General features: G+C 48.1%; 14 protein-coding genes across 18 annotated transcripts; 7 read left to right on the plus strand and 7 right to left on the minus strand.

The window, feature by feature from the left end:
• The first annotated feature begins 3,607 nt into the window (after positions 1 to 3,607).
• LOC105704461 lies at positions 3,608 to 13,565 on the plus strand. Its single transcript, XM_012433681.2, has 2 exons — positions 3,608 to 4,525; positions 12,033 to 13,565. The coding sequence occupies exons 1-2, from the start codon at positions 4,010 to 4,012 to the stop codon at positions 12,045 to 12,047; spliced, it is 531 nt and encodes a 176-aa protein (XP_012289104.1). The 5' UTR covers positions 3,608 to 4,009; the 3' UTR covers positions 12,048 to 13,565.
• Positions 13,566 to 26,070: 12,505 nt separating this feature from the next.
• Positions 26,071 to 28,037, plus strand: LOC105694275 (venom serine carboxypeptidase). Its single transcript, XM_012414787.2, has 2 exons — positions 26,071 to 26,531; positions 26,610 to 28,037. The coding sequence occupies exons 1-2, from the start codon at positions 26,235 to 26,237 to the stop codon at positions 27,723 to 27,725; spliced, it is 1,413 nt and encodes a 470-aa protein (XP_012270210.1). The 5' UTR covers positions 26,071 to 26,234; the 3' UTR covers positions 27,726 to 28,037.
• LOC105694276 (lysosomal thioesterase PPT2 homolog) lies at positions 28,003 to 29,389 on the minus strand. The gene is made up of 4 exons (XM_012414788.1): positions 29,210 to 29,389; positions 28,810 to 29,059; positions 28,618 to 28,736; positions 28,003 to 28,548 (listed from the first exon to the last, which is right to left on the minus strand). The coding sequence occupies exons 1-4, from the start codon at positions 29,360 to 29,362 to the stop codon at positions 28,195 to 28,197; spliced, it is 876 nt and encodes a 291-aa protein (XP_012270211.1). The 5' UTR covers positions 29,363 to 29,389; the 3' UTR covers positions 28,003 to 28,194.
• A 19,994-nt stretch (positions 29,390 to 49,383) lies between these two features.
• Positions 49,384 to 68,738, plus strand: LOC105704451 (zinc finger protein Gfi-1b). Its single transcript, XM_012433667.2, has 5 exons — positions 49,384 to 49,793; positions 53,316 to 53,414; positions 56,809 to 57,488; positions 57,984 to 58,260; positions 66,676 to 68,738. The coding sequence occupies exons 1-5, from the start codon at positions 49,595 to 49,597 to the stop codon at positions 66,930 to 66,932; spliced, it is 1,512 nt and encodes a 503-aa protein (XP_012289090.1). The 5' UTR covers positions 49,384 to 49,594; the 3' UTR covers positions 66,933 to 68,738.
• Positions 68,739 to 73,768: 5,030 nt separating this feature from the next.
• Positions 73,769 to 75,899, minus strand: LOC105704465 (peptidyl-prolyl cis-trans isomerase, rhodopsin-specific isozyme). 2 transcript variants are annotated; one of them, XM_012433689.1, is made up of 6 exons: positions 75,831 to 75,899; positions 75,581 to 75,741; positions 74,750 to 74,954; positions 74,375 to 74,577; positions 74,034 to 74,176; positions 73,769 to 73,916 (listed from the first exon to the last, which is right to left on the minus strand). In XM_012433689.1, exons 2-6 carry the CDS (start codon positions 75,632 to 75,634, stop codon positions 73,820 to 73,822), a joined length of 702 nt encoding a protein of 233 aa, XP_012289112.1. In that variant the 5' UTR covers positions 75,635 to 75,741; positions 75,831 to 75,899; the 3' UTR covers positions 73,769 to 73,819. The 2 variants fall into 2 exon arrangements, with proteins under 2 accessions (XP_012289112.1, XP_012289113.1); XM_012433690.1 differs by lacking the exons at positions 75,581 to 75,741; positions 75,831 to 75,899 and adding an exon at positions 75,335 to 75,361.
• Positions 75,900 to 76,405: 506 nt separating this feature from the next.
• LOC105704435 (carboxypeptidase B) lies at positions 76,406 to 79,177 on the plus strand. The gene is made up of 6 exons (XM_012433650.1): positions 76,406 to 76,691; positions 76,806 to 77,000; positions 77,969 to 78,102; positions 78,197 to 78,372; positions 78,483 to 78,714; positions 78,803 to 79,177. Exons 1-6 carry the CDS (start codon positions 76,406 to 76,408, stop codon positions 79,175 to 79,177), a joined length of 1,398 nt encoding a protein of 465 aa, XP_012289073.1.
• Positions 79,178 to 79,719: 542 nt separating this feature from the next.
• LOC105704437 (serine protease 33-like) lies at positions 79,720 to 80,943 on the minus strand. Its single transcript, XM_023434249.1, has 3 exons — positions 80,513 to 80,943; positions 80,064 to 80,379; positions 79,720 to 79,887 (listed from the first exon to the last, which is right to left on the minus strand). Exons 1-3 carry the CDS (start codon positions 80,941 to 80,943, stop codon positions 79,720 to 79,722), a joined length of 915 nt encoding a protein of 304 aa, XP_023290017.1.
• A 382-nt stretch (positions 80,944 to 81,325) lies between these two features.
• Positions 81,326 to 82,649, minus strand: LOC105694185 (trypsin). Its single transcript, XM_012414613.1, has 4 exons — positions 82,555 to 82,649; positions 82,139 to 82,451; positions 81,599 to 81,905; positions 81,326 to 81,516 (listed from the first exon to the last, which is right to left on the minus strand). Exons 1-4 carry the CDS (start codon positions 82,604 to 82,606, stop codon positions 81,364 to 81,366), a joined length of 825 nt encoding a protein of 274 aa, XP_012270036.1. The 5' UTR covers positions 82,607 to 82,649; the 3' UTR covers positions 81,326 to 81,363.
• Positions 82,650 to 83,195: 546 nt separating this feature from the next.
• On the minus strand, positions 83,196 to 85,555 carry LOC105694184 (trypsin-1). Its single transcript, XM_012414612.2, has 4 exons — positions 85,407 to 85,555; positions 84,734 to 85,073; positions 84,229 to 84,538; positions 83,196 to 83,749 (listed from the first exon to the last, which is right to left on the minus strand). Exons 1-4 carry the CDS (start codon positions 85,450 to 85,452, stop codon positions 83,588 to 83,590), a joined length of 858 nt encoding a protein of 285 aa, XP_012270035.1. The 5' UTR covers positions 85,453 to 85,555; the 3' UTR covers positions 83,196 to 83,587.
• Positions 85,556 to 86,309: 754 nt separating this feature from the next.
• LOC105694186 lies at positions 86,310 to 93,893 on the plus strand. Of its 3 annotated transcripts, none has more exons than XM_012414617.1 (4): positions 86,310 to 86,683; positions 87,057 to 87,213; positions 91,322 to 91,543; positions 91,706 to 93,893. In XM_012414617.1, the coding sequence occupies exons 2-4, from the start codon at positions 87,192 to 87,194 to the stop codon at positions 91,882 to 91,884; spliced, it is 423 nt and encodes a 140-aa protein (XP_012270040.1). In that variant the 5' UTR covers positions 86,310 to 86,683; positions 87,057 to 87,191; the 3' UTR covers positions 91,885 to 93,893. The 3 variants fall into 3 exon arrangements, with proteins under 3 accessions (XP_012270040.1, XP_012270037.1, XP_012270039.1); XM_012414616.2 differs by lacking the exon at positions 86,310 to 86,683 and adding an exon at positions 86,715 to 86,944; XM_012414614.1 differs by lacking the exon at positions 87,057 to 87,213.
• A 419-nt stretch (positions 93,894 to 94,312) lies between these two features.
• On the plus strand, positions 94,313 to 95,954 carry LOC105694211 (transcription termination factor 3, mitochondrial). The gene is made up of 2 exons (XM_012414668.1): positions 94,313 to 95,473; positions 95,590 to 95,954. The coding sequence occupies exons 1-2, from the start codon at positions 94,459 to 94,461 to the stop codon at positions 95,865 to 95,867; spliced, it is 1,293 nt and encodes a 430-aa protein (XP_012270091.1). The 5' UTR covers positions 94,313 to 94,458; the 3' UTR covers positions 95,868 to 95,954.
• On the minus strand, positions 95,943 to 99,845 carry LOC105694212 (endoplasmic reticulum-Golgi intermediate compartment protein 3). The gene is made up of 8 exons (XM_012414669.2): positions 99,601 to 99,845; positions 99,004 to 99,162; positions 98,811 to 98,927; positions 98,698 to 98,735; positions 98,556 to 98,626; positions 98,251 to 98,474; positions 97,963 to 98,091; positions 95,943 to 96,805 (listed from the first exon to the last, which is right to left on the minus strand). Exons 1-8 carry the CDS (start codon positions 99,686 to 99,688, stop codon positions 96,468 to 96,470), a joined length of 1,164 nt encoding a protein of 387 aa, XP_012270092.1. The 5' UTR covers positions 99,689 to 99,845; the 3' UTR covers positions 95,943 to 96,467.
• On the plus strand, positions 96,841 to 98,167 carry LOC105694213 (reactive oxygen species modulator 1). Of its 2 annotated transcripts, none has more exons than XM_012414670.2 (3): positions 96,841 to 97,208; positions 97,545 to 97,684; positions 97,749 to 98,167. In XM_012414670.2, the coding sequence occupies exons 2-3, from the start codon at positions 97,551 to 97,553 to the stop codon at positions 97,855 to 97,857; spliced, it is 243 nt and encodes an 80-aa protein (XP_012270093.1). In that variant the 5' UTR covers positions 96,841 to 97,208; positions 97,545 to 97,550; the 3' UTR covers positions 97,858 to 98,167. The 2 variants fall into 2 exon arrangements, with proteins under 2 accessions (XP_012270093.1, XP_012270094.1); XM_012414671.2 differs by lacking the exon at positions 96,841 to 97,208 and adding an exon at positions 97,225 to 97,429.
• Positions 99,846 to 100,260: 415 nt separating the features above from the next.
• Positions 100,261 to 110,761, minus strand: LOC105694210 (MAGUK p55 subfamily member 2). The gene is made up of 8 exons (XM_012414667.2): positions 109,490 to 110,761; positions 107,941 to 108,056; positions 103,337 to 103,633; positions 103,013 to 103,249; positions 102,460 to 102,934; positions 101,911 to 102,245; positions 101,326 to 101,400; positions 100,261 to 101,178 (listed from the first exon to the last, which is right to left on the minus strand). The coding sequence occupies exons 1-8, from the start codon at positions 109,584 to 109,586 to the stop codon at positions 101,002 to 101,004; spliced, it is 1,809 nt and encodes a 602-aa protein (XP_012270090.1). The 5' UTR covers positions 109,587 to 110,761; the 3' UTR covers positions 100,261 to 101,001.
• Positions 110,762 to 110,976: the final 215 nt, after the last annotated feature.

A 110,976-nucleotide genomic window follows, 5' to 3' on the forward strand; every position in this document is an offset into this window, starting at 1 on the left:
TCGACATTTTTACAGGCGGCGGGGAACCTGGATTCCTTCCCCTCTGTGGATCCACTTCAGGAAGTCCACCCTGGAGATATGGAGGATGCGACTTTACATTCGAGTTCGAGGTGGAGATTCGATTTGGGGAGGGGACCTTATTTTCATGCGTGAGAGAGAAGCCATTATTTTTGTGGCGCGAATGCCCGAGAGAAATAATTCTTCGAAACTGCGGATAGTTGAGTACGTGAATTTGAGGAGTTTTAATATATTTTTTTTTTACTAATCGTAGCGTGTTTTATGCAGTATTTAATTTCGGGAGATTTTTATATATCCTACCCGCCGATGTGCATTTTATGGAGCGCTTAAATTTGGGGGATGTAATATTTTTTTTTTTATTTGTTACTTATCGGGGTGCATTTGATGGAGTACTTAAATTTGGGGGATTTTTTTATATTGTTTCCCCGTCGGTGTGTATGTCACGGGGCGCTGAAATTTTGGGAATTTCAATATCCTTCACCTGCCGTTGGGTGTTTGACATAAAGTGGGTGGATTATTATTATTCTTTTTTTTTTTCGCGTCCCAGGTGGAGGGGCGAGCCCGGAAAAATGTCGAGCAGTCCCCGTCGGCCCGGGAAATTAACGAGAATCTGCAATGTCGATAAGCCGGGGTATAAGGTCACCCCGGATCTGACTGCGAGAGAGGGAGAGGGTGGACTCGTTAAATCGAGATTCCCTGCGGAGGGAGAGAGGGGGAGGGAGAGAGGGTGGTAAAAAGTCAGGCGGAGCGAAGGGAAGCCCGGCAATCCTGGATGAACGTCGGAACGAGCCGAAAGGAAAATCCTGGGGGTTGAAGGGGGGCTAAAAGAGAGATAGAGAAAGGGGATGAACGAGGGGAGGAGATAAAGGGAGAGGGAAAAGGCGCGAAAGCGAGGCGACGAAACTCACGGGTGGACGCGCCGACGAGCAATCCGCTTAAGAGAGACTTTCAATTTTCGATCCGAAATCTCTCTCCCCTCCCCAAGGGAGAGAGAGAAAGCCCAGGGTGAAAGCCTCGACATATATCGGAGGGGGTGCCGGATGTCGGTGACGTTTCCGGGGGGAGGTTTGGCGGGGTAAAAAGTGTCCCCGACTTCCTAATAAAATCCACGCCCACCCTTCGCGGCCGACGAATTAACCGAAAATTGACCGGCGGCCTGCGTATCGACTTTCCCCACAAAGTGAAGGGGGGATTTCACCCCCTAGCCCCCCAGTTTTCTTGTTTTTTTTTTTTTTCGGGAAATCGAGTCCTTTCTTCCGGCCAACTCGAGAGCCGCCCTTATATGGGTGAATGCCGCCCTCGTTAAGAAAGTTTTACGCAACGCGGGCTTTCTTCGGCAGGTTATTTACGCGGGGCCTCCTCGTTAGCGGGAAAAATGCGGTTTTCGGAGGGGGGGAGGTAGGGATAATCGAACTTTTATTCCCGCTTTCCGGCGATTTGATGGGAACCCCCCCTTCGCGGTTCTCGCTCAGACCGCGCTCGCGGCTTTTCCGGTAACTATGGTTCTTTAACGGTGTATGGGGGTTGAATATTCCAATGGTGTGTTTTAGGGAGAAGCTAAATACACCTAGGAAGAATATCCTGAAAATTGTAGGAATCCTGAAAACTCTGGGATTTCGTAAATTCTCACGTTTTTATTGGAACCCTGACCTAGGTCAACTTGGCTTGCTCCGGGAAAGGTCTCGGCTCGGAGCGAGCCGAATCGCATCGGGGGATTTAAAATCCGAGGAAAGAGGCGACTTGGGGGTTCCGGGGGGAGGGTGACATAAAGCGCCCGTCGGGGGTTGACGGCCTCGACCGATCTCGACGTCGATCGGATCCGTCGGAGGCCTCGTCATCGAGAGCCACCGATCGATCCCGGAGACGACCGGGAGGGCCGCGAAGGTGGAGCTCCACTAGACGTCACGTCTACTCGAGTGTCGGCTCCCTGTCTCGCATCCGACGCCACGTGTCGCCGCGCGACGCCATGCGTCGTCACGCAACGGAGCGGTTCGAGAGCGGCCTCGACGCCTGACGACTGACCTAGGCGAACCTCGTCGATATACGTCACGACCATTCCCTACCTCTTCTCTCATGTTCGTTTCCTCCACTTGACTCGTCATGGATTTCCTATTATTTCAACGTCTTTGCGCTCTTTATTATTTATACTTTATATATTTTATATATATTTATTTATTTATTTTCATTATTTTCTGTACTACCCTCTCGTCGCTCGTTCATTTTCTTCCGCTTCACTCGTCGATTCTCTAGTATTTCTCTACATCGTTGTGTTCTTTATTTTGTAAATTTTTATTCAACCCCCGTATTTTCTGCATCACATCTGTCATTACGTCAAGATAGGGTTGAAAATAATTCTTTAATTTATAAGGGAGTTATTTAGAGCCCGAGGCCGGCCCATCCCCGTTTCCGAATTCCATAATTTTCCCCGACTTAAAAGCGACTTCCTCCCCCCATGACGGCACGCGAAGACCCGAAATAATTCACCCCTTTTCCAGAAGCGATCCCCTCAATTCCGGGAGGAAATTATCCCCCGCCAGGGTGGTCCATGCACTCTCTGCAATTCCCTCCCCCGGTGCCCCCGCCCCTAATGACTCGACAATTGGAAAAGTTCGCGCAAAAAGATGGAAAAGGGAGAGCCCGCGGATTTTTAAACTTCCTCCCCATCCCCTAATCAATTTTTATTCTCTGTTTCAGAGCGCCCGGATTAGGGGCGGCTCTTATAAGTGGGGGTGGCGAGAAGATTGCAGGAAAATGAAGAGATCGGACGTCGAGGGATGAACCCTTCCCCAGGGTCGAGGATTTTCCTGAGAGCTGAACAGACGACTATCGTGGAAAATGAAGACGGAAACGGGGATGGAAAAGTCAAAGCAACCCCTGTAAATGTCTGCCGACAGGGTGGCATTTAATGGCGCAAAACAACCCCTTGAGGAAGAGGTGGGATTGCGATTGCCCGCCTAGAAGAAGAGGTCGAAGACGGTCCTACTGTATGGAAGTCGAAATTGCGTAATCGACGATTTTCCTGAGAAAGAAGAAATAATAATAAAAACCACCCCCTGCCGTTCACTGGCTTGTTGGTGCGTCTAACAGGGGTGTATGGAAGTCGAAATTGCGTAATCGACGATTTTCCTGAGAAAGAAGAAATAATAATAAAAACCACCCCCTGCCGTTCACTGGCTTGTTGGTGCGTCTAACAGGGGTGTGTGTCAAAATTGCGTGAGGGGAACTGCCCCATGTATCATTTTTTTTTCCGGTCCCTTTGAAAGTCGATCGACTAGGGTCGGCTTCAGGGGTGGTCACCCCATTGCGGCGAAATTTCCGCGTTGCGGAAACAATTGAATTATCCTCGTAGGACGTGGGTGCACCTGCTTGCAGGTGAGGCGCGTTTAGGGGAGGGTCGAATCCAAACAAAGGGGCTGGTTGACCCCCCTTGGAGCATCTCCGACCTGTGACCTCCTTCGGGGGGTGCTGGCGGGGGAGGGACATAAAAGTATAACGACCTCGATTCGACGAGGGATATCGGGGTGCGGCCGGATTCCCATAAAAGTTGGAAAAGGCTTCATCTCCCGAGGACCGAGAAGGGTAGGAAAGCGGAAATAGATAGAGCCTCCCAGGAGGGGGCGGGGGCGGCCTCGCATCTCGCAAAAAGTACCCCGCGAAGTCGGGGAGCATCTCCGGGGACCCGTCCCTCCACCCCCGGAAATGAGGGTGGAATTAAAATCGAAATATCGAGGTGAACCCGAGGCCTGCATGACTACGGGAGACGGGTCGGAGAGAGTCACGGAGCGAAATGTTTTTGAGGAACTGATAAGGCGTTCCTGAAGAATACCTGAATTTGTAGAAGAAGACCTGAAGACCAGCCGAGGAACTTTGAAAAATACCGGAAGAACCTTTAAGACCCCTGAAGAATCCTGGACACCTGACGAACCTTGATGAAATCCTGCAGGAACACCTAAACCACACAAAAAATGGCCCTCCTGACCTCGACAGTCGCATGGAACTGAAATCCAGGAATCGGGGCACCCTCAAATCCACCCTCTTCGAGAAGCCACCCAGAAGAAGGCTGCGCAGCGAGTCCCGTAGTTCTTCTTCCTCCTCTTCAGGGCTCGGGAGGGGCCCTGAAGAGTCCCTGAACGCCTCCCAGGGATGGCTCTCCCGCTCGCCAGAGACTCGAGGAGGTCCTGAGGGAAGTCCTCGAGATTTGTCCAGGACTCTGGGTCGGTCTCCGATGGACCATGTACACGTGAAGGCGAGGTCCACCTCGAGGAGCAACCCCTCGAAGATGGCCTGCGAGAAGGCCTCGCGCCGCCTCCGAACCGTCCTCTTCAAGGCCTCCCGACTTGGCGTCAATGGCGCCGAGGTCGCAAATTTGACATCTGCCAAGAGACTTCTGCCAAGAAGAGACCACGGCTGGAAGCTCGCCGTGTTCCTCGTCCTGATGCTCGCGGGGGGTGTCATCGTCGCCCTTGTTTGCACAGCCAGGGAGGGCTGCTCCAGGATAGAGGACATCGTGAGTAGATTTTATAACCCTCTTAAAAAATTATTCCTAAAAAGTTATACGAACGCTTTCACCCCGATTATTATTCTCCGGGATTTAATTCTCATTGCGAAGAAAATTTCCATGAACGGTTCTAAATTTGAAAACCACCCCCGTGGAGGTGCCCCGAGGGGTGCAGCTGACTCGACCCCTGGATCGGAATGTAGCTCGAGTTTGAACAATTTGAAAACATCGGGAGCTCTCCTTTCTACACGAGTACGTGCTCTGCGGTTTTGTTAGAAAAAGGAAAAAGAAGAAGAGGGAGGAAAATCGCTCCCTCCCCCGGCGAGTACACGTGCCACCCTGAAAGGTCGAGAGAAGAATTGTTCACGAATTATTAATTTTTTTTTCTCATTACAAGCAGGAATTAATGTTTGAAAATCTCTGGTAAACAGGAAATTACGCGATCGAGGTGGGGGGAGTAATTTCTTAGCGGCGAAGATTTCTTTTTATTACAATTATGAATTATTATTTGGAAATCCCCGGTAAATAGGAAATTGCGGGGCGAAAGGAAACGCGGGGATTTCGAGTCGGGATGAAGGGACCGAGATAAAAATCTTGCCGTGAAATTGATTTATTGGTTTCCGATAATGCGAGAGCGTGTCGCCCGTCGAGGGCACCGACGTGGTAAAGGGTGAAATGACCGCAGGTGAGGATACGTCGTTTCCGTTCGACCCTTGAAAATGACGGACGAAGGGTGGAGGTGCAATTACGCTTTCGGCCAGACTCGAGTTTAGGGATTTCTCGGTGCACCTAGGGGTGGTTTCGAAGGGTCGTGTTGCGGGATGCGGCCCGTTAAGGGGATCAAGCCAACCGAGGGTGGTTCCGTCGATTCCGGGAGATTCTCGTCGAGACCACCCCAGAACTGCGAGTCCTCGCTTCCCAATTTCTACCAACAACCCTTGTCGACTTTGAAAAATTAAAAATACCGGAAACACCCTTCCCACAATTTTACAGTTATTCGAAAAATTATTACTAAACATTTTTTTTTTCGAGGTTATTGGGGGGGAATTTAATGATCAGCGGGATGAGGGTTGTTTCTGGGACTTTTTGAGATTAATCCGAGGTGAGATGTGAATAATCCTGTGGAATCTCTTTCAGGAGAAAGAGATTGCACAGGTGCAGGTGCAATTTCAGTGACTGCGCAGGCGCAAAAGAGGGTGGGTGCAGGGGGTGGCGTAATTCCGGGATAGCAGGGCATCTGCAAAGGACTTGCCGTCAACTGTCGGAATGTTGGAATATGCCCCATCGCACCTACTCCCTCGTTTATTCATTTGCGAATTAATTGCTCTGCGATCCGGAATTTTCCCTGTTGCGTCCCTAATCACGCGTAATTACCGCGAAATCGGCGAGGCGAAGAAAATTCGGAAATTCCATTAGAAAAAAATAATTCATGAAAAGGGGAGGAAAAGCATCAAATTATCTACGGATAATGCTACCCTAATTATTTAAGGAGTTTTGGAAAATGTGAATGAGCTCGTTTAAGTCCTTTTGGTCTTCTTTTTTTTTTTTCGTTTTTTTCCTCCCTTTTAAGGGAATATCCCCGCTCTTTTTAAGACCCTTGGAAGGCCACCCCGAGCAATAACTGGCACGCGAACGGGGGCGAAGAATAAGCCCTCGAGTAAAGTCGCGGTAAGCCGCGCGTAATTAGTCACCCTCTTGGATAAGCTCGCACCCCCTCCGGGCCGGAAGTTCGCGGAAAAATTGGCTCTCGCGATGCCATTTCCTTGGGGTCTTGGGAGCCTTCGGCAGCGAGTCGAGAGCCACCCTCGAAAACGAGGACTCCCTTTTCTGGAACCACCCTCGCTCGAGGGGTGCAGGTGGACGACAGGGGGTGGGACGAATATACGAAAAATGTCGGCGGGATATGTCGCGGTGTCGCGAAATTCACAGCTCGGGATCACCGATGCACTCCTTGATTTTTCCTGGGAGGAGGGACCAAAGAGAGAGCAGAAATTCGGAGGAAATTCTAAGGACCCGGGATTTGAAATTTGGGAAATTTAAAACGAGCGTCTCTGGGGTCGCCGCTAATTCCTTTTTTGGTGGTAATTCCCTTACTGGTTTGGATAATTCCGGGATTTTCTGGCTCGGCCATTTCTGCACCAATTTTCGCCGCATTGATCAAGGAACTTCGAATTCGTTTCGACTCTGTGCCTCGGCCATTCGTTCGAAAGTGCGCTTATTCCGCGGTCATCCCCCGGACTGGGCCACCCACTTTCCACCCGCTTTTCGCCCACTTTTCCGCCCACTTTGCCGCCCGTTTCACCGTCCGCCTCGCCGCCTACTTTGCCACCCACCTTGCCACCTACTTTTCCACCCACTGTGCTACGCATTTTTCCATCCACTGTGCTACTCATTTTTCCACCCTCTTCACCACCTATTTTTCCATCCGTTTTACCACCCACTTTGCCACCCATCTTTCCACCCACCTTCCTATCCATTTTTCCACCCACCTTGCTACCCATTTTTCCACCCACCTTGCCACCCATTTTTCCATCCACTCCACCACCCACTTTACCGCCCGTTTCACCAGCTCCACGTTTTACCGCCGCAGCAAAGGACCGCTGCGTTGGCGATTCGCGACCAGGGCCATTTTTGACCACGTTTCGGCCCCCGTATATCACTCCATACCGTCGACGGCCATTTCCCGGAGCACACGTGCCCGGCTTCCGCGGTTTTCCTCCGGGACGGAGTTGCATTGATTCCCGACGTCGCGCGCGCAACTTCCGCGAATTCATTAATTTCTGAAAGCGACCTCCGTGAAAGCGCATTTGTCCCGGCGCCGTTTCCCGTGGCGCGTTTCCCCGATTATGGGGGAAATACTCGGCGCCGCGAAAACCCACCCCTGCTCTCGAGAACCGCGTTTCGAGTTTCGGGAAGTTGCGCCCTTATGAGGGGATTTAGGTAATCGAAAGAAAAATTACCCTCCGTACGGATTTTTTGCAATTTTTCTTTTACTTTTCCTGGGGTATGAATCTATACCAAATTTCTGGAAATACAGGGGATGGCGTTTCCCTTCCACAATAGGGGGTGGAAATCGGGGGGGGCGACAGTCGAGATTTGTAGATTAATTTCCGACTGCCGGGATATTATTTTTTTCAGTTATCATGATTTAAGAATCTATAAAGAATTTGGGGAAATTGTGGGGGATGATATGTTTCGTTGGTATCGGGGGTGGAAATTCTGGGGGCGAAAGTCGAGTTTCGCGGGCGAATTTCCGAGTGCCGGTATCTGAAACGAGTACACGATGCCCGAATCCGGAGTACGTACATGCAGCCCCGTCATGTGCTATCAACCCTGGCCGTATCTACCCCCGGCATGCACGAACGCGTCAAATGCAGAGCCACCCCCGGATGGAACGCCGACCATCGCTGATATTTCACGCCCTTATCTCCCCCCTCGACCCCCTTTTTGGTCTAATGTCACAGCCCCCGAAATTCTAGCTAAGGGGGAGTATTTCCGAAAAGTGGCACCCCTACATGTGCACCCCTAGATAAGGTCCAGGGTGGATTCCGATAAGGGTTGGCAAGACCTCGTCGATCGTCGATCTCCGACGTCTCTCCTTCCTGAGATTAAAATCCAGAAACAAGCGGGGTGATTTATCTCCCCCGTCCGAAGGGTGGTCCAAGGTAATTCAGACCCACCCCCAAGAAGAACAGCAAGAACCACCCTTGGCCGGACGTGCGGACCTGCTACATCCATCAATGCGCTGTCTCGGCTCGCTCTCATGATTTGCAATATTTTTCCACCCCCTGCCACCCCCCGGCGAATAAACGACAGCGTGGAAAAACCGACCAACCACTTTTTACTAAAAATTCGGATTTACCGCGATTGTTATTCGTGCCTTTACCTCTAAAAATATCCGGAATAAGATGACTCGCATTGATGGAGCGGAAATCAAGGGAAACGTGAAATAAAGTGGGAAAATAAAATGAATATGGGGGATGAAACGAAAAAAAAAAAATTTGCCGCGCATCATTTTTATGGGGTCGTCGTCGATGTTTGCCTCGGCCTCACAGTCGACCCCGACAATGTAAACGCGCGTAAAGGCTGAAAGCGCGGAAACAACCCCCAAAATGTTCGATCGCCCGCGAATTTCCCACAAATTCGGGGCCCATCCCCTTTCCAACCCCTTCTCGTCTACCCCGCGGCTATTCGAATTAATATTTGAACGCCGCCGCCGACTCGATTTTCACGGAATCGTTACTCGGACATTCCGGGATTCGCCCTCGCGGAATTTCGTTCCGCCATTTCGAAGACGCACCCCCTTTTCGGGGTGGCAAGCCCTGCCGGATGTTGCGGCATTTCCGCGCTGCGGAAACACGCTACGCGGAACTTTCCCGGACTCGTTCCCCGCTCATACGTGGTAGCTCAATTATCGCGGGGGATTAAACTTTCGCCCACCTCGAAACTGCTTCGATCGAGAAATCGCTCCGAATGTGCGCGATTAACATCGCAAATATTTCATCGTGATCACTCAGCCTTTAGGCTGTTATAACGACGAGTCGTGGCGATTTGTAAACTGGACAGTTTAATCGAGTATCGAAATGTCCACGCATCAGTTTGCACAGATTTACTGCTACGATTAATCAGCCCTTTTCTTTTTTGGCATAACGATAAATTGTCGAAATCTGTAATCTGTGCAGTTGTAGCCAATTCTAAAATATCCGCGCGTCAGTTAAAACTGTGCAAATCAATTTGCACAGATTTATTGTGACGATTAATCAGCTATTTTTGGTTCAAGTTATAACGATAAATCGTAAAAATGTATAATCTGCGTATTTAAATCGCGTTCTAAAATATCCATGCGTCAGTTAAAACTGTGCAAATCAATTTGCACAGATTTACTGCGACGATTAATCAGCCCTTTTTTTCAAAGTATAACAATAGATCATAAAAATGTACTATCTGCGTATTTAAATCGCGTTCTAAAATATCCATGCGTCAGTTAAAACTGTGCAAATCAATTTGCACAAATTAACCGCAACGATTTTAATCGCTGTCAGCCCTTTCCCAGTATGGCGATGATGATAACTCTTAAAAATGTGTAATACGCGTATTTGAATCGTGCTCTAAAATGTCCACGCGTTAATTAAAACCGTGGAAATCAATTTGCACGATTAATCACGTGGCGTGTAGTCATTTTTAGGAAAACCGTGCCAGGAAAAGTGGAGGACCTCCGTTCCGGCGGATAGCCCCCTTTAATTCGGCCAATAAACTCCGGCGGAATTAATTTGACGGCTCGATATTGCGCAACGGGCCGAAAATAATTTCACTGTATTAGTTGGATGTCGAAACTCGTCAGCGAGCCGTGTAGTGTCCGGCTGTCGCGCAGGGGGTGAGATATTAAACCACCCCCTAGTATCAGACGAATCATCGAGAGGCCGAGTACGCACATGGAACTTCACCCTACTTTCCGTGAATATTAAATCAACGAGATAGCACAAAATATTCGTACTTTCCCAGATCTAAACGCGTCATTTCACTGAAACATTGCAATTAAAAATTGTCGCTATCGGGCCTGCTTCTTTTTATCACCCCAGAATCATCACCCTCCACATAACCCACAGGAAATAATTGCACGTTACGTAGCTTAATTACGGGATTAAAATCAATTTCGGTTATTAAAATCGACATGAAATTTTCTTCACCGCGAAAATACCCTAGTTAATAAGTTTTTCTCCGCGAGTGGCGCTCCAGTCGTCGAATAAAAATTCCAGATTTACTGGTTCCAATTTTATGGGAAACCGACCGTATGTGGTATGTTCTAGGGACTTTATGATGGAATTTCTATGAGCGATACAGATGAAAGAATTTTCCGATCGCTAACGAGGAGACCAGTGGCAGATTACTGCTCTGCTCTGATTAGCCAATTAATGGGAGCTCTCGATAAGCGGGGCGCGAGGCCTCCCTCTCGTTAGAGCAACCCTTTAATAAGCACTCGATTAGGCTCGCCAGGGGATGAAAGGGCTGACGCAATTAGTTTTCTCGTATTGCGGCCGCGAGTTGGGCTAGGTCGGGGTGGCGTGACGTGCTTTTAAGCCGAGCTTAAACCCCCCCCGACAGAAGGAAACTTTCACCGGGGGCGACGAGAAAACCACTCGCCCCCTGAGAGAGCAACCCCCGAAGCAGCGTTTCCCGGACTCGTACCTGCGAATTAAAACCCACGACAGCCCCTTCGCGGTTCCACCTGGGGGGACCCACTCCGACCTAAGGGTGCCCATTCCCACTCCACTTGGGGGGACCCACCCCCACAAGGGTAGGATCCTAAGTGACTACTCGCCCTACTAGTTTGCTTCCGAAATTAACTTGGCCTTCCGGCCGCGAAATTCGATCTGCAGTGATAACGATAAGTGGTGATGATGAATATAATAATTTTCAACGACCACTGACAATGTCGGATTTTTATTTTTATTTTTTTTTCAAATAATAAATGCGTATTTCTTAAGATTTGGGAGAGTATCGAAGGAAGCGTTTCATCCCCCTGATAAAATACGCGATCTTACTACGTTATCGCTCCCGAAGTATACTCGATCTGGAATGATAGCGTTCGATATCGAACTTTTTCGTGACATTCAGGGATAACAGTTTTTTTTATCATTCAGTCTTTTTTATCATTCTTTTTAAGTAGATATATATTTTTGAGGACGCGTAGGGATATCGAGTGAGGCGGCTCACTACCTCTGATAACATATGGGGTCGCACTGCCTTATCACCCTCGATAGCGGGATCGAACTTTCGATTAGTGAAATTGCGCGCACACCCCCGTGGGGGAATGTGCCTAATATTTGGAGAACCGAGTAATCGAAATCTCGCCCCCTCCTTCGCTCCCCGACGCACCCTAAAAATGGGGCCGGGAAACGTTTCCGAAATGAATTTCGCCCGGCTGGCAATAAATTAAAACTAATTAACCGAGCTGCGAATCCGCGCGGGAGCACGCCTCGTTAGCGGATATTGTCCGCGGTAATTGACTCGTGTCATACTCCGGTTTTCCCCCATTTTATTTTTCCCCGACCCTTTTCGACCTGGGAAAACGCGATTAGGCGATAACGGCCCATGAAAAAAAAAAAAAAATCGGCAATTCTGAAGGAAATTTAACCCCTTAACGGAAATTTTCTATCGAGAAAGTTTCCTGTCTTAATTAATTAATGATGGTTAATTTCAACGGCGGAAATTTTCCCGTCTTCGAGTCTATTAGAAAGACGTTTCTCTGGATGAATTGTTATCGACTCCTGATTATCAATTTCTTATCGATATTTAATTTCAAAGACGGAAATCTTCCCTTAAGATCTATTAGTAAGATTTCGGATGAGGAATATTCCTCTCTCGAAATTTCATATCGATAGGTCCAATTACAAAATTGTCTCTCCTTGAAATTTGCCTTTTATGTTTAAGTCCGCATTTTATCAATTTTGTAGTTGCACTTGAATGTTGCGCCGATTTCAGCGTTTCAAAGCGAGTTTTGTTTCTTCTTTTCCAGAACCTGGCGACATAGCCACCTGCCGGTTTTTCCCGCATTCATCGAAAACTTTCGGCACGAAACTTGCGGAACCGCGTGCGGCCCGAAGGACGCGGAAAAGCGAAGGGAGGATGCAGTCGCCGAAAGGGGAACGGAGGAAAGCCCAAAATCGTGGAAGAGGGCTTCGAGTGCGTTCATTCGCGTTCATGTTTTCCGCAGGCCGACGAAAGCGGTGATTTTCCGCAGAATTATCCGCAAAACGGAGAGTTGCGCCGGGAAAGAAAATTCGACTGGCGTAGATCCCAGCGACGGAAATCAACCGTCACTTTTCAGACATTTTTCCGCCTAGGAAAACTGACTTTTTGCTAAACCTACGATAAGAGATGATAAGCGTACGATAGCGTGATAACCGAAGATAGCCGGAATTCGGATAGTTGGCCCCGGAATTTGCGGTATTTTTATTAAGTCCTTCCTCTCGTAGCGAGTAACTGTGAAAGTCATTCCCGATAAGACCGAACAGGTCTCCATTTTTATCATTTCGACCGATGGAAATAGAATAATTAGGTTTAGGTAGAATGTTGTCAAGCTAGGGGCGCAGTGTAAATTTATTTATGCGCAGGGACGAGGAAGGCTCGATTAGTTAATCGATCGCGCCCTCAAAGGCCCTCGAGGCAAAATAGGATTTTCCGAAAGTACTCGGGAGGCCCCCTTGATCTCGATCATTTTCATACCCATAATTAATTACCAATTTCCAGGTAAGCGTAATCCTAGCTAGGATGGACCTATCCCATAAATCCGAATCAGCGAGGTGTTCCAAAAGAAAGCCCGATAGCGGGGTCAAAATTTCGATCGTCGATCGATTTAGATCTCCAAAATGGAACCTCGATCTCAAAGTCTCGAAAACCCTTGTAAATACCGAGCGGATGCTTTCGAGCGATGTAGTATTACTTAAAGATACGTGTGTGCCAGTGTATGAGCGAGTTTTTTAAAAGGACATGGCGAAATTTCGATAACTGAATCCTAAGACGACGTGCTGAGAAGAAGGAAAACAGAGAGAAAGAAACAGGGTAGACAATGGGGACCATCGACGAGATCATTTCCTGAATATTTTCGCTTTTCCCGAATTTCTCACGTCCTGGCGACTAATTTCGATAATCGAGCCTCTTATCGTATGAAATTAATTTAATAGTTATATTTACTTTTATTGGACGAATCTTTTTTTCTCTCTTTTTTTTTCTTCTTACCTCTTTATAAGATTACTTGCTCGCGTGGAACGCGTCGAGGGGTTGCTCGGGCGAGACGATTAGTTTAATCGACACCCCCTTGTAGGCACCTCGAATGTTTCCAGGGGATGAAGAAGCAAGGGTGCCGTATCGCACCCCGACGAGTGGCTAAGCCACCTGTTACTCTTCCTTCGGGCTCATCGATCCAAGGTGGAGGGTGGGACCCGAAATAAAGTCCAAGGTTCCGATTGATAAGCGGCCGTCGTGACTCTTTTCGCCAAAGAGAGATTCGCGCCATTGTACGTCGTCGTTGGAATAAAATGTCACACTCGTCAGGGCAGTTTGATTTCCCAGTGAGATTTTCCCTTCCTCGATTCCCCCTCAAAAAGTCATACTGCAAACATCAGACACAAGTGGCACTCGATTTAATATTAAAAAAAGAGAAGATTGCTCCTCTACATCCAACTTTGGTATTTAAGGCGATGGGAAAGTGGCGTCAAGTGAGATGTCTCGATAATGAAGCTTTTCTTCTAATTAGACGTACCGAATTGTCTTAAACATTGCAGCCTGAATATCGAGGCTGTGAGGAAAGTCCTGACACCCTTAAAATTTAATTTTTGATATAATATAACTTCTATATTCACGTTGGAACGGTTGGAAACGATTCGGGGGAAAGTCTTATGGACGAGACCCCCTTAAGGTGATGTGAATGTGCCGTCGAAGAGGTTTTGTTTATAAAACTTCTCTCCCAACTCGGTTTACCGAATAGTTTGAAACTTTACAACGTGAATAGGGAGTCTATAAGGAAGGTCCTGAAACTCGTGGAATTTCAATTCTTTTCGAATTTGTTTATAGGTATTTTAAAAATAGTTTATAAAAAATGAAATTTCACGAGTTTCAGGACCTACCTTAGGGTCTCCATGTTCACGTTTTAAAGTATGAAACGATTTGAGACACCCAGTCCGTAGAAAAGTTTTATGAACGATTGAGCTTTCGGTTGCCACTTTCACATCCCCTTAAGAGACTTATACGTGAGTAGAATTTATACTTGCTGGAGGAGTCTTATCTCGAAATTAGGGATTAGAAATTTAATATCTCCTGTTAGGGGGTGATTGTTTTTTATATGGGGAGAAACGGGGAGGTTTAACGGGTCTGGGTCATCTGGCAGGTATTCATAGATGGCTTTTAATAAGAAGCCAGGGTGGCGTTAAACGAGCGCGGTAAGTGTCCCCAACCCTCGCAGCAGTAATCGAGGGAAATATTTTCATAGAAATGCCGGCGGGAAATGCGATATTACGGACAACGGGGAGCAGGAGGAGCTCACGGCATTTCATTCGAGGCCGTGAAAGCTCGCTCGTCGATATTCAAAATGAATTGGCGCGCCTTTCGATGGATACTTCCTGGGGGACCGAAACTTCCCTCAAGGTTCTTTCGCCTCCTCGTCTTCTCCAACGTTACCTTCGCATTTTGGTACTTCCTTCCAGAATTCCATCACTTCATGTTCCCTCAAGCCTTAAACGGAAATTGGGAGACTTTGGGCCAATGTCGTGATATGAACAATCTGCACTTTCGACGTAGAATCTCGTACCTCATATTCTTACACATATCTATCTTTGATATTTCTTCACGAAATTCTTACATAGATACTTGCGATAAAGCAGAGAAAAGAAAATCAGATATTGTTTAGCGAGATTTAAAAAAATGTATAATTATCGCGAAAGCCACCCTTAATAAATGATTCATTAGCTGGAGAAATGGATGTCAACCGTCCTCGCGAAGAGAATCCTTAAAATCGTGAGGATTACCAAGAATTAATTTCTTTCTTCCTTCGTTCTCGCAATTTGTCAGAGTAGTCCGAATGATAAGTGGCACTCTTGTGTCGGGGGGTGGTTTTTCGAGTGTCAGGAAAATACGGGAGGTGCATCGACTCCGCTGCATTAAGGGGGTGCAAGAATGCCAGAGCGTTCCGCGGCTGCACGTAAAACGCATCGTGCATTACCCGGGCGGGGGGTGCACGTTCTTGGCATTTCTCCGAGGCTCCACCCTGGCTTTTTAACGGCCAATTTTTCCCCCAGAGAGTACGGGGGGAGAGTCTCGGGTCTATTTAGGAAATTTCTAGGGGAGAGGGATTTACCGCCACCCTGGTTTTCTCTTGTCCCCCGTTAAGAGAAATCAACAGGAAAGGGGGAGGAAAATTCCAATTAAATCTACCCTCGGTAATTTTCCCGGTATTCTGCAACCGGGCGATATTTTGACAGCCGGTGGTATCGGTCTCGACGATCGCCGAGGAGCTTCTTTCCCTAGTAAACTTAAATGAAAGTTGAGAAATATGATTTCCCGAGCTGTCAAATGTACACGCGGGAAACGCTCCGAGGCGGGACTCGCACCCTGGGCTTAAATTTAAATCCCATAATTGCACCAGCTCGCCACTTCCGGAATTCCCGTTCGTTATTTTCGTCCCTTTAAACCGCCGGAAGTGAGGGAATAATCGATTATACGCAACATCGAAAACTTGGGGAAACTAATCGCCGCTGACAAGCGCAAACTAGAGAACGGCAACAAAGCGAGTATAATTATGAAAGCATTAAATATTAAAAAAAGGACATATAAACTGGGATTACAACATTCGTTTAAATTCACTCCAGAAGATCCCGTATATGATATATATGTATATATCCAGTTTAATTTTATAATTATTTCCTGAGATTATTTTTGACCAGTAATGGTGAAAACTATAATCCAAAATTTCGCTCTCACATATTTAAGGGTATTTACTTTATAAAAGAATATTTGCATCCTATTCTCTATTTAGTAGTCAATTTTACTAGTCATTAAATTGAAGGAAAACGATTTTAATTGCGGGTCTTTGGTTTTTTCTAAGAAGAATTATTCCAGTAGGGGTTTCGTTGATAGTCGGAATTTTTGCGGGGGAAATGTTAACGCTAATGCATGTACTTTTTAATGAAGGAACAGAGGAACATTTCGGGGGATGAGAGTAATTGAACTGTGGTCCCGGGAAAATATGGAAAATATGGAAAATATGGATCGAGAGCATCGGGCCGGTGCATGGGAAAATTGCAGCCCACGAGGGCCGGCTCTCGTCGGCGGATATCTTGGCACTGCAGGCACTGTTTTCTTTTGATTTGTTTGAAATTTATCGGGACCCGGCCGGCTGGGGTGCCGACAAAAAGTCGGATTTGTCCAAGTGGACCGCTCTCGGAGTTTGCACATCCGGCTTCCGCTTTTTAGTCAGGTTGGTACCTCCGCGACACCGCGATCGCTAATCCGCGATTTCGGGCAGAAAGGGAAGAGATTAATAAATAATTCGACCTGCATGCCAAACTGAGCTGCACTTTTCCTCGACACAAGACCCAAGAGCCTCATTGCAAATAATAGGACGATCTAAAAATATTATACAAATTAATATCAAATTATTTTATCGACATTACTTCAATGCTTTTCACCGAATTTTATGCAATCTCGATGCCGAGGAAAATTCTCGAATTAAATTTAATTCCCTCGTGACATTTTTCCGGCTAGATAGTGACGTTAAAATTTAACCACATAATTACTTCGATGGTTTTCACCGAATTTTATGCAATCTCGACGCCGAGGAAAATGTTACGAATTAAATTTAATTTCATCGTGAGATTGTTGCGGCTAGACCGTGGCGTTAAAATGTGACGGTGCGACCATTTGAATGATTTCACGGGATTTTGTACAGTTTCCACGGGAATTCTGGAATTAATATGGAATTTTCGTGGGGATGAAACATCCGTGACGTTAAAACACTACCACCGGATTGTTTGAATGACTTTCCCCGAATTTTAGGAGGTATAGTTCACGTATACAGGACATTTTGCAGATGTAACCTCGACAAACAGACAACAGGAGAGAGGGATAGAAGGAGAAACAGAGGAACTCCTAAGCCGCAGCAAGGGTTGTTTAGTCGGAGCCCTTCAGCGATTCGCAAGCTAATGAACCCCTTCGGCATCAGGAATCGGGGTTTCGGGTTGAGCCGAGGGGGTCGGCCCACTTTTTCCAAATTCTTCCTTGGGCGTCCAGCCATTAGAGGAGTTCGGCTCTCCGAAACCTGCCCTGAAAGGCTCCCTTTGAGGGACCAGCCCCGAAACGGAAAGACCCTCGCTCAAAGCTGGCCAAAGAATTCCTGGGCAAGAGGAATGCCTCGCAGTCAGATTGAACGAGGCTGCCCAACCTAAGGTTAACGCGTAACGTAATATCGTAGAGCGTCTGACGTTTAACCCAGGTCAGGTCCGACCTAGGAATGCTTTTACCACTGACTTCGCTTTTACCGCCAGAATGACGGACTGCCCTCTGGCCTGCGGCCGCTGTTCCGGTTCCGGAATCGGGTAAGGTTCCCTCCTCCACCCCTGAATTCTCCCCAGGACCGAAGACACCCCTGAAGAACGAATTTCAGGGCACGTACCCTGGGTATTCCTCTCTTCTTCTCGTCCCTTCACCCTTTTTCTGATACTTTCCTATAATTTCTTTCCAAGGTGTGTACCAACTTTCAAGATGCGTTTCTTCAAGCCCTGTACATGTTGCGAGCCTTTTCCTGGGTTCCTCTTCTCGTCTGTCCCTCTTCCAGGCTGTGCATCTGAAGACACCTCCGAAGAGCCAGATTTCATCCTTTCTCTAATATTTTCCTGCAATTTCTCTCTTCTAGGTGTATAGGCATTATCAAGATGCGTCTCTTCAGCTTCCTCCGCGCTTGTTTCGACCCTCCACCCGAAGACATCCCCGAGGTGCCGAATTTCACGGCACGTCCCCGGTAGATTCCTCTCCCCTTCTCGTCCCTTCATCTTTCTTTTAATATTTTTCTGGAATTTCTCTTTTCAGGGCACGTCGGACTGATTGAGAGGCGCTTCTACTGGACCTGCGGAACTCTCGATGCCGAAGGACGCAGCCAGGATTCGGGCGCCAGGGTGAATTTAATATTTCGGCGAGGGGTCGCGTTTTCCCTTTGCCGAGGACCCTCGTAAAACCAGACCATAAACCTCGGCCGACCGGAGGTCGAAGGACACGAGGTGGTACGACCGTGGGACTCTCGTAAAAAGCTCCTTCGGGCTTCGCCGACGTCCTTCCGGGATCTCCTCCTTGATCGGCTCGATTTCCCCAGGATTCCCGGAAGCCTCGTTAAGCCTTCCTCGAATCGAGGTCGCCTTCGATCTATCCTCCCGCGGATCATAAAACGTTATAAATAATTATAAAAAATCGCCCCCCCAAGAAATTTATCATCTTTCTTAAACCTTACGATTTTATCCTTAGCTGGGAAAACGATCGCAATGAGCGAAAGTTCACTGAAGCGATCAAAAATACAAAATGTAATCTATTGTTAATATTTAGAAAAGAAAAATTCCGCATTATATTCTTATTTTTTCTCTATGTGTTCTTATGAGATGCGCTATTATGGTTTGATCCTTGCGGGAGGAGAAATGATCGAAACGGTCGATTCATTAGAGGGATCCATCGATCTCCCACGAGCCGGTGTCAGAGGTCGGGCCGCAACTGCGTTTTCCGCGTAACGGCGGCCCATAAATGGATTTACGCCGCGTCCGTGAGAACGTTGCGTTATTTCGGTGCACGCCTGGCGAGGGTCGTAAAGCCCCCGGTGTCTAGTCAAGACATAACCCCCCGACCCCTGACCCCCGTTCATCAGCTATCTCATCGAGTCGCTCGTTCGTCATCCCCTATCACGATTTAAGTGACCAGTCATTTTTCCTCCTCCGTAATTTACCATTCGACCTCGGAATTTCAGCGATCTTCTCGATTTCTCTCCCTTCCGCCAATAAAAAAAATCCGCAAAAAAAAAAAATCTTTCGCAAACTGCGGTTATAAATGTTATTTACTAATTTGGAAGGAAAGTAAGAAGCGACGTCGACCAATGCGGACTTCTCGAATGGATTCTGAAAACACCAGGGTTCCCAGAGACTGCAGCACGGTGCATCAGAGATGCATCTTTGAATTACGGCCCGCACTCTTGGGCGCAACTTTATCGACTATTTAACTGGAGCTTTGCGTTTTGCACGTACTTCCTTCTTTTCAAAGACCTCGATGAATGGATGGCCGGCACGTCTCTTGCGCAGCTTTCGAAGCGATCCCACCAGTGAAGGAAAAGAAATATATAAAAATTAGATAACACTGATTATCATAGACGTATAATTTTTTTTTCACGAAAGGGCAACCTGCAGAAGCTATTCCACCGGAGGAGAGCGGAGTCGAGTGAGGTAGAGCCTGCGAAATAATAATTTCTGGATTTGGAAAAAGGGACCGAAGGGTGTCGCGCTGCTCATCGATCGGGTAGGACGAAGAGGGTGAGAACGGCGAGAAAAAATAAAACCGAACAAAAGAAGGGGAAAAAAGGCTCAACCAACGGCGAGAATAGTTGGTCGACGAGCTTTGGCGGCACGAAACAAAACCAGCCCGAGGGGAAATTTTCGATCGCGCCATCCCTGTGAAATTTTAACGCGCCTCGAAGCCCCGACGATGACAGGATTTTGACGGCGCGTTGCGCTCTTTGTAACCCAATGTAACGGAGAATGCAGCCCCTCTCTTTCCCTATCTCACTCGCTCTCGTTCTCTCTCCCTGTGGCCGGCTGTCGACTGCATATGTTGCACCGACGGATGCAGCGATGTGCAGCGAGCACGGTCGACGAATGCGAATGCGTTATGCCTGGACGAGAGATGCATCGAGGAAGAGAGGGAAACAGGATGCGAAGTGTCGCGAAAGGCTTTAAGACCTGTGATAAGCGAAAAAGATGGCGGTGATAACAGGCTGAAGTCGCGCCTCTAAATCTCTTCCGACGAAAAGAGTGAATCGTAAAAAATCGAGATAATAATTGTTGGATGAGAAATATCGAGGATGAAATATGCCGGTGATAACGAATGATATTAATTCCAGTCGTGCCTGTGAGACCTTTTTGGCAAAATAAATTAATGATTAAAATCGAGAAAGGTCACGAAACGTGTGGTACATGAAAAGGATGGAAACAGCTGATATCGAGAGGTGAACAGCATGGTTACAATTTTTCGGACCGAAAGAGGTAGCGAAATAAAATCCTGCAAAAATCGACGAACTTTGTGGTGGTAGAAATTGATAAAGAGATTCTCGAGAAATCTGGACAGGGGACTTTCTCCGGATTTTCCAAGCGACCCACGTCGCTGGAAACGGCCTCATCGATCGCCCCGTCAATTGGAACTATAAACGTCCGTCTGAATCGCCTCGTCCGACGTGACCGTAAAGGGGTCCGAAAAAGCTCGTGCTGTAAGGCGTAGAGAAAAACAGGTGTACATAGAAGTATACAACGAAAGCTAATTTCGAGTACGCCCCCGCTTTCTCGAGAAAGCTTTTCCTCGATCCTTGAGACGGCGCAAAGACCGCGTAAATTATCTCCCTCAGATATTGGACATCGATATTTTTATTTCCCAGCTCAATCGCCGGTTTCTTTTCCTCCCTGATCTTCTTCTGGAAGAACTGCGGAAGACAAAGGGTGACTTTCTTGACGAAAATGTGCTACGAGCTGAATGTCAAAGACTGCGCCGGAAGTACGTAGCTCGATCCTCGCTAATTGGACCGGAAATAGGTCTCGGCTCGATTTTAAGAGCACTTTCTTCGCCCCCAGTCGATCAGGTCTCTTTCATCGACTCCAAGATTTCTGAGGAGGGATCGGCAACTAATTAGGACAACTCGTGGACAGGAAAGTTGTCTAACAACCGGCCCTCCTCACAATGGAGTAACGACCGGCGACATTACCGAAGTTCGGCAATTCGTGGTCTGGGCTATTCGGACCGAGCAGTCATTTTTGGCATTAACTCGGCCACCTCCACGTGCATTGCGCCCAGAGACAATTCCCCGGCCATCCTGCAGGGGATATCCGCATATTATTTCATAAACTAGGAGATCAAACCGGCTAGAAAATGCCATCGCATTGGTTACCCAGGTCGGTGACTTTGTGCCGTTGAAATCGAATTTCACCGCCATCTCCGGACTTCTTGTGCCCGGTAATTGGAGCACTTACAGTCCAATCTCATTAATCTCGTTTCGATCGCCCATGGGAACTTGAAGAACCGCGAGACAACCGGTCGCCTCTTCCGTGGAGTTCCGAGGAGTTCGAAGATGTAAAAATAATCCCGAGAGGAATCTTGTCCTTCTTGAAGACTCCCATCGTCAGAGACAATGCCGATAAGCATCTCGATAATTCGAAAACTAGTCCGAGAAAAAACCACGCCAAGCGAGGAAAGACGTGGAATAAAGCTCGATGAAATATTCATTCTTCATTCAATTAATCTTGATTTTCAAGACGCGACTGCGTCTCCGACAAATGCACGAACCTCTCCCTTGAGACTCTTTACTACCGTCATGCCTCTTCCAGGCATTGATTTCTCTATAAACAGCCAGTGCTGGTCTGAAAATCTTAACTTCACTTTTGGTATTAATTCATCTTTCCGAATTCTCCCAAGAACACGTGAAATGAAGGTTAATAAAATAATAGTTCCTCAGTTAGACCTGCGCGGATGCGTCTCCAACAAATACACGAGCCTCTCCCTAGTGCCGCGGCTCTTTACTACAGGCATGCCTCTTCGCGGCATCTATTTTCCTATAAACGGTCATTCCTGCGTTAAAACGTTAATTTCACAAATTCGTTCTTACACACGGTACATATCATTGTTCTTCCAGGATCCTCGAACCGTGTCATCCGTGTGGACGCATCCTCGCATACGATGGGGACATTCGACGTGCCGCATAATGAATGGACTGCGCCATGACGGTACGCGCTATCGTAATTGATTGTAGCGCCATTGCGGTTTGGCACCCGGTGCCCGGAAGTGTTCACAATTACTACAATGGGAACGGCCGAAGTTAACGATTAAATATTCATTTCCGGGGGCGCCGGTCCTCCCGAAAATCGGAGCTTTTGGAATGGCGATGAAATTCGAAGAAAGGGTTGAAATCGCGGACCCTTTGCGGCTCGCATGGGAAGATTTCGAGCCGAGACGAGAGGGCCTCGATTGGACGTGTACGTGACTGCGTTTCCGGCGCGGTTTCCCCGCTCATTAGGCGAGCCGCGATTTATTTCGCGGGCCTGTTCCTTCTCTGCGAAATAAAAGGGGCAACCGAGCAAAGGAGGACGCGGAACGGGCGCAAAGGCGGTCGAAGAACGGCCCAGGGTGGGAGCTTTAACGCGTCTTTAAGAAGAGACCCTGAGGAGCCTTTCAAGCCTCGTAGACTTCCTTAAAAAGAAGAAGGAAACAATTCTGGACAATCGCCTGGACTTTCCCGGAATATTTCCCTCCTTCTGGGGAGCGACAAAATGGTTCAAGTTCATGACTAAGTGACCCTGCGCTAAGTATTACGGAATTATATTTTAGTAAAGTCGGAGTATCTCTCTCAAGCTTGATTTACTTGGGTCGACTTCACGGGGCTCCTTCTCGTCCACAGATTAAACGCGGTCCCAGGCAAACTCTATTTTCCTGGCAAACTTTCCGCAATATCCGGCCCCCTTTTTCCGCCGACATAAACCGCGAATCGTGCCTAATCGTCACGCGAGCGTATCGGCCGCTTTACACCAGGCACAGATCGTTTTTTATGGAAACCTGCAGGACCACCGTAATAAAGTTTATGTCCGCTCTCGCGGGGCATACGAGCTGGAAAAAGAGGAGAACCGACCTGTATCATCCCCTTGCAGGTTTAAAAGGCCATGCCAGTGGATGGCGATAACACAATGGCGAGGAAACGTACACATAGATGTATAGAAAGGTGAATTTCAGACCGAAATATTACCACGCGATGATTCCCGTCTATAAAAGACATTTAATTAGAAAAGAAAACATAAGCAACGATATGATTTTCAGGAGAGTCCGATCGGCTGATCAGTTAACGTCGTCGACTCATTTTAGGCCCTCCTCGGATATGGACCTACAAAGAGGCATATTTTATGCCAAAACATTGCAAGTCGGTGATTACTAGTCATATTAGGTCCTATTAGATAAATAAAATGATAATTAGCGCTATGAGTCTCAGGAGAGTCTCATCAGCTGACCACCGCAACGTCATCGGCTCGTCTTACGCCCTCTTCGCGCCCACTTGGCATGATGCTCTCATGAAAATATGTATTGCACTTTCCGTCAGGGTTTGCGCCCGACATTCTCCGATAAGTAGATCGGAAATCGATAGGGGATAGCTTTATTGCTCGTCAACCACCTCGAGAGCTTTATCCGAGGGAGGCGCATCGATTCCCTTTGCGAAGCCTTAATTACCCAAAAAGGCTGATCTTTAACTCGCTGTCCGCTATCACCTGGCATGATAAGAGGGACCCCGAAGAAGAGGGTCCCTACGTTTTTCAATCCCCCCAAGATGGCGTAAAAATGGAAGGGAGCGACTACTTAAAAAGAAAGGGGGGCAAAGGAAGTAACCACATGCGCTGCACTTCGGTAATACAAGGATTGCGGATATGCAAGGCCGTAAAATGCGGCCCCGGGCAAACAAATGGTACCGACATAAAATCCAACATAAAAATGCGGTCTGCAAGCTTCGCCCCTCCCCCGCGGAAGTGCACGGTCTCCTGGGTATGTATTATTTAGAGTTAGTCGGATGCTTTCGGGAAATACGAAGCTTCTCTACTCCTTATGCCGTACGTTGCTCACCTGGTGACATTAACACCGCAGACTAGCTTTCATTTTCCGCATATGTAAACCATTAAGGCATCGGGGCATTCCTCTAGCTCTCGTTTGACGATCCGTATGAGGATCGTTTCAAACCTCCTGCGATTTTTCAAATGAATTTCCCTTGTCGTATAAAAAAATCAGACTGGATCTTCGCGTGACTTTGTGATACTCCTTTGCACCCGCGGAAACGCGGTTTTTAATGCCCCCTTATTCTTAATGTGTATTATTTGAATACTAATAAAGGGGAAAAACCTCCGCCGGTTGTCCTGGAATTTTGCGAGTGAATTATTCTAATCGTACGAAAGAGTTCAATTTGATTATCACGTGATTTAATGGGAAATCACTGAGGAAATGCAGTTATCACAGGGTCGCTTGATTCTCCAAATTAATGTGTATTATTTAAAAATGAGAGAATGGGGAAAAAAACCTGATTATGATGTGAAGGATTTATCACTCGGCGCCCCGGGGACCGTGCACATTCATTTCGATTTATATCAACATCGGGTATTTAATAGCTCCCATAAATGCCCAGGACCGGACGAGCTCCACTGTAAAGACAAGCCGGCGTTGGCTGGATGCATATTTCATTTTTAATTCCGGAAATGGTCCCGGCGTTCCGCTTTTTGTCGCCCCCGCGATTGGTGTCGCGCCGAAGCGCGGGGATGACACCGGAAGCGACTCGCCGTTCTATCTGCCCTCGAAAACTTCCACCTGAAACGGAAACTTCGTGGATTTCTCAGTTTCCGGGGTCCCAGTTCTTAATACGCGCTTCGGGCTGACGGACGAAACGAATTACAAGTTTCCGTGCGGTCGTCGCACCGAACTTGCAAACCTCTCCAGTTGGACGCGAAGAAACGCAACTTCGGATGGTGTCCTTCAGGAGATGATAATTCTAGAGTTTCCGACCTCAATGATGCAGATGAAGACCTTTTACTTAACTAACTTTCCAAGCCATTTCGTGTTTTTCTCCTCTTCATCCTTGTAAGGAAAGGAGGAGTCTATCATGGCGTCGTAGCTCCTTCCAATATATATCCGATATATATTTTTTTTCACTGAAAAGAACGCAAAGATAAACAATAGGGCACATATCATTCCGTGGGCAAAAGCCGCTTTATATTCTTGCATTTATTTTTCTTGGGTTTTCGTTGTGTATCCAATTTTAAGGAATTCTTTTTGTACTTGCCCGAGACATCCGCTGCAGTCGAAGATACAACGAGACGTTGGCGTCAGAATTAATTACTATGTATAGAGAATAGTTTTAGGTAATATAGGATTAACTCATCCCTGTGATAACAAACATCCTTTCAAATCTCTTACCAACAAGTCCTACAAGTCCCGCGGTGATGATCTACCCATGACGACTTGAAAAAAAAAAAAATGGATTCTGTTGTGATCCACCTAACCTGGAAAGGGGAGCAAAAGAACAAGCAACCGGATTCCCAAGCGCGGTCTAATTCATTTCATTCCTGAAAGAAAATTGTCGCAATCACGGACTTCCGGGAGTACCTTTCCAGACTAAAATTAATTACTCACGGCAATCTAGAGGGTCCTTATTAAAGAAATTCCATGGCTCCGGTGAAATTGATTTTGTAAGAATCAGAGGTGCATCCCATTAATATCAGACGGAAGTGATTTTGCGAAAAGAATTTTATGACCAAAATTGGATTTAAAGAATTTGGAATATTAGACGCAGAGATGAGGAGTATCCTTAAGTTGGGTCGCTAATGGGGGATACAGGTGGCAAGTGCGCGAGCCGCCCGCATTCTTTACCGAGGGCAGCACAGAACGCGATCGCGTGACCCAGGCCGTGAGCCAGAGATGAGATGGGAGATTGCTCACGGGCAGGATCGTGCGATCGCATCCTGTGCTGCCCTCTGGTTTCGTACTTTAGCTTTCATCATCATACCATCAAAAGCGAGCAGTGTGGGTAAGCGTAGGTAAGCCACCACCGTCAACTGCCGCATGGTATTACCATCACGAGTACGTGAGCCGCCAACGGCGACTGGTAGATGGTATCGCCATCGTGAGTGCGCGAGCTCCTATCAGAAATTCGTTTCGCCGCCCTTGGGGGCAAAAAACGGTGAAAGCTAACGTACGAAACCAGAGGGCAGCACAGGACGCGATCGCACGATCCTGCCCGTGAGCAATCTCTCAACTCATCTCTGCTCATCTCTGGTGACCAATTTCTCAACTCATGTCGGGTTCAAAAAGTCAATTTGGCACTACTTGATACTGATTATTAGAACAAAAGTGAACAAAACCGGGTGAAAGGGAAAGTGCAACAGGATTGCAAACAATATTAGCAGGTGGTAAGATGAAGGGCTACGTATTTTTTAACATCGCGTGTTTGGCGGTGTACGTCAGTATAAGTGGAGTAATTGGTTTCACAAACGTGTATCCAAAACTCAAGAATTATCCTGTGAGAAAAGGAGAGGATCCGGGAAATCCTCTTTTCCTGACACCCTTAATCCAAGCTGGAAAGATAGAGGATGCTAGGAAACAGGCAGCAGTTCAGCATAAAGAGATGCTCGATGTCAACAGCTATGCTGGATATTTTACGGTTAACAAGGAGTACGACTCTAACATGTTTTTCTGGTTCTTCCCTGCAAAGGTTAGCATTCTTTCCAGGTTAATACTTTATGATGTGTGGTTTCATGGTCCAACGATTAGCATGTATTTTATTATTTAGATTAATCCTAAGAACGCGCCGGTGGTTTTGTGGCTGCAAGGCGGACCTGGCGCTACCTCAATGTTTGGTCTGTTCATGGAGAACGGGCCTTTCCAAGTGACACAGAACAAAACTCTGCGGATGAGGAAATATTCGTGGCATATATCTCATAATATAATCTTCTTAGACAACCCGGTTGGTACTGGTTTCAGTTTTACAAAGAACGACAAGGGTTACGCCACCAACGAGACTCACGTCGGCAGAGACGTTTACCATGCCCTGCAGCAGTTCTTTGAACTATTTCCTGAACTGCAAGAAAATGCATTCTTTGTTACGGGAGAGTCGTATGCAGGGAAATATGTTCCTGCGGTATCCCATGCTATCAAAGATTATAATATCAAAGCCAAATTGAAGATAAACCTGCAAGGTCTATCCATCGGGAATGGTCTTACCGACCCTGAAAATCAGCTGGTTTATAGTGATTACTTGTATCAAATTGGACTTATCGATGCAAATGCAAAAAACATCTTTAAACAATACGAAAAGCAAGGAGTAGAACTGATTCAAAAGAAGAAGTTTAATGAAGCCTTTGAAATCTTCGATAAACTAATTAACGGGGATTTGAGTGCCCCGTCGCTTTTCAAGAACTTAACTGGGTTTACTTATTATTTCAATTACTTGCACTCGCATGACGACAATGCAAGCGATTGGATGTCAGAGTGGATTCAGAGGTCAGACGTTAGGAAAGCTATTCATGTAGGCAATTGTTCATTCCATACAGAAGATACTACTGTAGAGGAACACCTTAAATCCGACGTCATGAAGTCTTTGGCGATCCTTATCACTGATCTCACTCAACACTACAGAGTTCTTTTATATAATGGTCAACTTGACATAATCGTCGCATACCCCCTGACTGAGAACTATTTACAACATTTATCATGGTCAGGGGCAGCAAAATATAAAACTGCACCACGTAAACAGTGGTGGGTCGACGGTGAATTGGCAGGTTTCACAAAAACCGTGGACAATTTAACCGAAGTTCTTGTACGTAATGCTGGCCACATGGTTCCTGCCGATCAGCCACGTTGGGCTCTTGATCTTATCACTCGTTTTACACATAATAAGCCATTCTAATTCTAATATAAATTGGCAATGGAATTATTTTATTTTTAAAGGCACCAAAGATTCCTAAACCATGTTAACGAATTATTGATGAACCAGAAGACAATGTAGTGATACTTATACGAAGATAATATCATCCCACAACTTGCATTACTAGATTGTACATTGAACATTGATAAATACTGACCTCTTGTTAAATCATAGCAGACGCCTGGCGCTATCTGTCCAATAAAATGAACCGAACAAACTGTTGCAATTTATATATATGATGTGATAATACTGAAGTGTATACAATCAATAAATTTATTCTTTTTGTACAATGATAACGAAGCTTGATACCAAATGATTGACTTTCCCGTTTCGACACAATAATTCATTGTATTAATATAGCAGGGATCATAATACGTTAGCACAGCCTTACATAAATTACTAATAGCTTGGCTAAAAATCCAATTAGGGATTATTAATTATATGTAACCTATTAGTCTAAGTATGGTAGTAAAAACTGGTCGACAATGGACACGTTCTTGTGCCATTCAAAGTGAGGTATTCCAGGCACTGTATGCAGTTTGAGTTTCCCTGCCTTATCTAAGGTTTTCAATCCTATAGAGTCCTTCAGATAAATCGGTCTATTGTACATTTCGATAACTGTCTCATTTCCATCGTAATATCCAAATTGACTGCTCTGCCAAGGACTGATCACTCCGTCATCAGGACCCCCGATAAGCACCATTTTTTTTAACTTTGTAAGACCATCTTTGAAGGTGGTGCCATTTTGGCAATGCTCGTCATTGTTAACAAATGGAAGAAATCTACTATACGTATAGTAGAGATCCTGTGTAACAAAATATACCAAATAATTAAATAAACCCATTGAGGTAGTTAACCTAACATAAATGATCACCTGATGATGAGGATCGTTCCAGTAATTCCCGACACTGGTTAATTGGCCCACCTTCGAGTAAAACAATTCATAGGCAGTTTCACAAAACAAATCCGGGAAAAATAGGTGCAAGAAATGCGCTGTGGAAGAAAGAATCATAAGATACAGAGAATTAAATGGAAAGAACGTTGAAATTAAAAATAGAATCCATACTTCCATACTGCCCAGCTTGCGGTGCACTCAAAGAAATGAAGTTCCGCACGTTATGCTGGGGGAATCTTTGCAGAATGGCTCGGGCTATCAGACCGCCTTGACTGTACCCTATCAGATGGATTCCCTCTGGAAAGGCAGCACTGATTGCCAAGACATCCTGCCCAATTTCTTCCACTTGTCTCCACATCGGATCCAGACTGCTCCATCCTGCATACCTCACTGTGTTATACAATGGAGTGTCCGGATGCATCTGCAAGATCGCTAGCTTTACATTTTCAGTTATCGAATAACTTTTTGGCCAAAATTGAAATTATGTGCTTTTCAGTATTTTTTTATTTTTACCGCCAAGTGACACGCAAGCGTACTGGACGAACATGTCGAACAAAGGCAGGCTGCTCACCTTTTGTATACGATCACTGATTAATTCCATGCTGGAACCCCCGGTGAGAATTCCATGGATAACAACCACGGCTCGATATGTTGTAACCACATCGCAAGTTATGCTCAGGATCGTCAGAATAATTAGAAAATACGTTCCTTTATCGCCTGTCATCTTCGCATCATGATCGAGCCTTCTACGCTACTGTACGCTACTGATCGTGACACTGTATATAGTAGTGAATTGGTTGCCATGGACAACCGTGCGCGCCGCCATCTTACAGATCCACGAGGAACTGCATGCACTTTTACCACAGAAGGTACGACAGTATTAAAATATTTTCTTACCAACGGCAGCAAGTGATCTACTTTCCCCATCGTCGGAAAGTTACTCCCTCGAGTTACAGTCATTCATTGCAGATAACAGCGAAAACGGTCAGCAAATCTCCGACATCGAGTTCATTTCCAACGGAAGCCCAACATCCCGACAGGCCGCCTGCTGGAATCCTCCAGTGAAGAACGCAATTTCGCGTGATTGGGATCAAGGTAAGGAACCTTTGTCAAATCAGGATATTTATTAACCCTTTCGTGCTGCAGGGGAGAGTAAAGTGGAGCAGAAAAGCCCTGAAAACACGCAATATTCGGCGAGAACGACTGGAGGAAATCTTTCAAGATGGCGGCGGCATGCGTTCAGCGTTTATCCCGTGAACGAGCATATCCTTCGTTTTACGAGTTGCACCATCGTTCCAGAAAAGAAACGCAAGTCGTGATTTGAAGAAAGTCCACTGGGTCACGTATATAAACCAGCGTAGGACCTCGTCGAGGTTTTTCGTGCCAACGGGAGTCGTCTTCTTGCCGGGGCGAAGCGGGACAACCGATCCAATTTCAGCCCTCGGCCGGCCAATATGGCGGAGGTCTGCAAAAAACGATAGATACGGCGCAGCTCCGAGGTGCACGAGGCCGGGGGCGGGCCTTTTTTGCGTTTAATCAAGGATATTCGTGGTCGGGTGGGTCGTCCCGCTCTCGTACTCGTATTTCGGACGAGCCGGACAAGTAAGTCGCGCTCTTCCTCGGCGTGGAACGAAGGAGGGCGGATATCTCACCCTCTTCCCTGGGAAACACTCGTGGTTCTCATCTCTGTAATGGTCCGGCAACGAGTTAGCTACCCTCGCCGAGACGGGCCAAAATAAAACCCGGCCCACCGTGAAGATTCGCCAAGAAGCGGGAACCCGAAGAAGCCGCTCCGCCAGGACTGCATCGACGGATTTCGAGAAACGAGAAAAAAGAAGTTGCATCTTGATTTAAAACGAGCTAGTGATAAGACCCGTGATCCGAAAATCGCTTACGCATAATAAACATTCCACGGCGGCGATCACAGGTCGTCGTCAATCGGTACGCAAAAAAAAAAAGAAAATTGGTTGACCCAAAGAAATATGCACGTAAGAAACATAATTGTCTCTTGCAGTTACATGTGATTAATATGTCAATATATGTATATATATTTGTTTCAGTCAACTAATCTTTTCTCTCAGTGTAGGGTATAGATAATTAAGTAATGGCGTAGTTAATGTACGTTTTGAAAAATTTTTTGGTATCGGTGTGCCGGGGCAACCCTTCCTGGACGCCCTTGCGAAGCGTGCCGCATCTCCCAGGCGGTTTCCCGGAAAAAGGGTTTCCCGACACAAGGGTCGAAGTTCGCCGAGAGGACGAAGGGGTTGACGGGGATGGCTTGGGAAAGGAGCGGAGTGCGAGAGAGGCCACGGCGTCGGAAAACGGGCGAGAGATTAGCGTTAATTACAGAGTCGAGCCCGCGGCGGGGTTAGGACGAGGCGAGTATTTGTCACTCGACGCCGCTCGGCTCTCCCGGCGCTCCTTGCTGAATATTAATAACCCACCCTCCGACCGATGAATTGCACGGCAGACAACGCTACTCATTAGGCGACAACGTTGATTTCATCATGCCAACGAGCGCCGCGACCGCGCGGCCCGAAGAGGAGCAAGAAAAATTGCTGTCGTTGGGAGCCGGTCGATGCCAAAATGGTAACCAAGCCTGCGAATGTCTTCAAGATTCGTCCCATCGAAGGATTCTGACGAAGAAACAACAAAGCCGAAGAAAGTGTTCTCTTGTGTGTGAGTGTATGAGTGTAAATCAACAACTAAGAAGATGAATACTCGACCAAGACAACAAGGTGGACCATCCTCAAAGAATTATCAGCCTTTTCGCGATTCAAACGTCGAGATATCGGCCTCAGGGTAGGCGGTCGATGTCGACTTTCCTGGAAATTGCATAAAAATCTTCAACGGGAGTTGCCATCACGACCTCCCGGTGTATGGGTGCGCCTTAACCGACCGACGACGCGTCCCTCGATGGCGCGGTCCCTCGGCGGCGGTCCCATCCCGACCAGCGAATGCTCGGATATTCAAAGTCGGGAATAGTTTATTCATGGCCGGTCGGAACTTAGAAAGATATTGGAACCGGCCTGGTGAGGCGATATTGGTCGGGCGGAAGTGTCCCCTCGGGAAACGGGAAACGGGGAAAACGGGAAGAGCGTCTCCCGATCCGATAAAGCGAGGAGGCGGCCTCCCTCCCGCGGCCCGTCCTTTCCCGCCGCGGCGTGACACTCGCCTCGCCAATAAAATTCAAATAAACTCCGCTCTGCATACCGAATTACCGCAGCCTCCATTACGGTGCACAGGGACCGACAGGAGGCTGCGTCGAGGTCGCACAGAACCCTTCGGGTTCGCCCTTATACCTCTCTTCGGGTTCGCCCGAGCCATGTTCTTCGCATTCGCCTGCGTCTCGCTCTTCGGGTTTGCTCGCCGAACTTTCATCTGGTTCCTCGAGGGAAGGTCAGCTGGACGTTCCCAGCAACGCCCCAGATTTCGACATTACTCAAGGCGGATCAACCTGCCAGCCTCGGGACGGACCATTGTTCGCCCCTGCCAGCCCGATTCGCCGGCCTTGGTTGGACCCACGTCGATACCGAGCCCTGGCACCCTGAAGACGATGCCGAAGAAGCCTCCCCTAGTGGATATAATTTCAAGCAATGGAAACAGGGAGAAAGGACACGCTAAAAATCAAGACACTTCATTAAGGTAACAAGAAATCCTTCGCCATGAAGAGTGCTCACCGACTTCTTCTCGCGATCCTTGAAGAGGGGACATCTTTGCATTGTGACTCATTACTTTACCTGCACTGTCCAGACAAACGTAGGTAAGGACAATTATAAGGGGCATGAAAACCACGTTCACTCGAAAGCTCTGCCAGGCTTGAGAGTGTAAAGACGAGCTCGAAAGGGTCGGGTTTCCTCGCGTTAAACGATCGCTGGAACCCCGTGCCCTATCGGATCGTCTACTCCCCGACTATTAGTATAATCGCAGGAGGGTGCACGACCCTATGACTCTGGACCTACCCCCTGTAGTACGCTTTAATTCTTGCCACTCCCCTGTGCGCTTTACTTAACTCCTTGCGCGCACCTACCCCTCAAGCGTCAAGTGCCAAGGCGACTCGAAATGGACGTTCACTTCCGACATTTCCGCACCCCTTTCAAAATCCACCCCAAATTCTTCCCCCTAACCATCCTACAAAAATTATGCACTACTCCGTAACCTAGAGTAACTGAATATAACATTTACATCCCTTTCACCACGTAAAGTGTCTCCGAGATCTGGGAAAAATGAAAGGGGTGTTTTTTTTTCTTTTTCGTGAAACACCCTAAATATCAAACCCCATGATTGTTGACGAACCGCTTCTTATGGCCCGCAAAGAACAAACTACCCCCTCTGTGCAACGTTACACCGCGTGTCTAATTGATCGTTAGGGGGGTTGGCAACCCCCATTGCAGGGATGCATGGGGGTGACTTGGCACCTCGGTCCACGTTCCGGGTGCACCTGATTTCACACTTGTTCGTTCTCTTGCTACCCCGACGTCTCCATTAATAAACAGCTGCAATTTTCCGTCCCATTGTGGGCCGCCCTCGGGGGACGTCGAGTCGATATAAATCGTGCCGATTCTGGAAAATGGCGGACCTCTCGCTGATATTCGACATTTCGGAGCCCCGTTTTATCGCCGGGCCTGGAACGCGTCCCCTAAGGCGCGTATCGAAACTGTCGAGGAAACATATCGAAATGAATACGTATTAATTCAGGGATGGGAGCCGGTGGCGAATTGAAACTGCGACGACACTAGTTTGTATTCACATGGAGGGATTTTCCCCGAAATCCAAAATGAAGCCGAAATATCAATCCACCCTTTACCCCATTATTCACCTTGCTCACGTAATTCCCATTCTCTGATAACAGGGATTAATTAGATCCCGTCATAAATTCTGGAATAATTTTTTTTTCAATTATGAACATACGCGTTAGGCCTTCATTTGTCAGTGTGGAATCGATTTTGGTGATTTTGGAGGAAATTGGCATCGATAAGTCGCGATAAGCGATCATTCTTATCATCGTAGGTGGACGCGAATGGAGCCGGACGGTCATCCGGTCAATTTGGAGCGGACATCCGAAATTGGCCGTGTAAATCGTGCGTAATTCATGCGTAATCCGTGCGTAATCCGTGCCACGTGTCAGGATTGGTGGAGGCGCCAGCCGACAACTCCAGCCCGCGAAACCCGTCTGGAGGCCCTAGGGTTGGTCCTGGGGTCCCTAGAACCCGGACTCGCAGCGGCCGTTCGTTACTTCTCATTCAATTCCAATTTGTCCGGCTCGCCGGGATTAGAAAGTGGCTTGAAAGCGATGCTAATTCGCGCTCGCTTCTGGTTTCTAATTTGCGATTTCCCCGGGCGCGCTCTTGGCCCTCTCCTCCCTTCTTCCGGCGCCCATTACCATAACCGAGGACGACAAGCCGAGGGCCGCGATTGGCCGGCTAGGGAATTTTTTTAAAATTACCTTTATCCCTCTCAAATTAAATCTAAAATACTCCCACTCCTCGTTTATATTCAATAATTAATATTATAACGATCCCTGTAGATCAATTCAAGTCTTCACCCTGAGGAGCATCCTGAAAATTGTTAAGAATTTTTATTTACACTAATATTATTTATTATCATCGTGCTGAGTACGTCTTCGTTTAATCTCGCATGGGATATTATTAATCGGGTGTGGTTGATTATAATTCATAATAGTTCATTCCCAGTTTGTAAGCGCGGCTAGGATCCATCGATCAGCTGATCGTCCTTTTGCGGCCAAGGATCGGCAAAAAGGACATCGAGTGCCGCTCACGACTCGACATATGGCCGACGAAATTGCCGTTGGGGTGGAAGTAACAATATTTACCGAAGGACCAGCCCGACCCCCGGTGTTTTGTTAAGACTGCACCGCACCGCCGCCTCGGGCGCCGGGGTGTCACTTTACCCCCGTAATCCCTCGTAATGCTCTTTAGCGATCCCGAGCCGCGAAGTAATAAACTCCCGGTCCTCTTTCGGGGATCGGCAGTCCCGATTTTCGCGGGGTTCCCGAGGGTTCCTCCCGATTACTCCCGCCGATTGCCGGCCGCGTTTTAATCGACGTGCCGACGCATTTGGGTAATGCGCCAAATTGCTCAGCTGCGGTTCCGATGGACGGATACGTTCGCGAAGTGCGGATCGAGGGAGTTCCTTTTGGGTAGAGCATAATTGTGTTGATTGAGCCATAAGAAAGGAGAGGAGCTTTTCTTAAATTCAGACGAGGGACTCTGGACCACGTCGCAATGGATTCTTCGGCATGGTGAACGGAGTTACTCCAGATATAGGTACTTATACGAGGTTGTATGTGTATTTGGCGCGAAACTCTACCGAGCTTCTTTTGTTTAGAGAGTAATTACGCCTGTTGATCCACGGAAAAGGAGTGGAGCTACCGAATTCAATTTGATGTGGGATTATGGCCAATGTATTGAAGATGTGTTCTCCAGCTTGGACTCTTGGCGAACGGAGTCGCTCCATGTATTCGTACCTAGACGAGCTTATATACGTGTTTGGCGCGAAACTCTGCCTTATTCCTTTCTAGGAGAGATGAATTACGCCTATTGATCCGTAGGAAAGGACTGTAACCACTGTCGAATTCGGTCGTGTGAGGGATCCTGGTTCACGTCTCAACGAAACGTTCTCCAACTTATAAACTTGGTGAACGGAGTCGCTCCATGTATTCGTACCTAGACGAGCTTATATACATATTTGGTGCGAAACTCTGCCTGGTTCCTTTCTAGAAGAGATGAATTACATCGATTGATCCGTAGGAAAAAAGCATAACCACTGTCGAATTCTGTCGTGCGAGGGATCCTGGTTCACGTCTCAACGAAGCGTTCTCCAACTTATAAACTTGGTGAACGGAGTCGCTCCATGTATTCCTACCTAGATGAGCTTATATACGTATTTGGTGCGAAACTCTGCCTGGTTCCTTTCTAGGAGAGACGAATTACGCCGATTGACCCGCAGGAAAGGAGCATAACCACTGTCGAATTCGGTCGTACGAAAGATCCTGGATCGCGTTCTCCAGCTTGGATTCTGAGTCTCTCCGGAGCCGCGGAGAGCCGCGCAAAGATTTGCGGGAAACGCAAGCGAGGAAGAGGGCGTGGGAACGTCCAAGAGACTCGGGACTCGGATAGCGCTGACTTGCGACCGGCCCGGTAATTGCCGTAATTGTGCCGAGTGATTCACACATCAGGATCCACGAGCGGTGTGTGCGAGGACACGCTCGGCGCATTCGCGTAGGTACCTCTGAGCTCGGTCGCTCGCTCGCACACACATAGGGACGCATCTGCGCGGGATTTCGGAAACAATTGCCGACAATTCTCGCCACTTGACTCGCGGCCAGCGATTGACGTGAGAATCCGCTTAGTGGCCGTAACTTCGCCGCGGAGAGTATGAGGTCATCTTCATTAAATCGTTCTCCGCTTAATGACTGATCTAATTTTTTTTCCTTCCCTCTTTTTCTCAAACCCCCCAGCCCTCCATTTTCGCCGCATCGATTCTGCCCGATAAACGACCCTGTGTGTGCCACACACACGAAGGCTACCACATGCCGTAGAAAATGAAAAATTGAAGTATTTCGCCAAAATTACGAATCTTAAGGGGGTAGTTAAAAGGTAAAGTAGAACACTAAGGGATTCTACTCAGGGGATAGTTTCCAAAAAACGTTCATTTCCGGTGCATCCTTGGCTTCGAAACCTGCAGGACCTCCAAGCAAAATTTTGCAGTTCGCGCTTTAATCCTTCGTAATTAAATATTGGGAAGGAAGGAACTACCCTCCTGGCTACTCCAGACATGGCCGATATCTGCAGCATTTCCGGGGCGGGAGGATGTAAAAATTCCGGAAATGGGTATTTTTTCGAAATCCCCGGGCGCCCTTGGAGCTCTCTCATTTCCTCGGTGCGACAGGGCAAGGGGGGTCGATAAGGCTATCGCGCATCCCGTGCATTTAGCATACATTTAAATAATGCCAGGCAGTGGTGGTAATCCCTTAAACGGGCCGCGGGGGGGGGGGTGGGGGGCGGGGACGCTTCATTCGGTAACTAGGTATCCTTTCATCTCCGCTTTCGCTCGTCCTGGCTCCGTCTCTCGGTGGGTTTAAAGATATTTCGTTAAAATAACAGTTCCGACTCGACTCGGGCCACCCTTATGCCGCGGCAAAAAGGGGGTGGCATTTGCAATGCAGAGGTTAAACGGGCAGGGGCGGCCGGGCCGCGGGGGCGAGCGAGAGGGAGGGAGGCGGCCAAGCGGGGGTGGAAGGGAGACGAGGATAGAAAGAGAAGTCGAAGGAGAGAGCGGAGGTAGCCAGGGGTCGAGCCACTGCACAGACTCGATTGGTTTTTCGCTCGGCTCTCGCCGGCGCGCTCGTCGCGTCTCTCTCGCTCCCGTCTCGAGCAGCCTCGCCTCGTCTCTTTCTCTCGCAGCGCAGGAGACCCCCGACAGGGCCGGCGTTGCCGCTGTTGGTACCGCACCGCAGATCCCGAGCTCACTGTTTTTTCTCTAACATTTCAGGTCCAGGATTAAACCCAGGGATTCTGGACATCGATCAATGGCTCGGACATGAAGAACTACCGGAAATTAAAGTAAATAACTGGGGAACTTTCTAACCCTAATTTTTATAATGGTATTCGTCTCATGACCTGTTTGGGGCCTGGTAACGGCTTAAACTTGGATTTTGGAGGCTATTGATTCGCCGTAGTTTGAGATGATTTTTCAACCCTTTGGTAAGTTCCCGTGGAACGTCGGAGCGGCAACGCCGAGCGGCTTCTGCGGAGCGGCCCAGGAAAACGAGGAAAACGACGAAAAAGAGGAAAAAGAGCGGCGAAAGAGGAGGACCCGAGTGGCGGGAGGGCGAGATTAAACATTTATTTAAATGGCAGCCGCTTCCACCCATCCGCGATTGCCGCTTCGCACGCACACAAGCGCAGCGGGCTGAGCCCTTGCGGACCGGGGCGCAGGTGTGCGTGGAGCGGGAGTGGGTGGTGGGTGGGAGCACGCGCACGCACGCACGTGGGTAATGGAGGGCGCGGTGGGGTGCAGGTGCAGGGTCCCCGCCACCAGAGTACGCGCGTGTCGGCGTGTGCGCCCCGCGTGTGGCTATATTGCCGGAGCACACCCGAGAAAGAAGATTAGTCTGGTGGTTTTCAATCCCATTTTCATCGCGCTTCCGTATATCCCCTGGCGCCCCCCTCTGGTATCATTGAAATTTCATCCCTGCCGCGCCGCACATAATAAGGGAATAAATCAAAGGTGAGAACGGATCGAGACCGGCGGATTCCGAGGCGGAACCGCTGGAGATCGCCTTCGAACCCCTCGGCTCGCATTTATCACCACCACTCTCCATTACACACAAAAACGCGTACGGAAAACGCCCTATTTCACATTCTACACACACACACACCCCACTTGCAACAAAGTTGCGTACGATCGCCCTCCAACCCCGCCGGTATAAACCGGTGTAAACAAAGTATAGGTTAGAAAAAACGCCCTGGTTTCCTCTGTTTTTATTATACAGGTACATATATATGGACAAATGTGACAAGGTATGCATCATGAGCTTCTTCATGGTGTTGGAGTTGCTTGGACGTTCTTGTATGCTGATGGGTGTTTACAGCAAATCGGGCCCTCTCGAATTCTGCAATCAGCTAATTAGTAACGGTCAGATTTGAAACGATTACCGTGGCAGGGCGCGTTCGCTCCCTCGAGAGAGGGCGCGTCCGTTCCGTGGAGCTCCCGTGGGAGAAGCGTGACCGCCTGGCGTCACTGCGTGCCGCGCACTGACGCGCCGCGTCCGCCGCGTCCTCTGGCGGCCTTCGCCGCCATTAACGGCGCGCACGCCGCAAGAGGTGACGCACCGTGTGACGGACGGTGACGCAACCTCCGCCACAACGCGCGCGCCTCCTGGCGAACGAATTGCCCGTCGTCACGCCACCCGCGACCCTCGGGTCTTTCCGATTCGATTCCAACCGAGTTTACCTTCTCCTCCTTCAGGCTCCATGGTCGACAGGCTCCCCCGAGGACGATTCGTCCTTCTTCCATCCCGAGCTTCCGTGGCGGCGTTCCTAAGGATTCTTACGAGCCAGTGCGTGACTGGAGAGAGTATCGCGATGCTGCGTCGCCATGTTCGATGGATCCCCCAACGACACGTAAGGCCCTAGTTTCGGATAAAACGTGGCACCGGCTACTTATTACACGGTTATCGGCGCTAAGCAGGAGGAAATCGCCCAGTAGTAGAGGTTAGGTTCCGCATCATGACTCTACTCGATATACAATCATAGAGTAGACTGAAATCCCCACAAAAAACGTCTTTGGTGTAGAAAATGACCCTACCTCGTCCCTTAATATCTGCAAAAGTAACTAATTACGAGAAATCTATTCAAGCGAATTTGTATACATTTAACCGACGCTGAAGAAAAATTCTAATTGTCTTTACGAGGCAAGTCATAAATGCATCCATTTATCCTTACTTAACAACCGCTTTACTAGACAACCCTAGAGGTGACTATTTCGCTGGAATTTTTGGAGGTTAGGTTTTGTTTGCACGAAGACACGATGGATCTACTTAATCCAATCGGTCCAGAGCTTCGGGTGTGGTAGATTCAAGTCGACCGCGTCTAGACGTGGCCTGGTCAATCCTTTCGACAAGGCGGTCGGGGCGGAGGAAACGCATTAACTAAGGCCAGCGTCCGGCCGAAAAGTCCCCGGTGTCTCGTTCGTCCTGGTCGGCTAATAACTCGCTCCGAGTTTCGACGGACGGGGCGGGCGGCCGCTTGCGGAATTACGGAATCGCCGGATTACCGAATTACCGAGGCGCCGGGTTTACGTCCGCGCGGGAAGGGCGAGGGCTCCACGGCTTCCTCCGAGGGAGGGCAGTTCCTCGTTTTAATTAAGCCCAGCATGGGGAAGATGACCGGTACTCGTTCCCAACTCGTCCGAACGGTCCGCGGAAACGAGTGCCCCGTACGTACGTACGTACGTACGAGCTCGTGGAATTCTCTCGCTTTACGAGCTTCGCCGACGAGCGAGACCGTCGCGCACCCTCTCGGACGAAAGAAGAGAGAGGAAGAGAGACCGACTAACTCGACTCGAATTTTACTCAGAGCCGTTCGACGGGTTTACGAGGACTCCGCCACCTTTTGTCAGGGTTGCGCCGCACTCGCCACGCAACCCGGACGTGGGCCCAGCGAGCTGGCTAGGTTCCCGGGTTTCCTGAATTTCGAAGGGAATCTCGCAGTATTTCCGAAAGAAACGGAGATTCTCCGCGAGATTGGCACTTTGCACACTTTTCTATTTATTAACGACCTGACCTGAGGTACCGTACAAAGACTTAGTTTCCACCATATTTGCAAGAAGACCTAGACCTGACCAAATTTACAAGACCAAGATTAGGACGGATTTTGCTCATCACTGCGCTATATCCACGGACTGCATCGCTGGATCAGCTGAATTTCTGGGGGGTCTTGCCTGAATTTCTTTAAAAAAATCTGCGATTCTCCTCGAAATCGGCTTTTTCTATCATTTTTTTCTCTTCACTCTGTAATGTGACTCGAGGACTTATTAGCGCCCCGGATGCGGAGACCGCACCGCCGGATTCGCGCGGGAAACATCTGGCCCGACGACGGGATGCGTGCAGTTCCACTTATTCCGGCAATTCCGCGCGAATTGCGCGAACTCGCCGGTTTTTGCGCCGGTTGTTTCGCACGTGAATATTGCTCGGTCGACCCGCGTGCTTTGTTCCCGGGTTAATCAGTGCCTGGCTTTATTATCTTCTTCAGGGGTCCTCTTCGGCTGTCGGGTGATGGCTCTTCTTTTTAATTGCAGGTCCCGCCTGGGAGACGTTCAGGCACCTTAAGGGAAACTCAAAAAGTCGGGGGAACGAGAGGTAACCCTCACCGAACTGCGAATTACCGCCTTCATTATCGTCCGCGGTTCCTTAACTCCCGAGGGTCCCAAGGGTAGTCGGCCAAGGGATGAGAGGATGGGAAAAAACAACGAACGGAAGGGAGAGATCCGACAGCTTGCAGGAAATCTTCCGAGTCTCCTGCCTTGTCCCTTCAAGACTAGTGTTACGCTTTCGGGATCATTCTACGATTCTGGTCATCAGGCTTGGTCCTGATGCACTCTTCCACTGCCAATTCTGCATTTAATTCTTATTATTTATAATATTAATGAACCGTAGGAAAATATGTTAAATCTAGGAAGTAAGTATACGATGGGCACCTCCACTCGGCATTAATGGTGGAATATGGAGGGTATGAAGTTCCCGACTTGGCGCATCTCGAGGCCTACCGATATCGAGCATCGGAGACGTCGAGCTTCTCGAGGGGGCCAGAACCCACGCGAGTAAATCTCAAATCTCCAACTTGAAGTAGAAGCCCGCCCTCGGAAAGCTTTTAGCGGCTCAGGTGGCTGAACCGGCCCGACGGTAATATTATTTCCCTGGAAACGCGCGGCCGGCAGCGGCGCAGAGATTGCTGGCATCCCGGAGGTCCCGATTTCCAGGGAACAAGGGACCTCCTTATCGGCGGGATCCGATCTGTCGATAAAGTGCGATCGCTCTAGACCCGAGCTGGAGGAAGGCGAGCAGCGAAATCCCTCCATCGAGTCGCGATTTCGCCAGTATGGAGACGAACGCGGGACCAGGAGTCTTAGCGACAACCTGGAGTCTCCAAAATGTGCTATCACATCTCCAGGATGAGGACACTGCTGATGATCATCACGAAATGGTCAACTTGGGCGCTGGGTCGCGTTTCGTTCCCATCGGTTAGGAACGGCTGTTGGTTAGGGGAGCCGACATTCGCGGCGTCAATGAATCCGATTGATCGCGGATCAATGGGTCGTTGCCGCCGGATGATCGGCTAAACCACGACGGGTCAACCAACGTCCGCCGGGTCGGACTTCCTTCGCCAGTTGACCCGGTGCTACTCTCAATCTCGACTCTGAGTCATCACCCCGTCGTCTGTTCCCGAGGACGCGGTCAAGCAAGTATACACCAGGCTTATGTTGGGCTACACGAGTCGAGCCAATGGACGCCGAGGTCTAGTGACATCCACGTCTCGTCGACAAATCTCCAGCTTAATAACTGATTAACCCAAAAATCTCCTCCGATCGTTTGAGGGTCCAACAGTGACTCCAGGTGCCGCATCAACTTTTAGACTTTGAGTGACGATCGCCGACGTTGTGAATTATAATTTATTTATTACTCGGCTTGGTTGATAAAATTGACATTTATAATGAGACGTCCAGGACGATTGCCGAATGACAATGGAAAGGCGCAATCTTTCCTTCGGCAGCGAGGAGACCTTGGATCGAGGAAGGCGATCCTGGCCGAGGCAAGCGAGGGGTGGATCCGGCTCGCCCATGTTTGCCGAGCAATCAAGCTCAATCATTAACCCCTGGGAGCTGGTGGGTGACTCGTGGGCACGCAATATAAATAAATGCCTCGCTCTCTCTCTCTCGCGGGCGAGATGGAAGCGCGACCACCAAGTCTCGTGGACAGGAAGTCCAGCTAATCAGGGGTAGTGAGTGGCAAACAGGGGCGCGGTTGCGGTGCAAACGACTGCTGTGGAGGTTCGCGAAAACGGGACTTGGAAACGGGATGCACGTGCGATCCCGAAAATTAACCCCTCGGAGGAATTGAATTCGAATCGGGTTCCACTGTACCCAACCCTAAAATCTTAAAAATACAAACTCCTATAGATAAGACAATAAAATCAGGAACTCGCGGACAACGTGGAAACCTGTAACATCTGACCCTTATAACATCTATCAGGATACATCAGCGAAAATCCCACATAGGAGTCGACTGTCCTTTTTAAAGCGACCATTACAGTGTTATGGCAGTCCTTTCGAATTCCTCTCCGTTCCCTAAAATCCTTAGACCCTCTCTTCTACACTTTCAACCCTATCATCGCGAAGCCAGGCCACCAAGTGAGCCTGTATCCCAGGTATCGGTGAGAAAATCCCGCAACAAGCAGCACGCTGAGCCCCTGCTCAATCTTCGGCGGTCGGGGTAAGTCCGCCCTTTTAAGCGGGATATTCTGCGGTGTTTACGGGCGTGTTCAGCCACCGAGGAGACGGCGGCTTGTGCATCTCGTTGCTTTGGGGGCGAATTCCCGTCAAAGGGGCTCCTTGGACTCGGGGCTCTCTTCCTGACTCCTAGACGCAGGGTGGCGCGATTCCCACGTCGTGCCTTCGCGTCTTCGGTAGACCGAGGGAGACGCAGCGCGAACGCTGGTCGATGTTCGAATCTGCCGCGTGCGGAAAACGGGCCGCAAAGGCACGCGTGGGTTCGCAGGGGAGCTCGTACGACGTAGAACCTCACGTACGCGCGATCACGCACGGTAGCGCACAGGTCTTTGATATGCTGACGGGGAAATTATCAATTCAGATGAGGCCAAGAGGCGCGGACCAGCCGTTTGGTAAAACCGCGTTTGATCTGGTCCGCGAGCCTCGACGAGGCCTCTCGGCGACGCCCTGGGCATCTCTCGTCAAACCTCATCGAAGGTCCTCCAAGTGAAGCGGAAGGAATCATCGGCCGAAAGTACCGTCTCGTCATCGACCATATTCCTAAATAATCGCCTTTCTCATCATTTTTTTCTGCTACTGATCTTCAAGACCAAGATTCAAGTCCAGCCCACTGGGTGAGTGATAGCAAGGTACTTTATACATATATTTCATTTTCACCCCATATTGTCACTTGTTCCATATATTCCAGGTAAAATGGATTTCCAACAAATCTTCTTTGGGAACAATTGTATGCTTGCATCAAAATCCTTGAATAAAGCTGCTGGAGAATGGGTCGTTATTGTGTATTTGGTTTGTTTTATTGAAAGAAATAATTAATTATGACTGAACAATATGTTTCTGGAGGGATTCGATGATCATCTTTGGATCGAGTTATTGGCTGGCACGCGACGACCGGCGACCTCCGCGCTGCAAGGGGCCGCCTCATGAGAACTAATCGGTTCGCTCGGTTTCCTAATTCCTGGGCTAACGAGCGCTCGTTAAATTAGTTTGTATGCATCAGGGCCCGTTGGCGGCGTTTCGGCGTCGCGCACATGCGGGTTCTCCCTCTCGCACGTCTTCGTCGGGCGCTCCCCAGCCCTCTTATAACGCAATAATCATTTAATTCCGGACGTCGTACGCGCCGCGGTTGGCGCCAAGTCAATCTAAACCGACCGGATATGCCGCTCCTCCGCGTCGTTTCGCGGCCGGAGAGAAGACGAAGGCGCACCGAAAATCATCACACTCAAATCTGGCCGGGCGTTTAGACGGACCCTTAAGGCGACACGAAAGTGGCGACAGAGGGATCACTTTATGAAAATTCTCCGACTTTGAAATCCTACCACATGAATATGCAGACCATAAGAAATACGGAGTTAATAAATTCAATTTCGCGAGTGTCAGGACCTTCGGACGCCATTTTCGAGGCACCTTAACGAAGAATTAGTGCAGGTAGTCCTGCGTCTCGAGTGTCTTAAAATCCCATACAAAGGGTCTTACCAGGAAGGTGGCTCACTCCTTAATATTTTTTCTTTTTTAATTCAGAAAATTATATTTTTTATCTCTCGTCATGAGAAAGCTTTTCCAGGTGGACTGGTTAAAAAATATTATGTTCTCGTGGGTGAAACTGCCAAATCGCCCCTTGGCATGCCTTACTTTGGATGGTGGTTTCACCCCCTTAAAGTGTTTAATGGCAGATAAAAAAAATACGTGTCGCTTAGTTTTTAGTCTATTATAACATATTATAAAAGAAATCAAATCGGAGAGATCGACCTGGGATACCTTCCTCGTTAGAATAGAATACCCTTTACCTCCTAATCGATGTCAATTACCCTGAAAGATCTTCTATGCCAAATCTGTATGATGAGGACAGAGTTTGAATCCAGTATTCGGCGCCCTCGAGAACCTTAATAAGGACCCTTAGACTCGGAATGGGTACCCCTTTCTCCGATCAACCCCTTCCGAATGGTCCAGACCTCCGGGTCCGCGGGGATCGGTCATCGGTCGCGCTCGCAGTTGATCACGGGCGCGAAGCTGCTAATGAATATCGGCCCTAAACATCAGTCCCAAGGGATCAGGCGAGGTCGGGGGTGCATATGTCCGTATATTACGGGGGATTACACCGCCCAGCCTCCGAGTCGGCACCCTGAAAATCCCCTGGACCCCCCTCGCCCCCTGCAACCCCCTAGACCCTCCTCGTCCTCGGCACGCATCGCCCAGAGAACGAGCGCGCCTCGTCCCCGGTCCCGGCGGTCACGCTCGTTTGTCGCGCGTTAATTCACGATGGAAACGATCCGGGACCATATGCCGGACTCCCATGCCGTTGCCCGAAATGTTTTCCTCCGCGACGGCGCTGGGGGAGATTTGCCACGGAATTCGCACCCGGGGAGCGTAACCGAGTCGACGACTCTCGCGCCTTGTCGATGCTCGCCGACCATTGGGCATGGATCTTCTAACATTGATCCTGTTTTTATATGATCTTTACGATCCAAGGGAGGCAAGATATGCTATCATCTTTCCCATGAAAACCACACAGGCCTCACTTTCGACTCGATTCGCCGCCATCTTGAAAAGTTACTCGGGGTGCAAAAGCCGAATAATGCCTAGACATTCGATAGAATCCTGTCAGTACTTTCTGTTCACTTAATATTTTGCGGTTTTACTGCTATCTGGGGGGTGGATTTTTGGAGGGTTGTTAATAGACTGTGTATTGGAGGCGTGTTAAGAGGTTACAGGCTGGTACAGGAAGGATTGTGCCGTGTTTGAAGGACATTGGGAATGTATCCAGGGTGTGGATGGCATCTTGGGGTTCAAGGTGGAGCTTTTGGCAATTCTGGGGTAAGTTGCGTTTATATGTAGGTTTAGATTTGGGGGCACGTCCGAAAATGTCGGGGGAGGTCGCCGACTTCTGGTTGCCTCCACGAGCGGGTCATCCTAGGACCAGCAGGAGCCCATCTGGGGCCGCTATTACGGGGAACGAGCGTTCGTCGAGCAATAACCATCACCCACATCCCAATTGATAAAGATGATCGCTAATACGTAGCGCTCCTTCATTGAGAGTGAGTCACTCCGGCGAGCCGCCGAAGAGAGACGCCACGTTGGGTCCGACTTGCTTCTCTGACGAGAGGACGGAGGATTGAAACGATGGCGCCGCGACGCCGAGGACGCGGCCAATCGGACAGCGTCATGGTGGGCGAAATTGGTCGTTACTTGAAAAAAAAAAAACAGAAAACAATTACCGACGTCGGAACAACTCAAAACCCAGGTGCTGCCCAAAAACCCTCGAATGTCCAAAAAAAATGCATCCGAGTAGCACAAAATATTTGTCCTATATTTTCTATACATTTAACGAATATCGTACATTTTGTAAATATTTAGTACAATATTTATATAATATTAGCTCCATGTGTTTTCATGATATTTTCCTACCAGACATACAAAACATTTAGTTTCATTTTAATACAAGTATTTTTCAAATATTATCTACCGAATACATTGTAAACGTTTTAAAAATATTTAAAATCAAAATCACACGTTTTGCTCCCGTAATGAAATAGCGGAACGATAATATTAGCAAAATTTCTCGTGGTATTTGACACCAAATGAAGTGTCCGATAATAGTCGTGAAGTAAAAAATGTATTTTTATTATGTTCATAGGTTAAAAAATATTATTTCTATATACGTTTATAAATTATTGAAACTAAATATGACATTGAGATTTTCAACAGATATTTCAGATATCTTCGAACGAAATCTACAAGAAATCTTAAAAAATCTGCCGCTTCAGATATTTAGCAAAGATTACAAAGAAATATTTAGAAATTATTCTATGCTACTAGGGCAGGGACTCGAAATCTTACTCCTTTGATAAGACGAAACGACCCATCTTATCGGACCGCCCTTCTCCAATATTTCTTCAACTTCCTCACCTAGTTTCTTACTCCCGAATTCCTGATTTTGACCAGTCCAGGTATTCTTTCAAATGCCTCGCCATGTTTATGGTTCCGAATCTGCGTCGCATTTAATGTGACCTCTCTATCAGTCTGTAAATAGTCGCGTTATCACTATGAGTAGTGTCATCGTTAGAGGAATCGAGCCGCATCGACGTGTCGTGGGCAAGGGTTAAGCGACGTCGCTAATTCGATCGGCAATCACGGCCGGTGTTGCGTTGGAGATCGATCTTGGGTTATAGATCACTTTGGTGGGCTATGGATCGGTCTTTGAGGTTATGGATCGACGGATCGAGCTCGTATAGGTGTGCCCGGGATTAGGCTATCGGCTCGCCCGTAAATCACGTCGGTCTTCGAATCGCAAACAAACACACGTATTCCGATCCTGGGAACACCCGATAGGCGATAAGGATTACGATCGGCACCACGAGAAGGTGCTGGCGACTCAGAAATTCAGAAAAAAAAAAATGTTTTAATGGAAAGGAGACAAAACCTTCCCCGACACATTTTCACGAGATTTTTTTTTCGTACAAATCTCCTCGTTGATTGATATTTTTTAAGTCTAGATAATACCGAAGGCCTTTGTTTCCATTTTTTTTTAACGATAATCTTGATTTCTAGCTGAAAATGGAGATCGAGGTTATGTCGCGTTACGTCGATCTTGTTTCATTTTCTTTTTTTTTCTTTTCATACTCTTATGAATAACTTCTCCCTCCTTATCGAGATAAATTTCATTTTTTACATTTCATTTTTTTGTTTGGATCGTTTCGGGTGATTTCATTGTTAACAAATTCCTTTTCCTTTTTTTAAATCCAGGTAAATGTGGAAGTCGAGGTTTTGTAGCGATACCTTTTCCAAGGTTTCGGGGGATTTTCCGAGGTCGAAGAGGAGTCGGTCCCTTCCGACTCGGTTTTTCTTTTCGGCAAGGAGAGGACGTCCTCGAGGAGAGAGAGTAATTTCCCGGGGAAGACGAAGCGACTCTTCCCGGGGGCTCTCGATGCTCCTGGAGGTCGGAGCGAGCGAGCATGATCGATGCGGTTTCTCTCACCCGGCTGACATCCGGTATCTCGCTCACGTCACGTCCGTCCCGTTCGGGCACACCCCCGAGAATTTGTCTCCCGTTTCCGGTTACACCCTGTCGAGACCGACCAATCTTAAGAGCCCGCTTAGGATATCGCCGGTCCCGAGGAACCGGAAATTTCTCACTTCCACGCGTCCAGATTCGCCTAATTAATCCTCTCAAAGAGAAGACGTCGATATCAGTACTTGATTGATATATCGATGCCCACACAATACACATATTAAAATTCCCCCAATTAATTGTCTCAACACACAATACACATGTTAAAATTCGCCCAATTAATTGTCTCGAAGAGAAGATGTCGATATCAGTCTCGACACACAATACACATGTTAAAAATCGCTCAATTAATCGTGTCGATGAGAAGACGCCGATATCAGTCTCGACACACAATACACATGTTAAAATTCGCCCAATTAATCATCTCGAGGAGGAGACATCGATGCCTACTCTTAACTGATTTATCGATACACGCGATACACATGTTAAAATTCGTATCAAATTCTAGCGTCGACACTTCCGCCCTGGCTATCGATACCCAGAGTCGATCTTATCGGAAAGATCGATGGGCCGAGGCAGGATTTTCTGCCGAGAGTTTATTTCCGGAAACCCCTTATCTTTCGGCGTCCCGAATGTTGAGATTGCACTCGGAGATTCCCTGCGCAGTGGGGGAGGCCATTGATTAATGCATGGGTGCAGCGAATCCCGGAAGAAGATGCTCCTCGGAAATCTTATCACCTTGCGCTATTGTACCTCGACCTCAGTACCCGCATCTACATATATACCCTATCTCGGCGTAACCTCCACTCGTTGCGCAGCAATCCATGCCAACCCTAAAAAAAATGGCTTAACCAAAATGGTACAAAATTTTACATAAGAAAATCAAGGAAAGAAATCACATTACTTGGCCAAGCTAACATCGATCATCGAAGTTAAGAGCAAAATTGAAAGAAATCGTGTCCGAACTCATTCCAACAGCGCCCAGTCTGGTTTTCCACACACGAGTCGCATCGACTCCCCCTCGTGGGGCGACCACCCCACATGCACCTCCCCACCCTAATCATCAAAGTGAAGATAAAAAAATCAAAGAAAACCAGAATCCAAACTCATTCCAGCAGCGCCCAGTCTGGTTTTCCACACACAACGAGTCGCATCTACACCCTCTCGTGGGGCGACCACCCCACATAAACCTCCCCACCCCAATCATCAAAGTCACGATAAAAAAATCAAAGAAATCCAGAAACCAAACTCATTCCAGCAGCGCCCAGTCTGGTTTTCCACACACGGCAAGTCACATCTACTCCCCCTCGTAGGGCGACCACCCCACATGCACCTCCCCACCCCAATCATCAAAGTCAAGATAAAAAATCAAAGAAATTCAGAATCCAAACTCATTCCAGCCTGGTCTGGTTTTCCAGGCACGATGAGTCGCATCGACTTCCTCCCCCCCGCGGGGGGTGGGGGTCGCGTGCCCCCGGCGGCGCAGCGTCTCCTCGGGCAGTGTCGGGGCCGCGGCGTCCGCGGTGGCGCCGCGGGGTCTGCGGAGTAGGGATGCAGGGGCGTTTCTGGGAGGCGGAGCCATCGGAAATCCCGGCGGCCTCTCTGTCTCTCTTCCCTCTCTCTCGGCGAGCGGCGTCCGTCATCGCGAGTCGGGCCGCGCTATCGGGGCGCGCGTTAACGGCAGTCGCCGCTCGGGCAGTCGGTCTATAACCGGTGTCCTGCCCAGCTCCTGCGACCAGGACGACACCCTGGTCAGTGCGGGCCCTAGACGCGCGCGGAATGGTGCAGGCCCCCCTGTGGGCAATGCTGTAGGGACTTCTCGGGTGCGGTTTCCCTCCTCCGAGAGCCGCGACTCCTGGAGAGGCCTCCCCGGGTCGGGCATGTCGACCGGAACAGGGCACGACGTTTAGCCCGACCATGATGGAGATCCAGCAGCGACACTCCCCTGTCGGGGTGGGACCCCTCGACTTTTCGCGCAGGGGGGTCGCCGAGGCCTCTGCCTTCCGGGTTGTCAAGCCTAAGCAGCTCTCCTCCGCCCTGGTGCATCGGCAGAACCTGCCGACTGAGGCCAACAACAATGACTTCAACGAAAGCCCACAGATTCCCGACGCGGAAGGTACGCTTAAGGGGGTGGTGAAGGGCGAGATTGAGAAGAGAGGGGGGAATAAACCCTAGAGTACTAGGGAGACTTTGTGGACTTCCCATTTCCTGGGTATAGTATTTTTTTTTACTCGGGATCCTGGGTCTCACTCTTTTTTTTTTTCTACGTATCATTAGATTGCAGTCACTTTCCGTCACTCGCCGTCAGGCGCAGCAAACTCCGTTCGTCCTGAAAATTTCACAAATGTGGACCCTCGGAATCCCTTAAAAGTAAACAGTACGATATACAGTTTGTGAACTTACGATTTGCAGGGTTATTATTTTTTACCCGGCACTCCGAGGACATCTTAGAAATATTATTAGCTCAGGGTGACTTTCCGCCAGGCAAACTCTGTTATCCCTGAAAATCTCACAAATGTGATACCTGAAAACGCCTCGAAACTGAACGGACGTCGGGTGGGGGCCCTGAAAAGAATCACAGTTTATTAGGTGGAAAATGGGTTTGTAATTTTTAGAATACCGATTCTTAATCAACTACGGTCATAGATTTCCCTTCGCGACCTTGTAAAACTCTAACGTGGTGTCACTCGAAATTAATTAATTTATGAGTGGATATTAAGATTCGAGGCGCGGCGCTTTTAAGTTTCTTACTATTTTATTCAATTAAGTGTGTGGGTCTTTTTTAGAATTATGTTGTGGTCACCTCGGTAGAGGGTAGGAAACTGTCTGGAGGGTGTCTATGCCAGTGATCGGTTAGGGGCGGTTCGAATCGCCCGGGGTGGTTACTCTATATCGACGGAGATTAGTCTTGTCGTGCACTCAAGTGCGTGCAGGTGCCCTAGCGGGATGGGGTCCGTTCAACAGGTGAGGGGATGGTCGGCATTAGACGGTCTGCCGTGCTAATGCCTCCTCTAATCGGCCTAATCGGGTTAGAGCAATAATATCGAGCTACCCCCGCGAGGGGAGGCCTAAGTGGCTCGACAGGTAATTGAGAGGTGATGGACGCCGTGGAGATATCTGTCAGGTGTGTCACCTGATTTTTGCACCTCGCGACCCCGCCAAGACGTTCCCCTCTAACGCGCTAATCAAAGACCTCCCTGTTATCACTGGCGATAAAATTCACCGAAATCACAAAATCCATTACCAAAAAAGAAAAAAAAAAAGAGAGAGAGAAAAGAAATTCTAATTAAAAATAAATGACTTTCTCGCGATATCGTTATACATATATATATATATATCAATTAACATATCAATCAGTCGTTCATGAAACATTCCTCCGAACTGGGTACAACGAATCGTTTCAAACTCTACAACGTGAAATTTCATTTCTTACAACAGAAAAAAAAGAAAAAAAAATGGTGAAACGTCTATAAAGAATTTGGAAAAAATTGAAATTTTAAGGGTGGCAGTACTTTTTTTTTGTATGGCCTCCAATTATGTACAAATTTAAACGTAAACGGCTTGAAGGAAATTTTTATGAACGGGACATTTCTCTCTCCACGTTTGCACAGCTTTAAGTTAGTTTAAGGGTAAACTTTCCTCGGGTTTATTATTGTTCATCCCTGTTTCTTTTTTTTTCTTTTCAGGGGTGCAGGGTGTACTTAGGGGTGTTAGACTTGACGGGGATTGCTTTGTGTGTTTAAATTCTCTCTTTTCGGATTTTCGTGGATTTATGGTGATTCGATAGCGGGAGGAGGATAAGCCGTCCGCGGGACGATATCGCCGATTGACGGCAAACACGGGCGTTCGGCTCTCTCGTTATCGGCCCTCTTTCCACCGTGCCCACCCGGTGTATAGGAAAATACGATTTACCTCTGATAAACCTGCGAGAACGAGAGATAGCTTTGCGGCGAGGCAAGCCTAATCTTCGCGCGGCCGTCGGTCTGTATCTCGGATTATCCGGCGTTTCTATTGCAGGGATTACGGTACGCTTTTTAGCCGGCCGCACTTGACGGATTCGCCGTGACTAATCGGGGGAAGGATACATACTATGGGGAGGAAGTAAAAATAGGGATAATCGGGGGAAAAAAGAAAGAACATTAAGGTGACGCGAAAGTGGCATTCGAGAGGTCAATCGTTCGTGAAACTTCTTTTCCTACCTGGGTGTAGAGTCGTTTCGAACTCTACAACGTGAATATGGAAGCGATGAGGAAGGTCTTGACACTCCAGGAACTAGAATTAAAAAGGAAAAATATTTATGGGTATTTTTCAATTTTTGTATTAAAAGAATGAAAAAAAGAGGAATGAAAATTCACGAGGGTCGGGACCTTCCTTTCAGCCTACATATTTATGCTGTAAAGTTTGAGACGATTCGGTACGCCCGGTTCGGAGAAAAGTTTCGTGAACCATTGACCCCTCGGATGGTACTTTCACATCCCCTTAATAAACCAAGCGGAGGGCGCTTTCTCGGTCTCGGGTCAGGAAGGGGATGAGGTGGACGATTAAAAAATGTTTCGGGGATCTAGGCTCCTCATCTGGCACTCGTATGACCTCGAAGAGTGCGTAATGAGTTCGATCCGAAATTTGTATCGATACGATTTCCTTTGAAATAGGTGAGAGGGAAGAAAATCCGAATAAAAGAGAAAAAAGAGGAAAAACCTGAAATTCAAACGGAGGCTCTTCATATGGCACTCAGGGGAGCTCGAGGAATGCACAATGAAATGGATCGAAAATTTGTATCGATACAATTTCGATTGAGAAATTTCTATCGATATCATTTTTCGAGATTGGGACGAAACAGGTGAGCTAAAGGGGGCTGGTAAAAATGTGCGGCTATCGATACTAGTTTTTGGGATCGGGGACGATACAGGTGAGGGCAGCAAAAAGTGAGGGGTAGGAGGGGTAAAAAAGTGCGGAGGTAAGGCGGCGGTTGGCGGGGATCGATCCCGCGACCTCGACCGCTCGCGCGGTTCCTCGCTCGTAATCGCTTCCGGGATGGTCCCGCCGGAGGCCGCGGGGGCGGACCTCGGGGAACTTTGATGTGGAAATTTAGAGGAGCTCCCGCGGGCGCGGCGGCGACGCCGGAGGGTGGGCGACGGCCTGTGCGCCGCTCCACAGAAAGAGAACGAGTAATGGTCCGGGGGCAGGCTTGATAAATAGACGAGAGGTGCTCCCTCCTTTCTAATAAAGACGCTCTTGTCGAGGGGTTGATCTTTCCGACGAACCGGGAATACCAAATTCGACGAGGCTTGAGACGTATCGGCCCTGTGGTCTTCCTCTGGCGCCTCCACCTCCCTCCTCGGAGGGACTCCCCAGGGCACCGAGAAAAAACCAACAGGACTCGCTTCCTCCTCCCTCCTGGAACATTTTTTTTCTTTCTTTCTTTCAAATAATTTATACATGTTATTGAAAGGAAAACAAAAGTAGGGGTTGGCACGGATCGAACTCACCTGATGCACCGCTGTTCATCTCTCGGCTTGGGGATGTAAAGGGCCCTTCTCGTGATTCTTCCCTCGGTTCCTTTACCTGTATCTTTACCTGTTATGAATTTATGTCGGGCATAATATTCGTCTTACTTATCGTATGATCGTTTTTCCAGGGGGATGCAACGTGCGATTGCTGTTCCCGAGGCTCTGGGCCCCCTTCGGGGGTGCCAACGAGATGACCGACCTCCCACCCCTGCCGAGGAGTCACTCAGGTGTGTACCTGATCTAATTGTCCGATTTACAGATTCTATATTTTATTCCTCACGAGATACCTTCACCCTTGCGGTACCGTCATTACCATAGAGCGATATCAATGCGGGCCTAGAGAAACGCGGTAGAGTTTCGCGCCAAGTCATTTATTTTTTTCTTTTTTTTTTCTATCATCATCTTTCGACTCGAAGGGGAAATTCCCGTTTACCCTTGGAGTCCTTATGGACGTAGAGCGGGGGATAAGTGGATTTGGTAGATTTTCCTCGTCGTCGATCGTTAAGGGAGCGACCGGTCGGTCGATTGGCCTGTAAACGGCAGCACGCGTGACGCGTGCCCTCTTCTCTCTCGGGCACTCCACCCCAATTGGAGCAGATTAGAGGCGCAACGCGGGATTCGGTCGGTCTCTTTGTTCTCGAGTTGTGGCCCTTCGGTGTACCTACGCCGAATTAGCGACTTCTCGCGTTCAACGGCCAAGACGCGACGTCTTGCAAAGCCGTCTGGCGCCGCCTCGAAGAGCGCCTCCACCTCTTGGGAGACTCTAAGGATCCTGACCCTTAAATCCAGTAATCATTTCGTATCACCTTAGGAGTCTTTATTTCCATGAATTTACACATCTCATGCCCTATTTTAATTTTTCTATTTTATTTTCGCGCTTTTTTCTTTCACTCTTACTCCCGTTTTACGAATTTTTGATTTGTTAGCAATTGTCAGGATCTCGTAAGGGCAGAATTATCTGTATGTCATAGATTATTTAATAACCTAAAAATTTGGTTCTTTGGGGTAAAAAGTGATACCAAGGAATAATTTTATTCCACGTTTCACATATTATTGTCATCGTCGACGTGGAAAGCACGAGTCAAAATTGTTCACGATCGGTCTGAAAAGCACAACTGCATAATTTTCTTTCCCTAATTGGAAGACACTCAACAATGTCCAGGACGGTTCAGAGTGATTAGTCCAATCCAAGTTCGGCGAGTACATCGCAGCCTCGTTGGCGAAGTCGGTCCCTAGTTAATTCCTCCGTTTAAGAGGAAGCCGGAAGAGAGGTTACAAGGTAAAATGGCGGCGGAAAGTCAAAGCGGCAAAGAGGATCGGTGCCGTAGAGGGAGCTCCACGAGGGACGGCGGAGGATTAACGGTGGTCGTTAACTCGATCTAATTGTCCCCCCTTGGCTTGGCCTCACTCTATTAATCCAAACCACCGTCCTCGCGGTCGTCATCAAAGATGGTCTCGAGCGCGATTCGATGCCGTTTTTTCTCCGGGGTGGAGGGGAGGAAGCTTAATCCGCGTCTCTCGGCGCATCCGTTCCTCGTAGGCGAGCAACCGAGGAGAGAAAACGAGCAGGGCGAAGGTCGGCTCCTCGAAAAACGTCCAAAAGAAGGAGCAGGAGGCACTCGGGGAATCTTGCGAAATCCCCGCCACGCGAGTCCGACCCGGACCAACCTCCGGCCCATCTGCCGAGGGTCCCTGCATCGTCGCTTTTTACGGCATTCCGAGGACGAGCCAGACGAGATGCAGCGCGGGTGCAGGGAAGTCGAGGCGCAGCTCCCAGTGAACATCTGGTGGACTCTTCGGGGGTGTCCTCGGGGTCGGGGAGGGTCGCAAGGTGCATGTGTGACGGCGACGAGGGGATTCGGTTCTGGTCTTGCGGACGTAATCTTGACGTCTCAGAATTCGTCATTAAGAGACGTAGACCACGGGAGTCCTGCTCCTGAATTTGATAACCCACAAGAGGGAACGATAAGCAAATGAGCAACAAGAGCAAACGATAAACAATGGTCTTGCGGACGTAATCTTGACATCTCAGAATTCGTTATCAGAAGACCTAGACCATGGGCGTCCTGCTCCTGATTTTGATGATCAAGAGGAGGGAACGATAAGCAAATTCGGCCTTCCAATCTCGTAGGTCCTTGCATTTCCTCGCCAACGTGCAGTGATAAGAAAAGTAAAAAAAAAATTGTAACGCCACTTGCGCACCGAAAGAAAAAGAAAAATGTTCATTTAACCGAAGGAATATTTTGCTAATTCAAAGAATATTTCACTCGAATAAAATGGAATAAATCGGACGCAGCGGTCTATTTTTTTTTTCCGGAATTATCGCATGACTTTTACAAGCCATGTAATGATTTTTGGAATTGAAAATGTACATCATTCGATGCACTTTTTTTATTTCTCTCGGTGCATTTGCTCATTATCGAAATGTATTCTCGAGCACGTGTCGCCGTGAAAAGTGAGCAAGCCGAAATCGATCCCCTAATCACCGGGATAAATCATTACCTGCTCCAACCCCGGCTCACGTAATCTCGCGATAACTCTCATGATAACCCCACTGGGAGGAAATTTCCGAGTCACGGGCGAAATTCTCGCAGCTTTGGAGAATCCGGTCTGCGGGGGTCCTGAGGGGATCGGGGGAGAGGCCGACCCTGGAGGAATGAAAATGGAGTCACGTAGGAGGCCCCCTCCCCCCGGTGGGTGGAGGGTGGTGGGTCGGGCAACGCTAACGAGGCTTCGCTAGAGACGCCGGCAGCATCCGAGAGATCATCCCCGGGATCATCCCTCGAGTCCGGATTTTCGACGGCATTTTCCATTTCGGGGACTCGCAATTTCATCCCCCGCCATGATTTACGGGGATGCGTCGGCGATATCGGCGCGATTGCGACGCTTCTGGCCGACGCCCCTCCGCCCCCAATGGAATGCGCCCAATATCGTCCCGGTCCCTCTTTATTAACGGGATGCACCCGCGCACCACGTGCCTCGGTACATATTATATCGATAATCCGGGAGAGCGTCGCGACGGGCACGCGTCGGACGTCTCACTGCAATCGTATTATCTATCGGCCAGCTAATCACATTCGGTCTCCTCTCCTTTTGACGGTCGCAGGGGATGAGCCCCGTCACTAAATCACGGGTGCCCGAATTGCGTGCAAGGACCTCCTGAGGGATGCCTCTCCGTTTTTCGGGTCCCTTTTCGAGGGCCCTCGGATCCCTAATCCCGAAATTAAATAATAAATTATATTCAATGACCTTGAAATTTAAGACCACTTCAAACCTCTCTTATGGGGACTGTGCGGTCTCGCGGCGACATTATCTTCTGATTTATTGGAAGGAAAGGAGGGAATGAAAAATGTTAGGAGGCTGCCTTTCCTTTTAAATGTCTCTCTTCCAGGATAACTTTCCTAGACCTCAGAACGTAAAAGTCTCCTCATTTTAGGTCGCCTCTCCTTCGGGCTGGGTTATTAAATATTGCCCCCAGAATCTTACAACTTGCCAGCAATTAGAATTCGGAGTTTTCGAGGTCGAGAAATCCTCCCCCCCCCCCTAAAAAAAAAATTCCAAAATCTCTCCCAATATTTATTAATCTTCCAAGATCTCTAAACAGAGAGTCTCATTTTACAGATCGCCTCTCCTTCGGGGTGGGTCGACTGGTGGGGTCTCCCCCAGCTCGAAGCCGAAGCCCGTCGCCGTCGCGCTCGGCGTCGCCGGACTCGACGCCGGCCGACGGGGCGTCGGGGGCGCCGCGAGATATCGAGGTGGACGTCGAGGACGAGGAGGAGGTGGACGTGGACGTGGACGTCGAGGAGGTGGGCGAAGAAGACCGCGGGGAGGGCGGCCCCAGCCCGGCGGCGTCGCCGTCGCCGACGTCGCCGACGGTGGCGCGACCGAAACGATCAACGGACTCGTTCAGCGTCTCGGCGCTGCTGCGACCGGACCCGCCGTCGGCGCCGCTCCTGGCGTCGCGAGGAGTCTCGCCGGGTCGCGAGGTGGCGTCGGTGGGGGGCCACCCTCCACCCCCCGCGACGGCCCCCTCGGCGATCCTATACCCGCCGCTGCACCTGCAGGGTGGCCTGCTCCCCCCGCACCCCCACCACCCCCTCTCGTACCTGCACCCCCAGCTGCTACCTCACCATCTGCTGCCCCCTCACCTGCACCCCCTGCTCAGGGGAGTCCACCCTGGACACCCTGCCATCCACTCGGCACACGCCGCGGCCCATGGACTGCACCACCCCCACCCTCTCGGCGATGTCTACAGCTGCGTCAAGTGCGACAAGATGTTCAGCACCCCCCACGGCCTCGAGGTCAGTGCGCACCCCTGATTTCACTTGTCGACTCGAATGTAAATAAGACGCGGGATTAAATCCATTCTTTACGGGGGGTCTATGTGATGTCTATCAAATGTCCCTACATAAACGCATAAAAATTCAATTCTTGCAACGCACAGTTCGATGCAAAAAATACTTTTTCTATTTTTTTTGGAGTAAATCTAAAGTTGATAAGAAGCGCTGCATTTATTCCCGGGTGATTTCGATATCGCGAGGAGTTGCCATGCAATTATCTTGGAAGAATTCTCGTAAGGGGAAAAAGAACTGTCATGAAATAATAATTCTCAAGAAAAATGGAATTTCATTCGTGAGGAAAAACTTCAACCGAAGAAAATGTGTTCATGAAAAGGTGTTGAGTGGTAACATTCGTTCGTGAAAAAGATTGTTGAGGAAAAAAAGAGTATTTTCGTGTAAATTTTTTCGTCTTCGTGGAGACGTTTTTTTCTTTATGTGCTCTTTTCTCACCCCCAGGTCCACGCGAGGAGGTCGCACAACGGCAAGAGGCCCTTCGCCTGCGAGATGTGCAACAAGACCTTCGGCCACGAGATCAGCCTAACGCAGCACAGGGCGGTGCACTCCGCGGAGAAGGTGTTCGAGTGCAAGCAGTGCGGGAAGGCCTTCAAGCGGTCCAGCACCCTGAGCACCCACCTCCTCATCCACTCGGACACGCGGCCGTACCCCTGTCAGTTTTGCGGGAAACGGTTCCACCAGAAGAGCGACATGAAGAAGCACACCTACATACACACAGGTGAGCGCGAGCCGGCCGCCGCGTCAATTAGCGTCCCGGGGATAAATAATACAGATAACATGCGCGAGACCCCCCACGGACCCCAGGACCCGATGGACCCCCCGATCCGCAAGGGCTGGTCCAATAATCTTAATGTCTTGCGAGTGATTCCTAAGGGACGAGGTCCCGTCGCCCGTGGGAATCTCGCCCCATATGCCCCCCCATAATCGGGGACCCCCGTCATTCGCGTTATTATATATATATATATATGCGTAAAAAAAATTTTTTTTCATATTTTCCTGAATTTCTCCACCATCGACATCGGGGGGTATTTAATGCAGGGGGGTCGGAGTCGCGCTCGGAAAGTGATTAATACGGGGCGATAGAGCTCGTTGATGATGAAAGTGGTTAGAAACCAGAAAAAAAAAACAACAATACACCGGGCATATTTCCCCGGTTGGTTCGCCCCCACGGGCCTCGCAATGTCGCGGCGGATGGGAATGTGATGCGCCACCCTGAAGAGAGGGGGTTGGTTGCCCGAGTCTCTATGGGGCTGGTCGCGGGAAAAATCGAATCCTTTTAAGTCGTGAAAATCTTCAGGATAGGTATTAGGCATATGGGAATGATTCGTTATCAAGATATGAACTGTCTAGAGTGGAGTTTGAAAAATCTGAATTTTCCTCGAAAACCCCTTCCCCCTCCCCTTTAAGATCCAAAATTGATAAGAGAGTCCACATGTAGGTATCAGGTCTACGGGTGGAATTATTTATCATCAGGATATGGACTGGCTAGAGGAGTAGGTCGTAGGTAGACAGGGATGGGTTGAGTGGGGGCCGGGACACTTGACACTTGTGACGGAGCGGAGCATCGCGGGGGGTGGGTGGTGGGTGATAAGGGGACAGGGGGTGGCGCCTCGGGTGCGGACACGGCAGAGGAGGAAGCACGCACGGAGGGTGCGAGAGGAAGGCGTGGAAGAGGGTAACTCGAAGGGGTCGGTCTCTCGGCTGGGTTTTGTATCGTATCCATGGCAACCCTCCCGATGTCTTATCAAATTATCACCTTGTCCCCCCTCCCTCCCTCCCTCCACCCTTGGCTGCCCCTGTTTTCCCGTCTTCTCGCCCCGCGCCCTAAGGAGCCCCGACAAAAGAGGATGCGACAAAGCGAAAGCGATGGTCACTCCTCCCGCTAACGACCCGCGGGGGTGGCCACCCCTCCTATCCCGAGGGTCGCTACGGAACATTTAATTCATTATTCAGGGGGGATGAAAAATTCAACGGACCTCCAACCCACCGCCTAATGCCGGCGGTCCGCTCGAATTACCCTCCGGGAGAGGGAAATCGTCCTGCAAACGACGTTTCGGCTCGGAAAGGGGTGCCCACCCCCCCGAGCGGTCAGGTACCCTCCATCCCCCCGGCTGAAATTTATTTGTCAATTTTAAAAACTCCGCCCTTTTTAACCCCCGACTCTAAGATACCGAGAAACCCCTTGGAAGTCGCTCTGATTATATTGTACCGCGTTTTCTTCTTTTTTTTTTCTTCTTTCCTTGATACACATTCATCCCCTGAAAGTGGGGGAGTGCAACGGAAAGTTGATAAGTACTCCATTTCGTTTAAAAAACAAGCGTAGAGAAAAAAAATGAAGGAAGTTGACTCAAAGACGTGCGATAAGATGTCAAAGTAATGTCATACCTAGTGGAGAAAATTCGTTTAAAATAATTGTTTCTTGAAATTGTTAGGGTGAAGGATAGGTTCCCACTTTCACATCACCTTGATACAGTCTTTCTTTCCTCGGTGTAGGTTTGCCTTGAATAAAAGGAAAGAGGGAGAAAAGAAAAAAAAACTGGAAAATGTGGGTCGCCACCGTCAGGGGTGGTTCCGGGCCTCGCGGCTAATGAGAATCAGCTCTGCGACCCCCGTGGATATCTCTGGGGCCATGTGCAATAAGGGCGCGGCACCTCCCCTGGGACCGGCGCAGGGGGTACGGCCGCGGCGTAACGTAAAATCATTATTAGGTACGTAGGTGGGTGCCGGTGGCAGTGCACGAGCCCAGTCAGGTCTCGAATGGGGTTGGCAGGGCTTGCGGGAGAAGGAACACCGAGAATAAGAGCTCGGCAAATATTGTTCGTGCACGAGCCCACCCGGAATGGCGAGGGCGTGAACCGGCCTCGGTTACGGTGCGAACAACCCCAGGGTGGAAATCCCGTTACGATAGAGGGAAAAAAGGGAAAAGTCGGTAAGGCAAAATGGCGGATTTTTCGCGATCCCGTCGAGGAAGGGCGGAAAAAGTTCCGGTCAACTCGGGACCCCGGGAATTCCAATTTGGGGGCTGGTCCAGCTTTTCCGGGGTTTTCCGAAAACTGTCCTTCCCCATTTTGGACTTCGATTTTGTCACGGACACTTAGTTTCCCGGACGACGTCGGAGTCCGCCGATCATCGTAAATCCAGGACGCGATTCCCGCGCAGCCTCTCTCGAAATTAAAACCGACCCCGGTGGGAAAGTTCACGGATCGACCCCGTCGACAGACTCGGCGAACGATTCCCGAGGGGATGATCGAGTCTTTATTAACGGAGAGTGCCGACCGGGGGGCGATCGATCGGTCATATCGCATCCGTCCGGGCTGATTGCTGGATCCTCCGAAATTCCCCACTCCAATCTTTCCAATTATTCCGCGATGTTTCAACCCTTCCCGATCTTGCCCCGAAATTCACGGTGGAAATTTCACCCGAAAATTATGCAACCGCGATCAACCTCCGGAGGGAATTTATTCTTGTCAGTTTTCGCGAGGAGGAGAAATGTATCCCTTTCAAGGAAAAACCACCCTCAAACAGGGACTGCCATGTTTTGTTTTTTTTCCAATAGAAATAATCGTACGAAGAAAAAATCCACCCCTAGCGAGGAACCATCACATTTTGCCCCGCAATAATTTTCGCACAAACAAAAAATCCATTCCTTATGATGAAAAATCACCCTTTACCAGGAGAACTACACGATTAGGCCCAGAATAAATACTCTTGAGATTGAAAAGTCCCCCTCTAAGGAAAAACCACCCAAACCAGGAAGAAGGGCACGTTTGGCTAGGCATACTCTCATCCAACCCAGTCCAGTCCAACTCTCATAGATCTCGTCGGAAAAAAAATCAAAGGGGTGGCTCACAGGTGACACGTCGATCGCCACTTTGAAATTTCGAGCCAGGGGGTGTTAAGGGGTGTTTCGGGGGCGAAATTGGTGATGCCGGTGGTATCGATCGCGGGGACCTCGCACGTGCCCCCGTCGCTTCGGCACCTCTCGAGTGTGCATCGCGGACGTGCCCTTAACCACACAGTGCGCAGCCCCTCTGTTTTCACGGCAAACACGACCTGTCCGATCGGGCCGGGGCAAAGTAAAGTCAACGGTCCACTTTTAACGCGGCAACCTGCAAAAGCATCCGCCCCGGTGGCGCATCTGTTGGATTTTTGGAGCACCGCGGATAAGAGAGTCGCGAAAACCGAGGGAGGGAAGAAACTCGATAGGTCTTGGGTAAATCAGTTAGCTCCTTAGTGCCGTCCTGCCACAAGGGACGGGAGGAGTAATCCGCTCCCTACCGATCACGCCGGATGGATGGCTATTGAATTATTGCGGCGACGATCGCATTAGGAGTCGTGACAAATCCGATCTGCGATCCCGCGAGTACCGCGATATCGGCTCGTCCTGGTAAAATCGAGACTGCCAGCGGATCCGATGACGATAAGAACCCCCGGATAGCTCGAAGGGTGAAAAATTAACCACCAATACAAAAAGAAATCCCACAAAAGTGAAACACGGACATGGCCAGGACTAGAGACCATCCTCTCTTCAGCTCCCGTCAATTGAATCCAAGTGTTAAATTCAGTGTGGTGAATTAACCACGCGGTGACTTATGAATTTGATACTTGTGATGACCCACCCACAGTGAGGCCTTCATAAATTTAAAACATCTCCAGATTTCCTAGTAACGAGGTTTGGCCCAGGGTACCAGATCAGGCTCCAGGACCACTGGCCATTAACTTCTTCCTGATCCGGGTTGCCATTACTGGTGATACATAACACCGTGGTAACATCTTCAGGACTTTAAAATAGCCCATGTACTTAATTCGTAAAAATTGGCACCAAAGTAGGGCCTCAGTCTAGCCAGGAAGGTGGGGTTTAAACGAGGGAGGTGGTTTTCCGAGTCCCTGGATACGTTTGAAATATATCGAGAGGGGACGGAGGAGGGCCCAGTAATTCCCAGGTCTGCGCTTCCGCGAGCTGCAGCCGATGCACCTATGCTGGCGGTGCATCGGTGAGGCTCCAACACCGGAGGCCGCCTACACGTGTTGGGGGCCGTATGGACAACGCATCCCTGGGCGGCGTCCCGGCCGTATTCCTGCTGGTCGAACGAGAAACGGGCGTGCTGGTCGTGTACCTGAAATAGTAAATACACCGCGTTGTCGGGCGGAATCGGGTCCACGGAGACCGGCCGACACGGGTACCAACTGCGAGCTGGGGTCCCGGGGCTCCGGACACGTCGGCACTTCCGCTGCACGCCGTGTATTAGTTCGCCTCCTATCGGGGTTGTTGCGGGAGGGGTGGCCGTCAAACCGAAACTGGTCCAGGACTGCTTACAACCCTCTGGGAACTTGCACCCCGAAAGCTGCCCGTTGTCCGCAGTAATCGTTATCGTCGCCGTTGTCGCCGCTGCTCCAGGACTCTTGGGAGGTGTTTGGCGCTGTTATCGGCTCCAGGGGGATGATTTGGGCACGGTTTCTTAATTTCCTCCCCGAAGTGGTGCCAATGTGTCGACTTCCAAGGGACCAGGCAGTTCCTGAAGATGCCGCGGAAGGGGCTTCAGGGTTTCCGAGCAATCCATTCGTGGTTTCGTGTGCTGGAAACTGATCCGATAGTCCTAGGATAGTCCTAGACGCCTCGACATCGTCGAGACCAACGAAAGACATAGTTCGATACCTTCCGGCCAACCCTGTACAGGAGGAAACTCCGGTGCCTTTTCTTTGTCCCTCTGGTACCACGTCCTCCAGATAGGCTCCCATGTCCGTCAGGGTACCAGCGGTCGCTCTCGGTTCTCTCAAGTCTGATCATCTCCCGATATGCGAGGGACGTCTACTTGATACGTGAGGTAATCCCGGCCGTGACGCGCAGCCTGGAGGATCGAAGGAAATCCATGCTGGCCTCGAGGTGAAATATGAGACGCGGTACTCCGGTTCGATTCCCTCTTCGCTCTGACGGCTGTCTCTCTCTCTCTCTCTCGGCGGGTCCGCCTCTCTCTTTCCATCGCTCCTTCGTGTCCTTCTCTCGCGGGATTTCGATTGGAGGGCAGACGCCCCCTCTCGGCGGTGGGTCGGAACGTGGTCGATGGAGACGAGAGGAAATCAATGCCTCCGCCAGACTCCGGTGCTCTCTTGGACCGCCGCACCACGTTCCCGGCTCTTTTTCGCCCACCACCTTCCCGGCTCTTTTTCCGCCCACCACCTTCCCGGCTCTTTTTCCGCCCACCACTCGCCCGGGCGGTCCTTGATCTTGCCTCGGTCCGTCTCGTTACTTCTCGCTCCCATCGAAGACCCATCAGCCCTGAGGAAAATCCCGGCTGCCGGAGCACAGCTCGGACGCTTGATTCCACTGGCTCTTCGGGGTGATTTCCCTTAGCTTTAGTTCCTGGTCTCTTTCCCTACCAATATTAAAAAATATCATTCAACCAATGATATATTTCCTCAATTCAAGGAATAATTAATTCCACACTAGTAGACTCTAGTGAATTGTCGTAATTCCGAGGAATTATTTATAACGCGTCTTGACGATTTTCTAGAGCCAACTTTCATTACAGGAAAAAAAAAACGTACATGACATAATATATTTTAACAATTATTTCTGGTATCATCAGTCGACCTCCAGACATTTACAACACACCTGGCAATTTTCTAAAGCCAACTTTCGTTATAAAAGAATAAAATGCATGGTATATATTTTAACAATTATCATCGGTATCATCAGTCGACCTCTAGACATTTACAACACACCTTGACAATTTTCTAAAGCCAACATTCATTATAAAATGAAAAATACATGGTATGAAATATTTTAACAATTATCATCCATGTCATCAGTTAATCTCCAAGTAGAATTTCCTTCTGCAGGAGGTGGAGACCCAGGAAACATAACCTCACCCCGAATCGCGGCCTCGCGAGGTATAAGATACCTCGGAGGACTCGTCGAGTGCCGTTTGTAAAAGCGATCAAAGTGCCGTCTCGGTTTGCGCCTCGGCCTCCGCCACCCTCTTCGGGTCGCCCCTCGGGAAGGGGTGAGTCCCTCGGCAACGAGACCGGAGAGGTCGAGCGCGCCCGCGAGGAGGAGGACCCTCAAGATTTCCCGGAGTTTAATATAGTTTTAGGGGCGGCGGCCGACAGCCGGGAGTGTAATGGCGTCTTAAACCTCAGTGGTTCTCGATCTCGCCTTAAAGATTCACCCCCCGAATCTCGACCCTCTCGATAAATCTTTGACCGGCGCGGCGGTGCGATTCGAGTGCACGAGCACCCAGAGCATCCCGGTGCACTCCGGGGTGGGGAGTGCGGGTGCACCGAGCGCCGCAGCGGTCGAACGAGCTGCAGGAAGATAAAGACAGGGGGCAACCTCGGAGCGAACTCGGACGGTTCTTGATTTTTACGAGCCAGTAAATTCTCCGGAGGGGTTGGAAAGGGGGGGGATGAACCAAGCTCCCCGAGACCGACGCCAGGATACGCTCCTCCGTGGACGTGGTCGATGGCGGTATAAGGCGCCGAAGTAGCGCCGATTTCCCGGAAAAAATGATATATCCACGCTTCCACTTTCTACATCTGAAAATAATCCCGCGTTATTTCTTGCGCTCGAACTTTCCATGGGAAAATAATGGGCCGGTGTTCCTTCTAACCTCGAGAATTCCCCGTGATTTCAAGCCTTAGACCTTACCGAACGTGGACGCCATGTTGGATTTCCTTGAATGCCGATCATTTTGAAATTCTTATCGCTACCGGTTGGGAAAAACGTTATCCTGGATGTCTGAATAGGCGTTCCCTTCCAAAATGTGAATTTATATCATTATTTAACGAGAACCGACGCCATCTTTTTTCCTTCTCGAAGCCTCCTTAGGGTGATTTCCCGGTTCTTCGCGCATATTTCGGGGCCCGACCTCACGAGGCCGCATTCCCGTCCCTGCCACGGCGACGCCAGGTCGAGTTGATATAAATCGTCGCGCGGCGGCGAGATTGAAGGCTCGACTAACGAGTTGTTTATGGATCCACCCCCGAGCGCGGCGACCGGACAGGGTGGATGGATGGGGAGTCCATTAACGGCCTCTGCTTGCAGCCCGCATAGTTCGCATACCTGAATCTGCCTGGGTCTCGCGGTTGCCAGGGCAACGGGGGTTGGAGCCGCCCCCGGCCGCCAATCAGAGCTCGCGGCCGAGATGAGAGAAACGAGCGCGGGGCCGCTCCCACCCTTCTTCTTTCGTCTCTCTCGCTTGCCGTCGGCGGCCGCGCGTGGGAGAGAGAGGGCGATACCACCACTCCGCCCGCATCCTGCCTTCTCCCTTCTCCCTTCTCCCTCGCCCCTTCCCCCGCGCCCCTCGCTCCCTCTCGCTCGCTCTCTCGACCATCCGCGCCGGGGCGGCTGAGATTCCCGCTTGGGAGGAAATCTTGACCGGGCGTGCCTCGCATCCCTGAAACCACCCCCGACCCCGGATCCCCCGCCCGGCGCCTCCCCTCCAGGGGAGGGTCTCCTCTATGCGGATTAAAAACCGCCGGCCCGTGAACTCGGCCCGGCCTCGCTCTCCTGAAATTTAGAGCCGGATCATGCACTATGCATGCCTCCCTCCGGGGCGACGCCTTTTTTAAGTCGATGCGCCGCTTTTGTTCCGGGGGCGGGTCCTTCCGACGAAGGGTCCATTCGTCTCAGGAAGGGACGACACCCATCCTTATCGAGGAATCACCCGATTCCGGGCATTTCTATTTGGACAAATTATTACAGTCGGATATATTTTGTATTTAGTATTCTTGGTAGGGCGAACTGGATTTTCGAAATGTCACCTCTCATAAGTCTCTACTACATTAGCCCAAAAAAAATTCATTGAACCGAAGAAGCAGATTTTTTACTCGAAGAATAATTATCTCGCTTAAATAGGTTGTCATACAGTTCCGAAGAAACGTCGTATACGATTTATTCGATTTTATTTAATCCTAACAGTTGTTCTCTGAATTTACACAATATTTCGTCGTTACTACTCAAAGAAATATTTATTTGGTTGAATGAAAATATTTTTTATTCGGGGCATGATATTATTCCGCAAATATTTATATAGATGTATGATCGTACGTTGGAGATATTTTCAATTTAAAGGTACACCCTGCTTCTTTTCGAGGTCGTCGTACCTCACGTGGATTTTGTTTACCGTTTCAGGCGAAAAGCCGCACAAGTGCCAGGTGTGCGGGAAGGCGTTCTCGCAGAGCAGCAACCTGATCACCCATTCGAGAAAGCATACAGGCTTCAAGCCCTTTGCCTGCGAGCTCTGCGGTCGAGCGTTCCAACGGAAAGTGGACCTTAGGAGGCACCGCGAGACGCAGCACGCCGATCTAGGGGCCGCGAGCCACCGCCCACCAATCGGCGCGCTGCCCCAACCGAATCTGGCCAATGGGAGCGCGCCGATTCTCCAGTGAGCCGAGCCTCGTGATTGGACGGCCGCGGCTCCAAGAGAAATACTCCAGTCGACCCGCATCCCGATCAGGGGATGAAAATGTGAATTTTTACGACATACGTGAGAGACCGCACACTGATCTGCCCATGGAAACGGCAAAATCGACAGAGAGGAAACTCGGAGTCTATTAATTCCTCCTATCGCGTGAAATAACTGCTGATAATTGAGATATATCTAAGATTTAGAGAAAATGATAAAGGACAGCCTATCGTTGTTCCGAGTGAATCGTTAATCTCCCTCGAAACTGCAATTCTTAAGGATCCTTGGCGAAGGAACCGAACGATCGAAGGAGTTATTTATTTTTCTCGGCCGAGGCGATAGGTTTTCCTTATCTCGATTAAAGGGTGCAATCGTATCTCTCGGTAGGCCGTATCGTCCAGCCACAGCTCGGAGGACTTTTCACTCTAATAACCTGCTATCTGTCGCTAATCGATAATCTGTACTATATCTCTCTCTCTCTCCCTCACCTATGTAGACACCTCGAATTACGCGGGAAAGGTCGATTTATCGCCAACGGATAAAAACGGCGGTTCGTTTGGTTACGCAAAATGGACGAGGCCGCGTGGGCGAATTTCCTTCCCTTCGCAAATTTCAGGCCAACATTGCGCACCCGAAAGTATTTCCTGTTAAACAATTCGTTTACTCTTTCCCCTGTTTTTTTTTAATCCAACCCAGCGTGAACAACCTTTCCCGTGTATTTCCGCCATTTCCTCCCTCTCTCTCTCTTCCTCTCTTTCTCCCTATATTTTGCATATCCTTTTCTAGCAGCTGTTCCGTACGGAGGGCATCCCCAGTTGCAACTGTGACCAAGATTGTAAATAAAATACCTAGTGTCTATTCTCGCGTAGCGTTAAGCGTATAAATATATAAATATAAATAAACAAAACTCTATACATATATATATATATACATAAATATAAATAGAAGGAAGAACAAATGGAATCGTTGCACAAACTAGGTGGTGTCCACCGATTCTCGCCAAAGGAAAGTGACATTCCTAGTGTATCCCATTACCTTCTCATCTCTTTCGATCTCTCTCTTCCACTATTCCTATCGATCTCTGTCTCATCCCCTATCTCTCTATCTCGCATTCTACCAAAGGTTTTATTGTTGTACTATTGATTCCTGTGTAATTATTGTAATTAGACCTCTCTATTATTATTATATTATTATTAATTATTATTGTCACGATTAACAATAAACGCTGTTACCATTTGTACGCGTTGGTTGCGGACGAGAGCTCTCCACGATTCATGTCCTGAATTCAATCCCTCAATTTAAATCGAAAAATGTAATTTTTGTCAAGGGAAGGTTTAGATTAATTAATTTCACCTAGAAATATCATTAATCTCCTCTTCACTAACAGGGGTTCGTTTAATGAACAGACCCTCCATCCTCAACTAATCACTTGAAATAATAACGGAATATTAAATATTTATTTAAACCAAGGAAAATTCATGTTCGGTCGGAAAATCATCACCAGAGATAATTGTTTGGGATTTCTATTAAAAAAAAAAGAATGATAAATGCAACAACTTTTTAAAAAAATATCCAGAAAGCCATGGGTGGATAAGGGAAAATCAGGAAGGGGAGACCTCAGCATCCTTCGATGGACCGATTCCGAGATCGTCCCAAGTTTCAAGTATATCGTAGTCGTTTCTCGCGAGATTCCATAATCAGGAGAACGAAAGCGATCACGTTTGAAGGCCTCGAATGATCCCTGTACTCGATGGGAAGAGACGCTGCCAATTAAGGAAACTGCCGACTACCCCCTTGGCCCAATATGTTCCCCGTCCACGTGGGTGGAGTGTTCCCTTCTCATTTTCGCAAGTAGTTCGAGATTTCCCGGCAGTTCGGTCGTTACCCGGGGCGGACCCCTCTTCTGGGGGCAGGGGACAGAACGCAAGGTACTCCGGAGTTAGGAGAACGCACATAACGGCACTGACTGCGCGATACCGTGACGCAGCCACGAGCAGATTGGACAGTTATTGCATTCTGGGTAAGATTAATTGATACGCCGGGGGTGGCGTGCGACACCGACGGTGGTGGAGGCGCTGGTGGTGAAGGTGGAGGTGCCGATGGTAGTGGTGAAAGCACTGACTGTGTCGGTGACACACTGACAGTGGAGACTCTACTGGAATTATAGACACGGTGATGATAGTATCAAAGGCACTGATAGTACTAAAAACGTTCTCATTGCTGGTAAAATCACACTATTTTTATTCACTCACCTTCTCACTATTACTATTTATTGATGATAAAGTCACACTAGTAGTGGAAGTAGTAGTGGAGATGTCTCCAGTGACGATGAGACCGTTCCACAATACCAGCGCTATTGGTGATGATGAGAGTACTCGCAATACCAGTAGAGGCGCCGTCAGCGATGACGCGGCGCTCAGTAGTAGTGGAGGCGCTGACAGTGGCGGTGGTGCCTCAGTCGGTGACGGCGGGTCGTGGTGGTAGGACCGGAGGCGCGCGGACCCATCCCTGTTCCAGGGGTCCGGAGACAGTTAGGGATGAGCGGTGATTAACAGATCGAACCAGGCCACCCTGACTCCAGTCATCGAGTAATAGAGACCCTCATTATTAAACCGAGACCCTGTAAATCTCTCGGAGCACCCTCGAGGGCTTCCCTCCGGACTTCTGGCCGAGTTCCGGAGTTGGACGACCCAAGTAGGGTCGGATGATCAGAAAGCAAGCTGATAAGATTTAGAATTAAGGCCGGTCGAAGTGCTTCTGATTTTCCTGATTGTCACGCGAGTCTTTACTCGAGCTGATGGAGCAACTATTAATACTTGTGACAGTTATTAAATAACGAAGCACTTAAAGATAGTATTTTAAATTGTAGGATTGCGGAGAGGAAAGTAACCTCGCCCCCTTCTTTGGGGCGGCTTTCTCTCGGGGCGGGTCAATCCCGAAATACGGGGCTAAAACACGGCTCCTCCTCCCGTGGCTCTTGATGTTTGATGCAAGAGTCACTTCGGGGACAAGTCGGTACCGCGTATGCGGAGATAGGGGGTTATGACTATTAAGGAATTCACAACCCCCGGGGGGAAGTCCTCCCTGAAATATGACTACCGAGACTCCGGCCCCCTCGCTGGATGGCCACGGAGCGTACCAGCGAACCGGCGAACCGGCGAACCGGCTGGTTCCTGGTATTATTTACAACCACCCATCCCCGGATCCGGCGGCGGGCAATATAACTCCGCGGAGTCGGGGGCGGCGCGGTGTCGCCAAATTGGTAAAACCTGCCGTCCCTCCGCCATCTCCCGAGACGTGCGTGACGGATGCCGAGCGTCGGGGCGGCGGGGGCGGGAGTCGGGAATTGAAATGCCGCGAAGAGCTGCCAGCCAACGACACATCGCACGGAGAAGGGAAGATCGATCGCGATCGCGCCGTTCGCCGAAGACGGGGGTGACCCCCGACCCCCTCAAGAAACCTTCGAACATGACGAAAAAGTCGCATCCTCCCCTCTACTCCTAATCGCAAGAAACCTCTTTATTTAAAACTAAGAACCCTTATCAAGAATCGTCACGCCAAAAATTTAATCAGTACCCGGATTACGATCATGACCAATTTTATAAACTTCCTCATGATTTAATCCATTATTTGAAGGAGAGAAATAAAAATAGACGTTGTCGGTTAGGTTGGTACCATAGAATCCAAAATTTGGGTATTTTCACCGTACGAGCCCAAATCCACGTACAGGGCAACGGCTCGTGACAACGTCGTAATTCCGAGGCTCATTGCCGTAATTATCATAATTGCCCCCCAAATCACTCGCGGGTCCTTCCGTCTACCGAAGGGTGGCCGGGGGGTGAGACCGCTTTGTAGCCACCCTGGATAAGCCCACTAGGGTCAATTATTTTAACGCACGGCGCGACGCCCAGGGCGGGGGCGCGAAAGAAGGGGGTGAGGTCCGTTACACGTAAATCTCACTTTGTGAAAATACGCCGTTGTATCCGGTTGCAGGCCGTCACAGGGCCAGGGATTTCCGTGTCAGTGCAACGACACTCGGACACCCGGGGTGGGATTAAAAAGTGCCAATTTTCAATTAACCCCCGCGCGTCCCGGCACGCTAATGGAATTTTTGAGGAGGGAGATTACGCTCCATGCGCGCCAATTTGATACGAGAGGATCAACCGGGCCGAACTCTTTCGACGAGTGGCGAAGGACCGTTGGGACGGTTTATCGAGGAAAATGGAAAGGGGTGGAAACCGGACAGGGTGCCCAGGGGGGTCTTCTCATTCCCATAATTATCGCTTTGTTGCATCCCAGCCTTGAATCATTCACGCCGCGGGCTGACGCGCGTCGATCGCGACGGCCATTTTGGAGAACTTCGCCCGGCAACGCCGAATTTCATCCACGTTATATTTTTTTCCGCACTGCTTAAAAAACACAGGGACAATTTCAAAGCAAGGCCAAGAATCACAGGCTCGATTATAACGTGTATCTCAGATTATTAATCGACTAAATTAACTCCTTCCCCTTCTTCAGGCTAGAAATTCATGAAGAGAAGGCATAGTTTCCGAGACCACCTCGAGGCGAGGACAGGCCATTTCCCAAAATTTCCTCCGAAGGACCCGCCATTTGTCAGCGCCTGCTAATAACGAGCAGGACCTCGTTCCGCAAACAAATTGCGATCCAGGACTCTGCTCAGGGAGCAAACAGGAGCATCTAAGAAAAAATGGCGCGTCCGAGGCGGGCACGTGCCGCCAAGCATCGCTCAGTAGAAGAGGGTTAAAGATGGATCGACACGCTTTTTCCCTCTCGAGAAAGGGTTGAGAAAGGGTTAAGAGAGAGTCCACAGAGGGTTGAAAGAGGGTGTCGAGGTGTTCTTCCTTTATTCGAGGAAGAAACCCCGAAGGGAGGTCGCTATATCTGCGACTCGCTCGAAGCCACCCTGGACTCGTCGGTGGCGAGATTCCCAGGGGGTGGGATTCATTAATCGGTCCATGAATAATCCAGGGTGGAATCGTCGATGGACCCAGGTGGATGGGGTGGTCGTTCGTTCGTCTCGAGTCTTTTCGCGAAATCGACCCCTGAGGGCCGCCGCGCCTCCGCGGCGAGGACTTTCCCATATATCTTCTTTAGCTGCATCATTGATGACCTGGCCGGGGATCGGGCTCCTCCAGGAGCTCTTCGTCAACTGCCAGCCCCGGGTCAGCCGTTCCTCGACGACGTCGATATCTGATCGCCCTGCGCCATCGATAACGCGGCCGCGACCTCCGGCTTATCAGGGTGCTCCTCTTGTCTCGCGCTCTTCCTCTCTTCGGCATCTCCCCAAATGGATCACTCGAGACGATCCATTTGCGTTGCCGCTTAATTCGAGCTTCATGCTTCATCTACCGACGCCGTCCTCTGTCCTGAGGATTGATTTACGCCCATGAAGAGGGTCTGCATGCGGTGCATTATCGCACCCGTCGATGAACCGATCCATGAATTATGGCCCATATTTAACGATCACCTTCATCATCGTCGCGCTAAGAACGGTCATCAAGAAATTCGATGGAATTCAATGCCAAATTCACTTGTTCGGGTATATCCTAACGTCGAGCGTTCATACAAACACACATCTATCAGAAGCATAATTTTTAAACTTCTAGAGGTTAAAGAGGAAACATCCGATTAGATAAAAAAAGTGCAGTAGAAAATGAGAAATTTATTCGCAATTAATCAAAGGTCTTCAGCGCTGGGAAAACTCCGCAATAGTCTTTTTTACTGGCGTACCAAAGTTCTTCGGCCGCCATCTTGGATCGCTGTCGGAGAGCGGAGACCAAGCCCCGTATCGATACGTGAGATTCAATCGTCATCGTTATCAGTCCCATCCGTAGATTCTGCGAGGGTCGACATCGCGATTGGTGGAAACCGAGTTGTCGGCCGATCGCAGGGGCGGAATATCTTATGAAGGCGTCGCGGGGGGTGGTTTAAGTATTCCAAGCGTCTGCCGAGGTGACTGGCTAACATGGCGGCTCCGGAAGCCGGGGGAGGCCCGATACTTCCGGCGACGGATAATCGCGTGAAGGGGTGAAGAAGGCGGCACCAACTTTTGATCCTGGAGACGTCTCTTCGGGAATTCAGCCCGGGACAAAAGCGACCGACATTGGACCTCCACCCTCCGCCATCGACCACCTCGCGCCACCCCCTGGCCCCCTCAACCCCATGTCCTCTCGGGTCCCCCTGCCCCCCGTCCTCCGATCCCACCTCAGTATTCAAACGGCTCTAACTCGATATATAAGCGGCACTCCCCGGGGCATCCTCTTACCCACCCCCCCACCCCCAACCCCCACAAGTCGAGACCTCTTACACTCGGCGACACTCGCACCCCCCGGGGGGCAAGAGTGCCCCCGCCAAGTTTTCATCGAATTTGCATCCCCGAGTGCCGGTCGGGGGTGGCTGAGCCTTGGGGGCGATTGCCCCCGATTGGATCGCTTTCTGAACGACGATGCAATGTCGAAGACGGGGATGGACGAATCTCCCTTCCTCCCATTCAATATCACTGCTGATAAGGCGGCGGTCGGTAAGGTAGGGAATGGTTACTCGCTCAGTTCTTTCTCGACTGAGCTCGGAAATGTTTCTGATAAGAGAAACTGTCGGTATCGGTGCACGGTTGTTGATAAAGTGGAGCTTCTGAACGCATCTTATCGAGGGAGGGGAAATGTTTCTACGGATTTGTTATCAACCTTCGAACTTTTTAGCAGACCAAATGTCGAGTTATGATTTTTTTTTTGAGGGGGCGTTTGAAGAGAAACAGGTTAATGTACTTTTATCATTTTTTTTCCCTTTATTTTGGGGGTGAGCAGAGCATTTATTTTAGGTGGGGATTTTTTTCTGAGATATTGCAGGTGATTATATGTCCAACTGCTTCATCATCCAGTGGAAAAATGCCAGGATGGAGAAGCTGAAGCCCAGTGGAATGGATGTTGCTTTAATCCACGCCCATAAGCTGAAGCGATGTGAGAATTGTTATATCCGGAGTTGAATATAATTAGAAATCTACATTTCTTAAATTGTCAGCATTGATACCATAGTCTTTTTAAATATTAATTAATAGTTCTCTTACTTATAGGGATCATCGGACACGGTGAAGGAACTTTTTAGCGGCAAAACTCCACTTTTGTGGATCGTCACAGGACTGATAGGCCTGTCCTCGTTGTCAGTCTTCACCTGCTCGATCTTGAAGATCAGATCTTCACCATCGACCACCTCGAAAAATGTAAGAAAATCTGTTAAGCTCCATATTCTAGTCGAGGTCAACCCAGGATCAACTCAGCAAGTGACCTTCTCTCATGTTTAGAATATGAAGGTCCTATTTTAATCGGGAATAAGTAACTCTATTTCGGGTTTATCAGGTAATAAATCATTGCCAAGTCGATCTTGACGAAGAGGGGAGCGATGGGAAACCTTGCCGAAGATGGTGTGTTCTCCGTCGAGCCAGGGAGTGGCGATCGTCGTTATGAAGAACTGGCAACCATTTGTATTCTTCCCGGCATTCGCCATCCCGACGAATCCTGAACTCGAGAATTTCGCGTCGAGGTTCTCGTCCTCGAAGTATTTACCGTAAATGCTGATCGACCCGGTCCCATCGCCATTCTCGATGTCGCCGCCTAAAAAAGAAAGATCCAGTTCTTGGAGAGCATGCCGAAGAAGGTCCCCGAAGCAACCGGGTAAATTTATTCTCGATAGAATCGAAGAAGGACCGGGAGAGAGTAAAAAATATTGAAAAGGATTCCTGGGAACGTCGAAAAGTCGGCTCTTAAAAATCCTATATTCAGGTACCTTGGATTATGAATTTTTTGACGACCCTGTGAAACCTGGTCCCGATGTAAGTTTTCCCAGCAACGCCGGTGGTGGCCAGGGTGACGAAATTCTTCACAGTTTTTGGGGCCAGGTCCCCGAAAAGACCGATTACCAATCGACCTGCCGGTCGATCACCGATCATGATATCTAAGAACACCTGTTCCGTGACCGTGAACGTGGTAGCCTGATAAAAAAGTGAAAAAAATCTGGAAATTTACTCGTATTAATTAATCCTACCCAGGTTCATTAGATATTAGCGTCCTTCGATGTGGAATTAATTTTAAACTAATTCTACCATTTATTAATTTTTTTCTTTATTTGATAAGCAGGTCAGATCATCTGATCAGTCTGGTGCAAGAACGGAGACATTTTTCCGGGAACGGCATCGGTCGGAATTAATTTTAGCATAGTCACTTTTTGTTCATTAACTCGAACTCTGAACTTATTTATTCATTGTGGGTGTCGGTTAGAAAAAACTATCGGTTAAAAAAAAATTTATCGAATCAATTGCCGGCGGGACGGCTGCGCTCCGGTAATGGGAGCAATGCCATGAAGAAGCCTTACGCAAAGGTAAATCGTCACTTATCCACTTAATGCTGTATATAAACAGCTGAATTCTTGCTTCTGCTCCTCCGCTGATTACACGGTGCAGTTATCAAAGCCATTTATCTCTGTATTACTAGCACGATACTTCTGACCATTATCAGGCGTACTCATTACGAGGCAAAACCAGTCACCTTGTGTTGGGTAATAGTAAGAAATGAATGGAAAATGGTGGAAATAATTTTCCATTAATCTTGAATGTCTTACCTGATTCGGCTTGGCCGCAGCTGCTATTACCATCACTACTAGAAACCACTTCATTGCGATATTTACGATATATCCCGTTAATTAATGATCCTCGAATTCGAGGAAAAGTCTATTTCCAGCACTTTTCACTTCAGGTACGTCGAAGATGACTCCTAGATAAACTGAGACCATTTGGCGCAACCATTTAGTATGGGTATTTAATTAAAAATTATGGCGATTAAGTACACTTTGGAATTTCGAAATTTCTCACTGGAGCGATTTCAGAGATTTCCACGACCGCAGCGACGTCGCGACGCCCGCGTCGGCGACGCTGGTTGCAACACCGGAACTGAAGAGCTAGAGAACTGCCATTCGAGGCTTCCCTTTCGTCGATACGACGGAAGCCCCGACTTCTGACGACGAGCTCGACGACTGGTTAAATTACTCAAAATCGTGCGAGTTCTGAGTTTCTTCTTCTTTCCCGGAATTTCCTTTCTATTTTAGTTTGTTTTTCTTCCTCCTGGAGTGAAAAATTCCCGAGAGCGTTTTTCGACGAGAGATTGACCTGATCCCACATTGAGTTCATTTTTTTTTACTATTAATAATCACTCCCCATGTCCGCGTAATATTTCTTTTTTTTTTACTCGGAATTTTTCCAGCTGAAAAAATGGAATTGACCTAGTATCAGCTCTAGTTCGATTTTTGAGGATTTCTGAACTTCCTCGTGCGACAGGTCGATGGCTCGGCGCGTCCCGTTAGACGGTCCGAGGTCCGTCGAGGTTATAAAAGGAGGCCGCGGGCCGGCCGAGAGGTCAGTCCTTGGCCGTCACCCGAACAGTGAGGACCATGGGCCTGAAGCGGTGGACGTGCGCCCCCTGGATGCGGGTGGGAGTCCTCGCCCTTCTTCTGGTGGGCCTTGACGCAGCCTCGACGACGCCTCGCGGGAGCCGTGACGCCGACTGCGAGACGCCGGGCGTCCCTGTGAGCGAGGGCGCCGAGCTGGCCGACGCGGTCGTCGTCAAGGCCGCCGATATCCCCGAAGAAAAAATCACCTACGAGGGCGCACAAGTCTGGAGGGTCTCAGCAGGGGAGGACCAGACGGAGTTCGTGTCGTACCTCCAAGAAACCGGAGGTTGAATTTAACCCTTTCTCAATAAATCCATAAATTAATAAAATCAATTAAAATTTTGCTTTATTGATAAAACAAAACGTGGATGATTTTAAACGTCTGCATTTTTTCTTTTAGAGGTTGCCACATGGATCGGGAACCAGACCATGGTGGACGTCCTGGTGAGGCCCGACGCCATTTCCAGGGTTTCCCGCTTCCTCAGGGACCGCCACGTCAAGTACGACGTCGTCATCCCTGATCTGCAGCAAGCCATCGACCAGGAGAACCCGACTCCTCCACCGGAGATCCTCGAGGAGCTAGAGGGGAGGAAAGGTTCGAAATTTGTCTTCTTCGGGATCCTCTTCAGGGTCCCTCCACGACCCGCTTCGCCGCTTTCTCTCAGCTTACCGCATCCTTGAGTCAACTTCAGCTGTGCAATTTTTCACCTACTATCTGCTATATATTTTCTTTGCCAATTGTAATAATATCCGTAATACTTACCGAGGAGTCCTAATGACCGCAATTAAGGATTCTGAAAAATGCCTAAAATCACCGATCTTAATGATCGTTTTGATTATGAATATCGAGATTTGGGGATTTTCCAGCTCCCCATTAGGACTCGTCGTTAAGTATCTCCTCGTTACCGCTTTAATGACTCCAAGCTGAATGATCTCAGCGTCTCGTCGACTTACCCCAGGTTGAAAGAGGTCGTCAACCTTTTGGAGACCTGATGGCCCCGTTTTCCACGATTGATAGCCGTTAATGTAACGGTCACCTGCGTGGCCGCGAATCGTCCTATTACGTGAGATACATATCTAACTTCAGGGTCATGATTTCTGGATCGCCGGTCGATTCGAGTACCGTGGTCTAAGTTTCACGGATAAAAAGAAAGGAAGAGAGAAAGATGGCCGATTCTTTATCTGCGATAAAAAGGAAAGAAATGCAATTTTTACCGCAGTTCCAACAATCTCTGGATAACACTGAAGATGGTTTAGTCATTTTTAGCACGACACGCTTGGTGGCAGAGAGTCGGGGTCAGGGTTCAAGGTAGATTCCCACGACCTTATCGCCTCCCTCGTTACCCTGTAGATAGCAAAGTCGGTGGCGGTGGGCCTTGGCTCTTCAGGGGTGAGCTTTTCTAGAGTTATATTACGTTTCCACGGTTCGAATCGAAAGGTAACTCCTTTTGGTGGACCTCCAAGTTCGCTGAAAGGGAACGATGAACTTGAATCATTTTAGTACTCAATTTCGTATTCGAACCACGAGAACGTAAAATTCCAATTTTAACGAGAATTTAATAGGGCACAGAATGGAATGGAGCAGTTACCATCGACTCGAAGACATACATGGGTACCTGGATTACCTGGCGCAAACTTTCCCGGATGTATGCTCGGTAATGACCATCGGAACTTCGGTGGAAGGTCGACCCCTTAAGGTACTCTTCGGCACTCTTAATTATTATCTCTAGCTGAATAATAATAAAAAGGGCACACAGGGCACATACTTACACGTTACGTGTAATTGTTCAGGTACTTAGGATTAGCAAAGGGGAACCAGGTGTACCTTCGATTTGGCTGGACGGTGGAATTCATGCTCGAGAATGGATCTCCCCTGCCGCAGTGACCTACGTTATTGACTACCTTGTGGAGAACAGCGAAGATTTGGAGGCTGACTACTACATCCTTCCCGTCGTCAATCCGGATGGGTAAACCTGAATAATTATTTAGCGAGAACGAAACTGAGCTCTTTATGACGTACAAAATGGCGGAAAAGTCTTCCCCACTCAAGGCTGAATTTTTCAACGAACTCTTCAAGGTACGAGTATACCTTCCGAGGCGACCGTCTCTGGCGTAAGAATCGAAGCAGCCCTGAAAAAGGAGGAGTCTGCATCGGCGTCGACTTGAACCGCAATTTCGGGTACCGATGGGGAGGTCTGGGCACCAGCAAGCAGCCTTGCAGGGAAATTTACGCAGGAACGGGACCTTTCTCCGAACCGGAGACCAGGGCCATCAAGAACTTCTTCGAGGCTAGCTCGGCGAATTTCCAGGTGCGACTACAGTACATTTCCATGGCCAAGCAACTCCATTTTAATGATTCTAATAATATTTATAATCACAATTCACCTCGTCTTCAAGGCGTACCTGACATTCCACAGCTATGGACAGTACATTCTCTACCCCTGGGGCTACGATAAGCGCGTACCGCCCGATTACGCCGACCTGGAGAAAATTGGACAACGAGCCGCAGCGGCCATGAAGGCCGTCGGGGGTGGAAGTCTCTACACCGTGGGAAACAGCGCGACCACCCTCTACGCGGCTTCAGGGGGTGCCGACGACTGGGCCAAGGCGATCCTGAAGGTGAAATACGCCTATACGATCGAGTTGAGAGACAAAGGCAGAAATGGATTCGTCCTTCCGGCACATTTCATCATCCCCACCGCGAAGGAAGCCCTCGCCGCCGTCCAGGAAGTGACCAGAGCCTGCACTAAGCTCCTGAAACGCGAGCGCTAATTATAAATAATCATAAGCATTATGTATTTATTTTGTGATATCCTTTATATATCATTTATTTAATGATTCGTAATATCGATCAGAATGAGGATGTTTGTTTCCTGTTCTGCCGAGGTCGAGCAGTTCGCCGGCCTCGGAGGAGTTTCGGTGATTTCAATGCTTGGATGGTAAAACCGGTTCCCGTAATGGCGAGGAACTTTAATGTCCTCTCGAATCGTATCTATGAGCGTAATTTAAGTATTTATTCTGGCGATCCGATCGTTCTCGAGGGCGAAGACCCGGAACCGGTAAGGTAGGTCTCTCCCACCTTTGGATCCTTGGTGGACTTGGTGGACCTTCCTCTTGTCCGGATAGGCAATCGGAATTAACGGTACAACGAGTGGTTGATTCCACGACTCGTCCTTTATCCGACGCTTAATCAAGGCATGAAAGGAACTCTTATTTAAATATCTAAGTCCTAGACACGTTTTAATATCGATAAATATAGTAGATGTCTTATTTTTTAGACGTTCGAACTTGATAATTCGATTCGAATTATTCGGTCAGTGATTCAGCATGATCTTGTGGATCCACGCGACGAAGGCGGACACTCTGGTGTAAACCGAGGGGGCGTTTCTGGCCCCGCAGGGGAACAAGCCCCAGGAAACGACGCCGATGACTTCCGCTTGGCCGAAGTCGTTAATCACCACCAATGGCCCTCCCGAGTCACCCTGAAGAGGAGAATGAAATTAATTAACCACTTCGGTATATCATTTCTCCTGATAAATAGAATTATTCGATATGCTTGTGTAGTTGAAGAGGGTTATTGAAAAATATCTTTAAATTTTATCGGAACCGAATCGATGAGGAACGTCGAAAGGGATCGAAGATTGACTCGGAGGACAACCTTGCAGGCCGATAAGGTGCCATTCAAAGGACCCGTGCAAAGGTTGGAGGGATGAAGAGGGTTCCTGCCCTCGTGGCGTAGGGAGACGTCCAGGGTTTCCTTGCAGAGGTTGTAATCGATGATCGGCAGGATGGCACCTTGCAGGATTTCAGGAAGTTCGACAGCCCTCGTCCTTCCGGTACTGCCCCATCCCGTGAGCATGGCCTCGCCCTTGGGGGGAGCTTCGGGGTAAGGAAGCGACACCGTGGAGACGAAGGGGTTCAACTCGAAGGGGTGCTCCAGCTTCATCAGGGCGATGTCGTAGGGTGCCACTCCTCTGGAATGAGATTAGGAGCGAAGGACTAGCGAAGGACGTCTAATGGAATCCCTGGATCTTCGCTATCTTAATGGAATCTCTTCGCGATCCTGAGAAAAAAAAAAAGAAAAATAGGATTTTTCTTTCAACTCACCCGGAGTAGTCAGGATAAATGAATATCTCCAGGACACGACCCCTCTGCTCGGTGTCCTCCCGAGTTCCAAGTTTGTATTTTCCGGCCAGGACGAGGAAACGTCCCGGGGAAGGTCCTCCAGGAGCCAAGGTGACGCAGTGTCCTGCAGTCAGGACCCAACCTGCCGTCAAGAGACTGCCTCCACATACGTGTCTCATTTTTAATCCTCGTCCTGGATCCCCCCAGTGAATGGACACTTGCCAAGGATGTCGACCCTTTTCCGCATCCTTGCCTCCGACTATCCTCGTTGGTCTCTCGGCTAAAGAGGCTCGTGAATTCCCTCTTTGCCAGGACTCCTGGTCCTCGCTCGATGGACGGAGGTCCATGTCCAGGCACGAAAAGGTCCTGACGAGGGTCCAGAGTATGACCAGGCCCGGCAAAGCCTTCTTCATGGTGAACCGATCGCGACTTGGAGCGAAATGGACGGAGACCGGATGTGGGGCCTGATCTGCACGCGTATCAGGAAACGAACTCTCTTCGTGGGAAGTGGACCTCACTTTTGCAACTCCTTTCGAGGGCAGCTCCAAAGTCGACTGGTTCTCCGGATCGACGATTGTATTTCCTCTTCGACCTCCGGAATTCGTCAGCGGAAGTAGGACGTGATCGACTGGTGGAACTTCGCTTCCAGGATGGAGCGTACGCCTTTACGGATTAAATTATATAAAACATCCTGAAGTGGACAATCTCTGGATATCGAAGCTCCTTCCAGAGGAGTCAAGAAACACATTGCATCGCCCGATTAAAGGGTCCAAGGAAAAACTAAGGTAAGCCTTGTCCAGTCATCCCAGTTTCGTTTATTATCTCGATTAGAACTAATTATTCGCTATGATCGATTCAATCCAGTCGATGAACGCCGATACCCTGACGTAAACCGAAGGAGCACCACCAGTGCCGCAGGGGAAGATGCCCCAGGACACCACGCCGATGACCTCGTTCTTCAGAATTAGGGGACCACCGGAATCACCCTGCAGATTAGAGAAATCCTGTCAAGTTTCCGTGAAATTTTTCTAAGGACCTTCCGTCCAGAATCAGACCCTGAAGACTTACGCTGCAGGCCGACTGGCTGCCCTTCAAGGACCCCGTGCAGACGTTGGTCTCGTGCAAGGGAGAGGAGCCTATCAGAATATTGAGAGCTCGTCGACATTTAGGGATGTCGACCACTGGAAGTTCGGCAGTCTGCAGACTAGAAGGCATGATGGCACTTGAAGAAGACGAGATGGATCCCCAGCCGGAGAGGATGACATTTCCCGAAGGAATGCTTCCTGGTTTTGGGAGGCCTATTGTGGCCACTCGCTCGTTCAGGGTCAATGGGGTTCGAAGCTTGACCAAGGCAATGTCGTAAGGAGCCACGCCACTGAAAAATCAAGGAAACTTATTCAGCAACGAGTACCCGCCATCCAACCATCGATAAACACCATAACAATTTTTTAAAATAGGGACAACCTGCAGGTTTGCTTGTTTTAAACCTCTCCAAGGTACCAGGCAGCCCTTGGGGTGTAAACTCATCATTTAAGTGCCGCAAATTTTTGTTCAATATTAATCACACGTTTCTTGACTCCTTATCGTAGGGATAAAATGCAGCCTCACCCTGCGTAAGATTCGTGGACGAAGGATTTGGCCACTCGGACTGATTGCTCCGTGCCTTCCTTTCGCGTGATGACGTGTTTCCCAGCTTTGACCAGGAACGAGCCATAGGATGGAACTGCCTTAATGCAGTGTCCTGCAGTAAGGACCCACTGGGAGTCGATGATGGATCCTCCACAGAAGTGCTTCGACAGGGAATCCGCAATACCCCATTGCAAGGACACCTGATGGGGAAATTGTCCCTGACCCGCCTCAACACCTCCGACTATCTTGGTCCCTCCAAAAATTGGCATCTCGAATCCGCCATAAGGACGGTCTAAAGTAAGAAAGAATTCCATTAACTCCAGCTTTAAAATTAGAAAGCTAATTGCTTATCTAATAATATTTAATATCATAATGAAAATGGAGTGAAAACTCACCGGACCGAGCAAGGGTGACAAGAGTTGCGAGTACAAATAATCTGGTTGTCATTTTCGATCTGAGGGATCTATCGGACGCGATTCACTTATAAAGGAAGGTGAAGACACTTCAGGGATTGCTTATCATGGCGATTGACAAGAAGTACGCGAGATAGTCCTCGAAAGGGATAGCAACTAGGTGACAATGATTTACTATGAGTTAAAGCGCAGGGCAATATTGATAGCGTTACTTGTACATTATGTAGAATGTTTATTTATGGAAGAATTAACTTAGTACACGAATGCGGTTGTTTTTAGGGAAATTTGTTGCTGAAGAGATCTTTTGCACTCACCGGAGCGAGCCAAGGCAGCCAGAAGTACGAGTAGGAACAATGTCGGCGTCATTTTGGGTCTGACGAATTCGGTGGCGAGTTTGGCTTATAAAGCACCCTGCAGCTTCTTTATCGTGACGTGGTGACAAGAAATCAAGGGGAGAGAAAGAAGTCGACAGAGGTGAACAAGCGTCCGATAAGAGCAAATCGCTTCCGTGGATCTTCGCCTTTCTCCCGTGGAAGAGGCAGAAGGAGACTTCCAATCGACTCCCAATGCCTTATCGATGCCGCATCGATTAATTTCGAAAATCCGCCGGCTCGCGTCGCAGTTCTCGAGTGTCATTGGCGTTATCACTCTCGATCCTCGCCTGATAGAAAACAGTGAAAGAAGTCTGCCGATAGGCAGCTCGATACGCATCTGGCTGGAGGAATTTCAAAATTGTAGACTTTCTTCGCATGTGACCTGAACAACGTCCTAGCGATGCCGCTAAGAGTCGCGATAACATCTTCGAATTCTAGTCTACTTAGGAAGACGATCTAACGAGTTGGCGGTCATTCTTAAAACGACATCCAACAAGGAACCAGGTCACAAGTCAGGGATCTCCACGTTGACCAGACCGGATTTGATTTATTCCTGCGGTTTTCAACTTAGGAAATAATTATGATCGAATCCTGTGAGATGACGAAGAGCAAGGTAAGCCGGAATCCTGATGGAGAGATTTTCAAAGACCGATGCTGAGACTGATCCAGGTGGTGTAGCTGGAGACGCGGGTGTACACCGTTGGGGCACCGTGCTTCCCACAGGGATAAATCCCCCAGGACACCACGCCAACTTGTTCCGGTTTTTCGTCCTTGTACTGGACCAAAGGACCGCCAGAATCCCCCTAAAAATTAAATACAATCGGTATACGAACTCTGGACAAATCGATACATCGTTAAGTACATCACTTCAGGGTCTTACGTCCAAGCTCCGGAACTACACATATTGATAAATATTTCTTTAATAAAAATTTTTAACACGCCTCTTTCTTTTTAGTCAAATCCTGGAAACTGCAAGGATATCTCGATCTAGATAAGGGTACTCATCGGCAGTCGCGTTCGGTCAGGGCGTATCTCTAATACGCGTTTTACAACCGAGATTCCGGATCCCCTGGAGCGGTCTCGCTGATAACCGAGTTACAAACTTTTTCTATTAGAATAAACCCTAACCGGGGAGTACCGCCTTCATATCTTGTTATCACGACTTGGGGAACGTGTTAGGTAAATGTCCAATGCTGACCAGAAAGGTTGTAGTGCTCTCGCCGCAGCTAAACAAGGTTGACAAATCTTGGATTATTTAATGTAGGTATTCCACATTACTTACGGAACAAGCTGAAATTGCGTCTCCGAGTGGTCCGGTGCACACGTGGGTTTGGTAGACTGGTGCCTCTTCACCTGTCATTTTCTGGATGTACCGAGCACAGGTCTGTCGGTCCACCAGGGGAACTTCCACGCTCTGAAGAGTAGTCGCAGGCTGGGGGATGAGTGTAGTTGATACAGAGCCCCATCCTGTCAATACGGTGTGTCCTTCATGCTCCAGATCCTGCTTCGGCAATTGGATCGGACTGACTCTGTCGTTAAAGACCAAGGGTGTCTTCAGCTTCAACAGCGCGATATCGTGCGGTGCTACTCCCCTAGATTGATCAAAAGAATTTCATTTTAGAACAAATGGAACACTGGCAAGACTGGCACAACTCATCAACCTCTTAAGGAATATTCTAATGATATTATGGAAATATTGTAATTTCATAACGCGACGAAGATGTTGTCATTTTGTAACGCAACTGAAATATTGTAATAATTAATAACACGTTTCAACCCAGACCTACCCATCATACTGCGGATGAACGATCCTGCGAAGAACAGTGACCACCTGTTCAGTGGTTTCAGACCTGTCCACGACATGTTTCCCGGCATAAACCTTGAGAGTACCATATTTAAGTAGACCGGAAACGCAATGGCCAGCCGTTAAGACCCATTGTTCACTGATGATGGAGCCTCCGCAGATGAAACGTAGCTTGAGCAGTGGCGGAAAACCCCATTTTAAGGCGACCTGGTACGGGAACTGACCTGGCTGGGCATCTTGGCCATTGGTAATCCTGGTGGTCTCGAAGATCCTGTGCAGACCAATCTTCGAGGGCTCCTCGTCCACCGCACGAGCGGTAATGCCTGTAAGTTTATAAAATCTTGATAATACATGGCAATTGTAAAATATTGTGAATTTATATAACATAAACTTCGCATTTATATGTGTTATGAATGCGGTGATACGTGTATTTGACGTGAAACTACCGACATGTGGTTTACTGGGTCAGGAGCTGAAATCTTGGGATGTAGATGGAATCATTCGTCTCTTGGCGCCAAGAAAAGATACAGAGAAAGAAGATGGATATTGTCATTCATAAGGTGTAAGTGTGATATGGAATCAAGTGTAATTAGGGTTCTAATTTGGAAGCGTTTTTTAGTCCAGGGTGTGATGTATTTCGTAGGAAAAAGCCTTACCATGGCATAACACCAGGCCCACCAATATCAGCTCGAGCAGCATCATCGCGTCCAAGATTTCTCGCTTTTCGGACGGGCAGTGCAGATAGCTCCACCTTTTATACGAAACTTTGAAGTGACCGTTTTCGTCGATAATAGGTACGAGCCGCTTCTAATCGGCCCATTGCGTCACCCGATAGGCGACGTGCAACGATCAATGCTTGATTTCGATCTAACGGTTCTTTGAACTTTGCTACTTTGCACCCGGTCCATTAATAAGTTGTCTATTCATGTCATCTTGAGATCGTAACAGATCAGTATCGCCCGATATCGGCTGCAGTCATCCCAGTGAATAAAATGCGCACTGGGAATTCAAATTCCCGCGCGCCGTTTGAATTTCGCGCCAGACGGCGGAACCGCCTAGCGGCCGTTCCAGAAATCATAGCGTCCAGTCCCAGCTAGACGCATCTTCTAAAACCAGTAATCTACATTTCACTTGGCGCGCTTGCTTTGAAACAGTCATTTCTAAACGTAGTCAATTTACTTAACAAAAGAATAACCTCTCCGCAAATGGCAAAGAAATCCTACCAAGTCGAGTTTGATTAAAAGCACGTTCACTCTCCCTCTACCTTATATTAATCCAGCATGGAACTTCAGAATTCCTGGATCCAAAATCGAGGGTAGCAGAACCGAGTCACGATCTTTATTTACATGTTGATACTCGACGCGATACTGTTTGTCCGTTTTTTTTCCAGAATTATCAACTTGTAAATTGGATCTCCCTGATTGGATCAAGGCCGCAGTACATCGGAGCGCTACCGGGTTCATGGTGGCGTCGCTAGATGGCACCACCGGCGGGCGCTCTCGAAACGCGATATATCTCGAAGTGGATTGGGTTCGATAATTGCAAATGGTCGCTTAATAACAGATGATTGAGCCCGTGCTCGGTCTCCGGCGAGCGTTTATCTGTCAAAAGTGGGGCGAGGGGCCGGCGGTGTGACGATGAGCCGGCAAAAGCTCGTCTTCTGATCGGCCGGCGACAAGTGTCGAGAGTCGGCGGTTCGTTGCGGTCACCGTCGAGCGAAGCGCGTTGCGGGCGCGCAGCGGCGCGCGTGCACCGAGACCGAGGAGCACCGAACCGAACCTAACCTAGCAGGCGCGGCTCGAGCCGCGCTCGTCATGTGAGAGTCCAAGGACCGGGGAGTTGGAACGGACCGTTTCCCTCGGGACACCAAAGATGCCCACCGCGCGGGATTTGGCCGCGACCACCCTCCTCCTGGCCGCGCTCCTGGTGACAGGTGAGCCGACCTTTCTTCCGCTGTGCCGGCCGCTAACCGACGCCTCCCATTGGTCGAGCCGACCCGAGCGTGGTCGCGCGACCGCGCCGAGCGGGGTCACCCTCGACTAAATCAGCCGCTTCCGCTCGGGGGGCTCGACCTCTCTCTCGCACTCGCGGCGCCTCCCAATGGGTCTGTCCTTCTCAGGCGAGAACAGGAACGGACGCGTAGGTCGGACTTCCCCAGGGACAACCTTCTCGCCTTTCTCTGATTAACTGCAAGGTATATAAATCCCATGCGTCACTGCCGACGTTAATAAGCGCCTTCTCTACCGCCCATTTCCGTAATTACGCCTCCTTTTTGAAAGATTTTAAAAGTCGATACTTGTTTCTAGGTCTCTTTAAGTAGGGCTTCGATTACACACGCTTTCATTTCGGATTTTGCTTTCGTCCCTTGCGCTTGGTGAGGTCAGGTGTACCGGAAGTAGAGGCTTCGAAACGTGGCGCGGGAGTCTGGAGAGGGACTGTCTATGTCATCCTGGGAAATAATAGGTAATGGAACGATCTATCAAGGGAGATAAGCTCCCGAGGGTGAGGACTTTCGCTTTCCCGGAATCGTCGGGAAAGTTCGCGTCGCGGAAGCGGCGGACCTAAAAGTCAATCGACTGTCCTTTGAAAGGGAGATCACGGTCGATCGGTCAGCCAGTGAGGCGAGCATAAAGGAGCCTCGGTTTTCCCGTGAGTTCCATTTTCTCTCGGAAGCAGAGGTCCTTAACGCGTTGAGCGCGGATCCGATTTTGCTGAGCTTTCCGTTTAGGCGGCACAATTTTTTATATATAGGATTCTTGATGCCGTGTCAGTCCCCAGGGACTTACGCCACCTAAACGGAAAGTTCACTGTCAGTCCCCAGGGACTGACGCCGCGCTCAACGTGTTAAGGATGAAATGCTTTCTCGGTTACTTGGAGCTTCCACGTGTGCTTTTTTGGCAGCCGAAGCTGTCGAGAGTGACGATTCGCAGAGTGGAGGGCGCAGAAGAGGACCAAGAAGATCTATTCGAAGCCGAGGCGCATGAATTTTGCACATCGTGGGAAGAGTCAAGATAAGGAGAAATCTGTGCCATCGGAAACTCCAGTCACCCTGAAGATGAACATCTGGAGGGTTAAGAAACTCGGTAGAGTTTCACGCCAAGTATCGCAACGCGCATTAAGAGTAACCTGAAATTCACGGCTTGGCCCACTCTAAACACCCTGAAGAGCAACATCGGGACATTCTGGGAACTAGAGTTTCACGCCAAGAGCCAACATGTACGTCAGGGATAAGACGAAATACCGCACCCTGAAGAAACTACGGTGGAGGACATCTGGACAGTTGGCGGAACAGACGCGATGCCCACGATTTCCCAGAAAGCTCATCGACGCGATAAGGAGATAACGCGTTCGCGGGGACGAGATAGCTCCGTTTATTGCTCCTAAACAATGCCGAGCTCGCTCGCGGGGATATTTCGCCCAGCTGCGAAGTATTTCCCCTCCCCGATTTGCGGAGGAACGTCGCAGTTGCCGCGAACCAGCTGTTTTTTCCATTCGGCTTTTAGCGAACCTGCGAAACGAGCGGCAGTTTCCTTCTTTGCGGGGCCACCTGAATGACTTCGCCGAGTCGAGGCGTAAAACCGTGTTTCATTATGCAACGGAAAAATGAGGTTTCGCTGTAGAGCGCCGATCGATGAGTCTCTCTCCTTTTTCTTTTCTTTCTTTCTTTTTTTTCCTTTTTTTTCCCCCATTCCTCTTACGCCTAGCGGTTCAAAGGTTCGCTTTTTCCGTTCGCTTTCAATGCCCGCTTGCACAGATAATTCCTAAGCGCCGCCTTGTCCTCGAAATCGCCCCCGTTCGTTGAGAGTACTCTTTGCTCTTCTTTGTTTCTCTTTGTTTAATGCCTGCTTGGAGACTCGCCGCTTCCTGGTGCTAAAAATAATTCCTGCCGATATGTGCACAGGGAGCCTTCGGGAAAGTATTCAGAGTCGGTGCAGGGACGGGAAGGAGGAAAATAGAAACTTGGGGGAATGCAAAGATGCGATATGATGTAGAGGAGGAGGAGGCGAGGGACTCGGGCTCGACCGCTCCCTTGTTCAATGTTCGTGTTCATGTTCATTGCTTCCTGATTCCGCTTATTAGTTACTCCGAGGGATGCAGTGAGTCATGTCGACGCGATAGCGACTTTATTTAACATAATTACCGGCGGTTGACAATGCATAAGCGAAACTCGCCGCGGGTGGGAATATTCCAACGGGGACTGGAGATTGTTCTTGAACAAATGTGAAACAAATATTACTGCGCACCGCGATGGAGGTCCTATAATTTTCCCGCTTTTTCTTAGCGCGTATAGAAAAGTCATATTACATGGACAAAATCCTCCATCGCCGTCACAAAATTGAATAGCCAATAATGCTCGATATCAAACCCTGTAATATATATATTCTCTAAAATTACTCTATAATATTATTCTCTAAAATTAATCTGAAACGCCAGTCGATTCAAGCAAATGAGACACGATTTGAAATTGCAATTGTCATGGCCTGGAGTTCTAGAATTTTGTTCTTCGTGTAAAAAAAAAATGGAAAGAAGGAAAATCAGCAGAGGCGAGTCAGACGCATTTGGGCCATTTTCTACGGTGCGCAGATTTAATTTTTCTCCGCCCAGAGACGAGAGAATTCGGAATGACTATGCCAAGGCCGGTTTAGAGGAAAGATCTCGGTAGTTCGATTTTAAGCCTGCCACTTCCTGGAAGCATCGATAATACGGCCTAACAGATAGGCCGCTATCCAGCCGCGGTCAAGGGTCAACCGTGTATAGACGGATCTTCTATTAGATTAATGCGACACCACTTGAATGAAAAGTGCCTCCCTTTGATTTGCTGACCCGCCCTCTCGCTCGATCCTCCTCTCTGCCGGGCTTTCTCTCTTTCTCTCGCCTTTTACCAAGACGAATTTGTTCCTATTAACCGATTGAGCCAATGCTGGTGGCAGCCTCGGTTGATCTCTGCCCAGACCTACGGATGTACTCCGTGTTTCGTCGAAAAAGTCGCCTCTACTATGGAATAAACCCACCACGGATATGACATCACGAATGTGCGTAAAAACCATTAATGTATGTGGAATTATTTAGCGAATTATACGAGCCGTGATACGTAGATCGTGACTCTTTAGATTTACAGGGCACTTTTCTCATTTTTTATTAGTCTTGCTCCGCAGTCAAAAGAGCGATTTTATTCGTCTTTTCCATTTTTTTTTTTCGTTAACTTGATCCACTAAAATTGTCACTGTTCAGTGTCTACCTTATCATGCATTAATGTACATTTAAACATTTTTAAAGAGGTGCGCTATAAAACAATGAAAATTGTATGCGAATTATACGAGCCGTGAGACGTAGATCGTGACTCTTTAGATTTACAGGGTACTTTCTCATTTTATACTGCTCTTGCTCCGCAGCCAAAAGAGCGATTTTATTCGTCTTTTCCATTTTTTTTCGTTGACTTGGTTCACTAAAATTGTCACTGTTCAGTCTTTACCTTATCATACATTAATGTGCACTTAAACATTCTTAGAGAGGTGCGCTATAAAATAATGAAAATTATATGCGAATTATACGAGCCGTGAGACGCAGATCGTGTCTTTTTAGATTTCAGGGCACTTTTCTCATTTTTTATTGGTTTTGCCCCGCAGCCAAAAGAGCGATTTTATGCGTTTTTTCCATTTTTTTTTCGTTGACCATTTACTAAAATTGTCACTGTTCAATCTCTACCTTATCATGCATTAATGTATACTTAAACATTATTACAGAGGAGCGCTATAAAATAATGAAAACCGCATAAAAATCCGCCCAGCGGTTCTCGAGATTAGTTCCAACCGTCGTGCAAACGGACGCCTACGAGGGGCTATTTTATATCACGTAGAGATGAGCTGATGTGAAATTTCCGGCGCAAATGAATGTCACGGCATCTCGTAGGTCAGGATCTCGCGGAGTCGAGGGCGTCCCGACGCCCAGCTCGAGACTCTTTATCGCCGACACGCAGATGCGCCTGCAGGATGCCCAGCCCGATTACGCGACGCCTTGTCGCTTTTTACTCAATCGCCGCCTGTTTCTGGATTCAACGGATCGTTTCCAGCGAAAGCGACATTCCCAGGACGAAAACTGAACGTTGCTTTCGGCGGAAAAGCGATTTCGTTCAAGCTTTATTCCCCTCGCCAGAGTCGCCGCTTCGTCATCCGCGATCGCGTCATCGACAGCTGCGTTTTACGCGCAGCGGCAGATAACTTGGAATTTAATCGACTTTGTGACCCATGTAGAGTAAAGCTAGCACAGCTTTATCGCCCCGCCCCGTCACTCGACCACCATTATCGCCAGGCAAACATGGCGACCCTTTGTTCGAAGCAGACGCTCCACCTCGCGCTTCTCCAAGGCCGTAGCGTCCGTGCCAGCGGAGCTTCTACGCGGATTCCGTGCTCAAAGCGATAGTTCCCTTTGAGGATTTGCAAATCCCCCGGAAGATGAGCGAAAAGTCGCCCCGGAGACGAGATATGGAGCCTCGAAGTGCCGAGGTGGACCGCGCCTGACGCCTTGCCTCCCGTGGGCGCGCTTTGAGTGACGCTTCCGTTCTCTTTTGCAGGAGTCATCGGCGAGCAGCTCAGGCCCTGCGACATGAAGAATTTAACCGACTCGTGCGGCCCCAACGAGAGCTGCGTCCTGAGGAACGGCTCGAGCACCGCCCGATGCGAGTGCAAGCGAGGTTATGAGTTTATCAAGGGCGCCTGCACGTTCGTCGCGTCGACGATACCGATCATCGTCGATCCCACTACCTCGAAGCCGGAAACGAAGCCAAGTTCCGGTGGTAAGATCCAGACCGTAAGACCAAATCGATTTATTTCCTGAGTCTTTTGACGAAGACCTGAGAGAATATCGAACCCCTCGTTATCTCGTCGCGTGATTCTTCCTAACAACCGCTGTGAAGAGGTCGATGGCTAACGGCGTACTCTTGCTCTTTTTTCTGCAGGCAGCTCCGTAGCGGCTCATCTCCTAGTGCCAGTTTTCCTCATAGTTATCGCCTGCTTGGTGTACGTCGGCGCAAGGCGGTACAAATGGCTGCAACGATTCCAGCAGTACCGACAGAATCGTTACGGCAACGTCCTAGTCACGAGAGAGGACGACGACGACGACCCGCCGCTCGCGTAGGATTCGCAAGATGGCCGTCCGAGGAACGGGTTCTGATTGGTGGAACGATATCGGTCGGCGACAGCCCATTGGCCGAGTGGACTCTTCCTCCCCTCTTCTGGGATGCGAGGACTCGCAGGGACTCTGAAGACTTCGAATATCCGCAAGAAATTACCATTTCTCCGCTTCTACCGGTCTGGGGTATTTCTACAGCCGCGTGCGTCTTGTATATATTCCCCATCGTCTAGGGGAATTCCTTTCCCTTAGGGGGGAAGTCCTGCAAGCGTGCTCTTAGCGTGAGGTGCAGGCATCGTGTCGGAGGAAGAGCAAGGGAAATTACCGACGAGCAAATTTGAACTTGGTCTTCGTCTTTGTCTTGGTTCTTGGAATGTCCAGTCTTTGTTTTAACCTTGCAAATATATGCGGGACCTGGAGAAGTTCGAGGTTATGGCCAAGAAACGGTTTTGCTCGTCCGGAATGTTAGCCTCGGTTGTACCTGGGATCGGATGTCTCTTTTTTTTTCTCTATAAGCTAGCGTCAGGATATTTGTCATTTCGGGCTCGGCGGAATGGAAACCCACCCGGCGCTTGCGAAATGGCTTCTTCCAGCGCCGATTCCGCCACGAGAGTCTAGATTTCTATTTACGGACGCCCGGCGGTTATGCCTCGACAAGGCCATCCGGCGTCACTCGCGCCGAGGGCTGAATATTTTTTACCGATCGATACTAGATAAGCAGGTCCTCGAACATGAACTCTAATCAATTCTCAAAGTTGAATGTGTACTACCCCGAGGCGCGAGCAAAAGGATACGCCACCCCGGACGATTGGAAGAAACGTCTTAAAAATCTCACCTAATGTTCGACTTTCCATTTCGAATATCGCCGCAAGAATAACGAGAGGGAACTCCAAAGATTTGGAATTCTTCAAGCGGGAGAAATAGCGAGGCCGTGTAAATTTAAGTTGAGATTTGTCTTTTTATTTGCGGGAAAAAGAATTTCTTTCCCTCTCCTAAGGCGGTTGTAATTCCCACTAGAGGTCTTCTCGAGTAAATTCACGTTTCGTATCATTTCCTGGAGATGTACTTCGAGTCGGAGATGTGTTTTTGTCCAAAATTCGGAGAGGCGTTCCTCGAGATAGAAACGTCGAGTCGAAACTCGGCTCGTCCTCCTGTAATATAAGCCGACATTGTACATATACGTAATCTCGGGACAAACGTCGTATATTATATTCGCTATCTACGAGCATAATCTTGCCAGGTAATCAAGTAATCGTTTAAGCGCCATTAACTGGTTAAGAGAGGAGCTGCTTCCCTCTTTCCTCGTTGACCTCTCGACGCAATGGCGAGAGGCCGATCGCACCGGTTCTCGTTTCGATTAATTACCGATTACTCAACCGACCATTAACCGATCGATTACACGTCGATACATCATCGTGCACGAGAGAGCGCAAAAACAAACGTCGCATTTAATCCTGATAAGCGCTCGGGTCGCAACTGCTACCGACTCGGAGCTATGTTATAAAATTTGGTTTGTTTCTTACTATTATTAAAAAAAAAAAAGTGCTACATGTAAACGTAATCTTTTCGATCTAAGGTTTAAGATAGGTCGGAGGGACTCAGGCCTGATTTATTTTAACCGAAGAGTTGACCAAACGAACCGAGAATGTTGGAAAGTGTTCTGGTGCGAGGCGGCCTCGAGAAACCTATTCTTCTACTCGGTCCTTTTGTACAAATCTACTTTGAAACTAAGCCGGAAGGAAAGAGCGGCGAAAGACCTACCAAATTCTGTAATTTCCGGAGCGTATCGCAGTCATCGGCGAGGATTACGAAAAGGTGCGACTAGCGCCCTTGACACTCTCTTCTTCGTCCTCGTTCTTAAGCTGGACACGTTTTACCTTTTGGGGCGACCCCGATGGCTTCGTTGCGCTCGTTCTCGTGATTTCTCTTGCGGTCTGATCCGCGGAGTGCCGAGGACGTACCGTTACGTAATTTATTTTCTTTGTAAAATAGTAATAAACGTCGTGAAAACTGTTTCCTTGGCGCCGTTATCTCAACAACCCTTCGTTTCTGCCATTCGATGGAGATTTTATTCGCGCGACTTCTTACGTCTTTCTACCACCACAGTACTCGACGGGGAAGGTTGTTCTCTTCAAATTGGACTCTCGTCTTCCTGTGTCTTCCTACGTTGACTTCCGCAGGAGCATCATGAGTGCACGAGCCGCCAACGGCGAATGGTAGATGGTACCGTCATCGCGAGTGCGCGAGCTCCTATCAGAAATTCGTTGCGCCGCCCTTGGGGGCAAAAAACGGTGAAAGCTAACGTACGAAACCAGAGGGCAGCACAGAATGCGATCGCACGATCCTGCCCGTAAGCAATCTCCCAACTCATCTCTGTCTGTCTCTGGTAGCAGGTTGCAAGTACGTTAGCCGCCCGCACCAGTCAGCAGGGGGTAGCACAGGATGCGATCGCGCCACCCCGACCGTGAGCAATCTCCCAACTCATATCAGGTTGTTATTCCCAAACAGAAGTATTGTTAAATAATTCTGAGATATTTTAGAAAATGTGACATGTACGGAAAGAAATAGACCATTTCAATAATGGATTTATCACGTTACCAAAAAGTTTTGCGCGTGGCACAGCAAGGATGGTCGCAATGGAGCCGTAGCAAAGAGGTTATGTCACGCCGGCGTTTGGGGATTGTGAATTACAGAACAAGCGTCAGTCAAAGTATTAAGCCAATGAATGAACAATCAAAAGAGGATGAAATGTTGGATATTAGTCTTGCGAACATTGTTAAATATGAGGAAAATAATAAAATCGATATGCTAATGAGGAAAGGGTCCAAAGCAAAACGTGTAAAAGTCTCTTCGACAGAACTGGAGATCGCCAAATGTAGTCACAAATTTTTGCCGAATACAGATCCATTCACCGCAAAAGATAGTTTAACAGATTTCAATGAAGATGAGCCTGAGGATGGTCTCTTGAATCTGACGGACAAATTTCCACATGCCCTGGAGACGGCCACCGAGGACATGTCTTACATTGGTCCATATTTCCCAAAGTCGTATAATTCAGCAGCTTATGCCGATCGCTCTCCATCCATACAGAAGCTTGTTGACTTAGGAGTAAACGTGTACAAATTAGAACACTTTCCAGACCGAATTCAACTTCTATTGCAATTAGACATTGAACAGGATATGAAACCTTACATACAGTTCCTGCACGACTGTGGAGTACCTGCAGATTCTCTTGGTAAATTTATTACAATGAATCCTATGATCTTTAAACAAGATCTGGATGACCTTAAGACAAGAATCAGATATTTAAGGGCTCATGGATTCGATGTACCAATGATATCGCGAATAGTTACTGCAAATCCCTATTGGCTTCTGTTATCGACAACACGGATAGATAGGCGATTGGGTTACTTTCAAATGGAATTTAAGCTCAGTGGACAAGAAGTTAGAAAACTCACAGTAAAGCGACCACGACTAATCACTTACAATATGAACCACATTAAAGAAAATACATTTGCGGTTAGGGAAGAGATGGGTTTCGAATTATGGCAGACCAAGATGGTTCTAATGAACAAGCCAAAATTATGGACAATGCGTAAGTTAATATTTCTACTGGCCTGTTTCTTTATAAATAGGCTGTGGCAATAAACAAACTCCTTCGTAACAGGTAAAAGCATGTGTAATTGTGTAAATATGGGTAATCATTTTCAGGAAGAACAAATATCGTCGACTGCTTTGACTACGTGCACAATGTAATGAAAATACCTCATGAACTGCTTGCAAAGCAACCAGATATTTTAACGTTTAGGAAGGAACGTGTAATTCAGAGGCACAAATTTTTAGCCCTGCTTGGTCGTAACCAGTACGATCCTTCAAAGCCAATGTACGTTGCTCCAAAAACCCTGGTTATTGGGACAGACCTTGAATTTTGTCAAAACGTTGCACGTGAATCGATCCAGACTTACAATGACTTTCTAAGAACATTGTAATCCTAGAAAGGCAATTTCTTTTGACCTTCGAATACTGCATTAAAAGAGCTACAATTTGTAAATAAATCTTGAATGTTTAAGATCCAACTTCTTTTTTTTTTTATTACAACAACCATGGTTTCCTTATTTAATTTACATTTGCACGTACTTGTAATGTCCATTCGCCTGCGTAATACACATATTCATTTAATTGAGATAAATTCTAATAAAATTATATTCAGATCTCCAGTCAAATTAAAGTGTATCTTACAAAATGAAACGTCAATACCGTGTTCTCTTAGGTGATAAAAATGTTTAATTCTTATAGATTTCCACAGTCTTCGGTATGCAAGGCATGAATATCTTACAAGTTCTTGGGAACCAAAAACTTTGCTGGAAAATGTACTTCTTCCAAAGCATAGAGGAACTCTAAAGAGTTCATTAAAACTTATCACTGGCTCAATGATTAATTCATTAGATTCACTTTGTAATCGCACTCACATTGTTCGTATTCACTCTGCATAAGTTACAAAGTTTTGCAAGCACTCGAAGACACCTTTGTAGCCAATGGATTTTAGGTAGATCTACCTGTTAATACGCGCTGCTAGAAGAAACAAGGTCCTAACTAAATTTCCCTAACTCCTCTTTCTTCTGTATCACTCGACTAGAGTGGTAGAGGAAAGTATCGAAAAGTCCAGCGACTGTGAATACTCCGCCTATAATTGCACAGACATTTGTGGCAAAATGCTCGAAGGACTTTTTGGTCTCTGTATATTTGACCATCAGTGGACTTAGTTCGTAACTGAAGAACAATCCTGCCATTCCAGGCTCTGCTGAGAACAACGAAACAGGCCTGTAGTGTCTTGTCACAGAGAACTGATTCGTTAACAATGTAGACCCATCTGAACGTACATAGGTTGTCGGAACAATCTTTATGTAATACTGGAACATCATTGCACCTGTGAAATAAAATATTTCTGTAAAATCATTGACAGAAATTATACAATGATAAAAATTAGTTGATTCACAAAGTCACTTATTCTTATTTGCCCCTCAAAAAGTGCTAATTACAAAGGGCTAGAATTCCACTTTAAAATTAATGTACGCTTAGATATTAAATAGAACCTGTAATAAAAGTAACATCATTTTATAGCTTGAATAAGCCTTCGTTTGCCTCCTCTCTATATTACTACGTTCATGACTACGAAGTCGTCTGTCCTCATTTCTTGGTGGGAGAGGGGAGAGAGATAACTAACATGGCGACCTGCTGATACAAAAAGGCTGGAAGAGCGAACGGCCTTTTATCAAAAGGCTTAGAAATAAATCTACAAGTCGGTTTTAAAACCTGAGGAAGGAAACAAAGTGAGTTCTGAAATATTACGATCAACTCTGCTTCAAGCTCCGTGTTGTCTGAATGGCCTCGTGAGCTTGAATATTTAACTAAACTTCTTAGTCTAACCTAACTTTTCGCCGCACTACAAATATGTTTATTGACGGCAAAAATAGAGATTGGCGTAAATAGGCAATTCATAGTCTACTCGAACGCAGAGGTTATAGTTTCGTTCGAAACTGCGTAAATTAAGGTGAAGTTATGTGTTTCCGGATATTTAATATATATGTTAAAGTCAATTAGATTATTGTTAAATCATGCAAATTTCTTTTTGTTCCGATAAATGCTTAAGTTTGATATGTTTCTAGGTTACAATGCCTGTGGTACCTGGTGGAGGTTACCAACAGCAGGGCCCATCATGTTTCGAAAGGATGAAACTAGGCTTCATGATCGGTTTCTGCGTAGGCATGGCCTCAGGTGCACTGTTTGGCGGTTTCTCTGCTCTTAGGTAAATCTAATAACTGTCTAAAGGTGCAATTTTAATCTTTCATATAATGCGATTCTGTTTCTAGGTACGGCATAAGAGGGAGAGAATTGGTTAACAGTGTGGGAAAAGTAATGCTCCAAGGTGGAGGAACCTTTGGAACCTTTATGGCAATTGGTACCGGTATACGGTGCTAGTTGTTTTCCCTATCCAAAACTTTTCCTTAGGCGAGTGGTTGGTTGTAGTACCAATGGTGTATTGTTAATTTCTTAAAGAAAAAATCTTATAGTAACAAGACATACCTTCTGAAGCGACGACTGTTGTGTCATCCATCGGATTTGTCTTGCCTGGAATATTCAGGCCAAAACTAAGATGTCGAATCTTGTGGGTCATGTTAAATTGGTATGACGAGTATGGCTGAACGTCGTGTACTGAAAGTATTATGTTTGTTATGCTAAAAATTCATAAATAAATATTTGTCATATGCAAATGAAGTACTACATGCTATACGATGTAGAATATTAATTTTTTTTATATCCACCATCAATTTTAAAGGTGTTATTTAGGTTTGGTAGTATTGACAGACAAACCGTGTACATGACTGACTGAAAAACTGTCTCCTGGTGCGATATGAAAGCTTCCACCGATTCGATTGACTTCCATATATCCATAGATTTGACAGCCTTCCGTGAAAGCATTCTTTATCTTCTCTACTGATTTGTCGTGTTGACATTGTTTAAACAGCGACAAATCTGGAGTTGCCCACTTCCTCATTCGATATGCCTCTTTTACATCCTCGCATGTGTTACAGCATCTGTAAAATTTATTACCTGATCCTCTAAGACTTTATATTTTAAAGATCATTTTCTGAATATAATCAGTACAAAATACTTACAGAATTCCATGCGATTCGTTTGCTGCTCCATAGCAGTCACCACATGTCTTTTCAGTAGCATTTTCTACAGTCTATAAAAGTAGTTAATTATTTTTTTTAGCAGTTCTCTTATTATTATATATTGAAAGTAAAGAATAACTACCTGAGTTGGTTTCATTGTATTTGTATGGTCTTTTATATCTGCGATAAAAAGGATTAAAGAATCAACCGTCTTCATTTACATATTAAACCTGAAATTAAATTATTTATACTTACCAGTTTTTTTAGGATCTTCAATGGGATTTCCATTTAAGTTCAGTCGCCTTTTATAAATATTATGTTCTATGTGCAAATGCTGTTCCCCCATAGTGTCCATAGCATCTAATGATAATACTAGAAAGAAAAAATAATTTTGTTACCTGACGTTAACATGTAATGTAAAAAATTCTCAATAAAGATGTTCACCTACAGTCACAAGAGATGGACGACACGATAATATCAAGATTTATTCGTAATTTAGATCCTCTAGAAGTATCCACAAAGAGTTCCTCTTTTAAGCTCGGAGTTAGGTAATCTCTTACTTCGCCTATAAAGAGCGCAGTCATGATAATTGTACTTATTATTGTCACTGAAACAACATAATGAAATTTATTAAAAATAAGGAAGAAGGTTTATGCACATATCAGACGTGGATAATTTTGTCATTTGAACAGCAATAAAATATTATTTAAAATCTTTCGCAAAGACGATCTACTTGCTAAATTTAACACGAATTAAGGAAAAGTACAGTAGAAATGCAACTTATGGGTACGAGCATTTTTTTAACCACCGACGGTAAAATTTTGAGGTTAACCTTGAAATTCGCTTATGCAGTTGAGCAGAGCAGACGAATTCAATACGTCGAAACGTGAAAATGAATTTCAATCGAAAACTAAAACATCTTTGAAGCAGATGCAAATAAACACGAGAATATATTTTGGAAAATTAAGGAAAAATGTTAAAGAAATGAACGATGTTGACAGCATGCCTTGTCAAAGGAGTGAATGAAATCGACTCTGTTTTTTACCGATAGCGCCGCCGAACGTCTTCACACTGTAATCCTCAAGTGTCTTTGGATACGCATCAAAGCGTCGTAATTTTCTCAAAATGTTCATCGCCGATTAGACAATAAAATCAGTGCGAGATCCCCTTTTGAAAACTTGAACCGACGACTGGTGCCACGACGCTGACGGGGCTTGCGCCAATGAGCGCCAATCAGAAACTGATTAAGCTCCGGTTACTCGGCTTGTCAGATCAACGTCATTTAATTTTTCCACAGAACTGCCAACCGTAAATTATCCCTATCAACACGAATCCCAAAATTGCTAGGGATTTTTGGTTGTATATTAAAATCCTAGACTAGCAATGCTAGTTTCCATCCGCGAAATGCTACCATCTAGCGTCCACGCGTCGAAACTGTAGACCAGTGTGAACCACTTAGCATGGACACTTTTCCAGTTGCAGAGGGTAATTTGAAATAGCGGAGAATATGCCCATCCATAAGACTGAAATTCAATTTATTACGATGACATTTATATACACTTTATCAGGCATTAATCAATGAAACAAAATTGAAAATTCAATAACCAATGGACGTTCGATATATTGAATGTAAAAATGTCAAGAAACTTATTTGAGCAGCCTTTTATAAATTCTGGAAAAGGTCGCGCGAACTGGCACACAGTGGAATGTTTAACAAATCTTTATTCGTCCCCTGCATCGCGAAGGGGGGATTCTTTTTGGGGCAGATGCACAGTGGTTGCAATTGTTTTCGGCTCAAAACTCTCCCCGTTCCTCTCGGTACAGTCCTGCGGTCGTAGAAAATACGTGTACGTAAATAACAAATCTATTCTTCCCTTAACTACTTCGTTAGCGTAGGTCTTCGGTTCACGAAACGCCCTTCTCAAGGAACACTCGCATTGTTAAGGCACTCAGTGCCAGGAATATCTTTTTAGGGCCGATCGAGGAGATCCGAAATTGAGCGCGCGAAATTAGACGATCGCTTTCCGGGAAATCAACCGAACAACGGGGAATTAATTTTTAAACGGGCTTAACGGTAGAACATACAACGAAAATACAAACTATCTTAAAGGTAGTTGGACGGCGGTTTAATGTTTTCGGTCAGCCCGTCGATTTGTGACATCCTCCAGTCGATGATGGAATTGTTTCAACAATGTCGACCGGCTGGCCAGAAATTAATACGTCTAATCAACTAAAATCTAATTCTTGTACTTGCAGCTAAAACGACACGTAATCAAATTCTCTCGTCTCTTAATCGCAATTAGATCATTAGTCACAGTATCAGCTCTTCTTCGTCAACGATGTCTGCCCTGAAGAAGACTTGTTTCTTGCACATCTTTATCATTATTTTTTTATGTCTCACCACGTTTCACTCCTGTTATTAATTTCTCAGGTCTTCTGTATCATTTTAGTATATCCAACTGACAGGGACCCATTGATGTTCCGTAGCTAGAGCGTCCAAAGCCGCCACGACTTGTCGGAAAGTGTGGTCGAAGTCCTCGTTGACGATCACCAGGTCGATGTATTTTTCGTAGGCCCTCTGTAGAGCTGCAGACTCCTCCAGGGTGTTCTTCAAGTCGTCCTCCTATGTCACGAAAGGCATACTTTAAGTAATTCTGTCTGTTATCAGTGTTCAAAAAATTCTGGCGACCAAGTGGCGAACTAGGGCATTCCCAGCGATTACAAAACTTAATTGTTTAACGATTAACAAAGTAAAACGTGCCGTACGAACCTCATATAACGATGCCAGGGATTCCAGGGTTCGGGCCCTTCTCGAGCTGAATCTGATGGAGCTCTGACGGTCAAACTAGCCAAAGCCAACATCAAAATGGGAGTCCAAATTAAAAAATGCAGGACATCGAGCTAATACGATACGCTGTTGTATAGGATTTCAAATCATACACTGATCAGCAAGTCGAGATTTACTCTACGGGAGGTCTTACCCCGGTTGAAAAGTAAAACGGTCTCTGGGGGGAATTTTGGATGCCAATGAATTCTACGAGAAACGTCAAATTTTACCACATGGAGGAGGTCAAGCTGAGGGCCTTTATGATACAAGCGTGCAAAATAAGATAAAAAAAAAGAGAGAGAAACAAGGGGGAAGTTACGCTATCACGAACAATTAGACACAGTACGCTCATACATTACAATTTTGAAAACGAAATGTCTCAGAGGTTCAGTTTTTACGGTCAATTTCAAATGTTATCGTGTTTCTGATGAGACGGTGGTCGATGAAAGGATCGAACAAGCCAGAGGATTCTTTTTTTACTTGTCTCCTCGAGTTGTAGATTTTTAAAAAATACTGGTGAAGTCTCACCGTAAGATTTCGGCTACTCGCTCCTGTGGATCTCCCGAGGTCGTACAGACTCTTCAGCTGCTCCATTCCGGGAGCGGCTATGAAGATCACGTACGGTTTGAATTCGGTACTGTTGTGGAGGATCTTCAAGGCTGCTGGGCTGCAGTCCAGCACGCACATTTTCCCAGCAGAGATGAGCTCCCTGACAGAGTCCAGTTTGGTTCCGTACAAGTGGCCACCGTGTTCACCGTGCTCCAGGTAACGGTGCTCTCGAATATCGTCTTCCATCGATTCACGATCGGTGAACCAGTAGCTCTTGCCGTCCTCTTCAAGTACTCTAGGAGGCCGCGAAGTGTCTACAAAACGAGGTTGAAATGATTAAAGGTTGCTGAGAATTTTCGGAAATTCCGGGCGTTCACATTTAGCGATGAGCAAAGTCAATCTTGGGTTCAGGTCTTGGTCTTGATCTTGCAAATGTGGTTTTACATTCGGTTTCAATTATCAAGATCCAAGCTGCAAGACCAAGATGGATGTTTCTTATCACTAGGATTCGCGTTTATAAATATTTACAAGGCACGATGGTTCCAAATCTCTCCGGGTCGCTGTTGATCAACCTGTTCTTCAGGGTCCTCCTGCCGACTCCTCGTGGACCGACCAACGCCAGAGTCTTACGCCTAAACGGCGGCATTCTTGCGACCTCCTCATAAAGCAAAAGTTCCGCACCGTCGAATTCTCCGTTCGACTTGGACTGGTACATCTTCCGCTTCTTCTTCTTGGATATCCTCGTGCCACATATACTGATCTTGTGCACGAAGTCGGCTTCAGGAGGGACGAAGGCTTTCCTTCTCTCCTCCAGCTCCAAGGACGGAATCAATCCTGGAGGACCCAGACCTTCTCCTTCGACCTTCCTGGCTTGCCACCAGTTTGGGTCAGCCTGATCCACGATTTGAAGGTAGTCACCTTTCATGAACGGCAGTCCGATCTCTTTACAAGGAAGCAACGTGTCCTCCGCAGGGTCGTAGTCAAACAGCGCCCTCATGTAGCACTAAAAAACATTTACGTTGTCATCTACTTCAAGGTACCATTATTTAAACATTAATTTATAAACAGAAAATAAATCTACCGTAGACTTCAGAGGCCTGTTCCCGTCCGACGAGATCCCAGGTGCAAGCTTCAGGGATAAATTTTCTTTGGCATCTTGAATTGCGATTTGCAACTCTTCAGGGTCGCGGACGCTCTTCCCGTTCACTTCCAGGATCACTTCTCCGACCCTGACGAGTCCTTGTCGAGCCGCAGTGCTTCCTCCGAGGATCCTGGCGATTATTAAATTGCCTGCTTCGTCCACTTGGACGGTCAGACCCTGAAGAAAGGCAACGATCGATAAGTACTGTCGATCTTAAATATCTTATACGTCCTGTAAAAATTCCAAAATTTTTCTCAGGATTACCAGGGGCTCTTCAGGGTGCCTTCGAAGACTGACGACCCTGATGGCCTCCGTCTTCTCGTCCGAGGGCATCGCCACAGATTTAGGAGCAGCTCTTTCAGGATTCTCCCTTCTCTCGGCTACCGCGTCGTGGGACTCCAAAAGCGCCTTAAAGTGGGATCCCTTTAGCAAGTTCACCAGCTCCTTTGCAAGATCCTGACGAGTGTTCCGCAGGTCGTGGCAGACCACGTCGACGATGTCGCAGACGGAACGGCAAATCGGCTCGACGGAGGCTGGGGGTTCCTCCAGGCGTTCCTGGACCTGGGGACAAAAATCATAAGGATGTCAATTTAATTCCTACATTGACGTATTAATGAGTTCTAATTGAACATAAAGGGAGTGCGATATCGGGCCCTGGCATTGCTGGGGAGACCACTGTTGACGAAATGCTTTTTGCGTCGCGTGGGCGGAAACTGGGCCACCTTTATGGGTGAATAATGGACGACCTTTAAATGGACCCACTTTAAATAACAATGACGAGCTCCCTGAGATATAGCACTTTCAGGTCTGTCCAGAAGTCTTCCCTAGGTTTACTTCGTCCTCCTTTAAATTAGCTCCACCCTTTCTACCAGTCGTGCAACGATTTCCTTTCGTCCCAGTAATTGTATCAGATCAATGTACAATATTTAACCAGACAACAGACCTCCTGGATGTCGTGACTCCGTTATTTGCATTCTGGAAATAATTATACGATCATGTGCACGCGAGCGCAGTTACAGGAGCATTATTGACTCGTGCCCCGGAGTAATAAGCTCCATGGAATCCAGGGAAACATATAACGACCGGTTTCCCTGTCCGCGGTAAACAATAAAATTTATTTTCCCTGGTTGGACCAACATATACTCTCCACGGGCATATACACTCGTTGAATACATACACTCCATGAACATCGGAGCGCGGCTTTCGACTTTCACTTCCAGACGCCGACCGTTAACCTCGTGGTCTGCCGTTAATTTTCCGTCTCTCCTCGTTCCCTTTTCCAGATTTTCGCGAGTGGTTCCCATGGCCGCAATAGGCAAGCCTTTTCCCCTCGATTTCCGGGGATCAATCGTTAATCCACTTCCCGTGAAACCTGGAAGATCCAAAATGTCCGCCGCCACTTCTGGGCGGCCATTTTGGATGACGTCACGTGGTCCCTATTTCCCAACCGTTCCGCCGCGCCCCCTTAAGCGGCATTTTGGCGGAACCTGTTATTTCCCTCTTTATCGCTAGTTTTTCATCTTTTATCCGGCCCTTATTTTCCCTCTTTTTTTAATGGTATTACGCGAGGTTTCACTTTTTAGAATTCCCTGGGAACGAGTTCGGATGGCGCGCCGCTGTTCGTCTCACCTGAGTTCACCTGGCGAACGGAGTTCCTCCAGGTTCTAACGGACTAATCGGTGATCCGGAGAGGTCGACGTTCCGACTCGAGGTATCGATTAGTTGTACGAAGCGGGGAAGCCCTCGCGGGAGCTCAAGCCGGGCTTCGGGACCGCCGCGTCGAGAAAACTGCCGCGCCTACTGTTTCTCCTGCGCAGGGACGGCGGTTTCTGAAACAGGTGGGGGACCCACGGGGCCGGCCTTCTCCCGGTATGCAACACGCTCCGCTACATCGCGCAGGGCCGACACGGCGCCTCTCGTATGGGGATTCATTGGGGCCCCGTAATGGATCTAACAGGTGAAGACGAAACTTCGACTTGATATATGAGAAAAACATCGAATCGATATAAGACAAATAATAAAGGCTATTTGATTCGTAATTTTAACAAAATTCATACTATAAATACACCTTTCTTTCTCGGCGTTAAAATATTTTCATTAAATCTTCCGTTAAAATATTATTTTTAATCGCCGCTAAGGGCAGACGCCAAAAGGAAGCCTACGTTAAGACACAACGGAATGATGAAGAACACCTGCCACCGTGATAATTTTCACGAAGTCGTAACCGTGAATATTGATATTGTTCATCGGTGAGTTTTGGGTTCACTTAAAATAGAATTTTACCCCTCTGATTATTTCTAGCGTCAACAGGTGTTCCATAAGAAGCGCTAACTCGTTTGAAGACGTTCCAACCCGATAAGGTAACGCGATCCTGAATATTTTTCATTAAAGGGTTGTTCGAAAAGAACCAAGGCGTCTCGATGATGATAAAACGAGAACCCCAAAAAAAGCATAATCAATAGGGATTAATGATTGTTTTCAGGTTCTCGTGGAGTTCTTTTTCTCCTTTTCAAGCCACTCCTGATATTACGCACCTACCGACCCACTTGGCTGGATTTTAACTACTCCCCTGACCTACCGTGAGAATTGATTGCGCTGGCAGGCACCGGCTCGAGCCGACAAGCCGAACAATGCTTTTCTTTACAAATAATTGCCTTTTCCAGCCCCCATCTCTTGACTTCGCAGACGCGTTCCAAATATACCCGGTGGACGGCACGCGCCACGTGGGAAACCACGTGGGAACACTCTGGAAGAATCCGGGACGCCGAGTGTTGAGGCGATCCATCATGCTCGCGGAATCGCGAGAAAATGGAAATAAGAACGAGAAGTTGAAGGGGCTCGTCGGAGTGATACCAACGTTCTCTAGCATCAAGATTTACGGCCTCCTTCATCAAGATGTAAACCCGAGCCGCGGTCTCTTTATCTTTAATGATATATATTTATATTTGTTTATGATACCGCGAAAGCTTCTCTTAAAATCACAGCGTTTCGTATCTCTATCTGTAATACCCCCGCTGCAACTCGAATTGCAGATTCCTCATATAATAAGTACTTTTAATTATTTTTCATTCTTTCCTTTCATTTAAAATGGGTATGTAAAATTATTGAGAGATGCAGGGAGGTTCGGAGAGCATCTTTAATATTTTCTTTCGAGCCCTGTGGTATTTCACGCCGTCCAAATATTTTCCACATGGCGCCGTTCCAACGCGCTTCTTCTTCGCCCGTCCCTGACGCGCTCGTTGCCTCTCTCTCCCACTAGTTGGGGCGCCGTCGCTCCGTCTCTCTCTTGCCCTCGTCCGACCACTTCCTCCACCGCGGAGGCGCAGCTCGCGCCAAGACTCGGCGGTCCTGACCTGCCAATTGACACCGGGATTGCAAGGTCCCGGCAAATTGACAGGATGACCGCTCGTGACACAATCATCCGTGGCTCGCGAACGACGCATGCGACCGCACTATTTCCCATCTCTTTCTCGCTTTCGCGCGTTCTTGCGGCCTGACGTTTCCACTTTGATAAGACTCCTCGCTAATTGCTCCATTAGCTCTTCCAGAGTCTTGAAGAAGGAGTGGCTCTTGGCGCCCTAGTAGATAGACGCACAGATTTGACCTGCACTCTGACTGGGTGGTCTTGCCCTATATTATATAATAAATATTAATATTAATCATCTGAAAGAGCGATTTGGCACTCGTGTCTCAAAACGCTCAAATTTGCCCTGCACTCTGACCGGGTGGTCTTGCCCTGTATTTCATAATAAATATTAATATTAATCATCTGAAAGAGTAACTTGGTACCCTCGTCTCGAGCCGTCTTTTCTTTTACGGTAAATATTAAAATTGATAATTTGGTTATTTTTTTTTCAAGTTTCGAATTTAAGCATATCTTGAGTCGATCTCGCAGACGGATGAGTTCCGCCCGATTTGGCGTTTTACCTGAGCCCGTTCCAGGTGGAATGTGGGCTTGGCAGGTGAGAGGGGACTCCACGTGTTCACGTATACAGGGTGTCCATGTAGGCGAGTCACGTCGTCTTCTTAGGCGGAATTTCATATTCTGAACGAATCCGCTCCCTATTTATACCCCTGGTGCATTCTCGACATCGAGGGACCTTTGTTTTAGGTGCGTTGAGAATAATTGTCCTGCATTGTTCATCAGCTCCACCCTGGTTAATGTTGTTAAATCCGCAGATGGGAGTGCAAGGTCTTCTTTTTCTTCGTCGACGTGCATCCCGATGACGGACGTCGCGTGCACCTCCCAAGAAATCTGGCGGAAATCTCAATAAGAAGGAGCCGTTATGGAGGACGAAACGACCGATTTAACGGGCCCGTCGATCGTAGGATTTAAGTAGCGAGAGTAACTCGTTGTGTAAGCAAACACCGCCTATTCGCGTCGAAGGCGTCGCATCAAAGCGCCGGTGCATCCTGCTGCACGGTTTACGTCCTGGAATGATGCACCGGAGTACCACGAGAAACGCCCTCCGCTTCGTGTGTAATTTATCAAAATTTTTACAGACACTGCAAACGTCTTTTCAAACCAACCAGCCAAATATATTATCTCGAGGTTCCCCAAATTTCAGAAGATCCTCTCCAAGTTCGCGTGTAAATTCAAAAAGGTCCCAAAATCCACTTCTTGCGACTTAACGAAACATATATTAATTAATAATACACTCCCTGGCATTGTTGGTCACTATTGAAAATTTCATATAAGCATGGAATTATCATTAGAAAAAAAAAAAGAAATTCATTGCGAAGGAAAAATATTAAAGTACCTCGGGGCGTTTATGGAAATTCCTGATTTCATTGGATTTATTCCTGATTTGCATCGTGGTATATTTGTAGGTGCCACGAGGTCGGGAAGGTGTCTAGGTGGTACTCACTTTGACCAGGGAGGCGACGACAGGGCTGTCGAGGAGGCCCTTCAGGAAGAGGAGGTCCGTGTCGTCGGCCACCTTGCCGAGTTCCTCCAGGTTCTCGCGGACGTGCACGAATGCAGCTGGAACAGTCACGGGACACTCTTCCATAACTGGACAACGAGGGTGGAGAGGAGGGACACGGGGAACGCGACGCAACGGAGGCCACCCTCTGGTCGCCGCATGCACCCCCGGGTGTGGCCGAATCGATTTCCTCGGCTACAGGTGGCAAAGGACGAGCGCATCCACGCCGCGATCGGCGCTCCTTCGAAGCCTCTTCGAGGTCTAGGAAGCTCCTTACCCTAAGAGGTAACCGACCTGGCCATTTCGAGGTCGATCCATGGGGTCAATTTCAATAATTTCAGATCTTCCGCAAGGTCCTAAATGAATATCTCAAGGAATATTAATACTCCATAACGGAGTCACTCGTTACGGCTCCGCGCCTCGACCCTGAAGAACTGGACATATTACGTCTTCGACGGACGTTTAATACCTGTCCCTAATTCGCGGTAGCCGAAGGTCTTTGCTTAGGAGCATTAATTGAGTTAGAAGGCGTGGCAGGAATCTGGGGTAAAAGTACTAATTGTAAGTGCAGTCCTAGTTTCAGATTTGTAGGACGAGAGAAAATTGGGTTGCTTCACAACTTCACGGTCGAATTTTTCTTTCAGGCATTCCCATACTTAAATGAATAAAAAAAATAGATCAGCTGTTTCAGGGTATTGGTATATTATTAAGTTTGTTAATTAGTGCGTGGTTGGGTATCGTTGCGAAAAATATGTCGAAAGTTAACGTTTGAGCTTCTTTTATAAATGGAACCTGATAATTAGGGTTGCTAATTCATTCAGAGAAATTGGTCTTGCCATTTTCAGGGGTTGCGTGTCAGGTCTCTACCTTATCCGCACTCCTAGCAACGATTCGCTCGAGTTGGCGTCCCTATGGTTGCCATGGCAACCCCCTGCGACTTAAGAACGCGGACCGAGGGTTGCCCGGATTTATGGTTATGCATTGCTCCAAATAGGACCGATTTCGATTTATATGTCGATGAATTTATAGTTTCCCTTGATAGGTTAGAACTGAAGCGAGGTAAAGTGGTAATGCAGATAGGGTGACCGAGGGTTCCTCCTTCGGCTTATCAGCTGTGGGTGATTATGTCACGAAGATGGGGAGAACGGTCGTCGACTCCCACTTTGCGAATTCCGTGAGAAGTGCTCGCCGGCAGAAATAGAACGAAAATAGAAAACGACTTTATGGGTGAGAGCTTTTTGAAGAATGGCCGCCCGACGCGTGTCTGAATTTTTTTTTCTTATTTTTTCCTTTTCCCCCTTTTTTTTCTTTTCGGAGTCTGTCACGTCGGAATTCGCCGCGACTATTTCCAAGCCATTTTCCAATCGAGTTCTGCAAACAGGCCCGGAATTCGAATGCAAGATATTTCGCGTAGGCGGTCCATTTGTTTGGATCGGGAATCTCAGATAAACTCAGGAGAAACCGAAAGCTCTGGGAAATTTGTTTATCGTACCGTTATCGACCTGGTGAACTTTTGCGCCATTCATGGCGTCCATGCTGGCCAACAGATGACGGTCCTCCACCTTGTCCTTCCTCCCGAAAAACACCATTTTTACGGGATCCCGACCCTGACGCTGGCTTAGAATTTTCCGAAAACCCGGGAAAAATTGAGAGTTCCCGAAAACCTTCGCAACTCATCGAAATTTATCAAATTCGTCTCACTCTTCACCCTTTTCAAACATTTATTTATCATCTACTCGTTACTTTCCGATGCATTGAATCCACTTTAACTTATGGTCATATCTTTGGCACTTATTACCTCCGGTTTTATATTATATTAATAATTCCTCGCACGTGATTTATTATCTACTTTGATATTTATCCAGTTGAAAATTCTCGTGAATTTTGCTTGATATCAACGCCGTTTTTAACGTGTGAATTTAAATGGATTAATCGTTGCAACACAGGAGGCCTTCGATTTTTATTAATAATTTACCGTACGTGATTTGTTATTTATTTTGATATTTATCCAGTTGAGAATTCCCGTGGATTTTTCTTGATATCAACGCCGTTTTTAACGTGTGAATTTAAATGGATTAATCGTTGCAACACAGGAGACCCTCGACGTTCACCCGAGGCCGGACCTGCGGCGAATGAGAACACTGAAGAGCACCTGCTCTTCAGGGGTTTTCAGGCCCACAACACACGACCGAATGCAGAAGTCACGAGGCCCAAGTCGAAGGAAATGTAAGCGATACGGTCCCCACTGGAGGTGGCAGTCTTAAGGCCCGTTCACAAGTATATAGAACAAGTACATGACACGCGGAGCGATGTTGGGTTACACGAGACACGCGATATTCTCTTCAGGACCTCTCAGCAATGTCACCCATCTACGCAGGTATCACTTAACTCGCGTAATTCCCCTCTAAGTGCGTATTCCTTCGAACAAAGGTGCTCCTTTGAATTTTAGAGCCTTCTTCAGGGTCTTCTTCAGGGCCGAATCGCTCTTCCGAGGGAAATTCCGAAGTTAAAGGCGAAGTTATACCGAACGAGGTATGGCGCGTGAAAGTGGACGCGGGTTCTTTTTTTCACTCGCTCAGAATGCGAATGACGTCGCGATTCTTGAAGAACCGTTCACAACGTGCCCCAAGAATCGAAGATCTTTCATTGAGGAATTCATCGAGCGATTTTTACGGGCAAATAATTGTTACGTATTTTTATTATTTTTTTTTCCTTTTTTTAAGGGTCGGTTGTTGGGGAAAATTATCGAAGGGGGATTGGGGAGGGCCTTAAGATTTGGAATTTGCGGCTGGAATTTCGAGAATTTTTACGTCTTCAAGGACCTCGAGGCGAACACGCGCGAAAACGCTCGCGCGAGAACTACCAGAGAGATCTCCGGTGAAAGATGAGAGGAAGGAGCAGCTGGTCCAGGTTAACGGAGCGGGGAGATGGTCCAGAGGTGGGAGAAGAACCGGGATGAGGACCAGCACAGGGCTGTTT

The sequence above is a fragment of the Orussus abietinus genome, unplaced genomic scaffold (genome assembly GCF_000612105.2).
Source record: "Orussus abietinus isolate OABI.00-Male unplaced genomic scaffold, Oabi_2.0 scaffold6, whole genome shotgun sequence".
Taxonomy (NCBI): Eukaryota; Metazoa; Arthropoda; class Insecta; order Hymenoptera; family Orussidae; genus Orussus; species Orussus abietinus.

Bases quoted from the DNA above. Each gene is read 5' to 3' on its own strand.
- LOC105704461 (XM_012433681.2), top strand. From the start codon at position 4,010: ATGGAACTGAAATCCAGGAATCGGGGCACCCTCAAATCCACCCTCTTC.
- LOC105694275 (XM_012414787.2), top strand. From the start codon at position 26,235: ATGAAGGGCTACGTATTTTTTAACATCGCGTGTTTGGCGGTGTACGTC. The intron at 26,532-26,609 runs GTTAGCATTCTT...TTTATTATTTAG, and splicing joins TCTGGTTCTTCCCTGCAAAG to ATTAATCCTAAGAACGCGCC.
- LOC105694276 (XM_012414788.1), bottom strand. From the start codon at position 29,362: ATGACAGGCGATAAAGGAACGTATTTTCTAATTATTCTGACGATCCTG. The intron at 29,060-29,209 runs GTGAGCAGCCTG...GCGATCTTGCAG, and splicing joins TCAGTGATCGTATACAAAAG to ATGCATCCGGACACTCCATT. The intron at 28,549-28,617 runs GTGATCATTTAT...TTTGTTACACAG, and splicing joins GGAACGATCCTCATCATCAG to GATCTCTACTATACGTATAG.
- LOC105704451 (XM_012433667.2), top strand. From the start codon at position 49,595: ATGATGGAGATCCAGCAGCGACACTCCCCTGTCGGGGTGGGACCCCTC. The intron at 49,794-53,315 runs GTACGCTTAAGG...TCGTTTTTCCAG, and splicing joins ACAGATTCCCGACGCGGAAG to GGGGATGCAACGTGCGATTG. The intron at 57,489-57,983 runs GTCAGTGCGCAC...TCTCACCCCCAG, and splicing joins GCACCCCCCACGGCCTCGAG to GTCCACGCGAGGAGGTCGCA.
- LOC105704465 (XM_012433689.1), bottom strand. From the start codon at position 75,634: ATGAAGTGGTTTCTAGTAGTGATGGTAATAGCAGCTGCGGCCAAGCCG. The intron at 74,955-75,580 runs GTAAGACATTCA...CTTTTTTATCAG, and splicing joins CTGCGGCCAAGCCGAATCAG to GCTACCACGTTCACGGTCAC. The intron at 74,578-74,749 runs GTACCTGAATAT...TTTCTTTTTTAG, and splicing joins CAAAAAATTCATAATCCAAG to GCGGCGACATCGAGAATGGC.
- LOC105704435 (XM_012433650.1), top strand. From the start codon at position 76,406: ATGGGCCTGAAGCGGTGGACGTGCGCCCCCTGGATGCGGGTGGGAGTC. The intron at 76,692-76,805 runs GTTGAATTTAAC...TTTTTCTTTTAG, and splicing joins GTACCTCCAAGAAACCGGAG to AGGTTGCCACATGGATCGGG. The intron at 78,715-78,802 runs GTGCGACTACAG...CTCGTCTTCAAG, and splicing joins CTAGCTCGGCGAATTTCCAG to GCGTACCTGACATTCCACAG.
- LOC105704437 (XM_023434249.1), bottom strand. From the start codon at position 80,943: ATGAAGAAGGCTTTGCCGGGCCTGGTCATACTCTGGACCCTCGTCAGG. The intron at 80,380-80,512 runs GTGAGTTGAAAG...ATCTCATTCCAG, and splicing joins ATTTATCCTGACTACTCCGG to AGGAGTGGCACCCTACGACA. The intron at 79,888-80,063 runs GTTGTCCTCCGA...TCTCCTCTTCAG, and splicing joins GCACCTTATCGGCCTGCAAG to GGTGACTCGGGAGGGCCATT.
- LOC105694185 (XM_012414613.1), bottom strand. From the start codon at position 82,606: ATGACAACCAGATTATTTGTACTCGCAACTCTTGTCACCCTTGCTCGG. The intron at 81,906-82,138 runs GTGAGGCTGCAT...TTGATTTTTCAG, and splicing joins GTCCACGAATCTTACGCAGG to TGGCGTGGCTCCTTACGACA. The intron at 81,517-81,598 runs GTAAGTCTTCAG...TCTAATCTGCAG, and splicing joins GCAGCCAGTCGGCCTGCAGC to GGTGATTCCGGTGGTCCCCT.
- LOC105694184 (XM_012414612.2), bottom strand. From the start codon at position 85,452: ATGATGCTGCTCGAGCTGATATTGGTGGGCCTGGTGTTATGCCATG. The intron at 85,074-85,406 runs GTAAGGCTTTTT...ATAAACTTACAG, and splicing joins GGGCCTGGTGTTATGCCATG to GCATTACCGCTCGTGCGGTG. The intron at 83,750-84,228 runs GTAAGTAATGTG...TTTAATTTTTAG, and splicing joins ACGCAATTTCAGCTTGTTCC to GGGGATTCTGGCGGTCCTTT.
- LOC105694186 (XM_012414614.1), top strand. From the start codon at position 86,623: ATGCCCACCGCGCGGGATTTGGCCGCGACCACCCTCCTCCTGGCCGCG. The intron at 86,684-91,321 runs GTGAGCCGACCT...TCTCTTTTGCAG, and splicing joins GGCCGCGCTCCTGGTGACAG to GAGTCATCGGCGAGCAGCTC. The intron at 91,544-91,705 runs GTAAGATCCAGA...TTTTTTCTGCAG, and splicing joins AACGAAGCCAAGTTCCGGTG to GCAGCTCCGTAGCGGCTCAT.
- LOC105694211 (XM_012414668.1), top strand. From the start codon at position 94,459: ATGGATTTATCACGTTACCAAAAAGTTTTGCGCGTGGCACAGCAAGGA. The intron at 95,474-95,589 runs GTAAGTTAATAT...AATCATTTTCAG, and splicing joins GCCAAAATTATGGACAATGC to GAAGAACAAATATCGTCGAC.
- LOC105694213 (XM_012414670.2), top strand. From the start codon at position 97,551: ATGCCTGTGGTACCTGGTGGAGGTTACCAACAGCAGGGCCCATCATGT. The intron at 97,685-97,748 runs GTAAATCTAATA...TTCTGTTTCTAG, and splicing joins GGCGGTTTCTCTGCTCTTAG to GTACGGCATAAGAGGGAGAG.
- LOC105694212 (XM_012414669.2), bottom strand. From the start codon at position 99,688: ATGAACATTTTGAGAAAATTACGACGCTTTGATGCGTATCCAAAGACA. The intron at 98,928-99,003 runs GTAGGTGAACAT...TTTTCTTTCTAG, and splicing joins GTCGTCCATCTCTTGTGACT to TATTATCATTAGATGCTATG. The intron at 98,627-98,697 runs GTAGTTATTCTT...CTACTTTTATAG, and splicing joins ATACAATGAAACCAACTCAG to ACTGTAGAAAATGCTACTGA.
- LOC105694210 (XM_012414667.2), bottom strand. From the start codon at position 109,586: ATGGTGTTTTTCGGGAGGAAGGACAAGGTGGAGGACCGTCATCTGTTG. The intron at 103,634-107,940 runs GTGAGTACCACC...TTTTGTCCCCAG, and splicing joins TCGTCGCCTCCCTGGTCAAA to GTCCAGGAACGCCTGGAGGA. The intron at 101,179-101,325 runs GTTCGTACGGCA...TTCGTGACATAG, and splicing joins CCCTGGCATCGTTATATGAG to GAGGACGACTTGAAGAACAC.